The sequence below is a fragment of the Canis aureus genome, chromosome 12 (genome assembly GCF_053574225.1).
Source record: "Canis aureus isolate CA01 chromosome 12, VMU_Caureus_v.1.0, whole genome shotgun sequence".
Classification (NCBI taxonomy): domain Eukaryota; kingdom Metazoa; phylum Chordata; class Mammalia; order Carnivora; family Canidae; genus Canis; species Canis aureus.
Genome location: NC_135622.1, coordinates 13,354,031 through 13,476,417, shown reverse-complemented (window position 1 = coordinate 13,476,417; position 122,387 = coordinate 13,354,031). Strand labels below are relative to the sequence as shown.

The window sequence follows — 122,387 nt, the reverse complement described above, 5'->3', positions numbered from 1 at the left end:
AGTCTGCCATTTTGCTCAGGCTGTGATGAAGCCTGAACTGAGTGTGCAATGAGTCTGGTGGGCAACTGCTTTTTGTTCTTCACTCCACTCTTGCTCACTGTGAGGTAATGTGCTATGATAAGAGTAAAACATCTAAAATAGTAGTTTTTTATTTCCTTCCATTCACTCTATTACTAATTGGTATACTCTAATCTTGGAAAAGCTGAGAAATCCAATATTAAAGCAATTCAAAGTCAGCAGGCCTAAGTCTGAAACATGCTTAATCTAAAACTTTATGGTACAGGGCTGTGTTCCACACCTAACAAGCCACTGAATTATTATTTATTTTAAACCTTTACCACTTGTGTTTACAACATATTAAATAATAAATTAAATGGTTTAAAAAGCAACTGTAGGGGTCCACAAGAAGTAAAGGTTGCTCTATTTTCATAGCTTTTCAAGCTACTACTAAATGACTTGCTAGAAGCTACCTTAAATGGGTCTTGGCAGAAATAGATGTTACCACAAGCAGAAAAAAGACCTTCTTAACACATTGAAAACACCAAACAGTTTTACTCAAACCTACCTGGGTCAGTTATGCTGTAATTTAATTTTATCCGGAAAAAATAGGAGTTTTAAGAAATCTTTGACCTGTATATGGCTGAAGTGAAGTGAAAACCCTGCTATGCTAGGACTTCTGGTAATATAGGAGGAATCCCTAAACATCCCAAGTCACAGGGGTCTCCTGTCTGCAATAAGAGGTAAGCAAGTCTTTAATAAATCAACCACAAACACAAGATGGTATTTTAAATATACAGTAGGAACATTTATTTTAACACTTCTAAAAGATATTTCTCCATGCCTGATGATTTGATATAAAAATCAAACCCATCATACGTTCCCCATCAGTCTTTCCACATCAAGGGCAATCAGAAATTTGTACAACATGAATATTTGCTTCTGAAACAAAAATTACAAATTAAGTGATAACAAAAATACACAAATCAACTGGACCCTAAACGAATTTCTAATGAAGTCTTTCCCCCTTTCCCCCAATCACCTAGAACTTCTTTCTTCAGTCTCATTCTGCTCCTTTTCCTTTCTCTGCTTGGCCATGAACTTCTGTTAAAAGCAATTTACAATATAAAATATTTATTAGATGTTGCTCTGTTGTGTGTGCAAACATATCTAATATTTCACTCAATTTACAATTTAAAAGAGCCTGATCCTACAAAATAAAGATTAGAAACACAGTGCCTTACATTAACATTCTTTCCTTCCATTCACCAGTCATCTGATATTTATGATATACCAGGCATTATGCTTGGTGCTTGGGGATTCAGTGGTCAACAAGATAGGTAAGGCCCTTTACCTCATGGAGCTTACATTCTAGTGGGGGAAGAGAAACAATAAAAGAATAAATAAACAAGACCATTTTTGGTGCTGGTAAGCACTATAAAGGAAAGAAATACAATAAGTGACTAAGGTTGACCCTTTCGGGGGCTAGGAAGGAGTTTTGTGCTTTTACCTAAGTCTTTCTTAAGCAAAGGCCTTTCTAGGAAGTATTTGCATCTAGACTTAGCTAAAAGTGGGGAAGAGGCAGCTATACAAGCAGCACTGGGAGAGGGCAAAGGAACAGCAATATATATGTGCAAAAGCAGCAAAGGGGACTTTCACATGTGAAACAAAAAGCCAAGAGAACCGGAAAGGAATCAATCATGTAGGGCTTTATAGATCTACAAGAAGTTTGGATATCATTCCAAGTGTAATACAAAGCCAATGGAAATTTTAAATAGGAAAATGACATGATAAAGTCAGGAGCACAGATAGTATAGCATAATGGTTATGGGTTTGAGGCTAGAAAAAACAGAGCTAAGGTTCAAATCCTAGGTCTGCCACTAACTAGCTATGTGACCTTGTGATTAGATACTTCAGTTTCTAGACTCTAAGCCTGTTTTCTTCACCTTTAAAACTGGAATGATAAAAAATACAATTAGAATGATAGCATCTATTTCATATTGATGGGGGAAGGGGATTAGATAAGCTTCCAGCAAATAACACCTCAATAAATGTTAGTTGTTGAGTGTCAGTGCCACAAATTCAATTTCTAGGATATATAAAGTAACTCTCAAATGTTCAGGAGGAATCAGAACCACTGATTCAACTATGGCTAATGATGATTCTCTAAAGTACCACTTCCTACTCCTAAAAATGAGTAGGACTTAAAAAGGGGTGAGCGGTTGTAATCAAATCAGTTTAGGGAATGGGTTAAATACAGGTAAGCAGATTCTGAGTAGACAATTCACAAATTTTAATATGCTATGTGTCCATGACTCTGCAAGAGGCCATCAGAATACAGAGTTTCCCACTAAAAGAGTGTCACATGGGACTAGTGATCTGTAGAATCTACCCTGGGGAATGCTGTCAGATGTTCCTGGCAAGGTACAGTGAAAACTGTATTTTTGAGCTGTAGAGGAATAAAGGTACACATCTTCAAAAGTTCTCCCCAAGGAAAGGAATGTACATTTTGGGTGAATGCTTAAGTAGTTTGATTATAATACCACCTGAAGAATTTTGAGGGGTTAAGAAAAAAAATTTACCTCTGTATTTTGCTTATGACGTGTACTCTTGCAGTGATTTGTCATTGCTTTTTCACCTGAGTAGAAGAGGGAACAAATTGGACAGAAGAATCCAGCTTTCGGTACAAGAAAGTCTAAATCTAGAGGAAAGAAAAAAGGGGGGGTGAAGAGAAAGGAGGAAAATTATTATCTATAGCTGTTACTCAATTTATCTAAACATGACAAACATGCTAATCATTGTATATACTTATATACAAACATAATATATACTGCTATGTATCTAGTGATCAAGAGCAATTATGCCTTTAATAACAAAACTGAGGACTTTATTTTTGGACAAATTCTCTAATATTCTGTAGCCTCCAGGATACCACAAAATTCCTTCAGAATAGCAATTCACTGAAAAAGAATCTATCAGTGTCTTTTAAATAAACCTTTCTGGAATTCCATTAAAAAAAAAAAAAGGCAGAATGATGGGCAACTGTTCACTTGAGGAATATGCTGGGTAAACAGATATGGTGCTCCTTTACTTCATTTTAGCAGGCCACAACCAGTTTGCTAGCTAAGCTTTTTAGCCTGTTTACTGAAATTTTTGCCTGGGCAAGTATAACTCAGTTATTACCACATCAGCTAATAAAGTACCAGAAATAAAAGAAAAGACTTATCCCAGACTTTCTAAGAATAGGGGAAAAATATCTATATCTATCTCCTATCCTGGTTTGGTAAAAAACATAGGCCTAGTGAACTGTTTTCAGAAATGCCAATAGTCATCTAAACAATGCAACACTTGCTATGGTACTGAATTTTTATTTCATATGGATAAGGAAAAATGTCATGTTTACTTTACCTTCAGGGACATCAGGTACCCCTGACTTCCCTAAAGAAGAGTCCTCAATCTTCTTACGTTTTCGTTCTGGTTCTGAATCTTTTAATCCAGATTCCTCATCCACTAAAATCATCAAAATTTTCAAGGAAAATAAGTTATTCAAAATAGATTTACAGCCTGTAAAGCTAACATCAGGTAATCTCTGCTTCAAAGATTATGGCTCATCTAAGTAAACCTTCCCTGGCTAGTCCCATTTGGCCACTCTTCAAAGATTCTTCAATATTAGAAATAAATGGACTAAAGCTAATAGCATATTCTATTATATATTGTTCTCAAAAGAATTTAAAGAGTAATGGAAGAAGTTCAAGTTCTGTAATTACTGTCAAGAGTTAACTAGTGTATGTAAAGGGCTGGACTGGGAAAGAGCATAGACTGAGGAGGACAAGACATGGGCAGAAAATCATTCTCATGTCTGATATTGAGGCCCTCTGAATCAAGAAAAACAGCCTAAAACCCAAAGACTGAGACCACTGTCCAATAAAATCACAAATGACATCACAAATATTCAAGCCCAGCAAAGTAAGTAATATGTGAGAAACATTCAATGTTAGCTGACTCCACATAATATAATCTTAGGGAAGACAAAAACGGAAACTGCTTCCAAGCAATCCTAATTACCCTCAGCAGCTTTAACACCTTACTGTTACATGGAAGCTAACAAGTCTCTTTCACATATAACCTTTCATTTAGCTTGTATCTCGTGTGAGATAGGTCAAATCATCATTATCTTTATTTCCTCATAGATGGATAAAGCAAAACCAAGACTTAAGAACTGGTATGCCCAAGGTTGTAAGGAGTTTAAGTGACAGAGGCTAGAACCAAAGCTTGTGACTTCCAGTTCAGTGCTCTCTACATGCAACTGGGCGAGTCTTCAACAAATCTGAGGGGATGGGCAGGAACCATGAAATCATTTACTCCTCTCCTATTCCTTTTATTTTAGTGGTCATCAGGTCCTCAGGAGTAGCTAAAAAAAAAAAAAAAAGCTCTTTTCCTGCCTTGATTAAAATAGCCTCTAGTCTCTTCCTACAAAAGTTTATTCCCTCATCAGAGTAATTAATAAACTTTTAATTATTATTTGTTCCTGCCACTCCAAAGGGATATTCACCTTGTAATATATATACTATAATCACATAATAATTTTTTACATAGATTAGAAAAATATTTTAGGTTTAAAATTGTTTAGAAAATTACTTTTTCTTCAGCTAGATTCTTTTTGTCAAACATACTGTCCATTAAGAGAAATAAATTATTTTATAAGCAGTAAGTCACTTTTCTCTATTCTTCATCTGCAATGAGACAATTCTGAGCAAACTAGGAGCTGCAAACAAAACCTGGGCGATGGGGGAGGGAGAAGGGACAGGACGACACATACTCTCATGAAATCATACTAGGAGCTATCTGTCACATCACCAAATCACTAACTATGGCTTGGTATCAAGGAGAGGTTCTGGAGAATAACAGACAAAGGAAAGGACCCACTTGGTCATGGGAGACAGCTTCAACAAAGAAGACATGATCAAGTAACACATAACGCAGAGAAGTCAAAACTGAATTAAGGGAAAAAACTTTATAAATCAAGTTGGAAAACCATCCAATGGGAGTTTAATCAACATAAATTTCAGGAAGGTGGTTCAGAAAGAAGCCAAAATACATTCAGTTCATTGAGATGAAGAAGTGAAAACAGGTGATTCTGTCCAGATACTTTGCCCTGAAAACAAAGAGAAAAGGTGGGAGCCAGAAGGATTTCAAGGTTAAGGGCACATTTTTTTTTAACAACACCTTTTTTTTTTTTTTTTTTTAATGGGAAAGACTTGATCATATTTTGTATGTTGAGGTGCCAAGGAAGATAAAACACAAGCTGGCAGACAGTGGAGATCCCGTATTTGCTCTGGTAAATGGAAATAAAAGTAAGGTTATGAGCTGGGAAGAATGAACTGGGTAATGCAGTATGTGATACAGAGGGGGGAAAGACTTTTATTACGTCTGGTTAGGAAATGGGAAAGAAAGGAGGCCCATAATAGACTGGATCAGCACTGAAAGCCCAGTTGAGATCAGATTCAATGAACCTGGGACTGAATCACAGCTGGTAGCTTTTCCTTAGAGAAGAAGGGATAGAAAAGCAAGAGGGCAAGGAGGGTGCATCAGAGAATGTACAAAGGATACCTTGCAGTGCTGTTTCAGTCATCCTAGTAGCGGATTTTTTGCTTTAACTCTCTGAATCAGGCAACGTGAGATATGGAACTCTGCGCTTTTTTCCTACCCTTTTTGTAACTGTGCTATGAATATAATGGACACAATGACAAATATTTGTTGAAGGACTAGAGTATTATTCTCTCTTACTAGACACTGGTCCATACTTGTTTCAACATAAATTTTATTAATGCTAAGACATTTTTGTTTAATTCACTGGCTGCCTGCATGGCAGCCTCCACAAAGCTAGGGATCTGGGTCCACAAATAAGAGCTGGTTAACCAGTGATTTCTACTTGATGCTGCAACATGGTCAGGATGACCTTTCACATATATCAGTTCCACAAATTTGTTGTGTCCTACTGTCACATTCTACCACAAAAGGGATCATCTATTATTCTGTTTTCCCATTCCATTATGTTCCATTATCTCTAAATTACAAAGACAAAAATCTTTACCCAGATAAGGGTGCCTCCCCTAATCCCCACCCCACTCTATTTCGCCATTTTTCTCCTTTTCTTCTTAGATGGTAGACCTTTGGAACTTCAACCACTACCCTTGTTGTGTTATTCTCTATACTCCTCCCCGCTTCCATCAATCCTGCTTTACCTTCACTAATTTGGAAGGCCTCTTCACCTTTCACTGGTTCTGTTGCAACAGCTTTTTCCGATGGTGGTATTTTCCCAATTCTAACTCTCTTGGTTGGCGTTTTAGCTTTAAAAAAGAAAGTCTAATTTATTGCTGTAGTAATTGCATGCCATTCTTAGTTCAGAAATTATTTTGATCACCCTAAAGTGAGCTAAACCTATTACTCTGTGCAATCAAAATATTACTTAAAAAGTGAAATGGCATCTTCATAAATTTTTCTAAATCCTAAATCTGAGGGATCCCTGGGTGGCGCAGCGGTTTGGCGCCTGCCTTTGGCCCAGGGCGCGATTCTGGAGACCCGGGATCGAATCCCACGTCGGGCTCCCGGTGCATGGAGCCTGCTTCTCCCTCTGCCTGTGTCTCTGCCTCTCTCTCTCTCTCTGTGACTATCATAAATAAATAAAAATTAAAAAAAAAAAAGAAAAAATAATAAAAAATAATAAAAAATAAAAAAAATAAATCCTAAATCTGAGAAAAACTTGGGAGGCAGTCTGGTATAACATCCTTCTACTAACCAAAAGCTGTTTTCCAGTAACACAAATAAATCATTTTCATTCCAATTTGGGCACTGTAGTTTGCTTTCCAGCTTTGTCCTCTTTTTTTTGAAGTATGTTAAGTTGGGACAAAGTCTGCTCTGTAACTAAAAGATATCTTGTAAACTTGCACACATTTCTTTGGAAAATATCACTGGCAATGCATCACTATTTGTTGACTTCTTATATCAATACATGGAAAATTATGACTCATGTTGTAATATTATTTTTTTAATTTTAAATATAATCCCCACATAAAGCAGAAAAATTACCTCCCCTAAGTATCTACCTGCTAAGTGTCTTTCAATCATGGTTTTTAGGTCTTCTTCCATAACATTCTCACTTAGTGAACCAACTTGGGACAAGGCTTCAAGTTTCATCTTCCTTGTGTCCACAGCTTTCTTTTTTCTATCCCCTCTTTTATCTGTGGGATGGTCATTTTTGCTTTGTGCTAACTCAACTTTTAAATCACCGTCTCCATCTTCCTCCTCTCCAACTTCATCAACAGTAACAAAATTAAGCTCTTCTTTAAGGTTGTTAAAATCTGCCAGAGAGTCTTCATCCTCTTCAGTTACTTCATCCAAAGTCACTAAATGCAGATCACTGCTGTCATCCTGTATTTCATCTACAGTAACTAAAGTAGAAGGGTCTTCAGGCATTTGAGAAGAAATGAACCCAATGGGATCCCTTCCAGTACTTCCCTCATCTCCTTTCATATTTAAAGTGTCAAAACTTAAGTCTGCTGACTCATTTAGGGGTAGCTCTTCAACTTCTCCAATTTCATCCACAGTTACCAATCGTTCCTGTTTGAGGAGATCGTGCTCTTCAGCCACTGACAGTACAGTAACATCTTTAGGTTCACTGTGGGCAATGCAATCATCTTGATCAATTAACTCATCTAATGTAAGAAGTGAATTTGAATTTTTTACCATTTCTTCCATATTTATTTCTTCTTCATCAATTACTTCATCCACAGTGACTAGAGCTTGTGCTAGATGTGCAGCTCCATCTTCCTCTTCCCCAATCTCATCCAATGTTACAAAAGATAATTCCCCCTCAACAACACGAGGGGCAGAAGTTTTTGCCTTCTTCTTCTTTAAGTTAAGTTCAGAGGAAGGGGTACTTTTGAGAGCCTCTCTTCTTTTTCCCTTTAGTGGGTTCTGCTTGGCTTGAAAAGGATTTACTTCTTCTATAACCTCATCCACAGTGACAAATTCATCCAAATTAAATGGAAATAATGGTTCCTGTGGAAAAGATTAAAAACTGTGAACAGAACCAATTACTGGTAACTTGTTATGTTCCAAACAGTCCCAGCAAATGTGCATGAAATATCATCTGTGAGAATTCTAGTACAAAGAAGTTTCCTATTCCTAAAGTTATTTTGTAAAGCCCCACAGATGAATTAGCTCCAATTCACAAAGTAAACAATACCAAAGGTAAAATCCTAAGAATGCCAACCTAATTCCACCTATACTTAATTTCAATTAAAATTACATTTCCTAAATAATGTACAAGTTTTGATATATGAAGCATAAACATTTAAAGCATTTATCAAATAAAGTAAAGAATTTATCAAACTATAATATAAAAAAATTACTGTTTTGTTAAATATTTAACAAGTGTTCTAGAAAACTTAATGGATATTTTAAAAAACACCTCAAATGTAGCTAGAAAGTAAATTGCTAACTAGATTACACCACTAACCAATTAAGATATATAACATTAACATAAAATTTCTAGCTGGACAAAGTTGTTTGGAAAATTTCGTACTAAATATGACTTACTGCCAAATATAACTATACTTGAAAAAAAAGTCTCTGTAATTTGAAAAATGGTGCCAATACTAAAGAAAAAAAATTCCTAGCAGGCCTCCTACAAATTTAGAATGCTATCAATGATTAATTACTAGCATTTATAATGACATTAGAACATATATCCAGTAACTTTGGGGGGGGGGGGACATAAACATTTATACTATCAACTTATTAAACCAACAGAAACATTATCCTTACTTCTTTTACTTCTTAAACTACTAACACATCTCCATGCCCCGATAACTAAAAAAATATTCTATGAATGGTAGGAATCTAAAATATCCAACAACAACAAAAATACCATGTTTATTTGGCAGGAGAACTTAGCACCAGGAAAGTAAATCTCAGAACCCAATCAGTTAGGTTAACTTGAGCCATCTCAAAAGGACCACCTGTTTGGAAGTTCCACAAAATGGCAAGGACTCTGGTCAACCACTAGTCTCCTTTAACATATATAATTCTATTGTGTTTATCACCTATTGCTGTCAATAGGAGATTGGAGGGATTTTCCTACTCTAATTCCCCCCCTTCCTGCACCTGTGTAACTTTTTGCCCTGCACCATCAACACAAACCATTTAGCCTAGCTCAAGATAAAAAAACAAATTAGTGGTAGAGCCTTAAATAAAATATCTCGTGCCTGTCTCTTGCTCTGTATGTATCAAATTGATTATTATAGGAGAGACACTAGTTATAAAACAGATGAACTCTTCTGTAGAAGGATAGAATAGAAAGCTTATTAGTGTTAGTGAATTGTTTCTTACCTCTTTAGATTTTGAACTTCTACCAGTGGTGCTTTTAGGATTCTTAGTGTTCTGCCCAGCCAAAGTCTGAAATATTAAGTAAAAAATACAGAGAAATAGAATTTACAACTGTGTTATTAATGTTCTTTTTTAAAAAGATTACAGACACCAAACAATATCCAAACACATTTAATTATGCAAATAGTTAACAGATACCACACTAAGTCAACAATCATTTTAACATAGGCATCATCTCTGTAAGTTGTAGGTAAATTTGGTTTTACTGATCTTTTCTTCTGTATACCCACAGATCTAAGTTGGGCAATCAGTAAGCTGATAAAGGAAGCTTCAATTTAAAAGAGAAAACAGTTTCCCATTCAGAATCAGAGTGGTAAATCACTTCATGAGTCAATGCAGACTTTTTTTTTTTAAAAAAAACAACACTTGTATTTCTGACCACATTTTATTCAAATAATGCTTTTCAAACCTGTTAATTACAAACCTGACATTATTTTAAATGTCTATTGGCTTAAATCAGTGAAATCATTAAGAGAAATAGGAGGTTAGGGGTGGAGTGAGGAGATGAAAATACAAAACAAGATTACATCTCCTACTCCAAAGCTACAACAGCAGAGCTACTCATTTTCAAAGGTACACTGAACCATTCTTCCTACCCTCCTCACCTTATTGCTGCTGTCATGCCGTTTCATGGCGGAAGGTCTAGCCTCTGTTTCCTGAGATTGTTTTGTAATATCCCTGTAATCCAGTTCAGAATCCTTGCCTTGCAGGGCTGAGATCCTTCCACTGCCACCTCTGGTAACACCACTCTGAGTGGGTTTCAACTTATTGCTGCTTTCAGCCAAGCCTGACCTGGCACTTGGTTTAAGGAGACCCAATTCCTTGGCTGAAAGTTTCTTTTCAGCATTTATTTGATCTCTGAGTACAGACTTTAGAAAACTTTTCTGGTTTTCAGATTTTGAAGCTGTAGCTTTTGCCTTTGGAGAAGAGACCATACCAGCTTTGATGCTTGATTTAGTGCTAGATGTATTTGATACAGCCAACATACTGGTTTTACTAGTTTCATCAGGCTTATTGGTCTGACCCATTCCTTTATTTGGATATGCCTTGGTCACAGCATTTTCTGCAGGCTTTTCTTTCATTGCTGCCACAATCTTTTCCAACTTCTCTGCAACCATCCTAGCATCACTCTTTTCAGCTTTCTCTGCTCCTATTTGCAGACCCATTCTGGATTCCTTACTATTAAATTCATTTTCCTCCTTTTCATCCATGTTACTTTTCTCAGAAATTCCCTTTTTGCTCACTGCCTTCTCATCCCCAGTGGAAATTCCTGATGCTAAGGCCACAACACAAGTAGTTGGTACTATTTCTGAAACAGTTTCGTGTTTGTCCGCTTCAGCTACAGCTTCTATCATAGACTGTGTAATCCCAGAAAAGAAATCTGCTTCAGATGGAGGTTCTTCTAGAATTCCTTTGATGTTCCTTTCTTCTATAATTGCACTGTCAGATGTTGATAATTCTGCTTCAGGGTTAATAATTTCTGCCTCTTCCTTCTCAAAGTCATTGGTATACACCTGCTGATTTAAAACACACTCCTCTATATTTTCAGTGAATAATTCAATACTGATTGGAGTGGATGCCACAAGAGGAATTTCCACTTTGACCTCTTCTTGAGTTTCAACTTCCAATGTTTCAATAGCAAAGTCAGAGTCACATAGTGCTTTTTCAGGTTCTTCCTCACAAAGTTCTTCCTGCTGTCCAGAAGTTTCTGTTTCAATGTTGGGAACAGTTTCTTCTTCAATCTCACTAGGTTTAACAGAGAGACTATCAGCTGTTGTTTGCACCTCACTTTCATCAACTGGACAGTTTTTCAAGTCAGGGCTAAAAGTATTTAAAAACAAACAAAAAGAACACAAACAAAACACAAACAAAAATCAAACTATGATGAGAATTCAACCATTATAAATAATCCTGTTGATGCCAATTGTTAAGACTTCCTGATGCATTAGTAATAAGCACTGGGAAATCCAGCCAATCGGCATTAAAATGGTTAAGATGTTTTGACATAAATATGTAAACAATATAAAATTGTAAGAGACCCTCCACTGCATTGAAGATTTCTTTTTTAGTTCAAAGGAAATAATGGCAAATTTATGACCATTGATATAATCCTTATAATCGATTTTTTCCTTCTGTGTCACGTTTGTACTAAACATGAGCTGAATGTGAATCGGAGACATCTCAAAGTATTAAGATTAAAGTATTAAGATTAAAGTATTAAGATCTTCCCAACAGTGGTTATTGAAACAATAAATACATGTACAGTTCTACAATGAAACTAATAGCCCATGTATTGAAATTTAAAACTTAAAGTGAATCTTACCTAAAATGAACAGAAACACATAGGGAGAAAGGGCTATACTCTTAACTGTGTCAACTTTTTTTTTTTCTTTTAAATATGTGAGACAGATTTGGTTTTCCCAAGAACTGTATTTATAAGACCTAAAAGACCTAAAAGAAAACTTTCTTTGCAAGTTACTGGATTTAAAGTCAGAGGCAAAACTGATAGAATCACCTTAACATAAAGTAGGTGCCTTTGGCTACTTGAGAAGGTATATATTCAAAGAAATCTTCCCAGTTACAGAGAATAATTTAGAATTCCAATATGTAATTTAAAGTTTTAAGTAAAATTATTCAGAAGAAATGAAGAAAATACATGGCAAGTATATGCAATTGATCTTATTTCACTGTTGTCCTCCCAAATCCAAAGTAAACAAAAGTGTGTGATTCTATAATTCAAACTTCTTTGAGACAGAATAAATTTTTATAATGTTCCATAGATCATAAGTTATCTTGAAGAGTGACAAGGAAAATCTTATCTTCCAAAACAATGTCCAGCATGCTATCAACACAAATCATCCAATTTAACAAATACATTCCCTTATTACGCTAGAAGCAGCAGGTTAGGGGAAGACATCAGAAAGTGATGCCCTATCAACACTTCATAATAAAGAATATTGTTTTTTTTTCCTCCTAGTTTTCAAGGAAGGAGAGGATGAGATATCCTTTTAACATGCTTCTCAAAGAGTGGCCATAATATCCTTTAGTTGTGCAAGATGATGTGTATCTGTGTCCTAAGATGTTAATATTTCAAAATTTTGGAAAAAGTAAATGCTACCATACAAGAGTCCAATCATTTGAACCAATAAACTGGTCCTTCCCCGTAGAAGATGGTTAAGGAGATCTAAGAGATCAGAGAAACACCTCTTGACGAAAAGTCATAGAGGCAGAGTTTGAGGAAATTAATTAAGTCCAACAGTTGGTAAGCATACACCTTAATCAGTATGTAGTCTACTCCTTTGTATAAGCTTCCTTTGTATACTGAAAGGGTTTAAAACTTTTTATTTGACATTATTTACATCCCTTATATTCAAAAATACCAATGGCTGATTTTAAATGTTCCAAATTCTTAGAACTAGTCAAAGTCAAACTTGTGGCCAAGCACAAATATGACAAACAAAAAGTTCTGACATTCAATTACAGCAGTTATGTAATATTTCTCAAATGTAAGTTTTCATTTTTTTAATTATAAGACTCATTTCCAATAATGAAGATTAAATTCAAATTCCTGCCTCATTACAGAACTGCACCAATAACCCTAAAGGCTTTATAAATTAGGGTTACAAAAGCACCAAACTACGCAGCTAGAAGGATAACAATGGTGCTCGCTTCGGCAGCACATATACTAAAATTAGAAGGATAACAATGAAGGTTTTCATTCCTGGCTCTAGAATACAGCAAGTCCTTCCCCTTTACCATATTTACAGTTTGTCAATAAAAAAAGCTATTCTTTTATACAAAATAAATCACTGTGAAGTTTCATACTTCAATCAGAGCATGGACCTACTTGAAAAAATGGCTTAATGTGACGTTTGTGTGAGTTTGTCTTTTTTTTTTTTTTGTGAGTTTGTCTTTTAAAATTAAAGTGCTTTCTTCACAAAATTCATTTACCGAAAGTTAGTATCTAGTTTTCTAAAATGGGAAAAAGCTTTCTGCAGTCATCAGGTTAGCCTGGAAAGTCAGTTTGAGATGTCAAATAAATGAAATTATTAAACACCAGAGTAAAAAAAAAAAAAAACCACAGTCTTGGGGATCCCTGGGTGGCTCAGCGGTTTAGCATCTGCCTTCGACCCAGGGCGTGATCCTGAACCACATCAGCTCCCTGCTTGGAGCCTGCTTCTCCCTCTGCCTCTGCCTCTCATGAATAAACAAACAAACAAACAAACAAACAAACAAACAAAAAAACCAAAAAAACCAACAACAGTCTTTTAGAAATAAAGGAAAACACAGTCGTATTTTGGGAAAGGCACAAAAAAGAAAGAGGGAAGGCACTTGGGATATAGGTATCCAATTTCCAAACCCGTGACCCACTTTCATCCTCCAATAATACCAGGCTTTCAAAACTCAAAAAAAGCTGGGTATAAGAACAAAGGTTAATACCATACCCTATACTTTCTGAGAAACTTTAGACTGCAATTTAACAATACTGAAGATTAGTATTTATTTAAGAGGGCCACTGGGCTTGCATCCTTATTTGGAACCTTAATCACACAATAAAGTAAATAAGGTTTACATGGGAAGGAATGAGAAAACTGCATCTTGCATCCTTATTCAGAGCCTTAATCACATGATAAGTAAATAAGATTTACATGGGAGGGGATGAGAACATACAAAATGTAGAATATTATTAATATATCCATAGGAGGTTTCTTTTATTTTTTTTAAATTTTTAGGAGGTTTCTTTTATTTTTTATTTTATTATTTTTTAGGAGGTTTCTTTTAAATAGGAAACACATTTAAGTACTTTACACTAATTATAAACTGAAAGATCATATTCATGATGAATTTGCACCTGCAAGCGCTTCGAAAACAAAAACAACACAAGCACCAGTATTTTCCCAGGATCAGTATACTTCAATAAAGAAATGTGAACTATTCAGGCACCATCTACATCTTTTTATCTAATGTCATGTAAGTCAGAAAAAACTGACTGCAAAATAGAAATTATTAGTACTAGAATTTTTTAAATTAATTTTATAAGATTACCATAATAGACGACTGTGTAAACTCATTAAGAATCTTTGGTAAGTCAAGGTAAAGAGGAAAAAAGTGACCAGAACACAGACAATAGCTGCTCTTGCAGATCTGAAACTCTGTCTAGGTTTCAGACATAGGTCTATCTATTATCACTTATTGCCCTTTGTGGGCTCTTACATCAAACAGTACTGTTAGTATTACTTCTTAGACATGTGAACATAATTGGTATAAGGATGTATGACTTAAAAAAAAAAAAAAACTCCGTGCTGGCATATACAGCAAACCTAATTGCTTAAAGTTACCACCATATTTTAAAGCACTCTTAATCATCTTTATCACTTAAAAGCCTCATTTAAGAATTACTAAGAAAAATCCGTAAGACATCCTGCTTTTCAGGTATCTTAGAATCAGTACAACAAATAAAACAAACATTCCATATTTAAACACTTTCAAAATGCTCTTTCAAACTTATAAGCTCTTACTACATTGACTCTAAACAAGAACAAGTATTAAAAAGGGGAAAGAATTCTAAATCAGTTATTTCCAATGAAGAGTAGTAGTAAAAAGGTTATTAACTGGTGCGCAAAGGTGGTGATAAAGGTGGTATTCATCAGAATGAGAAAGTTACTAAAAAGTGGGTGTACTACATGTGGTCAGGACAAGGCTGTTAGTCATTAGTTTGTGTATACACCGAAGAACAGCTTTCATCTTTTGTCCAAGCTTTCATACTTTATTTTGCTTTATAAATATTCTGTTCCCCCATTCTAGCTGTTTTCAAAAAGTATCAAGATACATACTGATTATCTTTTTGGTTTGAAGTCAGTGAAATTTTAAAAGATCATACAAAATAATTAAAATTTTACTACTATGTTTAGCTATTTTGGAATAGAAAAATCTAACAACATAATACTGTTAAGAGTCGAGTTGTTCAAGAGTCTACGAAAACATTTCATAAAGAAGTCATATTTATGATTTAATTCAAACTGTTTACGAATTCAGTTTTTCTTAAAAAATCAGTAAATAAAAAATAATCAGTAAATACCTGAAAGAGACTAAAAAACAAAACAACGCTAGGTCAATAGTCAAAAAAACACCACACACACACACCCCCTACCCTAATGTTCATACACACACACACACACACACACACACAAAATGGACATGAAAGATACAAACATTTTTGCTACAAGTAAGCAATTACCATAAAATACAGAAACAAAGTTCAATAATTAAATGCTATGCAAAAATGTTAGCAAACTTAAGCAACATACCTTTCTTTTCCTAGTTCTGGGTCTTTGTCAGCTTGAGCCTGTAACACAATTCCACATTTCATTAGAGGCTATTCTACTGGAATTTAAATATTTAACTATTCAATGCAGTGTTCTTAGTTCTTAAAATCTAAGCTAAAAAAACAAGACAATGTCTTAAAAATATATCAAACAGTTTTCAGTATCCACGTAACTATCAGGTTCTAGAATTATTTACTCATTAGATAAAGAGCCCTAAGTAAGGTGATAGAGGCTGATACAGAGCAATTAATGAGAAAAACGTCACCTTAATGTTGATAAAAGAAAGAAACTTTTTTGGACGCCTGGGTAGTACAGTTGTTGAACATCTGGCTCTTGGTTTCGGCTCAGGTCATGATCTCAGAGGTCCTGAGATAAAGCCCTAAGTAAGGCTCTGTGCTCAGTGAGGGATCTGCTTGAGATTCTCTCCTCCTCTCCCTCTGGCCCTCCTCCCATTCTATCTCTAAAATAAATAGATAAAAACTTAAAAAAAGGGATCCCTGGGTGGCGCAGCGGTTTGGCGCCTGCCTTTGGCCCAGGGCGTGATCCTGGAGACCCGGGATCGAATCCCACATTGGGCTCCCGGTGCATGGAGCCTGCTTCTCCCTCTGCCTGTGTCTCTGCCTCTCTCTCTCTCTGTGACTATCATAAATAAATAAATTAAAAAAAAAAAAAAAAAAACTTAAAAAAAATTTTTTTTTAACTTTAAAACCTTGGTAATACTGTTTTTTTCCCCCAAGAATAAAAAGTCAACCTGAAATATCAACAGCTTCATCGTGCAATTGTTATTTAAAAAGGGAGATGAGGTGACTTAAAAAGCTTTCTACTCCAAACACCTAGAAGTGCTGAACAAAATTTAACAATCTTTTTTTTTTTTTTAAAGGCTCCATGATGGGCTACCAGGAGCTCAAACTCACAACCCTGAGATCAAGACCTGACCTGAGATCACGAGTCAGATGCTTAACTGAATGAGCCACCCAGACACCTCTAATAATAATCCTCTAAAAAATATATTGAACCACCAAAAATGCAATGTCCTAGGGCCCAAAATAGAAGGAGAAATTAAAATTTAATGCCTATGTACCAAGCATTGGTCCAAGCATTTTATATATATATTATATATATATATATATACACACACACACACACATACATACACACACATACACACACACACACACACACTAGCTGTAGACTTTTTCTCTGGGAATCACGTGTGCTCTGAGTTCAGAAGTATCTTTCTCTAGATATATTAAAATCTGAAAACTATACTTGAAAGAAATTGAGGGATGCCTGGGTGGCTCAGCAGTTGAGTGTCTGCCTTTGGCTCAGGGTGTGATCCTGGGGCCTCCTCACGGGCGCCTACTTCTCCCTCTGCTTATGTGTCTGCCTCTCTCTGTGTGTCTCTCATGAATGAATAAATAAAATCTTTAAAAGAAAAAAAAAGAAATTGAATAATGTGCCTAGAAAGGGTTTCTGGTGTGGTTATAGGAGTCCCAGAGTAAAGGCTTTCTTTACTGGGGCATTTTGTTGTGTATTCAGTCTACACTGTAATGATACACAACCAAAATTAAAGATGGCAGTTGATAAGCCCCATCCATAGTATTTAAAAGCAGTCTTCCCATTCATGGGAAAACCTTTATGGGGACTTGTGTGAGTGTGACAGCAGAGGAAATCTATACCAGATACCTGTATTGGCCAACTTGGCTCTTTATTGATAATGAAAGAGAAAAATAAATGCACAACAGAGAGCAAGATAAGCATACAAAATGGACTGAAGATAGTTCAGACAACTGAAATACTCCACAAAACCAGTATAGATGTTACCTCCTGAAAGAACATTAAAATTTACAGAGAAGAAATAATCAAAGAAATAATAAGAGGAAGAAGAAGGTAAAGGAACACACTCATCTTTATGAATCCACTGAGTGCTCTTAAAGCAGGATATATGAAGTAAGTCCCAAACCAAGGCAAACCTTGCTCACTGGGCTAGCCACACTGATCCTCCTTAGAGTTCCTAAATCATCAAATCCATGTCCTTAAGGACTTGGAAGGGCTTAGCACTTGTTCTTCTGTTTAAAAACCTCCTCTCCTTGTTATGGTAGTGCCTGCTCTCCTACTCAGGTCTCAAATAACTATTCCTCAGAGGCGCTATCCCTGCCACTCTAAAATATACATTTCCTCCCATCCATTACTCTCTATCTACCCTTTTATCTTGATTAGTCTCCGTAACACTTCATAACATTTTTTTACCACCTGACATTGCATGTGTGTGTGTGTATGTATAATCTTTTATAGTCTGTCTTCACCACTAAAATATAAGCTCCTCGAGGACTGGGACAGCAACTCTTCTGTTTATCAATGCAGTCCAATGTCTAAGACAATGTTAGCATAGAAGAGGAATTAGACAGCTATTTGTTTAATGAACCAATGAATAAATGCTAAAAGCTTCCAAAGGAAAAAAAAAATAGAATACATAATGGTATGATTAAAATCAGCCTCCTCCTTAACAATATAGGTTAAGGGGTGCCTAGGTGACTCAGTAGGCAGAGCATGCAACTCTTAATCTCGGGGTTGTCAGTTTGAGCCCCATGATGGGTATAGAGATTACTTAAAAATAAAATCTTAAAAAAAAAATACAGGTTAAAAACAATGAAAGGAAAAACAATCTGAGCACAGAATTCTCCATCAAGATAAATTATCAATGAAATACGTAAGAGCAGGGACGCCTGGGTGGCTCAGCGATTGAGCGTGTGCCTTTGGCTCAGGTGTGATCCCGGGTCTGAGGATCGAATCCTGCAGTAGGCTCTCTGCACGGAGCCTGCTTCCCCTCCCTCTTCCTATGTCTCTAACTCTCTGTGTCTCTCTCATAAATAAATAAATAAAATCTTCAAATGGCCATAAATTTAGAACAGGGAGTTTTTTTTGTTTTGTTTTTTTAAAGATTTTACTCATCTATGCGTGAGAGACACAGAGAGAGAGAGATGCAGAGACACAGGCAGAGGGAGAAGCAGGCTCCACGCAGGGAGCCCGACGCGGACTCCGATCCGGAGTCTCCAGGATCACACCCTGGGCCAAAGGTGGTGCTAAACCGCTAGGCCACCCAGGGATCCCCCTAGAACAGGGAACTTTAACAAGAGAGTAGATTCTATTAACAAATAGTAATTAACAACCTGATTAACATGAAAACAGCCTTTCCTTTTCCTCTCAACAACCACCTCCCAAATCTGCACCACCACAAATGTAGAGGAAAGCCATAATCCAAACACTGAGGAAAACAAAAACAGCATCATTTTGAAAACTGAATGGGAATGTAAGAAAGTGACCTCCAAATGTACAAGTTATGGACAGATATTCTATTTCCTTCTTTACAGACCCACTCTCAAACTACTGAATTCTGTAGTATCTTCTTAATCAAGATATAAAAATACAGATATTGGGATGCCTGGGTGGCTCAGCAGTTGGAGTGTCTGCCTTTGGCTCAGGGCCTGATCCCAGATTTCCTGGGATTGAGTCCCACATGGGGCTCCTTGTAGGGAGCTTGCTTCTCTTCCCTCTGCCTGTGTCTCTCTCTGTCTCTCTGTGTCTCTCATTAATAAATAAATAAAATCTTTAAAAAACAAAAACATATTGATTTTCAGTACTGAAAATTAAGCCTTCATGCTTCATATGAAGAGTAATTATAGTTATATAACTAAAAGTTGCAATGTACACCTACATAAGTAATATTAAAAGTAAAAAATGAAGGGGGGGTGTCAAAGACTAATAGAGGGTGTTAATTAGCTCATTATAAAGGTAGTAAATTAAAAACTGTAATTTAAGAAATTTGGGGACAGGGATCCCTGGGTGGCACAGCGGTTTGGCGCCTGCCTTTGGCCCAGGGCGCGATCCTGGAGACCCGGGATCGAATCCCACGTCGGGCTCCTGGTGCATGGAGCCTGCTTCTCCCTCTGCCTGTGTCTCTGCCTCTGTCTCTCTCTCTGTGATTATCATGAATAAATAAAAAATTAAAAAATAAAATAAATTAAAATAAAAGAAATTTGGGGACAGAATTTATTTCCATTTCCTAGTCTAGCTTAGTCTTTAATTACTTCTCATATAGACAGACCATTATAATACCTTGAAATTGGTTTACCTGTTTCAACCAACAATTTATCATTTGTTGAATGAATGTAATAGACACTATATGACATTCTCAAGATTATGAGGCTATCTTATTAGGTATGAGGCTAAGTCTACAGTAAAACAATGTGTTTTTCAATTTAATAAGCCATAAGAATAAGGTTCTGAGTTAAAACTTGGGAAGTAAAGTATCATTCAGGCAGATGTTTTCTAGATTTTCATTTGTTTCATTTCCTTTAAGTCCAAAAATCTAGGACTACACTTTTAGGAGAAAAATTCTGTATTGTCAGTGTTTACAATAATTCTGAACAAAGTAATAACTTCAAAATATCAAAAACACAAATTTTTAAGAATACAATGTTCTGTTGAGAAAAAAAAGTGCTAAAAACATTCAAATTTTTTTCTGAAATTATCAGGTTAAACAAGCCACTCAAATTTGTGCTGAAATGAGTACCTATTCATTGAGTACCTGGGGGGCTGAGTCAGTTAGGTATCTGACTCTTTTTTTTTTTTTTTTTTTTTGAGATTTATTTATTCAGAGGCGGGAGGGCTGGGCAGAGACACAGGCAGAGAGAGAAGCAGGCTCCATGCAGGAAGCCCGACGTGGGACTTGACATGGGACTCGATCCCAGGTCTTCAGGGTCACGCCATAGGCTGCAGGCGGTGCTAAACCGCTGCACCTCCAGGGCTGCCCTCTTTGATTTCACCTCTGGTCATGATCGCAGGGTCATGAGACGGATAATGGGGAATCTGAGGATTTTCTCTCTTCTCCTCTCTCAGTCCCTCCCACCCACACCCTACTCCATTCTCTAAAATAAATAAATAAATCTTTAAAAAAAAAATCAATACATATCACAATGCCTTTACTTATAAGATACTCTATTTAATTTGGTTTTGGATAATGGAATCTTCTTTTTCTTGAGCTAGCACAAGATTTTTGGCATATTAATTAACAGAAAACAGCAGACACCAAATATAGGCCCCATTATTTACCTCCTGTTATGGAGATACAAAGAAACTATTAGAAAAAGAAAACATCTGAGTTTGAATCTAATTCTTTCAAAGGTGGATTAGTTTTCATGCATATATAACTATGTAAGTCAATAACCTGTAAACTCTTATGTCTTACACAAAAGTTTATGATAAATTAAAGAAAGGAATAAATAAACTTCTATCAAGAGTCGGCAAAATTGGACTCGAAGTAAATTCTGTACTCTTGAGAGAATTATGATGTTAGGTATATAGAAATCATTCTACACATATGTCAATAACAAGTATCAGAATGAATATGCTACATTTTTCAAAACTACTCAATTTATTGTAATTTATTTTTTTTTTTTAATTTTTTTTTTAAAGATTTTTTTTTATTAATGATAGTCACAGAGAGAGAGAGAGAGAGAGACACACAGGCAGAGGGAGAAGCAGGCTCCATGCACCGGGAGCCCGACATGGGATTCGATCCCGGGTCTCCAGGATCGCGCCCTGGGCCAAAGGCAGGCGCCAAACCGCTGCGCCACCCAGGGATCCCAATTTATTGTAATTTAGACAAATTTACATTGCTCCATAAACCATGAAAATTGGAGTCATGATTGCAACACAAATCTTTAAAAAGAAAGAATATCTAAACTCAGTACTAGTTTGGCTACTCTCCAAGAATGATTCCTGAAATTTCCTTCAGAGTACATCATCTAGTTTTGGAAGGATGACCTTTACACTTTCTTCATTTTTCTAAAGGCACAAAAGTTGATAGAAAATAATCTTACCTCTGATGAGTCCATTTTTGGAGATAATGTGCACGTCAATACATGGTCGCCTATGTTCTGGGGATTTTGTTTCAGAAAGCTATACATTGACTGAGCAGATTCAGGACTATCTAACTGAAGAATTGCCTTTGGAGAAGATAAAGAAAAATTAAATATTAATTTTTTAAAGAATATTAAATTTTTAAAAAGATTTTATTTATTCATGAAAGACAGAAAGAGAGAGAGAGAGAGAGGAATAGACACAGGCAGAGAGAGAAGCAGGCTCCGTGCAAGGAGCCTGATGTGGGACTCGATCCCGGGTCTCCAGGATCACACCTTGGGCTGAAGACGGCAGGCACTAAACCGCTGAGCCACCTGGGCTGCCCCCCAAAAATTAAATATTAAGTAGTTCCTTAAAAAACTGAAGTAGAATTACCATATGCTCCAGGAATTTCACTTTGTGTTATATACCCCAAAGAACTGTAAACAGGAAATAAACAGACATTTGTACACCCATGTTCATACCAGCATGGTAGAAGCAACCTAAGTATCTATCAGTGGATGAGTAAACAAAATCTGGTATATGCCAACAATGGATTATTATTCAGCTTTAAAAAGGAAGTTAATTCTAATATATGTCCCAATACACGCTGGAAGACATTAAGCTAAGTGCAGTAAGCCAAATCACAAAAGATCAAATATTATATGATTCCATTCATATGAGACAGAGTAGTGAAAGGTGGTTGTCAAGGGCTAGGAAGGAGACACAGAGGAATTACTGTTTACTTTTTTTATATAGTTTTTAAAATTTTTATTTATTTATTCATGAGAGACACAGAGAGAGAGAGAGAGACAGAGACACTGGCAGAGGGAGAAGCAGGCTCCATGCAGGAAGCCCGACATGGGACTCAATCCCGGATTCTCCAGGATCACGCCTTGGGCTGAAGGCGGCACTAAACTGCTGAGCCGCCCAGGGCCTGATCCTGGAGACCCGGGATCGAGTCCCATGTTGGGCTCCCTGCATGGAGCCTGCTTCTCCCTCTGCCTGTGTCTCTGTCTCTACCTCTCTCTCTCTCTCTCTCTCTCTCTCATAAATAAATAAATAAAATATTAAAAAAAAAAGACACCCTCATTCTTGGGAGTGAATGGGTGACGGGCACTGGGTGTTATTCTGTATGTTAGTAAATTGAACACCAATAAAAAAAAAAAAAAAAAAAAAACAAAAAAAAAAAACTGCTGAGCCACCCAGGCTGCCTGAGGAATTACTGTTTAATGGAAAGATAAAGTTCTGGAGATGGACAAGTGATGGTTGTATTACAACATGAATATACTTAATGCCACTAAATGGATACTTAAACATGGTTAAAACAGCAAGTTTAGCTACATATATTTTAGCACAATAAAAACATTTTAAATTTTTCTAAAGAAGAGATAGATTTTTCTTCCAGACCTCAAATGTGATTACAAAGGTAAGGTTAATCTTAATTTCAAAGGAAGCAAGAGAAAATAATCCTCAAAATGCTGCAAAGTCTAGGCAAAATGGAAAAGTATGATAGATATTTTTAATAAACTTAAAAAATACCTATTAGAGGATTAAATATATCTAAATAAAAGTTCAAAATTCCTTATGCCACCTGTCATCTCCCTTCCCTCCTATGTCACACTATTTCTGTGTGTGTGTATCAAACATGCTCAAACATGTTCTAAGAATCAGTTACAAGCATGTAAAAGAAATTACTATCTACTTTAGTGAATTCGGTACTTTTTCTGAAGCAAACACTATTAACTTTGATATGAAATGCTACCTTTCTAAGTAATATGTTTGCTCAAAATTGATTTTTAATAGGTAAGTATCTGAATTAAATATTAAACACAGGGATGCCTGGGTGGCTCAGAGGTTGAGAGCCTGCCTCTGGCCCAGGGCGTGAGTCCCAGGATCAAGTCCCACATCGGGCTCCCGGCACGGAGCCTGCTTCTCCCTCTACCTGTGTCTCTGCCTCTCTCTGTGTGTGTCTCTTACGAATAATCAATAAAATAATAAAATCATAAATAAATAAATAAACAAACAAACAAACAAACAAAGGGCAAATGTAAAGAAGTTAACAATTTCTTTTAAGGAAGGAAGCCGCCAAACCATGAAGTGAGGGATCATCATTTTATACTTCTTTCTGCATAACTAAACAAAAAAACCTAACTCTCTATGTGCTTTATGGCTGGAAGGGACTTCAGAAAAATACCTGATAACACCTTTTTTCATTTTACAAGTAAGAACTAACTAAAAGTATAAGCCAACTCAGCCAAAGTCACAAAGGTAGTTAAGGCTAGATGAGCTAGAGTCTCTCTCCATGCAAGTTTAATTTCCTGTTAAAACTAGGACTTTTAGGGTGCCTGTGTGGCTCAGCTGGTTGAGTGTCTGATTTGATTTTGGCTCAGATCATGATCTCAGGGTCATGGGATCAAGCTTTATGTCAGGATTCCCACTTGGCAGGGAGTCTGCTTGAGATTCTCCCTCTCCCTCTGCTCCTCTCACTGCTCTTGCTTACTCTCTCTAAAAATAAATACATCTTAAAACAAAAACAAAATACTAGGAGTTCTGAGGAGAAAGTCATAATCTCTTCCTTATTACAGCCCAGGAGAAAATATGCCAATCTATCATAGTTAAGGAATGATGTTGATGGGTGCTTCAGTTTTCAAGATGGATTAAAAGTTACAAACCCTCAGTCATATATTCTCTACAGAACACAGCTAAAATAGGAAGGACCCATTACCTTGTTTTTATTACTCATGAATACATGGTGATCCACTTTTCCAAACTGAAGTCCAACACAAAGCACACACTGAAGTCCATCTTCTGGTAAGTTATCAAGATGTACAAATCGATTGTAAATTTTATCTATATTCGCCTGTAGGTTTTTTTTTTTTTTTAAAGAGACGGCATAGAAAAAGAGAGCTGAAGTATCAAACTACAAAACATACATTAATAATAATTTAATTTCTCAGAGATCAGATGATATCCTCTCCCAGGAATAAGAAAATGTGAGTGAAGACAGTGAGATTTTAGTTTTAGATTTGAGTAATCGATGGAACAATATACTAAAAACAAGAGGTTTAATCTTTCTTCTATCAACATAATATTTACACAAAACATTTAATATGTACTTAAGCTACTTAATATGGCTCCAGTATCTAGAAAATATTTCATAGTAAGGAGTACCATGACCCTTTATTTCTTATTTTTACCAAGAGGAGATCCATCTGATACTTTCATCACCTCAGTATTTTTTAAATTTAAATTCTAATTAACATATAGTGTTAATTACAACATTAGTTTCAGAGGTAGAGTTCAGTGATTGATAAGGTGTCTATAATACCCAGTGCTCATTCAATCACATGCCCTCATCATTACCTAAATATTTTAAAATCAGTAGACTTGTAACAGGTGAATAACCAATGTTTCCATCATTTAAACAAGTGTACAAAGGCATTTAACTTATCAAATGCAAAACTTACCTCTGGATCATTTTCTTTAATCAAGGTTGTAAATATAGCTTCCTACAAAGGCAAAATAGAGGGAAAGTGAAGATTAAGTCTTCCTCATTCATATGCTTAGTCAAGATTTATAATAAAATAACCTATATGAATAAGCATTATTTATTTGAGAGAGAGACAGAGCATGAGCAGGGGGGAAGAGGTAGAGGGTGATGGAGAAGCAGACTCCCCACTGAGCAGAGAGCCCAACACAGGGCTTGATCCCAGGACCCTGAGATCATGACCTGAGTTGAAGACAGACATTTAACTGACTGAGCTACCCAGGCACCCTTCAAGTCCCATTAATTCTTCCTATTCCCCTAAGCGAATTCAAGTTTAATAAAGTGGTGTCAGGGGAAGACATTCAAATTCACATACAGGGAATAAGAGATTTAATTTGGCAGACAATAAGAGGATTCAAACTATAAAACAAAAAGTTAACTGAGCAAAACAGAGAATGAGGAAGAACAGAAATGTCGGCTAGTAAAAAAAAAAAAAAACACAACAGTACAGAATATTTAATGTACAGTTATTTAGTGCTGTTGATTATAAAGAAGGCTGAGTGACATGAGATAAAAATGTCAAAGCCTGGGAAAGGCTAGCTAATGGATGGTTTACCTGTATAGGAAAGGAACTTTATCTTAGGAGAGTCTGGTTCTTAAGTTTTTTTTCTTTTCAACAATGACATACATAAAACAATTCCACCAATTACATCAGAGTGATTCTCCATGGAAGGCTTTCTCAAATAACATGCATTTCCACCTTCCTCTAGAGAGTCTAATAATTCCGCTTCATACTTCTTAGCAGTTGATAATAAATGTTTGTATGCCACAAAGAAACAATGAAGGGTTCCTAAGTCGACTGACTTTGAACAGATTTAAATTTTATGTCAGTCTCATTACTTCATGGAGAAAGGTTTTTGTTTTTTTTTTTTTAATTTTTATTTATTTATGATAGTCACAGAGAGAGAGAGAGAGAGAGAGAGAGAGAAAGAGGCAGAGACACAGGCAGAGGGAGAAGCAGGCTCCATGCACCGGGAGCCCAACGTGGGATTCGATCCCGGGTCTCCAGGATCGCGCCCTGAGCCAAAGGCAGGTGCCAAACCGCTGCGCCACCCAGGGATCCCATGGAGAAAGGTTTTAAGGGAGACAAAACTAAAGGCAAGAGACATAAAGAACTACTTTAGTTGGAGTTTCAAGAAACGAAGCAATGATGGATGGGATATAGAGGGAATGAATTACAGAAATATTTATGATTTAAAAATACAAGACCTAGTGATTGGTTGTGAGAAATTAGAGAAAAATTAAAGTAACATCTGGAGTTCTAGTTTGAAGGACAGATAACAGGAGTAAAATAAGAATAGAGTTATTTACAGACAACAGTTTTCAACTTTTTTCCCACTCTGACATACATGAGAGGTTAGATTCCTTCAATAAGGAAGTAAATCTCAAACACTGGGATGGGAGACTGTGAAGGGACAGGAAGAAACTTCCTCAACGTCTCAGAGAAAACATGTAACCTGAAGACACAACCTAGAAAGCATAAGTGACCACAATAAATCCGATTTAAAAATTTTATAATTTTCTAGTAAAAATGATACCAAGTCTATTAGTTACCTCATCTTTTATATTCATGTTTTCAGGAACCATACTTATTGAGAGTTGATTTCCATCCATTGATATTGGGAAGCAGGTATAAAATTTTACCATAGATTCTGCAGATTTTCTATTAATTTCCATAAATACCTTTGAAAATAGAAATTATAAGACAAGAAAAATAAATGTCTTAAATTTAAGTTACTTTTTCTTGAAAAGATTTAATTCTTAAGAGACAAGTAAATTGAGTAACTTAGTAAATATTAAGATAAAAAAATGCATTCCTCCGAAGTGAGGCCAACAGACTCAGAGTATTACAACCATAAGGAAGAAATAATGAATGAACTCATTAGGCAATACTAAAGAGAGAAACAAGACGGGACATTCCAGTAAATGACATTAAGGAAAAATTGTATTTATCTTATTCATCCCTATATCCTTAGTACCTAGAGCAGTATTTAACATACAGTAGACATTTAATAAATATTTAAGTAACTAAATTTAATGATTAGTAAAATATGAAAAATAAGAAAATTGAAAGAACCAAAGAAATGTGTAATGATTACCAAGTTATTTTTAATTTTGTTTTCCTAATTATAAAATTATAGTTCCATGCATTTCAGTTTTAGTTTTCATCCCTGAGTAAATAAATAGGTTGAACATTCTTCTCTATGTCTGATATTGAGGTATATATCTTTCATATATATTTCTTCATAGTTGTAATTCTTTTTTAAAGGAATTATCTATTTGTGTCATTTGCCAATTTATTTATTGAACTTTTAATATTTTACAGCATAATGAATCTTTCTTTTACAAATATAATTTAAATTTTTAATTTATATCTTGCTTATGTTAATTTTGTTTCACAAATCTTTATATGACTGAATCTGGTGTTTTTCTACTTAATATCTTAAAAACTAAGTCTCCAAATAGTTAATAATTCTACTCTAATCAAAACTGGGCAGATAATACAATACACTTTCTCAATTTGGATTTTATATTTAATGTATCTTCTTATACTTTGGTATATGATACAAAGTATGAATCTGAATTATTCATTTACAGATTCCCACAATTTCCCTGTATTTCAATGTACTGTCACATAAAAAAATTATTCTATTAAAAAACTCATTCCTTTTATTCTTGTCTCTAAATAGAAACAGCTTTAATGAAATATAATTTACATATCATAAAGTTCACCTATAAAGGTGTAGAATTCATTGGTTTTTAGTAATTTATAAAGTTGTACAACCACTCAAATAATTTACTTTTAATATTATGTGAAACTACATATAACTCACTTGTGTTCACTCTCTTCTACTGTTTTCTTAAGCACACCGGCTCTGACTGCCATCAAACACATATATCCTACTCTCAAAGATCTCTTCTCTAGTGACCAACTCCTAATATAAGAACACTACTACTAAGCCACCTGAGTGGCATTTCCATTATTTACACTTTCCTGAAATCTCACTCCCTGTATCTTTCACAGGTTGTTTATTATGAATTATACATTTTGTTTTAAAATGACAAGTAGTATGTACTTATTACTGAAAATTTTAAACACATAGATAACCTAGGTTATTCTAAGTACTACTGATGACATCTTTGTTTGAGAATGGTTATTTCCCATTTGTGTGCAATCGGTGAAACAGCAGGAATATTAGTAAAAAAGTGCTATAAATATAAGTTGTTATAAAACTTTGTATCATTAACATAGTAAAGATATAAAACATTTCCTTTAGACTAAAATTTTGAGCAAAATTTTGACACATTTAGTGCGCCATCCTCCCCATGATTAAAACTATGTCAAATCATTTAGGATAACACTAAATACGGGATATCTATTTTATATTTAAAAAAATCCCTTAGCATGAATGGCTTAATTTTTTGAGGTGCTTCTTTTAAACCCTTTCTTTTTAGTTTTGTGAACTTAATGTATTTCAAAATGTGCTTCAGACATATGAACAGCTATTATCAACGCTTACCTTTTTATGAGATGATAAAATCAAAATATCCTTTAAACCACCAAATGGTTTTACTAGGTTGTAAACTTCTTCTATAGAATATCCTTTATTAGGCAAATTAGAAATAAGTACCACACACATTTCCTCTGTTTCCTTCAAAACAAATTTAAGAGTTGACATTCAAATTTCTTTAACTGCTTACTTTATACTTATTTAAATTTATGCTGCAGATCATGGTATAATAGTATTTAAACTGCATTTAATACTAAATCTTACCAATTAAGAAGGCTGGTCTGAACCTCAAAAACAAAACAAAATGCAAATTTCCTCTCTCTGAGTACATAGCATAATTTCAGTCATACCATCTGTCACTTAGAGTTTTTAGTTCTCTTTTTCAACCACTGCTTAAAAATACAAGTTTAAGGGGCACCTGGCTGATTCAGTCAGGGAGCATGTGAGTTTTGATCTTGGGGTGTGAGTTCAAGCCCCACAACTGGGTACAGAGATTACTTAAATAAAATCTTAAGAGAAAGTAAAAATAATAAGATAATAAAAGTAAACAAAAATACAAGTTTAAAAACACCAGTTTGTCTCTGACAACAACTCCTTCATGTACTGGCTGCCATTTCTGTGTCATGTGATGCTAACATCCCCAAGCTCCAAAACAAAGCATATCCTTTTATCTTGCTGAATGAAATAATCTTTCAAGCAAAATTAAAGTTTCCCTTAGGAACCTTTCCCTACAACCTAATCCCCATTACAAAGTAAATACTTTCATTTCTGCCTTCTCTCAGATCAATTCTTTAGGATGATTCCATCAATGCCAATTTTTCCTTTACTGGATTTTGAGAAAATCCCCAAAGGTATACTAAACTGGACTTGTCACTTTTCTTTTGGAAAAAAAGGCTGGGGCGGAGGAGAAGGAAGTTATAATTTTCATAAATCAGTTGAGAATGATTTTTAACTAGCATGTCAATTGTGTTCATAAATAGTTACTTTTTTTTTTTTTTAATTTATTTATGATAGTCACACAGAGAGAGAGAGAGGCAGAGACACAGGCAGAGGGAGAACCAGGCTCCATGCACCAGGAGCCCAACGTGGGATTTGATCCCGGGTCTCCAGGATCGCGCCCTGGGCCAAAGGCAGGCACCAAACCGCTGCGCCACCCAGGGATCCCAATAAATGGTTACTTTTGAAGTCCTTTAAGGCAATCTATTTATGCTTTAAAATATTCTTCCTAAAACAAAATAGTTAAGACATACTAGTTACTCTTGAAGAATGAATCTACCAGTCAAAAACTGTTTAGCATGTGAATGATCTCAAGATCTTAACCAGTAAAATCTAAATTAACAAGATGCTAATACATTCATAATGACCAGAGGTAACCACAGGAAAACAATGTGAGCTTCATGCCCTTCAAATTGAACTTAAAATTCCACTTCCTATTCTAAAAACCCACAGAACAACTGGTATTCTAAATATTAACTTATCTCCCATTTGCCTCTAAGAAAAAAGTAAAGCAGATTTCACAAAATTCTACTGGTTCTAATTTGACAACCTGTCTTTCTAGTCAAAACCCATTTGGCCTAAACTTCTTTCTCTGTAAAAGGTAAACCTCAAAAACATGTACATTTATTGATAATCTGCACTTAAACATTTATGACTTACTCTGCAACTCAAATCCTATCTAAAAAGTCATATATGACAAGGGTGCCTGGATAGCTTGATTGGTTAAGCTTCTGACTCCAGATTTAGGCTCAGGATGATCTCAGGGTCCTGAGATCCACCTTGGAGCCTGCTTACTTTCCCTCAGCCCCCATAGCCCATTTAAAAAACAAAAAACCGGGATCCCTGGGTGGCGCAGCGGTTTAGCGCCTGCCTTTGGCTCAGGGCATGATCCTGGAGACCCTGGATCGAATCCCACATCGGGCTCCCGGTGCATGGAGCCTGCTTCTCCCTCTGCCTGTGTCTCTGCCTGCCTCTCTCTCTCTCTCTCTCTCTCTCTCTCTGTGTGACTATCATAAATAAATAAAAATTAAAAAAAAAAAAAACCTTAAGGTGAAGTAATAACACTTAAAAAATAAAGTTACAAATGACAGACTTTTCACCATGCCAAATCCTGTACAATTTTTAGTAGGTTTACAATAAAAATATATTGTGTCAAAATTTCCTAAGCTTTTAAATAAGTAAAATGTAAAAACTGACCTTGTTAACTGGTTCATTTTCTGTAGCCTCCACAGCAGCTTCTTAAGATACAAAATAAGGTAAGAATTCATGCAGATGTATTTGATTTATCAAGATCCCACTTTTCCCACAATGGATTAAATAGTAGCTGCATGAAAATGTACACAACTGACAAAATACTAGAAATTTAAGAATGAAATAGCTACAGAAGTAACACTGGCTTTTAAATAATGCTTCATTTTATTCCTTCTAAGAGCTAAATTTCAGAATAATCAAGAGATAGAGTGAAGATCTGAATCATAATATTTTAAATTTCACTTAGGTATGAGCCTGATATTTTAAAAAATATGTATATATGATACATAATTAAATACCTTATTTTCTTAAAATTTAATTTTCTATCTTTAAAGATGAAACAAAATAAAAAAATTTTGACCTACCTGAAACAGTTTCTTTAACATTATTTTCAGTGGCTTTGATTTCCATACTGGTCTTTATTTCAGAGTTTTCTGCATGAAATAGTCTGCTTTAATAGTCTAGAAGAACACACTAATATAATTAAACTAATGACTCTAAACAGGAACTTAAATTAGTTTATTTTGTCACTATAAGTCTCCCTAGACTGACCTGAATTAAGTCAAAGCTAATATAAGAGTTGCTTTGAAAAAAAAAAAAACATAGGAGTTGCTTTGAAAATCAACAAAACAATCCCTTTGAAGATTTTAAAGCAACAATTTCCAAATAAACCTTAAAATGTACACCAAGAAGATCTAAAGAAAGCGCTTAACGAAAGCATTTAAAGCTTACCTGGTACAATCACCGGTTTACTGGTGTCTTTGTTTTTGACAATGCCAGCCTTTTTGACTTCTAGAGACTTCTTTCCACTAGATTTTGCTTTTAAAAGTAGAAGTGAATGATTATTCTAGGGATCTGTTCAATCATTTAGTGTGTCTCATACTAATATATATAAGTAATATAGTCCAACTTTATTATAAAAGCAGTTCTTTTTTTTTAATGTTAAAATGTTTTAAAGAATTGGCTTTAAAATAATTAGTCATTTGTCATTCTATAAGTCTAGACATACCAAATAAATTTGTGTTCATCTTTAAAAAAACAAAGTATCTTGAAATAGTTGTCACCAGGTATTAATTAGCATGTGTAGGAATTATAAGATGTAAAATTAACAAAGACAGGCCATCTTTACAGTCATCCTTTCAATGAGAAATTAAGTCCTCAGGGCACCTAGCCGTCATCTACCACCATCATGGCTATGTAGTCCTTGTAACGAATGGAATTCGATTCTGGGTCAATTGCAGCGGACAACATTTCTTCCATTTCTTCCTGAGAAAAAGGCTCACCTTCTTCGGTCATATACTTGATCAATTCTTCCTTAGTTAGAAATCCACGTTTGGATGGATCTAACACCTCAAATGATCGAAGAAGGATATCTTCTGGAATTGGTCTGTACCTTTTTTCTAGTAGTACTTTGGTCATCACTGGAAGAAATTTTTCAAATCGAATGTATCCAGTGGGTTCTTCCTCCTCTATCTCTACGATCAGGTCATGCAGCTCTCCTTCGCTTGGGCAGCACCCTAGTGACCTGATAATTGTTCTGATCTCTCTCACATCCACTGTATTATTCGCCTCATGGTCAAACACTTCAAAAGCATCTTTGATTTTTTTGTGAAATTCTGCTACCACTAACTCTGTGCCTTCCCTTTATCGTCCGCCATCTTGTTGTGGGGCCGTCGCCCGGGAGATGCCCCAGTTCTTTTCCATATATTTATCATTTCCACTTATATCTATTTACCAGTAAGATTAAAAGTAAATTTAAAGGGCCTCTGGGTGGCTCAGTCAGGTTATATGCCTTTGGCCCAGATCATGATCCCAGGACCCTGAGGATCAAGCCCCTCATAGGGCTCCCTGCTATGCAGGGAGCCTATTTCTCCCTCTGCCTCCTGCTCATGCGCACACACACTCTATCATAAATAAATAAATAAATTAATTAATTAATTAAGTTAAGTAAGTAAGTAAGTAAATTTAAAATGAGACACAATTATTGTTGATGACCATTAACGGGCCACAGGTTTATTCTCCACATAGCAGAAGCATATTATAATTACTCAAAAAACATTTTATAATTCCTACAACGGCTCTTTAAAATTAGCCTATATATAAACAGATGTTAGTTTCAACATGTTACATTTCTTTCTTTAAGGAGGAAACACTGTTTTAACACGGAAAAAAACATTTTTTGGAGTAACAAATAAAAATTTACAAGCTGGGGAAGGTAGCAAGGAGTGACAGTTCTAAAAATGGAGGAAAGTAAGTATTTGTAGGGGGAAGCAACAGAGCAGTCTGTAATTATACAGTTGTCAATAAGGTCTCCTCCATCAAAATGTATCTGCAATGGCACACACTGTCAAAGACCAATGTACTAAAATATAGAAGTCCCATTAAGTGTCAGGTTTTAAAAATCAAAGAAATATCTACTTCTTACTTGTAGTTATTAGATACTACAAATTTTATGAATTTAAAACTTGTTTTCAATTATTATGGCTATTATATTCTTCAAGGCAGTATTAAGTACAAACTTAATAAATCCTTTCCTTCCCAAAGTCTTACCTGTTTTGACTGAAGCTTTACCTTTAGCAGCTACTGTTACCACAGATTTTACAGAACCCGCTGATTTCCCTAAATCACAAAAGCTGTAGTCAAAATTGGCTTATTTAGCTAGTATCAACAATCCCCCTCAAGGAACCTCATAGAGAATGAGTGACAGACTACATTTTATCAAAACAAAATGCTATCATCCTTGGGCACAGGTCATTCTCTAAATCTAGCAATGATGACAATTTCCTCAGGATAAAAAGTATCAGTAAAGTAAGAATTCACCTCCCCAGTGGGGTACTTAAAAATAGCATTCAGGCTAGTTAAATCTCTGAATGAGTGAATCAACCAAGAAGCAAAATTACTAACTGCAAGGATATAAGAACAGTCCAATAATGCTTTTAAAATTAGGGTTCCCCAGCCCAAGATTCCTTTGCTCCCAGTTGATTGGATAGCCTTCAAGAACACTTTCATTATGGTTAGGCCACATAAAGCCTGCTTTGACTGATTCCTAGTGGGCTCTATGTGAACAGAACTATTTAAATTGCTTTGACTCTTCTTTGTACATACACATTTGTTACTCTTACTTATATTCAAAGATAATGTATAAAGACCGTGACCATCCAAGTGTCACTGAGATCACCAGAGAGCAAAATCCCTTTCTATTCAGAGAGCAACATAAGGTTTAGCTCTGAAAATTAGGATTCATTAACAACTAGTAAAGCTGCATTATGAGGAAAAAGCCCAGAATCAGAAGTCAGTAGAGCAACTGAATTCCAAATTAAATTGTGAAGTCTTGTGGCATGAGTAAGTTTCTGTGCACATTTGCCCATTTGTAAACAAGGGTGGCAATTGCTATAATTATTTAAGAGGACCCTTGTAAGAACATGATTGTGCTTTTGAAAAATTATCACACAAAACTAGTGACATGCACAAAAATCAACTGAAATATTTATAAATCCACCCTTTATATCCAAAGATAGACCCTAACCTCTGCTCAAAAAGATTAATACCAATCCTTACAGAGTATCACCTAACCAGCTATTTCTTAGTCAATCCTAAATTTTCATACTGCTTGTGTCACACTGAGCCTCAAAGAGCCCTTAAGCATTTCTTTCACTATCCCTTATTACAAGTCAATTCACGTTACTACTTCTAGCTGTGTATAAGAACTTTAGGAAATAATACATAGAAATAATATCCAACAGGTAAGGGGTGGCTAAGCAGCTTTAACAGCCATTATCAGCAAATCTCCACCAGAATTCCCATAAATGTACTATAAAAGTAAGTACTAAATACTGCTGACTAAATAAATACATCCTCAAAACAAGATTCCTAGCTTTCCCTGACCCTCTCAGGTTTACTGCTTTGAAGAAACCACTATACAAAAGTTCTGGATTTGCCACTAACAATGGTTATTTACCAACGCAAAGCTGTTCTCTTTCTACCATTATAGAGAATGTAATTTAATACACTGATCTCTAGCCACTCAAAAAGATGACCCTGGGCAGACCGGGTGGCTCAGCAGTTTAGCACTGCCTTCAGCCCAGGGCCTGATCCTGGAGACTTGGGATCGAGTCCTGCATCAGGCTCCCTGCAAGGAGCCTGCTTCTCCCTCTGCCTGTCTCTGCCTCTCTCTCTGTGTGTCTCTCATGAATAAATAAATAAAATCTTAAAAAAAAAAAAAAAAAAAAAAAAAGATGACCCTAAACTAACTAGCATTTAGCATAAATGAGAAGTAGAAAAAATAATGCTAGAGGAAAGAGAAAAAAAATCACTACTTTGAAACCCATGAGGGGTGCCTGGGTGGCTCAGCTGGTTAGGCATCTGACTCTTGATCTCAGCTCAGGTCTTGATCTCAGAGGTTGTGAGTTCAAGCCTGACACTTGGCCCACGCTTGACATGAAAACTACTTAAACAAAAAAACCACACATAAAATAACCCCCACTAAAGTCTGTAACAACTGAAAATATAGTTTTGCTATGTGTTATCTGAACTATTTTATAAAAGAAAGTAAACAGAGACCTGAATAAAGAAGAAGGGAATTATCTCTGATACACATCATGAGAAATTGTTTCCCACTTAATTATCTTATTTTGATAGTAACTACAAAGAAAGAGCATTGTTTACTAAATCTCCTTTCTCCGAACTTCTAAATGGCTATAAATTTAAAACATTTCGTGTACACTCAGCACATATTTTGTCACATGAAATCCAAGATTCCTGCTTAATACTTTTTAAGTAATTTAAAGTTAACTAGTATGTCTAGAATTCCAATAAAAAAGCATACCTGAAGACTTACTGAGTTTGGCTCCGGATGTCTTGGCTTGTCCAGTTTTGGCTAAAAAGAAAAATACATTAATGACACATTACAAACATATCATTAGGAAAGAGCTAACCCAGCAATGACTGAAAAAAAACATCCTTATACTTGTCTTTGTATGGTTATGGAACTGCCTAAGTAAATTCTGAGACATGTAGTTGCTGAGACAAAAGAAAATATTTGAAATTTAACAATATTAAATTGTCCTGCATGAAAACTCTATCAATTGATATTCCCATCAATAGACAGGAGAGTGGGGCTTCCCATTTCCACACATAGTAGATAAGTCAAGTTATTAATCACTCTAATCTGAAATGGAAACTGGTATGAGTTATTTCTTTAATTAGGAGTAAAGTTGCATTGATTTTCTTTTTTTCTTTTTTTTTTTTTGATTTTCACATGCTTAATTACACACTATCTTCGACATCTGTTTTCTTAATATTTGTCAATTTATTATCTTTTCAGTTGTTGAGGTTTTTCTTATTTGAGGACTTTATATATTAAGAAAACTCATCTGTATCACATAGGTAACAATTTTTTAAAAACAGTTATGCAAAATATGCATGTAAAAATGTTTATGAAATCAAATATCCTCCTGATAGGATGTCTTCACTCTGAAATTGAAAACAAAAAAACTCGCCACATTTTCTTTCAGTACTTTTATTTACCACCTTATGTATCACGATCCATCTGTGATTTACTTTGCCATTAAAGTACTTTTTTCCTTTTACAAAGGGACTAGTCAATTCAATGAATAATTGATCTTTTCCTTGCTAATTTAAAATATTACCATGATTTACTGATGTTGCATTGTTCTAGGAACTACCTCTGGAATCTCTCTGCTCTACTAATCTTTTTGTCTATTTGTGCAAATACATAAAACCATTGGGAATCTTTACCTATGTAATTTTAGTATCTGTTACTGTTAGTCCTAATTAGTCTTCCTTTGCAGAATTTTCCTATGTTAATTTTGTATGTTTAAGCTTTATAATCAACTTATTTAGTTTAAAAATCTTATTATTTTTGTCAACTTACTGTGAATTTAAAACATCTTACTGGGATTTTTATTGGATTCGTAACATTTATCTAATATAAGAAAAAAAAAAGGCATACTGGGGCAGTTAAGCAGGGGAGCCTGCCTCTCCCCTCGGCTTATGCAAACTTGCTTTCATAAACAAACAAACAAATAAATAAATAAATCTTTTTTAAAAAGGAGACACATAATGGTGAGCTTTCTATCAAAGAGTGAGCTGTTTTCTCACATAGCATTTTATGTCTTTCAGTAATATTTAAATTTTTTTTCATAGCTTTTACCCTTTTTATTACTGTAAATGGAATATTTTATTAGAATACATGTATGGTTATTCTTTCTACATAAAAAAGCAACTGAAACCCTATATTAATTTAGAAAATTAAGGTGGCTAATTAGCAAGCACTTCACTAGACTCTCTTGGGTGTTCCATCATACACACACATTTGCAAATAATAATGAATCATACTTTCCAATTTTTATGCTCCTGACTTGCACTGACTGGTGGTTATTAGTTTTAGGACAATATTTATGTTATTTCACAGAATTAACATAATTTTTGTTACGTGAAACTGCTCCATAGTTTTATTATGACAACTTTATCAGCATTTCAAAACATTTATCTTTTTATTTTGAGATAACTGTAAATTCACAAGGAGTTGTAAGAAATAATAGGGAGAAATCCCATCCCTTCACCCGATATCCCCCAATGGTAATATTTTGCATAATTATGTACTAAATTACAAACAGAAAACTGACATTAATACAATCTACTAACATTTCCCTAGTTCTACACACACTCATTAATGTGTATTTAGTGCCATGAAATTGTACCATAATGTGTAGATTACTGTGATCATGGATCACAATACAGCCAGTTCCCTCACAAGGATCCTTCCTACTACCCACTTACAGCAATAGCCACCTACCTCCCCCTCCTCTTCAACCCAACAACCACTAATCTATTCTCTCTCTTGAACTTTATCATTTCAATAGTGCTGTATAAATAAAAGCTCTAATATATAATTTTTTGAGATTGATTTTTTCATTCAGTGTAATTCCTCTGCAATCCATCCGAGTATTACATCTATCAATAATTTGTTCCTTTTTACTGCCAAGTTGTATTCCATACTACAAATATATCACACAGTTTAACCATTCACCCACTGAAGGACATTTGCCTTGCTCCTAGTTTTTGGTTATTACAAATAAAGATGCTAACAACATTCATGCACAGGTTTTTGTCTGGACAGGTTTTGTGCAAAAGTAATTCATCCATCTAGGATAAATGCCCTAAGAGCATAATTGCTGGGTCCTATGGTAAAGCACATGCTTAGTTTTGTAAAAACTGTAATACTTAGGGCACTGGCTGGCTCAGTCAGTAGAGCATGCAATTCTTGACCCTGGTTGGAGTTGTGAGTCTGAGCCCCACGTTGAGTGTACAGATTACCTAAGTAAACTAAAACAACAACAACAACAACAAAAAACCACCCTGCAATATTATTTTCTGCACCATTTTAAATTCCTAACATCAATGTACAAGTTTCTCCACATCTTCAATAGCTTTTGGTGTTACTATTTTCTTAGTTTATCCTCTGACAGGCATAGTGTCTGTCAGCATTTGATGTCCATATTAACCTGCTTCTTCCTGTTTCCCTTCTCTCCATCCCCATTTTTAAAGAAAATTTTCCTTTCCTCTGAATACCATGAAATAGCTAAAATAGAACTAGATTTATTTAAAGATTTGATGGAACTCAAATGTGGAAACTGGGCAGAATGCTTTACTTGGGGAAATAAAGGACTTAGCATTAAAAGTCTGTGTTTTGGTTTGTCTCTTTGTTTGTTCATCTGTTTTGTTCCCTAAAAGAAAGTTATTTTTATCTGGAAACTGAAAAATATAAAAAATAAGATACATTTACTTTATTTTTTTAAATTATCTTTTAAAGATTTTATTTATTTACTCATGAAACACAGAGAGAGAGAAGCAGAGACACAGGCAGAGGGAGAAGCAGGCTCCCCGCAAGGAGCCCCATGTGGAACTCAGTATCAGATCCCGGGATCATGCCCTGCGCCGAAGACAGACGCTCAACCACTGAACCACCCAGGCATCCCCCAAGATACATTTACTTAAAAGAAAGAGAAAAGAAAAGAGAAGAGAGAGGAGAGGGGAGGGGAGGGGAGGGGAGACAAAAGAGAACCAATAAAATGTTAAGAAAAAAATCATTAAATTAAGGATGACAAATCAGAAAATTTTGGCTGTTTCCCCATGGGTTCAGTTACAACAATACAGTTTGAGTGTCCCCTGTATTTTAACTCCTACAAATATTTATTCATTAACCCTTATACTATATTACATATTAAGGAATGGGAAAATAAAACTACAAATATTCCCTTACCGAGCCAAATAAAAGAGATAGAATTATTAAACTACTAATATCAGGGCACCTGGGTGGCTCAGTGGTTGAGCATCTGCCTTTGGCTCAGGTCATGTTTTCGGGGTCCTGGGATCGAGTCTTACTTTAGGCTCCCTGCAGGAAGTCTGCTTCTCCCTTTGCCCATGTCTCTGCCTCTTTCTTTGTGTCTCTCATGAATAAATAAAATCTTTAAAATAAACAAACAAACAACTAATACCAAATGACTCAATGTATTCAGTATTACTAGAAGGGAACTGGAGGCTTCTAATGCCCAGGTAAGTCAGGGAAGGTATCACGGAGAAGTTCTATCTGAGGTGGGCCTTAAAAAATAATCCAGAATTTGCTCCAACTCCACCCCAAAAAAGTAGTCTTAAATGGCTTCCTATCCACAGTACCTTGTACAAGGCCTGGTACCTACTAAGTAGGTACACAGTAAGTGCTTACTAAAGTAACTGGAATTCAGAGAATCCCAAACAAATGGACAGCATAAATAAAGGTGACAAGGAAGTAAAAAGTAACCTGGGACAAAGGGTAAAGGGTCATTTATTCAATGTTAAATAATCTGGACTTTCTCCTGCGAGTCACTAGAAGTGGAATGATCAGACCTGCTTTAAAGAGATCTCAGGGCAATGGTATGAATAATGAAGCAGAGTGGAATAAAAATATGGTCAAGAGGCCATCTTCAAAATTCAAATATGAATCAATTAAAATAGTTACAAGTGTGATGAAGCAAAGTCAAAAGACATAGCTTGAGCCAGACTCAAGAGAGAACTAGTTTGAATCAGCCACTGGTTGGATGAAAAGAGGAAAGATGTTATTTAAGCTTGAACTGGGTGGTGTAGAAGAGAAGAGACAGGGAGACGATTACTCATAATTTCTACATTGGATGATGAATGGTGACTGTCAGATGACATAAAAAAATGAGAGGAACAAACTCAAGGGGGTAGAGGTTTATGTATATACACGAGATGTCACTGGTCCTTAAAGCTGTACAAAGAAAAAAATTAGGAAGAAAAGTATGACATAAGAGGAACAGACATTTAGGGAAACCATTATAGGGAGATAAAAGAGCAATCAAAGGAGATTTAGAACAAGTTTTCGTAGTTTAATAGATGAAATGCTTTGAAATCATACAGTTTTAGATCTGAATCCTAACTCTTCCATGTGACCCCAAATAAGTCACTTAACTTTGAGTAAATTATTAATCTCTGAATCTGTTTTCTCATCTATAAAATGAGAAGGCAATTTGAAAGATTAAGGAAGGTAACATAAATTGCCTCGTATTAATTAGCGCAACCAATGGCAAGTTTCTTTCCCTTGTTTTTTGTCTTCTGGCATAGATTATACTCGTTAGTAGACTCTTCTTCTATTTAACAAATCATTATTTTATTCTAAACAGTAAGTTCAAACTCCAAACTAACCCTGGATCTCCTTCACCCTGTCACAACATTTTTCACTTTATAAAACATAGTATTTAGTATATATCATCTATTACCTCAAGTTAGTATATAAGCTACACGGAAATAGAGACAGTGGCTACTGGTTCACTGATATATCCTTTTTTTTAAAAAAAAATTTTTATTTATTTATTCATGACAGACAGAGAGAGAGAGGCGAAGGGAGAAGCAGGCTCCATGCAGGGATCCTGACATGGGACTCGATCCCGGGTCTCCAGGATCACACCCCAGGCTGAGGGGGCCCTAAACCGCTGGGCCACCGGGGCTGCCTCACTGATATATCCTAACACGTTAAAAAGTATCCCCAATTATGAGCATATAGTAGATGCTCAGTTTTGTTTTTTTTTTAAATTAGTGATGGGTAATGGTTCTAAAGTTTTCCTTTCTGATCAAATTATACTTTTGCTTCCTTCATGTATTTCTCTTCATCCTTTCTGATTTGTGCTTACAATTAAAGTTCTCTTTAAAATTATCTAATCAGGGATGCCTGGGCACCTCAGTGATTGACTGTTTGACTCTTGGTTTCAGTTCAGGTCGTGATCTCAGGGTCATGGGATGGAGCCCCGTGTCGGGCTCCGCACTCTCAGTGTGGAATCCATTTCAGACTCCCTTGCCCTCTGCCCTTCCGTGTTCTTGCTCAGTCTCTCCCTCTCTAAAATAAATAAATGAATAAAAACTGCCCTAATTAACTTATCATGCACCCTCATGAGACTTTCTCAATCCTATTTACAGGCTCCTGTCTTTCTACATTTCTATTAGAAGGGAGAGTATACTTGACTTGAAGCATTTCTCCCTCTACTCATTGTTTTTTTTTTTTTCAATTTTTTTTTAATTTTTATTTATTTATGATAGGCACACAGTGAGAGAGAGAGAGGCAGAGACACAGGCAGAGGGAGAAGCAGGCTCCATGCACCGGGAGCCTGACGTGGGATTTGATCCTGGGTCTCCAGGATCGCGCCCTGGGCCAAAGGCAGGCGCTAAACCGCTGCGCCACCCAGGGATCCCTACTCATTGCTTTTATTATGTTAGGACCAGTCCCAAAATTTAGACCTTAAACTTAAAAAATTTCCAAAGTATCCCACTTCTTTCAACACCAGGTGATTGGCTGACCTAAAGGATATCTCCAACAGGTAAGTCTATGATACATGAAATTTAGCAATGTTGAAATCAGAGTTCAAGGTTTTTCTCAAAGAAATCACTGCATCGGGTAGGCCCAGTGGCTCAGAGGTTTAGCACCGCCTACAGCCCAGGGCGTGATCCTGGAGACCTGGGATCAAGTCCTAGTCGGACTCCCTGCATGGAGCCTGCTTCTCCCTCTGCCTGTGTCTCTGCCTCTCTCTCTCTATGTCTATCATGAATAAATAAATACATCTTTAAAAAAGAAAGAAAGAAAGAAAGAAAGAAAGAAAGAAAGAAAGAAAGAAAGAGAAGAAAGAAAGAAAGAAATTCAGAACACACTATATACCTTTCTAAAAGAAAACATACAAAACAATTTAACTTTCTAAATTTTATAAACTTTCTAGTTTATATCTACTTTATTTTAGCTTTTCTGTCTCATCCTTCATTATCAAGCAACTTATTCTTACTAAACTCAAAAGAGTGTTTGTTGTGGCAGTGACTTCTTTCCAACCCCAAACAGATGGAGAAAACTCAGTTTATTAAAACTGTATGCAAAATTCACTTAGCTAATTCATAATAAAGACCTGCAATGTTTTCCTGAGTATAAAGAAACAACTTTAACACTTGAGTGTAGTAACACTGCCTTCTGTTTGGTCTTTTTAGTTTACCTTTTGGCTCTCAGCAAACTTCCAAAATCAAAGGAGACCAAACAAGCAATCTTAACATATCTTTGTGTTGTGTCTTATTGGTAGGGGCTGAAAGGAGATACTACAAAATTAACCTAAACAGCTATTACCTATGGAACTATGATAGGTATTTTATAGACACTATCTCTTTGAACCTTTATATATTAGCTACTAACCACTAGCTTAATATAGGGACCAATCTGGGTTCCTTCTACAAATACACAATAAATAGTTTTCCTACCATAATCTTGTAAGAAGTTTCTAGTAAACTGACAAAATATACTTCTTTGGAGGAGTATTAAAAGTAACAACTTACGGGCAGAAGCTGAAGTCACAGTTTCAACACCTTTGGAAGCGTCTATATCTTTTCTATTTAAAAGAAGAAAAAATTTAGCAAAGATTGAAAGTCTAAGTTCTAAAACTTCTGAAGATGAAAAGCTTAATCTAAAAAAGTTTAGAGGCGCCTAACTGGTTCAGCAGGTAGGGCATGTGACTCCTCATCTCAGGGTCATGAGTTCAAGCCCCATGTTAGGCATAGAGCTTACTTAAATTAAAAATTTTAATAAAGTTAAGGCAATTCAATTTGAACAATGTCTCATTTAAACTGGAGTCAGAAAAAAAAAGAAAAAAATAAACTGGAGCCAGGGTAATAAAATATATTAAAAATGCAGTTGTACAAAAATTTTAAAATTTGAATTCACATGCACATTCATTCTCAGATATGAAATCATGCATTACTCACTTTAAAGCAGATGCAGATATTTTCTTTGAATCTGATGTCTTTTTCTTCATCTCTTTGTTCTGTGAAAGAAAAAGATTTTGAAAAAGAAAAACTTAAGTTTCTTCCCCAATTATCCAAGGCAATTTAGAAAATACACACAAGCAAAAAGATATACAACAAAAAACATAGATATTATGATATTCAGATCAATTTAACAAATATCTACTGAATGTTCACTAATTGTCAAGCAGAATTTTAGGCACTGGAGAGTAGTAAATAAAACAAAATTCTTAATGAGTTTACCTTCAAGGGTTAAGGAAAGAAAGACCACAAGGAAATTAAAAATATATACATATCATATGGGTTAGCAACAAGAGCTGTGGAGAAAAGTAACAGAGAAGGGAAACAACTGTTCCTGTTTGGGAATGAGGAGCTATGCAACTTTCAAAAAGTTTGTTACACAAGTCTACTGAAAAGATAACATATGAGCAAACACCTACAGGAAAGAAGAGAGCAAGCCATTCCCTGCGTTGACAGCACTCCAGACAGAAGGAACAGGAACTGTAAGACTTTTGAGATCCAAGCCTATTAGATGGTTTATGAAGTATAAAGGATGTAAAAACTTGAAATGAAAAAAAAAAAAAGAAAGAAGAATAAAGGATGCTTGGGGTTGGAAGTAGAGATGGAAAGAGGTACATGGTGGTTTAGGGGCAGACTGTGGGTGGAATGTGTGGTGTGAACTCTTATAAGCCACTGTTGAGTACTGGCTTTTCCTCGGAGTGTGATGAAAAGCTGAAACTATGAACGGCAAAATCAATCTGCTTCTATGTTAAGAACAGAGTCTGAGTGGGTGAAAAGGTAAGGACAGAGGTAGAGACTGTTATAAGGCTACAGTAAAAGCCAAAACAAAAGACAGTGGTGGACTGGACCAGGATGACAGCAATTAGATACTGAAGTGTCACTGCATTATTTGAAATGTTTTTGTAAGAGAGTGGTAAGAAAATGTAGATCAATGATAAAAGAGAATTAATGAATTACAAAGAATTTATCTCTCTTCCATTACACTAAGACTAGACTACTCCTTTTTATACTTATACCGTTTGTGCCTGAATTATTAGAGGTTGCCCCTGTATAACTATAAAATTTAAAGTCTTCAACAGTATTAAAGTGGTGTCCTCTTTCTCGAATTTCAGTTATTTGCAGACTGGGTCTCCTGAATATACCCACCATGTCTTTCCTCTTCATCACGAGAAAACTATTAAGTTCCAAGAAGAGTGAGAGCACGTCTGTCTGTTCATCACTCTATCTTCTGCAGATATCACAATGCCTTATAACAGATTTTTAAGAAACAGTTTTTCAATTAAAATGAAATTAGGGAAGCCCGGGTGGCTTGGCGGTTTAGCACCACCTTCAGTCCAGGGTGTGATCCTGGAAACCTGAGATCGAGTCCCACGTCAGGCTCCCTGCATGGAGCCTGCTTCTCCCTCTGCCTCTGTCTCTGCCTCTTTTCTCTCTCTCTGTGCCTCTCTCTCTCTCTGCCTCTTTCTCTCTGTCTCTCATGAATAAATAAATAAAATCTTTAAAAAAATGAAATTAAACTGTCATCTGAATTTTGATTTTATCTTTGGTTTTATTGCCTTGTTACTTTTTCTATAATGCTCAAACCCTAATAACGGTTTCTCAGCATTGTTTTTCATTTCTATGCAATCTTCTTGGATATTAGCTAACTGCTTACTCTGGGTTTTAGATGTAATATTACTATGAATCTTTCTAAAAATACTAAACTAGGGCAGCCCGCAGGGGCTCAGCGGTTTAGCGCTGCCTTCAGCCTGGGGCCTCATCCTGGAGACCTAGGAGCGAGTCCCACGTCAGGCTCCTGCATGGAGCCTGCTTCTCCCTCTGCCTGTGTCTCTGTGTCTGAGTGTCTCTCATAAATAAATAAAATCTTTAAAAATAAATAAACAAACCAAACTAAAAATTTCAAAGTATTGTTTTCATTTAGTTTTTGCAGAGTTAGGCTACAGCACTACTTCAGAGCTGCAATGAAAAATCTGATACTTTTTTCTAGAGAAAGTACTCCTGTTCCATTAAAGAAAATTCTAGGAGTATGGACCACTGTCCATTTCTGCGGAAAAAAAAAAAAAAAAAATGCCTGCTTTCATCAGATTCTTGGTAGTGGTAGCCCAAAAATGGTTAAGAATCAGTACTAAGAACTGAGGTCTACATTGGCTTATAATTAAAGACAAGGTAATTGAATTTGTTAAAGTTGTGCCAATTCATATTTTAATCCAGTTTTATTTATTTATTTTTTATTTTTAAAGATTTTATTTATTCATTCATGAGAGACACAGAGAGAGAAAGAGAGAGGCAGAGACACAGGCAGAGGGAGAAGCAGGCTCCATGCAGGGAGCCCGATGTGGGGATTGATCCTGGGACTCCAGGATCACGCCCTGGGCCAAAGGCAGGCTCCAAACGCTGAGCCACCCACGGATTCCTTAATCCAGTTTTAAATACAGGGATGTAGGCAATTTTCATCTTTTCTGTAACATTTCTTCATTGAATCGAAGAAGTAGCAAAATGGAGCAGATATTCTTTGAATCACAGCCAGAGTCAAAGGCAGTCCTAACACAAAATATCAAATGTGGACGAAAACTTTTTTCTTGGTCTGACTATTCGTGTCAAAATTAAGATCTGGACCAAGAAAGCTGTAGCAATGCCCTTCTTCCTGGTTTGGGCTCCAAGTCTGTTTTAGTTTGCTCTTGGAAAAGAGTTGATGTCTTCCCCTGTAATAACAGGCTAAGAAGGTTATCTATACATTTCCAATCTGAAACATCCATAGCTGGAGTTCTCTATGGGATCTCCTCCAGTCAGTCCCTAGGAAGGCTGCTCAATTACAACAGAGTCATGAGTTAGCCTCATTCAAACTATATTTAGTTGAAGAATACCAATAGTTTTGACACAAAGATGGCATGTTTTCTAATTTATAGTGCTGATAGCTTCCCCTATTTGTTACTATGAAAATCAGAATAGTAAATATAGGTGGGCTCTTCTTGGACTTGTTACAACCATACCAACCTTATCAAAATGTTATCAAAGAGAATTATTTTAATCTTACTGAAATATTCTAATAACCTAGATGTATCCTTAATCTACCTGTTTTCCCAGATTAAACTTTTTAATATTAAAGAAGACTTTCTCCTCTGTTCTCAAAATTTAATGATCAGCCAGGTCTTGCTTGAGAGTTAACTCGTTTAAGCTATTTCTCCTTCCTATTCTCAAGTTTACTAATCTACCTGAAACCATTACTATTATTATAAGAGGCTGGTTGGCTAGATGAATCTTCTAAACAAACTTCAGTAGTTTTTTCCTCTTTTCCCCTTTAATCACTCTGCTAAGCTTTCCTCCTCTTCTTCAATCATTTGCCTAATTTATTATACAGATCACTCCCAAATGAATTTATCTAATCCATCCACTTTCCATCACAGCTCTGTTCAAAACATTGAATAACACTGAACGGTCTACAGGATAAACTTTACATTCTTAAATATATAATTCAATTCAATTCTTGCTTCTCCCTAACCTTCTCTGCAACTAGAGGAGTAACGTGTCACTGTTCTGGTAAATCATATGTCAGTAAAAGTTGCTCATTCTTCCATTAAAAAAAAAAGAAAAAATTCAAAACAAATAAAACCTAAAGAAACCTTCTTTTTGCTTTTGGTTTTTATTCCTTTTTTTCTGCTTGGAAAATAAATTTTATGGATTACCATAAAATTCATTTTTCAAATCAGGACAATGAAAATAAATATATGGTATGTAACAGATGTAAACTAGGATCATGGGTTACTCTAGCAGTAACTAATCAGAAAACATAAACAAAATAAAACATATAGATCCTTTATGGACTAGCAATTTAAGTAATATTTATGATATATACAAATAAATAGAATAAATAAACTTAACATCCCCTCCAAAATGTACTCATGGAAACATTACTAAAAACCATTATGAAAAGACACTATATGAAGTCTACATAGAGACAAGCCATGCTTCTGAACAGAAAGAATAAGTATTGTAAATCATCCATACAAATGCAATACAGTATCAGGAGTAAATGTTCAAGATTAACCAAAATATTTTTTTTGTTGTTAAAAAGATTTCATATTTATTTATTTTAAGAGAGAGAGAAAGAATGTGCGTGCATACGTGAGAATGAGCAGGGTGAGAAGCAGATGCGGAGGGAGAGGGATGGGGAAAACATTACAAGCAGACTCTGTGCTGAGTACAGAGCTGAACATGGGTCTTGATCTCAGGTCCCTGAGATCAGGGCCTGAGCCAGAAACCAAGAGTTGGATGCTTAACCAACTGAGTCACAAATAGGCACCCCAAATAAATTTTATTTTTCCAAATTAATTTTAAGTAAAGAACAAAGAAAAAGGATTCTATCAGAAAGATAGGCAATTATGTAAAGTTACAGTAATATATAATAACTGATATCACACAGTATTGAAACAGAAATAAACGGATTGATCTAACAACAGTATGAAAAGATCTACGTGTGCAGGGTAATTTATACACATAACGATGGTTTTTGAAATCAGTGAGGAAGAACCAATTAGGTATAAATGGTGTTGGGCTAGTTTGCTATCCATTTTGGAAATAGTATTAATCCCAATAACACCTTAACCACAACTTATAGATTAAAGTAATAATGAAATCACATCTTTTCTGGCACTGGTATAAAGGGAAATTCTAAAACAAGACAAAACACAAAAAGCAGAAGCCATTAAGAGGGGGGAAAAATCAACTTGAGTACATTGAAATTAAAAATTTTATATAAAAAAATTTATATAAACGATATACTGGAAGAAAATACTTCTCAGAGATAATACAAAATTAGTATCAAAATCATGAGCACCTTCAAATGAAATTTCTTAAAAAGACAACCCAATAGAAAGATGGGAAAAGATATACACAACTCATTAAAACAGTAGTTACTAATAATTAAGTATGAAGTTTAATAATAATCAGGAAAACACAAATTAAAGGTCAATACCATATTTTACACATTGCATTTTAAAACTGCAAATATTAAGACGTGGGTAACACAGAAACACTAGTATTCTCATTATTATCAGACAAAATTATTATAGCTACTTAATGGGAGACCTGATATTACTTATTCCTATATAACCTATCACCCAGCAATTCCACTAGATATCACCTTAAAAACAGTACCATAAATGTATAAGAAAGGCCTGTAAAAGCCATATGCAAGGAAGTTAACTAAAGTCCTGTTCTATTAGTGAAAAATTAGAAATAACCTAAATATAAAATCCACAAGGAACTGTTAAAATAACTGTGGTATATTTATACAAAGTGATACCACACAGAAATTAAGAGGAATGAGGAAAATCTATATGTACTAACATTTAGATCTCCAAATCAAATTGCTGACTGAAAAGTACAAAGCCCCTATAAAGTAGATATTCTTCAGCAAATATAATAATTACATGAAAAGAACACTCATACCCAAAGCAAAACTGCAAGTACTTCTTAAAAAAAGCAAAACGTCTATAGACATTATCAATGGATATATAAACTAAAGTGTAAGAAATGATCTAGAAAGACTAAATTTATAAACAGTAATATCTTTAAGGAAGCAAGGGCCCAAAAGAATATATACGCTCTATAATCCTATTTCTTTAAAGTTCAAAACAGGCAAAACTCAATTATGATATCAGAAATCAAACGGGGGTTACTTTTGGGCAGAAGGAAGAGTGTAAGGATTCAGAAGAGGTATACAAGGGGCTTTCCAGGATGTTATCAATGCTATTAGCTTGTGAACTAGGTACAGGTTTCACAGATGTTTCTAATTTTATTAAGTATTTTCTCCTAGTCTATTGCTTGCCATTTAACACTATTTATAGTGCTATTTCTGTAAATATAAAGTCATTAATTTCAATATATTTCAATCTGTTGAGTGAACATTTATGTTCTATGCATTCTTCTGTATGTATCACTTTAAAAAGTCAAACCAACCAAAAACAATGAAACATGTATGATCTAAAACCCAGTTTACCTGTGATTTTTTCTTTCCTGGAACACATACTTTCACACTTTTTCCTTTTATCTGAAGAGGTGTTGTTTCAATGTACTTCATGACTGCAGTAACTGCCTCTCTAAATTCCATTTCCAAGTAAGCCTAAATAAAATGTATTCAATTTTTAGTAAAAAATCTAACTCAAAATTCTCTGCATGACTTAGTACTTTTTGTCAAACATGAAACTATGAAATACCTCCAATCCTGGTTGCTTTTACTTCTCATTTTGTTCAGCTAAAGTGTCATTTAATCTCTAAGGTGTTTTTACACATGAAATGGATATTTAACCTTATAGAATTTCTATACCATTACCAGCGTAAGAAGAGAAAGATAGGTCCATGGCAGCTCATGGAACAATGAGATATAGGAAGGCAGGGCTCCCAGAATAAATGGAGATCTGGTCTAACTGCTGTAAGTCTGATGTTTTTAAGGCTTCTTGCAATAAAAAATACTACTAACTATATTCCCCTGTTTTGTCTCACAATTTTATGTTCTGCTTAGTCTGGAGTTGTTCATAATTGTGATGAACTTTATTGTGTGAGTTATAGGACTATAACCCACAGGTGAAAAATACTGTATAACAACATCATTTTTTTAGTATAATTTTACCAGTGTACTAAAGCAATGGAAAGCAAGCTATAACCTGCCATCTGTTTCAGCAAAGTTTTTTGAACACAGTCATACCCATTCATTTGTATATTATTTATGGCTGCCTTTGTGCTACAATGGCAGAATTGAATAGCTGCTGCAATCCTATGGCATACAAAGCCTAAAATATTTACTATCTGGCCCTTTACAGAAAAAGTATGCCAATTCCTGTTCTAAAGAATATAAAATGGTATTTGGGAACCCTGTTCACTGGAATCTAAGCACTTACAACATTAACTCTCAATTAACAATTATATATGTAGTAAAAGCTGCTAAAAGATCTTTATAAAGTAATAACCAGACTTTATAATGTAGTAACTTTGTATGTATTTTTGGAACAGAGTGAATGACTCACTTCTTTTCTATATGGAACAATGAGGACATCATTAACTTTTCCAAATGGTTGAAATATTTTTCTAATATCTTCTTCAGTACAGCCATCCTCTGGTAATTCAGATACAAGAAGAACTGAACCATAATGTAAAGACTGGTCTTTCCGAATCTATTTTTGAATGAAAGAAAATTTAAACCAAATTAAGCCATCAAGTACAACAATAAATCCCAATATAATTTCTTCTACCATTAACCTAAGTCCTTTAAAGACTTTTCTAAATATTTTAGCACAATTTAAAAGAAAAATTTAAATGTCAAGGTAGTAAAAAATATGTTTTATATATTACCACCTAAAAGCTTATAGGTTACTCAATCACAGATGCTCTTTTCTGTTTAGAAGCATTTTGTAACAAACAAGACCTATGGAATGTTCCAAAACTGCTGTAGAATATTTTTCTACATGAATCTACATGGCCAATCATTAAGGAGGATGAAACTATAGTTTTGTTCACTTTGTGTTTTAATAGCTGAAACGGTATCTAGATAGGTTTAGCATTTTTAAAAGATTCATATATAATATGTATAAAATCTGAATATCAAATTTATCACCTATATTTAAAACTGACTTTAAAAAAACTTAAAAAGGGGGATCCCTGGGTGGCGCAGCGGTTTGGCGCCTGCCTTTGGCCCAGGGCGCGATCCTGGAGAGACCCAGGATCGAATCCCACGTCGGGCTCCCAGTGCATGGAGCCTGCTTCTCCCTCTGCCTGTGTCTCTGCCTCTCTCTCTCTCTGTGTGTGACTATCATAAATAAATAAAAAATTTAAAAAAAAAAAAAAAACTTAAAAAGTTCCACTGTCACCATCTAGAAGTCTTGAAACAAAATGAAAAGAACACTATAGATAAATTTAGCCTCTTCAAATTTTTCCCTGTACTAAAAATTCTTCCTAACACTCTTCAAAATGGTGTAATTACAGGTTGATTATTTTAAGTGCATCCTTCTAAATATAACCTCTTTAAAGGCAAGGAATTAGAATTGTTGAAAATATTTAGACAATGTTACGAGTAATGTATACCCAAATACCTGAAGACTTGTTAATATCACATAACCATCTGACAATCTGGCTTAACACTGGTAATTACTCTAACATTTGTTCTCCGGATGCTTCATATACTATTTACTGTATCAGTAATGTAATTAATATATACAATACTACACCACTTTTTTAACTAGCAGGTTACAGTCAAAATACACCAATAAATCAGTACCAGAAAATAGGCTATTCTACACTGGGCAACAGAGTTTTTGACTTCTGAACTGTACTGCAAAAAAGTAAAAAAATAGGCTAAAAATGATCAATTCTCGGTAGAGACTTTTACAGCTTACTGACAAAAGATTACAAAAGCTCATTAATGTGATTATACTCACTTCCCCTACCAGATATCAAAATTCATCACAACCACCTCTTGTGTGGTTAGCTTAAAATACCCAACCATCAAAATGTTCTCACTTTTGATACATCAAATGCCAAACCTCTAGGATTTGTAAGCTACAAGATTTGGAATTAATGGGCTTTTACTAAATTCATAGGAGCAACCAATAAAATATTCTGTATCATCATGGTTTAGTAAGTCATGATTTTAAACTTTTGAAATATGAAAAAAAAGAAATATGAAAATAAAAAATCCAAACAACTTTTCTGTATCAAAATGACACAAGTATCTACATGCACTAACAAATTAAAAGACTACTAACCTTACGCTGGAGAGAAACTGCTTTTTCAGACACTGGTTTACATTCTGGTAAGGTGTCATCTTCAATATTCTTGGCTTTGTAACGAGTACAATGTCCCACTAAACTTGAATCACTCTTTATAGAGTTTGTAGATTTAACTGATGGCTTCAATCCACTGCTAGTTTTAGGCTTCTGTGCTGGTGAGTGTCCTTTATCAACTATTTCAAGATGTTTCTGTTTATTGAATTCTGAAACATGCCCAGATCGTTGTACTACATCTTCGAATGCTTTTTTTCTATCTAGTAAAAAGGACATAAAAACAACTTCAACTGAAAAGAATGTATGATGAACACCACCATCACATCACATTATTTAAAAAAACAAACAAAAAACAAAAAACTCAACTGCCCAAGTATTTATCACACAGAGCTGCTGTCAGACCAGACAGGAAGCAAATAAACATAAAACAATTCTTAATCTTCAATTCTTCACTCATGAGCTAATCTTACACCAGTAGTCCTCAAACTTTTGATTTCAATATCCCTCCTCACTTTTAAAAATTAAGGATTCCAGGGACACCTTGGTGGCTCAGTGGTTGAGCGTCTGCCTTTGGCTCAGGGCGTGATCCCGGGATCTGGGATCGAGTCCCATATCGGGCTCCTTGCAGGAAAACTGCTTCTCCCTCTGCCTGGGTCTCTGCCCCTCTCTCTCTCTCTCTCTCTCTCTCTCTCTCTCTCGCTGGGTCTCTCATGAATAAATAAATCTTAAAAAAAAAAAATCTTAAAAAAGAATTCATATTTCTTTTTTTTCCTGAGGGCTCCAAAGAGTTTTTGTGTTAAATTTATCAGTATCTACTATATAAGAAATTGAAATAGAATTTTAAAAATACTTAATTCATTTAATAATAATAAATTCATGTGTTAGCATAAAATAACATTTTTATGAAAAACCATTTTAATTCCCAAAAGAAACAAGAAATTAGATGAGTGGCACCACAACACTTTCCCACACACTTTCATGTTGGGCTTAAAACCTGAATTCTCGGGCGGCCTGGGTGGCTCAGTGGTTGAGGGGGGCTGCCTTTGGCTCAGGGAGTAGTCCTGGGGGCCCAGGATCGAGTCCCATATCGGGCTCCCTGCATAGATCCTGCTTCTCCCTCTGCCTGTGTCTCTGCCTCTCTCTCTCTCTCATGAATAAATCCTGGGGGCCCAGGATCGAGTCCCATATCGGGCTCCCTGCATAGATCCTGCTTCTCCCTCTGCCTGTGTCTCTGCCTCTCTCTCTCTCTCATGAATAAATAAAATCTTAAAACAAAACAAAACAAAAAACCCCTGAATTCTCATCTCTGCTTTGGCATCCAATCTGATGGATACATTGTTTCACTGAAATGTACAAAGAAAATCCAGCTTCACAGATAGTTGGAAAAGGAAAGACCTTGAAGACCTCTAAATAGATCTGAGGACACATAAATGAGCTATTTCTAGAAATGTCACTGAACCAGTATTAAGACACAGGTTGAAAACATGAGAAATTTCAAAAAACTTTAATTCATGGGCAAACTAAGATGCTGACATATCCATTGTTTTTAAATTTGATTTTGGGTAGACAGATACCCACATTTCTTTTGACACTTAATAAAAGGAAGGAGAATGGACCAGAGGTTGGGATGTGGGTCAATTTCATATAGAAATTCTAAAAAAAATATATATATATATATAAAAGAAATTCTAAAATATAATAAATAGAATATTTCATCTCTATCTTATTAAAAGAGCTAGGAAAAATAGCTCAAAATGTCAACTTTTGTTAAATCTTGACAATAGCATATAAGTCATGATTTCAAACTTATTAAAGATATAGAAATAAAGAAATTCAAACAAAACCTAAAAAACTTAGTCAAAATAAGTAGATTTATTATTAGCTATATTGTCTATTAATATTCATGACCATAAGTGTACCTGATGATCTAACTGATCTTCGTGATGTCTTTTCAGGGCTAACTGATCGATAACATTTTGGACTACCTCTAAATGGATTTCTCATTCGATATGGTGAACGAGATCTGGATCTGTATCGAGAAATGAAACGATGGCAAATTCTTGGACTTCGACTTCTTGGTCTATATATATAACGTATTGGGCTTCGAGATCGACGGAATCTGTGACTTGAGCTTGATCTCCTAGAACGTCTAGGACTGGGGGAATGAGACCGTCTTCTTGGAGTTTCATTTTCTTTTCTATTGCCTTCATTTCTATAAAGAAAGGGAGGAATCACAAGATTCAGCAATTTAACGTAAATTTAACTTATGTTAAATGACAGAAGTTCCTTCTTAATAACAGACTATAAACACTACCAAACTCTGATACCGTGTATTTAAAACAAAAACCTGTTTGTTATGATGCAATTCACCCTTATAGATGAATAAGAAACAATCAGAACAGATGCTCAGCCCTCTAGTTGCCTGGATCCCTGTTTTGCTATATACAGAAGAATATGTTCCCCATCAATCTCCTGGGCTTCTCCTGTACCACTATGTAGCCAACTATATATTGAAAAGTATTAAGTTAGGGACACCTGAGTGGCTCAGTGGTTGAGCGTGTCTGCCTTTGGCTCAGGGCATGATCCTGGGATTGAGTTCCGCATCACGCTCCTCAGAGAGAGCCTGCTTCTCCCCCTGCCTAGGTCTCTGCCTCTCTCTCTGTGTCTCTCATGAATAAATAAATAAAATCTTAAAATAAAGTATTAAGTTATATAAAAAATTTAAGAAACATTTACATAAACAAATGCTTTTCAACAATTTTTTCCTGAGAGATTATGCCATCTACAAATACTTCTTTGACTGCTGTACTTGCATATACACACGTTAAACAGGGACCTCCTAGGGAATACAAACCTTAACAAAACCATTCCCAGCCTTCAAGGCATTTATAACGTAAGACCACAAACATAAAACAATAACAAAAACATCAATTATCTTCAGAAAAGACTAAACAAAAAAAAAATAGAAGTTTAGAGACAAGCTATCACATTTAAGCTGGGATAGTTAAAGAAAGATTCATAAAGATTGTTGCATTTATTTGCTGTTTAAAAGTAAAAATTATCAGGGACACCAGAGTGGCTCAGCAGTTGAGCGTCTGCCTTTGGCTCAGGGCGTGATCCTGGAGTCCTGGGATTGGGATAAGTCCCACATCGGGCTCCCTGCAGGGAGCCTGCTTCTCCCTCTGCCTGTGTCTCTGCCTCTCTCTGTCTCTCTAATGAATAAAATCTTTCAAAAATAAACAAATAAATAAATGTAAAAATGATCAAAATAGGAACTCAATTAAAAACAATTTATCTTTCAAAAAAAAAAAAGGTACCTGTTTACTCTTAAAAGAAAATCAGGTCTCAACAATCACTATTCAAAAGAATTACCTTCTTGATGGAAGGATCTCAGGATTCCAATCGGGATACCTATTTTGAGAATAAATCGTGTTAACGAACAGTTAAAATGAGATTACAATTCTCAATCTTTCCTGCAATGCATCAGGAGGACTGTTCAAAACCAAAGTTGACATAGTAATTTATTAGTATATTAAAATATGAAAATTTTCTTGAAAGTATGGTTTTTGAGTGTCTAATTCAATAAATAAAGCATTATTCTAGTAGGCAATTCAAGGAAAAGAAACACATTCCCAGTATTTTATAAAGACTTCAAAGTTTATTTAAGTAAAATAGGCAATATACATACAAGTGTTAAGAGGCACAGAACAGGGACATGACACACAAGCGTAAACAGGGGTTAAAAGACAAAGACAGTTCATGCACTTTGCAGAATTCCAGAATGTAACGTGTGTGGTGCCCTTTACACTATACCATGCGGTCCTTGAAGAGACATATCTGGTGGAAGAAATCAGGGGAGAATTTGCAGAAAAAGGCTGCTTTTCAGGTAGCACTTAAAATGGTCTACTGTAGGCATGAATTAGGCTAGGTTTCATGCAGTGGTGATACATAAAAGAATTCAGAGGCAAAACAAGTGTTCTATTCCAGGAACTGGTCTGGCTGTAGCATGGAAATGATGAAAAGGAATTATGAGGGGGAAACCTGGAAAGGTAGCTCAGAGTCATAAATTGTGAAGGTCCTTGAAATCAGGTAAGAAGGTTGCACATAAGTAAAAGGCAACAGGGAACCAATAAACATTTCTGAAGTGAAAAGAACACAAGAATATTTTCAAGTCAATTAGAAATAAATATCTGGAATTATGGGGAAAGATGAAGATTGAGTGAGATATTTAAAAATCAGGCATGCAGAAGCCACAAACATAGTACAAAGACTGTGAGATTAACAGAATATAGGAAAAAAAGGGCTGCAGACAGAATATGCACACCAACACTAAAGAGTAAAGCAAAGACAAACCAATAAAAGGGATTAAGTAGTAATCGCAGGAAGAAAAAAGTACACAGAACAGTAACATCACAGAAGCCTAAGAAAAAGACATCTTCATCCTCAACTTTTCTAGAGAATCTAAACTTAAAAGGTTAATTGGAGGACGCCTGGATGGCTCAGTTGGTTAAGTTCAATTCGATTTCAGCTAGGTCATGATCTCAGGGTCCTGAGATTAAGCCCTGAGGTGATTCTCCCTTTCCCTCTGCCCTTCCCCCCAATTCCTGGCTTACGTGCATCCTCTAAAAAAAAATTTAAAAATAAAAAAAATAAAGGTTAATTGGAAATTTTGGAAACATTTTAAAATTGGAAATTAAATCATTATGTCAACTGATATCCAAAAACAATTTTTTAAAACATGAGAGACACACACAGAGAGAGGCAGAGACACAGGCAGAGGGAGAAGCAGGTACCCTCCGAGGAACGCAATGCGGGACTCCATCCCAGGACCCTGGGATTACCACCTGAGCCAAAGGCAGATGCTCAACCACTGAGCCACCTAGCTGCCCCTCAAAAACAATTTTAATAACCAAGAGGAGACCCAAGTAAGGAAATGGAGGCAGCCAACTCTTTCAGCAAGTCATGTGGCAGGAAAATAAAGTCAGGTCAAAACCATAGTAACGGTAAAGTGGTTTTTATTTGTTGCTGTTTGTCTAAGACACTGTTATAGCAGGTTAACTCAACAATTCTCAACTTCCTTTTCCCTTTTCTGCCTCTACTACAAAGGCTAAAAAGGCTAAATATCTGTTTTCCTAACCTCCTTAGAACATAGCCAATGACAGGTTCAAAACAATGAGACATAGGTGCAAAACCGGTGGAAAATTCTTCCTGCTTCTTGCCCTCTTCTTCCTTCTTTGAGAACACACATGATGCCTGAAGTATCTTCTAACTATAAGGTGACAAACTATGAAGACCAAAAAAGAAAGGGTAACTTTAATCCAGTGTATCTACTATCTGGCATCAACGATTGTCAAAACATGGATAATTTTATTTCATTTACACTTAGGCTTCTAAAATCCTTCCTTACTCTGTTACTATCTAAGAAGGTAAATTTCTAGTCCTATTGTATAGTGTTTAAATCCAAGACCTCTAGAATCAAGCAATGTTAGGTCTAAGTGTAGATGCTAACACTTAATGGCCATAGATCTGAAAGCCAGTTACTTAATGTGAATAAGCCATAACTTTCTCATATGCACAATGCTAGAAATATGCTGTCAACACTTAGAGGTTATTAAATTTCTGGAGCTCTCCAGTTTATGGTTTCACAAGAGCTTGAGGACATTGACTCAAGAGTCGGTGATAATGTTTTGGATCCTCATTAGGTTGACTGCTAAAATACATGTTTTTGTCTCTGTTGCCCAGGGCAGAAAGATAAAGCATGTATACTATTCTGCAGGTAGAGTTTTAACTGCCTGTACATTGCCTAACTAGTTTAAAATGTGCTTCAGAAGCATGACACTCCTCACAGAGGCAGTATAGCATAATGGCTAAGAACAAGGACCTAAGTGACAGTATCTCTGACCCAATGTGCTAACTATACACATCACCTATAGTTTCTGTGACAAAAATGTTCAACGTGTATTTATTGATAAGGAAACAAACAGAAAAGTACAAAATGTACTTTTGGGACATTCTACAAGACAACTCCTTCCTGGATATTTCAAAAGAAGTCAACATGAAAGTATCCTTCTCAAAATGAATGAATAAATGAAAGAAAGGAAGAAAAGAAAGAAAAGGTAAAGTAAGAAAAGAAGAAACAGGCAGATGGGCTGTTCTAGCTTAAGAGACTGCAATAAATGAATCTTGGTTGAATTCTGGTTTGGGAGTGTAGTTGAGGGGTAAGCAGGGATTCAATGTGGTTATAACAGATCTCAGGTTCCTGAGATCAAGCCCCATGACAGGTTCCTTGTTTGGCAGGGAGTCTTCTCCCTCTGCTGCTCCCTCTGCTCTTGTTCTCTCACTCATTCTCTCTCTAATAAATAAAATCTTTAAAAATAAATTTAAAAAACAAATAGTTCAAAATAGTTTAATGAAAATACAAAATAGATGTGGCAAATGATAGTAATTGGTGAACAAAAATGAACATATGCATGTTTACTATTCCTTCAACTTTTACAGCTTAGAATCTTTTTTGTTTTTGTTTTTGTTTTTTTTTTCAGCTTAGAATCTTTTCAGAATAATCTATTGAGCAGAAAAGAGGGGAAAGGAGTAAAGATCCATGGGCTAAGAGAGACTAGTTATGCCAATTATTTGCTGTAAGATAGCAGAGAAGTTGATTCTCTATGCCTCAGTTTCCTCACTGGTAAAATTACAAATAGTCATTATACATACATCTCACAAAGTTGCTCTGAAAATTAAATTATGCGAAGGACTTAAATTATGCCCAGCATACAAGAAAAATATATTCTTATTTATTACTAAAATTATGATGCACTGTATCTTTTCTCAGGTTATCCAACTACTTGTGTATCATATCCAGAAAGATCCAACAAAGACAAAGAGAGGGAAGAGTTAATCAGCCTTACGAAAAGGAGTAAGAAGCTAAATATACATCAGCAGGTGAATAACTAAATAGATTAAGGTATAAAAACAAAAGGAACATATGTAAAAAACAAAGAATGGAATAGCAGAGATTTTCCCATGGAATGATTCCAAGCACCTAATCAAATCTATTTCTTATCATTATTTTTTTTTGCAGTGCAGAGAAACACAAGAAAGAATTATTCAAGAGCATACAACCTGAAAAAGGTAATAATGTAGGCTAGATAATACAGTGGCAGGCACAGAAAGCATTTTAAAATCAGGGCCTAAATGCATGAAAAAAAAATAGGCTATCTACACAGAAGGCTTTAACAGGTATATGTGCCATTTGCTCTAGTAAATTAATGGCAGTGTATATAGCTAGAATCTTATTAACGCTAATGCCTACCTACAGCAAATGACTCACTACCACTTAAATCCTTCACCTTCATAAAAATCAGACATCCCACTGGGTATCTGAGAAAATTTGTGGCTTAGGAGAGATTTTCCATTTCCTAGTGGCAGCTAGGCCTATCTAATTCAAATAACAAATTATCTCCATATAATAACCTATGCTTGTCTACACAATGTTTATATAGAGAAGCAACTCTATTCATAGTCTTTATGATTCAGGTAGGGCTTATTTTCACATTCAACAGTAGGAGCAAGCATATGACACCAACACAGGTAGGATACCCAACTAGTTCCCACAACTATTATAACTGATTTCAAGATGGACAACTAACTCAAAGTGGACCAAAAGAGTCAAACCTTGGACTTAAACAGGAGTTGTTAGGAAAGTGGGTTTTTTGTCATGTTTGTTTTGTTTTTAACTCCTAGAATTATTAACTACACAGTTCATTTAAGTCCTGAACTATGGGGGCTATTTTGCTTTGTGAAGGCAGTATACCGGGGATCTCATGAGGCCAAAGTAGAAGAGATCAGAACAGCCAAGAAACAAAAATATTTCTGACTACTTTGATTTTTGTTACAGCATCAATTCAGCTGTTCCTGAAACTAGTATCACTTCTTAAGCTTCCTCCTTCAATAAACTAATAAATTCCCTTACTTTAAAAACTACTTTGGGGCAGCTGGGTGGTAAAGTCAGTTAAGTGTGAGACTTGGTTTTGGCTCAGGTTGTGAGCTCAGGGTCATGAGACGGAGACCCTCATTGAGCTCCATGCTCAGTGTAGAGTCTGGTTAAGATTCTTTCCTCTCCTTTTCCCTCTTCCTCTGCTCATGGTCCCACTCAGCCCTGCTGGCTCTAAAATGAATGAATGAATCGGGCAGCCCTGGTGGCTTAGCAGTTTAGCGCTGTCTTCCGCCCAGGGCGTGATCCTGGAGACCCGGGATGGAGACCTACGTCGGGCTCCCTGCATGGAGCTACTTCGCCCTCTCTCCCTCTCTGTCTCTCCGTCTCTAATAAATAAATAAAAAATCTGGGATCCCTGAGTGGCGCAGCAGTTTAGCGCCTGCCTTTGGCCCAGGGCGCGATCCTGGAGACCCGGGATCGAGTCCCACATCGGGCTCCCAATGCATGGAGCCTGCTTCTCCCTCTGCCTGTGTCTCTGCCTCTCTCTCTCTCTCTCTCTGTGTGTGTGTGACTATCATAAATAAAAATAAATAAATAAATAAATAATCTTTTAAAAAATTAACTTATTAAAATAACAAAAAAATGAATGAATAAATGAATAAATTCTTTAAAAACTAAAGATAAAATAAAAATTAAAAATAAAAATTAATCTGAGGTAAGTTTATCACTTATGACTAGAAGAATCCTGAATAATCTCAAAAACTTTTTGTGAGGTTTTCATAAAGAACAAAACCAAAATCCAAAACAGCTGTCACAAAATCATTTGCCCCAAAACATGTTACTATCAGTCTAGTGACCAATAACTTGACACATAACTGTATCATATTTAATGATAGAAGGGGCACTACAATTTAGTTTCATTATTCCAAGGGATATATGAGATTCCTATTAAAGTCACACTTTTTATCTTCATAGCTGTCTGTCTTAAAAAAACAAAAGTCTGAAGAACTGAAGAGCCAATACTGAGGAAACCAACATATCTAGCTTGTTTATCTCCCACTTAAGGTTTATTCTTTTTTTTTTTTTTTTTCAAGATTTATTTACTATAGAGAATGTGCATGTGTGAGCGAGCAAGCAGGGAAAGGAGGTTGGAGGGGTCAGGTGGGGGAAGGATCCCAAGCAGACTCCACCCTGAGCCGGCTGGCAAGGCTCAATCTCACAACCTGAGCCAAAACCAAGGGCCAGATGTTTAACTGAATGAACCATCCAGATGCCCCTAAGGTTTATTCTTAAAATAGGCTCTAAACCAGGAGATTTAGACCTGAAATTTAATTTGGTGTTTGGTTTGGGGTGGCTTTTCGTTATTTATCCTTTAGGCAAGTGGGGCATATAGAAGAAGGAAATTATATCTATTATAAAATAAAACACTGCAAAGAAGGCAAGCCAGCAAGAAATGAACCTATGATATTAAAAGTCTACCTACTGGGATTAAATTAGGAGAGCATCAGAAGAAAAGATCATACTTAATTCTCTCCTTTTGGAAAAAGATTAAATATACTTTATAAAATACTTCAAATAGGCAATAGCTTTCTAAAAATATTTTTCTCTACAGTACCACAGTAAAGGTATTAAACAGTCATATCTGAACATTAACTATTTTGTAAATTTGCTACCTATAAAAAAGAAAAACTTGTTCTTACTGTTGACGTAACTGGCGGCAGCTCTCAATATGAGTAGATGTATTTTGATGCTGAATCCAATCCTATTGTGAAAGGACAAAAGTGATGAAATTAGAATATTCCTCATACTGACTAATGAAATTAGGCTTTTAAAAATGACACAGGATACTTTTTTCAAAAATTAACAAATCTAGTTATAAATAACATTTGACTACTCAATGATATTTCACAAAAATAAAATGCCTCCAAACAAAGCCACTTAATAGCAGACCACATTGATGCCATTTTGAAATATTTTAGTATAAAACACATTTTAAAAATCATACCCATGGATACTCATTTCGAAATCAAATATATATTTAAACTTGGAAAAAATAAAAGCACTGACCAAAAATAATTCATCTTACATATAAAAATACTCCAGAACACCAAAAACTCTATAAATAATTATAAACAGTATCTGAAATGGCATCTTCAAAATATAGTATGATTTATATCTCTAAATTCAAGCTAATAACATCAACAACAAAAAATCCTACCTCTTAGGCCAGTACCATTCCAAACAAGGTACCCACTATATTAATAAAGGATAAGATTAGTAAAAATATGAAAAACTGCTGATTAAATCTAATTTGCTTTCAGGACTTAAGGGAAAGTAACACCACTTCAAGGACAATATCCCTTACATGTAGAGCTTTACAGTGAACAGAATGCCTTTTTAATACATTTCTTCACTTACAAATCTGCCCTAAAATTACATTCTGTACCCATAAATAGCTCCTGGAAGATATTATCTGATTAGAAGTTTTAAAAAAGACAACACAGTTTTCAAAGATTCAATCCCCCAAGTGAAACAGTTAAAAGCAATGTGTATTTTTATTACTCAATGTTTTATTGTTTTTCAGCATTTGGATAGGAAAAGAAATTACTCAATAGTTCTGTTTTAAAATGTTCCTTGAGGAAAATATTATTCATCTCCATTTCAAAAACATTTTAGTATGTCATTGCTACAAACTAGAAGTCTCCAGTTAAAAACCACAGCTGACACTGATCTTGGAATCTGCCTTGTCAAGAACTATCCGAAGACAAATGCATGCTATTTGCAATACTCAGCAACAGGTTATGAAAAACCCTGAACTATTTCATTAAGTCGTGGAGCTGATTGTGGATTGCAAAAATGAAATGTCTGCATATCCCGCTCAATGCTACAAATAGAGTGCTAGCAGAGTTTGGAAGTTAAGAGTCTCTAGTACTGCTGAACCCATGCCTTTGACATTAACTGGACATTGTTTACATCAAAGAGACACACTGCCAAGTAGTGGGTTGGGCATGATTTATTTAGATCATAAAGTGTTTCATGTGAATAAGTTGCCATCATTTAAAAATCCAGTGATTTTACCCCCAAATCCAGACTTCCAGTTTTTCTTGAAGAAATAATACTGGACATATATTCTGTATAGCAACTTTCAACTGATGTTGATAGCTGCCCTATTTAAGGCATACTCTCCAGTCCTACACATACATTCATACACATACACACACACATCCTGTGCTGTTTAACAGGCCCACTTCACGACTGATATCACTTGCTTAAGCTCAGTAAATAAACCTTTGCCACCCCAATTTCTAGACTCTCTAATAACAGTATCCAGATGAGGTAATAAGGGTCCAAAAGTAGTACTGCCTCTCCTGAGAGAAAAAGTGATAATTACTAGGCAGGAAGCTTCAAGGACTGTAGACTTGAGCCCAGAATCAAACTGTGAAAATACCTACCCACGTAAGAGTACACTCTATCCTCTAACTACCTCAAAAATCTTTTACGTTAATTAGTATTTTCTCAAACTGAATTATTTCAGTGAGAAAGATAGCTTCTAAACTGAGAACAGGGATGCCTGGGTGGCTCAGTGGTTGAGTATCTCCCTTTGGCTCAGGTCATGATCCTGGGGTCCTGGGATGGAGTCCCACACAGGGTTCCCAGCGGGGAGCCTGCTTCTCCCTCTGCCTGTGTCTCTGCCTCTTTGTGTGTCTATCATGAATAAATAAATAAAATCTTTAAAAATAAATAAATAGTGAACAGAGAAAAAGACCTAACTTCTAAACCAAGCACAGCTCCTCGTATGACGTCTAAATCTCAATTTAGAAAAGAAATCCATTTCACATTCTACTGTTGCCTTTTTCAGACTATAGTTTTAAAGATTCAGCAGTGGGGAACATATGCGTCAAATGTCACTTAGTAAGAAAAAACTCTGCAATCAGTAATTTACATTTATTGGCTACAGTATTTACAAGATCATATATATGCACATTTACAAGGCAGCAAAATGTATCACACAGAAATGAGAGGTAGTTTGTAACATCTAAGTCCATGTTCACAAATCTCTATCATGTGGTCATCTAGTAGTGAAAAATTTATTAGTCAGATCCATCATGCTGTTCTGTTTAAAAAAAAAAAAAAAGGTGTTTTTTGTTTTAAATGGCAATCTCTGTGAACTCTAATGAATCACTAATGATTTTGTAAGTTTTACTTTTACCATATTAACCTAGACTTTCATCATCTTACACCTGAGGTAACTAGGGAAGCCTCGTATTTGGTGTCTACTGTTATCACTTCTCATTCCTATTCACCTTGCTCACATCTGCCAGATTTATCCCCCTAAAATACACTTTGAACATGTCACTTCATATATCAAGAACTTTAATTAGCTTCCTAATGCATCTCACCTCAAGTCTAAACTCTAAGCTAAGCTTTCAAAGGCCCTTGGTACTTATTGTTATTGCTGACACCTGAAATGTCATCCCTCCCATACGTATATCTGAAGCCTACTTATTATTCAAGACCCATATTTAACCTTCTCCATGAAGTTTTCCCTCCCAGATCCTTCCAGTTCAAAATCAATGCAGTTAGTCACTGTCACTCAATCTTATCAACTAGTGCCTTTTAAGGTCAGAAAGTACATTTATACTTTTTTTTTTTAATTTTGCTTTCTCCTTTTATAGTATCTATATATGAGATGATGGATGTTAACTACACTTATTATAAAAAATATGGAACATATCATGAATTCTCATGTCATCTTTGCACATGGGCCATGCTAATTTCTTCTGTACCATTCAATTTTAGTGTAAGTGCTGCCAAAGTAAGTATTATTTATACTTCTTTTGAATTACATGCTGCTAAATACATAACAGGTATTGATAAATTGATAATGCTGGTCTGAATGGATATAAGCCTGAAGATAGAAATATTAAATTTCTCTCCCCTACAGCACAGCCAAACAAGTGCAATCACCACACCATTTGATGCCCTCTAATTCTGTAGATTCCTTAGGTGTGTAATTTTTCTCTTCAATGAGACTATTTAAACTGCTTAAGACCAATGTCTTCATTTTAATATAGCTCTCATTTCTGCCCAGCATCTAATTGAGCCAAGTATGAAACTGGTAATCAGTAAATACTCATTGAATAAACATACATGTTTTTCATTCCACAAAATAAAAACCTTAAGTTCTTTAAGATACCTATCGGGCAGCGCTGGTGGCTCAGCGGTTTAGCGCCACCTTTGGTCCAGGGTGTGATCCCCACATCAGGCTCCCTGCATGGAGCCTGCTCCTCCCTCTGCCTGTGTCTCTGCCTCTCTCTCTCTCTCTGTCTGTCTCTCATGAATAAATAAATATTTTTTTAAAAAATACCTTTCTTGGATTTATCATGACTAATTAAAAGTTCAAATGGAATACAGAGAGCCTATTACTCAATTCAGAATTTAGGCCAGCGCTACTTAAAGACTATTTAACTAAGTGCAATGAATTATTCTGAGATTTTTCAAGACTTGGCTATCTCCCCTGATAGCGAAGGCAACTATTATTTTATTAGAACTCAGCAAATCTGGCTAAAATGAAAAAGAATGCTGCTTTCCTTTGCTGGAGTTAATAAAAGCATCAGCTGAAATCTGGAGAGTGGGTAATACATAGACAATAAAAGGGCAGCACTGGAAGGAGAAAAAAGAAAATTAACACCTATAGGTTTTTAAGCCTATTCAAAGTATACAACCAATGACAGGGCCTTGAATTGAAGCTTATTTCCATGGGAAATACATTCCTTCCTGATTATTTATAACATAAATCTACAAATCACATTAGTGAACAGAAGAAACACTGGTTTCCAAACATATGTAAGTAAATAAAACATACTGGGAAATTCCTACACAAATCCACCAACAGTTACAGTTGACCCTTGAACAATACAGGTTTGAAGTGCACGGGTCCATTTATACACAGATTTTTACAGTACACATAAACGTATTTTCTCATCATTTTCTTAACATCTTTTCTCTAAATTACTTTATTGTAAAAATACAGTACACAATATTAACATACAAAACATATTAACCAACTAATTAATGTTGTCGCTAAGGCTTCCAGTCAACAGGCTATTAGTAGTTTTTAGGGAGTCAACTTGGATTTTCAGCTGTGCAGGAGCTGGCACCCCCAAACCCCAACCTGTTCAAGAGTCAACTGTACTATCAGAGTATATTCTACATTGCTCTTCAGCACCTCTATAAAATACTTTCTTAAAAAAGATAAAAAATAAAATAAAATAAAATAAAATAACTTTCTTCTAATTATACTGACCATAGAGGTACCTAAGGCCTTTTTAAATTTTTTCTCTAAATTTCTACCATGTTATACTGTGAGCCAACAGCTAGGCCCAAAATAATAACTCTTGACTCAATTTTGCTATGGATTAAGTTATTTAGGCTGCTCCTTCTCATGAAACACTAAAAATCCTAGTCTAGCTAGAGTCAGAACGTATTTGAATCAACATTAACTGTCTTTTAGCCCAAGACGGGTAGAAACATGCAAGGCTACAACATACTATTTCTTAGAAGCGTGCTGTACAAATATTTTATTCCAACTTTTTATATTTTTATAACAGATTCTATTTAGATAAAGTTGACTCGTGATATTGTTTTATTAAGTCCACAGTTTATGTTATGTAAGTTTTATGTTGCATGAATTTTCTGCAAGAACTAATTGAAAGTTCAAAGTACATGGACAAACTATGTGGTGTGCCCAGTCACAGGAATACAGAAAGCCTAACAATTCAGTATTTAGGCCAGGGCTACTTCGATTATAACTAAGTGGTGATGTTGCAATCACAAATAATTTCTGCCATTTCCTCAAGACCTAGTTAACATCAGCACAATATGAAAATTTAGAGGAAATTTGGGCGCTGATTATCATTATACAGTGATCTTTAAAAACACTCACCTTCAAATGACTACATTCTACGTTACACAGAGAACACAAATGTGGAAATATTCTTGGAGATGCTGCATAATAATCATTCATCATAGAGGGAGTTGGAAGTCTCTTCATCTTCTGGGCATCAGCATGTGAAAACTTTGGTAACCAAGATGCTTTCACAATTCCAAAGGGTGACTGAATGGGAATATCAGCCTCTGACTGGTAATTCTTTTTACTTCCTCCTGATCCATGTACACTGGATGAGTTAATCACGGGTTCATGTGGGATCCGTTCTTGCTGGCTTACAGCTGAAATTAATTCTGATGAAAAAGGTTGCTGGTTCATAGACGGAGGAATAAGAGATTGACTCATTGTCTGGTTAACTGTTTGGCTAATGGATTGACTGACAGATTTTACAGGTTCAAGGACTGACTGTCCTCCTGAAATGTGTAAGCCTGACATCTTAGTTCCACTCTCAACTGGGAAAAAGGACTGATTATTAGAGGACTCACTGGGGAAGTCCATCTGTCGAAACACATCTTCAACAGGAAACATAGAATTACATATCACATTTGGAGTGGGAACAGATGCAGAAATATTCTGCTGTGACCGAAATTCATTCTTGACCTCATCTGTTGGAATTTCAGGATCATAAATACGTACTTCAAGTGGATCTTCTGTGTAGCCATATTTGCTTGCATGCCCATAATCAATCACATTACTGGAAACTGCCTCATTACCAAGTGTTTCTTTATTTCTGCTCTGTGAAGGTAAATTAGGTAATCGGCGCCCCATTTTTCGCATTCTTATATCCCTCAAAATTAATGGCATATTTTCAGGAGTTAGCTGTTCATCAGGATAGCGACTAAGTTCTTCTAAGTCTTCATTAGATAATCCAAAACTTGCTAAGATACTTGAGGCACTCTCTTTTGTATAGCGGCTCTGCACTTGAGGACTTTGCTCTGTAACCTGTGTTATAGAACTCTGTTTCACTCCCACTGATGCAGATATATGAGGCTCATCATCCCACCGGCTACCATGAGGCTTCCCCTTCTTTTGTTGTGCTTCATGAAAATCCAATTTTTCTTTGGTCAATCTTGGATCAGTTCGGTGTTGAGTTACCTGAACATTCATTCTCTGTGGTCCCATATTCTGGTAAGATTCATGGCCAGCAAATCTGTGTGGAATTCCACGGGCTCTCCCTGCTGGGTAAAATCTTGGAAGACCCATGGATCCAGGCCTCATAAATGGTCCTGGAGGCCGCATCCCAGAAGGGTTAGGTGCTCGTGGCCTCTGAAGTGGAAAGTTTCCTCGTGGATTAAACCTGGGTCTCGACATGGCTATTTTCAAGAAAGCCTGATTTAATAAAGTATAAGGTGGTGTTGAACTATGTGAGGCAACGGCATTCAGCTGCTGAAGCGCCAACTGAGTCTTAATCTGAGCAAAGTGCAAAGGAGATGGGCCCAACAGAAGTGGGTTTGCAATGCCCAGGTTCAAGGAATTCACAAGTGGTGCGAAATTTTCCAAGAATAACACAAAGCTGAAAGTTAAAACACAAATATTAGATCATTTTAACTCAAACTACTTTATGAAGTGGGTTCTACAGCCAGTGTAAAACATTTTGAAATAAAGCCATGAAATCATCCTCCATTCATATACTTTTAGAGTGTTTACAAGAATTGTTAACTTTCCCAAAAAATGTTCTCTTCTTTTCTTCCCCGAATCCAGAACACAAACCCCAAACCTCAAGCCAGAGTTCATGTAACATAGTGTTGCACTGGGTGCTGTCCTGGGTGCTGAGCGGTAATTACAACTCCTTTAAAATAATCTTGAAAAACATTGGGGATTTATTTCATATTTCACGCTTTGTTACTGGAAAAAAGATGAAGGCATTAAAATACTTAGAAATACACATACACTTAATATGTATGTTATGTACAAATCATGAAAACAAAAACTGTAAGCCTAAAATTTTACAAGACCCATCTCTCCCAACACAAGTCTTCCTTGGAATCGCCACTCACAAATTCCATATAGCAATTAGACTACGCTTAAGTTTCTGTTGCTAAATAAACATTTCTTTTATGATGAAATTTACAAACAACTTGACTAGTCTGACAAAAGAGAGTGTGCAGTAGCATGGAATTGATTATAATATACAACATAATACACAGTACAACCACCAGTCGCCTTTCTCTTAGATTTTCTCCACAGTGTGACTATAGGCAAACATACATCGATAATAATAATAACTAAGTTTATTTATACTGTTCATCTGCCAGTGACTCTTCCAAGCGCTTTGCATGGATTAATTCATTTAATTCTCACAACAACCCCTTGAAATATGTAAGTTGTAGGACAAGAACACTAAGGCTCAGAGAACTCGCACAGACAATAAACGACTGGGCCAAGATTTGCACTCAAGGTAATTTAGCACCAGAATGCATGCTCTTAACCACTAATTGATGTGAGCAAGAATATCTTGCAATTCCCAGACACTGTTATTAAAGTGGTTGCTGTCCAGCCATGAGAACACAGCACAACTCATTCCAACCTAAGTCTCAGAAAAATAGTACTTCAGCACCAAGGTCAGCAACCATGAAAACTTGACTTCCCTCTCCCAGTTTTAAAAAAACAACAAAAACCCCTGTGTCCGTTGTTCACAAGGTCCCTACTTTTATACCTGATAGAAATGCAAGATGGGAAATACAAGGTCTTGAGGCACCTACACCTACTATGAAAATCCACACTATAGATCATACTTGATGATTATCACTTTCTGGGTCAAGCTACAACTTCATAGCTCCACTAAATCCTTCTTTAATGTATACGTTAATCAAATGTTAATTTGGCTGAGAAATGGACTTTATCTAGTTAACATACTCCCTTCCAACCATCTCTTCCAGTCAAAACAAACAAAATAATTTTGTCGCAGACCTTACTTGATTTTTACTCAACGGTCAGCCTCCACTAAACATTTCTCATCCACCAAGACCCAGTGAGTCTTTCAGCAAACTTTCTTATTTGTTGCTTGTATCACTTGGGACTCATACCTTTCATTATGCTTTTGTGTTCCTATCTGTGTTTTATTAAAAAAAAAAAAAAAAAAAAAAAAACGGTCAATTAAGAGCATGTGTTTATTGCTGTCTTATCTCCAAGCATAAATTTTACTCCTACCTAAAACACCATCAAATATTTGTTAACCTATCTGAAGGATCCAAAGTCACTATAGATTAATTGTCAAATCAGAATGAAACACAATAGTACTACAAAAATCTTAAGCTTCTAATTCAACAGATACAAGCTGCAGACACCACAAGTTTAGTAAACAATGATGCAGTCATATGAAAATGTGTCTGTTTTGTACAAAATAAAAATATTTCCAAGAACAGCTTTGTCTTACCTAAGCAGTTTGGCATCTAGTAATTCAAACTCTTTCAGCACCATTTTCCTTAACTGGTGAAGACTGTTCCCACAACTTTAAGAACACAAACTATCTCAAATACTGTTTCTCCTCCATAAGGAAATCACAAAGGAAGAGATTTCAGTCAGTCATCTAACTACTGCTTGGAATTGTGAGTAAGTATCATTTAGAAGCATCTATGTCTTAAGTTCTTTAAAGGCCAAAAACTTATCTATGTATTTCCCAATGTGTCCAGCACAGCCTTACAGTGATGTACGAATCAGAATTTAAGAGAGCAGCCCTTCACAAACTGTATCCTGCAGAAATTAGTACCCTGTGAAATTTTAGGTCTTCCATAAACAAGTTCCCTGGTCAAGAAAGTTTGAAATGCATGCACTAGCTACCCTTTTCAGAAAGACATGAATGATGCCTACTGTATATTAAAAGCTCTAAAAAAAATAAAAATAAAAATAAAAAAAAAGGCTGTGATGCCCTGTTATCAAAAGGTTTTGTTTCATTTTGTGCTTCCTAAACTTGAGTTGTAAAAAAATAAATAAAAAATAAATAAGTAAAATAAACTTGAGTTGTCTTCATACATATATCTAGAGACGATTGGAATATTTAGTTATTGGTAAAGCACAAACAATGAACAATGAGAACAGTTAACTTGTGACTTACAGTGTACAACCAGGGTCCTGAACCCCTCCTTTCTCTATTCCCCTTAAGCTTATAGTTGCTGTAGCACAAGGTGGTGGGTGAGGGATAGGGGTGCAGTCCTCAGGGAGGGACTAAAGAGCAGGGGAAGTGGAGTTCCACCCTTGGAGAGAAAGCTACTTACTAATCACCACAGAATTATTTTCATGTTTCAACAACTGCCATATCTGTATCAGTGTTGTAGTTATGAGTATCACTCCTGAAAGATTCAATATTCACAAAACAGTGTGCAATATAAATGACAAGAATCAAAAGGCCTTTTCCCGAATTTAAATTTCAGTTCTCATTAAATAGAAGTTTGGCTTGTTTGCCTTTTTTTTAGGATCCTTACACACACATACACACACACAATGTCCTATATGGTTAGTCCCAATGTGAAACCTAATATAATGAGGACACAGTAATAAGTTAACAGCGGCCCTCGCTTTCCCAAAGAGATTGTTCTCCCTTCTCTCTTGGTAAGACAAGTTAGGGGCTTGTTTAGTCATAGTTATTTATTAAGCATTCTAATTCCAGGACCTGCTGCTAGCTAGAGGTAAGAAAGTTTCTCTCCTGATACACATATCCTGGAAAATACATCATTATAAGCAAATGTCACTCTTTCAATAGGTCTCTTCAACTAAATTCCTTTCTAAGAACAAGTTTAATCCTCTTGAACTTTTAAACCAGTATTTCTAATTTTTATCCCAAGACTCATTCTGAATTTCAAACCTAGTCTATAGTGTATTTTAACTTTACATTGCATTTAGTAACACTTTCAGACACTGATCCACTAACGTAAAACCATCAAACACCTTCTTATGCTATTAGATATAATCCTGGTAGAAGTTTCTCACAAGTAGTTAATCAAAACAACATCCTTAAAAAAGGAATTATGATAAATTACTATACATGTAGTTCAGCTGTCTCCAGTTCTATCTATTCCCACTATAATGATGTGAATGTTAAATCAGAAGCATGAAACACAATGTTGAGCATTGGTAAGAACTTACATGGACCATTTTAAAAATATAATAAAAAGTCTGCCTACAATCCATATGCCAAATAACAGATCTTCAATGGTTAAGGAAATGTTAAGTAACCTTGTGTTTTCTTTGTAAATGAAATTTAAGGAGTACAGTCCTATTTCATTTGCATAACCCTTTTTTTTTTAGCATAACCTTTTTATAAGCATCATTTAGGAAAGTTATCATTTAATCTTCTCTCCTAAAACTATCATTCACATTACTGCAAACAAAATGTTCTGACTAAAAAGATGCTTGTATTTACAGTTCAAGCTTTCTATTTACAAAGTATTATAAACTTCCCTTTTGCAATTATATAATTTTCAAGCCTTATTTCTTCAACTCTAAGGCAAGTCCCACCAATCAGCATCCTCTTCTTTGTTGCTTAACTTTTCCCCTTTGTTTAAACTTCAGTCCTACCAATGATGCCTCAGAGTACAATTACTCAATGCAAATGATAACCACTAAATGAAGCACAGGAATTTATTACCTTCTCAATAGATTCGGAAGAATAAAATTCCATATTCAACTATTAGATCTTTCAAGATATCTAAAAAAACAATGCCAGGTACTCCTAAAAAACTTAGAGAAACTGTCTTCTTAGCACTAAATATGTCAGAATAATTTCAAACCCACTTAAATACTTTTAACAGTGCTGGTTTACAAGGGGAAATAGCAAGGCTATTAAGCTAGAACAGATCCCTTCCTTCATAAACCTAAACACTCCAGTTTTTAAAAGATGGAGTTAGTGTCTTAGAGAAACCAAAATGATAAAATATAGTTAAAAATCTGGATGTTTCCCTTTTCACACTTCTGCAATTAAGAGGGTTTGCAGAGACTGAAGACTGGTTGAATAAATTATGGTATATTCATAATTTGCAGGGGTAAAAAAGGAATGATATCAAAAAACCTTAAGAGGGGGATCCCTGGGTGGCGCAGCGGTTTGGCGCCTGCCTTTGGCCCAGGGGGCGATCCTGGAGACCCGGGACTGAGTCCCACGTCGGGCTCCCGTGCATGGAACCTGCTTCTCCCTCTGCCTATGTCTCTGCCTCTCTCTCTCTCTCTGTGTGACTATCATAAAAAAAAAAAAAAAAAAAAAAAAACCTTTAGGAGGATATACCCTACAGGTAAGAACTACTACATTAAAAAAAAAAAAAAAAATTCCAAAAGTTGTTTTCACTTTTTTTTTAATTGGCATATGGACAAAACATAAAATGCTGATTAAAGATAAAATACCCATATATTATTTTTATATATATAAATATGTAGTACCACCATCACATATGTCTAAAGTCAAGCTGGTTTCTAAACCAAAAATAAGTGAATCCTTGCTCTCCAAATCTGCTATTACAAGTAGAGAAACCCAAGGGGTGGGATCCCTGGGTGGCGCAGCGGTTTGGCGCCTGCCTTTGGCCCAGGGCGCGATCCTGGAGACCCGGGATCGAATCCCACATCGGGCTCCCGGTGCATGGAGCCTGCTTCTCCCTCTGCCTGTGTCTCTGCCTCTCTCTCTCTCTCTGTAACTATCATAAATAAATAAAAATTAAAAAAAAAAAAAAAGAAACCCAAGGGGTTTCACCAACAATGGCATTCACTGATTTGATAGTAATTTGTAAATTTTAGTAATATCAAAGAATTTATAGAAAGTAATAAGTGATAGCCAAAAATTCAGAACAAATGCCTAACACAGTTAAGTACAAACTTTATTAACCATAACTATTAAAGAATATGACACTTTCTGGAGAACTGAGCACTAGCCATTAAGAGGCTGGTTCACCTAATTTATGAAATCACTAAATTGACTTCAAAATTAACTTCGAAAAACCCGAGTTAAGATCTGAGTTAATTATTAACACTCCTTTGAAAACAATTTTCAAAAATTGAAAGACTGTTTGAAAAACTGCAATTAAATATTAATACCTTAAAATAAATTTTATCCCTGATAAGTAACATATGCTTTTTACAGAAAGTAAAAGGTAGTAAATTAAATCCTTACCATTAAAACCATAATCCTAGAATGAACTAGTATTCTGATATAATTTCTTTCAGGTTTGTGTATGTGAATACGTACATGGATGAGAGAGAGAAGTACACCAAACTTTACTATATGAAATTAGAAATACACTATTTTCAGTTAACATTTTATTTTCCTTTATTTAATATTTTCCAAAAACAGGCTATTTATTGGTCACGATACTTTCTGAACTTCTGAAAGAAATTCTATTGTTGTGACAAGTAGCACTTAATTCTTTTCTGTAACCTTTTAAGAACCAAAGCATGCCACTCTGAAACAAATATTCAATAAAATGTCAAACATAAAAATTCTTTTAAAAACACTTAATAGAAACTGACTTCTTGAATCAGGCATGCAAAAATGGCTCGATCTATTAAAAAGATACTGACATTAGATCCCATGAGTTCTTTCTGAGATGTTCACTACCACACACAATCAAAAATTGCCTGTTATTCTAATGTAATCTTTCATAAGGGAATCCTTTATTTTCTTTATAGATACTGGTAAAGAAATCAGAAATCTAAAAATCTAAAAGCATCATTAAAAATTAGCCGGATCATAATGGCTCCACTAGATTCATAATGAAAAAATCTCTATCAACCCCCAAACATGAATTTTATAGTATTCAGTTTACAAAGCACTTTATATTATCTCACTGGAACCTCACAATAATCCTATGAGAAGGGGAATCCCAGTTTTTACAGATTAAGTGAAGCCTCAGAACTAAGTTGCAAGATCATAACTAAAATCTTTAACTCCTCTCTATTTTTTCATGCAATATTCTAGATATAAAATGTAAATGTCATAGCTTTAGTTTTTTTAATTAGAAAAAGTAACAAATATTCATTATCACCCCCCCAATAAAGAAAAATCACCTTCATGACACACAGAAGAGTTGTTTTCTATAATCTTAACATAAAGGGAAAACTACCATTATTTTTCTACATATATACCCACATATTTCATTTGGTATTATTTTGTTAGAGTGACTGACAATATAGAAATCCACTTTAGTATCTAAGAATACAGGGACTACACTGGTAACTTAATATAAGAGGGAGTACATGTCATTCTATGCTTTCCTCAGTTTAAATGTCAATCTACTAATCTCTTCTAGTATACAGATGGATCCACTTGGCCAACTCTTTTCTACCATTAGTTTTGTCTCTTCACATCTCAGAAAATATGTAGGTCCTAATTCTGAAGGTACCACAAGTGTAGCTGGGCAGTATTACTAGAAATTAAAATGCCAAAATGTGGTACCTCAAGGTAACTGTTAAATAACCAGAAAGAATAAAAAGGCAATTAGAAACATTATTTGATATCACAGAGGGTGTCACAAATTTCCCTGCCACTTGAAAGGATTGCTAAACATCATGATTCCATACATGAAAAAAATATGGAAGCTCAACTTGCTAACAACACACAATTCCAAGGACAGATTACCATGAGAACCATGCATTAACAACTTCATATAGCAATGATTTAAGCTACAATTTCCAGAAAAACAACTTTTTGATAAACAGGATGCATATAATTGTACGTATTTTTATATGTACTTTTTTTTTAAAAGCACTGCATACATAAATGGGTTTTGAGAGATCACACTGAATTTATAGTAAATGATGCCTCACTGAGAAGTGCTTTGGTGGGCCTGCTTGTCTTGCTACCCTCAATAAATGTAATTAGTCAAAGAGAACCCACCTGATCAGAGCTGGAATAAAGAAATCTGTCCTGAGATTGTTTTTAAAACTAGAAATTAAAAAAGTGGTGTATGTTGATAAAACTCAAATGCTGATAGCATATTTACTGCCTTAGTAAGAAAGCACAAGCATGGAAACAAAATAAAGCCAAAGTAACAGAAGACCTCAGGACCAAGAAGTAAAAACAGTACTGAAGACATTCACTGCTTAGATGCAATTGTTCTGAGGCATAACTGCATTCTTGACCTCCCTGCCATTAGGTTGTTCACTTCCATGAAGCATACAGGCCAAAATATGTCTTGTCTCTGCCTAAAATGGGTTTCCAAAATCTTTGATTAAGCATACCTAAACTATTTGGTCAAATGCCTTAAAATGCCAAATTCCTTAAAGTCTTTACCAAGTAACAAAAAAGCATATATAGCATGTTACCTTTTTTTTAAGGTTTTATTTTACAGAGAGAGAGAGAGAGTGCACGTATATGCAAAAGCAGAACCCTCAGGAGAGGGAGAAGCAGGCTCCCCACTGAGCAGAGAACCAACATGGGGCCCTTGATCCCTAGATGCCAGGATCACGACCCCAAGGGTCACAACCTCAGCAAAAGGCAAATGCTTAACAGACTATGCCACTCAGGTGCCCTAACATGGTTACCTTTTGTATAAAAAAATGAAAATAAAAAAACACATGTATCTGCTTACAGTTACAAAAACCACAGGTAGGATAACACAGAAAACAAGATGATTACCTATATGAGATAATAAAAAGGGACTGAAAAAAATTGGGAATATTTCATGGAGTATATGAAATATACATGGAGTATACTATTATATAGCTTTGACTTTTAGAAGCATACTAACCAACATTTTTTTATTTTTATTATTTTTTCATTTTTTTAAATTAAAACAAGGATGGAAGAAGGTAAGAAAAATCTAAAACTGAAAGCAAATTCAATCATTTTGCAAATGCATACTATAACCCATTTAAAAAATTAATTCAAGTAATTTATGAACCCACTATTTGATATATATATATCCTCAGTTTTAGAGAAGCTAGGAAAAAGGGGGAGAATTACAAATAAATTCTTTTTAGTAGTTTGTTTTGGGGAGTTCTGTAATGATATGGATGAATTCTTAAATTACTTTAGATATGTTACAGGATTAAGCAAACAAGTAAATGTTTTGATAGTGCTGGGAACCAAGGCTTTCAATGTCCAATACAAGATATACAAATATGAAATGAAAAAAAGAAAAAACTGGACAATAAATTATAAACCACTGAAAAAAATCAAGAGTCTGTAACTCCAATCAATCATTGCAAATGTAGAGGAACTGCTGACTTGAAAATCATCATTTTGTAACTGTAATAGTAAAAACTGGTTCAGACAGAGAATCTTCTGTGCGTATTAAATCTAGAGGGAAATTTTGATAAGTAGGACATCTGCATAGTCTTAGAATGTCTCTTCTTAAATCAATTAGTTCGGAGATGGGGGGTGAGGGGGCATCAAACATATCATCCGTGGCAGACAGATGGATATCATATACCTCCAGATTTGATACAATGGGGACAAAGGATCGCTTACGTGATTTTTCTGACCAGGGACACATAATCTGAATCTAATCAAGAGGAAACATCACAGAAATCCAAATGAGAAATGTTCTATTACAAAAAAAAAAAAAAAAGGTAAAAAGAACAGAGAAGGAAAGCAGGCCATATTTTTCAGAAATGTCAACTTCACTAAAGATAAAGAAAGGCTATAGGAAATGCCCCAGAGTAAAAAAAACTAAAGGACATGACAATTATATGCAATTACCTGACCCTAGACTGATCCTGTTGTGGAAAAACAACAACTGCTATAAAGAACACTAGTGGGTCAATTGACAAACCAGAAAATGGCAGATTAAAGAATTGTATCACTGTTAAATTTACTTAACTAATTACTATGTAGTTATTTTACTATAACTACAAAAGAAAATACCCTGTTTTTAAGGAAATAAACTAAGGTAAAGGAGTACAATATATGCAACTTACTCTCAAACAGTTGGGGGGGGGATAAATCACGTGTATATGCATACAAGAATAGAAGAGGGGAGGAAGGGAGAGGGTATTCCTGTCAGAGATTTAATTCACTCAAAAATTAATAATCCAACCTTTTAAGTACGAGATTAACTCCTTAATTATATACTAAGTAAAAAAAAAAGAAAAGGTTATAAGTATGGCCACATGCAGAAAACATGCAACACGACAAAAGAGCATCAGCTCTACACACATTTTTGTTTTTCAAAAAGCAAGCAAAAAAAAAAGTGAGCATCATGCTCACTCCCTATTGACTGTTAGCCCATTATGCAATTCATAATAATCTCATCTTTGGGGACATTTCAACTAATCTGAAGATATCCACCCTGCTAGGAGGGGTGCCAGTGAATTACTTCATTCAAAATTGGTTAACTCCCATAAGTAAAATTTAACACTAATGTAGCATAGTGTTTTTTAAGAACTTAGTTCTTAGATTTAGTGTATTAATTCTGGTCCTGCTGAGTGCTAAAAATGTGACCTTCAACAGGCTGGTTAACCCAAGCCTCAGTTTCATCATGTGAAAAACAGGAATAAAAACAATACCCACTTCAGAATGGTGTGGTGACCATTAAAATTATACCTCCCATAGTGCCTGGGTGACTTAGTTAAGCGGCCAGCTCTTGGCTGGCTCCTGATTTTGACCCAGGTCATGATCTCAGGGCTGGGATCGAGGCCACATCAGGCTCTGCACTCAGCACCGAGTCCACCTGAGATTCTTTCCCTCTCCCTCTGCCCCTCCCCACCCCAAAATAAATAAATCTTAAAAAAAAAAATTATACCTCCTGATTCACAGCAGCTGCTCAAAAGGCACTAAGATAGTAAACAAAATGCTTTAAGACGTAGATAGATACTTATTTCTTTTATTAAGATTTAGGTGATTTCTGAGAATTTCAATATAGTAGTTGAAATTAATACATGTATTACATAAACACACTGTAAGTGTGGTATATGAGACACAATTGGGGAAATTTGGATACTGGCATAAGGAATTATTATTTTAGGAGTGATACACGTTTTCTCTAAATATTGTAGAGAAAAAAATCTGAACTATACACTGATGAGTAATATGGGATTTGCTTAAAAATAATAGGGTGGAAGGCAGAGACATGACTGACCATTAGCTTGCAATTATTGAAACTGGGTGACAGGTACACAGATGAATCATCGCATAATTCTCTCTGCCCTTGTATATTCTTAAAATTTTCCATAATAAAAAGTTTTCTAAAGAAATGAACACATTCAAAAGAAAATCAAGTTGACAACATTCACTCAACAGTAGAACAACAAAAATTAGTTGAAAGTTTAACAAATTAAAATTGTGGAAATAAGGTAAGGAAAAAAGTGTAAAACCTTAAAAGACCGGAACAATAATTATTTCGGTATTTAAAGGGATTCAAGAGTTGAAAATAATCCAAAATATCTATGTGCCCAACGTAACCACGAAGAAAATATCAAAATATGTGTGCCTTGAAACTAAAACTCTCTTGTATTCCCTGAACTCTTTTCTCCGGACAAAATCCTTGCTCTTGACCCTCACTGATCATTATTATAGCTGTTTTATTTCTGCATCTCATTTTCTTCCTTTCCATTACTCTCTTATCTTCCATATACCTCTTTTCACTTTGATTCTAAGCCACAAATTTCAGACTACAGTAAATAAAGTTGAATAACAGAGTAAGTAAAGTTGAATACAAATGGGGCTTATTGGGTTTAGCTACAAATAGAACTACTTTCAAAATTTGGAGGCGGTCTAAACCACCACATACCAACATTCAGTAGCTCTTCTTTCCTTGCAAAATAGGTCAATGTTACTGGGTACCCATACGGAAGCACTGATTCCAGTATATAAAGCATCTTATCTGATTAGTATATAAAGCATCTTATGAAGAATTTGGACAGATTTAACCAAACTTTGTCCAGTATACATTAAGTCACAGTAGGAAGAGCACAATTTGGACTCCAAGGGCTGGGGTTCCTACCCAGGCTCTGGCAACTACCAGCTGAGTTCATTTACTCAACACATGAACCTGGAATACATACCAGGCAACGGGACAGATACAAAGATGAACATAACAATCATATAAATAAGTTACATTTTATTTTGGTAAGTGCTACAAGTGAGGAACATATAAAATTTATAAATACACCAAATATTTCAATGAAATATTAAATGATTTTTCAGCTCCAAATTCTATCAATTTAATCTGAATTCTTTTAAGCCTCTTTTTAACTAAAAGGGAATATTCACAAGAGACGATCTCCTATCAAAAGATGCTGCCTAAAACTTAAACATTTGTAATAAAAGTAATAGCTAACGTTAAAGCACCTATTATGTGCCAATGGATAGGGGCTTTCCATTCATTGTCTCCCAATTCTCACAACAATCCCAAATAGGAAGTAGGTATTAGCACCATTTTACACATAAGAAAACAAAAGTTCAGTAAGACTAAAGGAACTTGCCCAAAATCTTAGACATACAGTAAGAAAAAAATAGATTTGAATCCAGATCTTCTGATCCCAAAGCCTATTCACTAAACTATTTGTCTCGCATTTTCTTTCACTATTACATAAAAAACAAAAAAAAAAAAAAAAATTTCCAGAGATCACCTTCTTTAGAGCATCTAAGAAAAAAATCTTTAGAACATCCATGAATAACAAAGTGATCTCTGATTGTAATGTGTTTTTTAAACAAGAGTATGTTATATACACCCTCCAAGACAAAAAAAGATTACAAGACTAAAATATAACCAATATTCAAGGTAATAAATATATGACAAGAATATTCTGAAAACTAGTTAATAGAAACCAATGAGGTTTTGTGACTTCTTCCATGCTTTAGCTTTCCCCTTACTGGATGGCAACAATCAAGCAGAGAATGGCCCACTATATTTCACTGTATTAACATGTTGGATTCTACATAATAATTTGAAAGTATTTACAGAGTATGGGGAAATAAAATGCATACGAAGTACTGTCAAATTAAAAAAAAAAGGACATAAACTAAGTCTAGGATGTCTAATAAAATTAAAGCTATGTTGAAATACTGTGAACTATACATTTTTCTGTATAGACCTCATTAAGCATTTTTTTGGAAATTGATTTTTTCCAATTTATCAATATTAATCACAAATCTGAATCAGCAAATATCCCCAACAAATAAGTCAACCCTTTACAACAGACGAGGGAGAATTAAAAACGAAGGAATTTTTTTTGTGCACAATTCCAAAGCCGGTTAGGTAAAGAATTTAAGTCAACTTTCAGTTGCCGGATCCTGGTAACAAGCTTTTCTTCAAAAAGTGTTCAGAATAAAAAGGGTCCCCCCTCCCAAAAAAATAAAAAAAAAAATAAGTAAATTCCTCCTTAGAGCAAATTTTAAGATTAAGAAAAATTAGCTCGAGGCAGCCGTCATTGTCTAGTTCGAGTGAAGATTTTGTACTAACAGAAGTTCCCCCCATTCGCAATTATCTCAACAAAAGATCGGTTTCAAACGTCCCCAAGGATGGAACAGTTTGGTATACGCCCCCCCCCCCCCCCAACAGGACGGGGCTCAGCCTAGAAATCGCACACAAACCACTAACGACCCGTATTCGCGATTCCTCTGAGAAATTTGTACCGGAACGGTTTCGGAGCCTTCCGTATCCCGCACAGAGGTGACATTTTCTTTGCTTTCCAGCCCGCAAACAGCAGGCATAGGGGACAGGGGCGAGCAGACGCCGCAGGATCTAACACCCCCCCCCCCTTCCCCAGCCCCAGACACAAACATGCTCTGCTCTTCTCTCCACGCTCGCGGCACCGCGCCGCGCCGCGCGCCAGAGGGCTCAGCTCGAGCTCCGCCGCCTCGCTTCAAGGCCTGACGGGAACGGTTCCTCCCTCCCCGGCGCTCCCGCACCGCCGCTTCCTCCGGCTGTCAGGCCTGGCTCGGCCTCGGCAGGCCCTGCCCCGATGGGGAAGGGGCCGCCGCGGCGCTGCCCGAGGGCCGTTCTCGCTCCTCCGCCCGTGCAACGGCGTCAGGCGGCTCTTCCGGAAGCACGGTCCCAGCACGGGCGCCCGACGCGGCCCTCCAGGGCAGCCAAGTGAACCGACGCGGCAGCGGGGCAGCCGAGCTTCCCTTCCCATCCCGGGGGTCCCCCAGCCTCCTCCCGCCCCCGCCGCCTGCCCGCCGCCATCTTGTGCGCAGCCGCTGCGACACAGATACAATAGTCGGCCCGGAGCGCACAGGAGAGGCTCGGGAGCCCCACGCTACGGGCTCCCGCCTTGCAGCCCCTACGCCCCCCAAGGCAGCGGTCCTACCTATGCCTACCCGACTAACAGCCGGATCCCATTTGCGCCCCACACAGTTTAGCACTCAGCCTCCGGTCCCGACGCCGAAGAAGCTACCGCCTCCAGAGAGCTGCACGCATGCGCGCCTGTCGAGCCTTTGCGAGCCCTCATCGGCTCCCGGCGCCTGCGTACCGCCGGCCCCGCGCTCGCCCCGAGGCGCCAGGAAGGAGCCGCAGGAGCCTCGGCCCGAAAGGGAGCGCTCGCGCGCGGGGCGGCCCGGGAGCGCCCTGTGCTGGCCGCCGCCGCGTCGGCGCCTCTGCCTGCTCTGCTCCGGGCCCGTCCAAATCTTGCGCAACCTGGAAGACTTGTGTTGTCTCGCCTCCGCGAAGCCCCCCCCGACCGTTTCTGCCTTCGGTAACACCGCGCACTGGGTATCATAACGCTCTGTATGGTTAGGATTTTGCCTGCCATGAGGCTCTCGCCTTTTACCTATTTTTGCATCCCTCTGAGCAGTGACGTGATGTGTATCACAGCCCCTGACTATGTCAGGAAATTAGAATTCAGTTGGAGTTTATTGTTTATTAAGCTAAAAATCTGGGCAGCCCCCGGGGCGCAGCGGTTTAGCGCCGCCTGCAGCCCGGGGCGTGATCCTGGGGACCCGGAATCTGGGTCCCACGTCGGGCTCCCTGCGTGGAGCCTGCTTCTCCCTCTGCCTGTGTCTCTGCCTCTCTCTCTCTCTCTCTGAATAAATAAATAAATAAATCTTAAAAAAATAAATAAAAATCTTCTCATGTGTCATTTCACAATCAAAATACCCACCTGTGTGGTGGATACTTGACACCTTCACTTTATTGATGGAAAATTTGGGGTTGAGAGAACTTGAGTAACTTAAGGTTACTCTACTACACCAACATAAAAGCTCAATCATTGGGCAAAATCGGGTGAAACTCCCAAGTCTTGCCTGTGGATGCCACACAAATCACACACCGCCTGCCTGAAGTCTCATGCACCACTTTTACCTAGCACCCAAGCAAATGTGTCTTTCTCTTTTCTTTCTTCCTTTCTTTTTCCTTCTTTTCCAGAGATGTATTTCTTTTAGTCATGTTAAACAGAAAAAGCTGAAAGAAAAGTCTTCTTATAAAATGTATCTTACCAGATTTTCATTTCAAACTAAAAATCCTGCAGAGGCAACAAGCCAAAAACAACAAAGAAAAAGCCAACAAGCCAACTCCACATAACCAATGTTAAAGCTTGAAGTGTTTCCTTCCATACATTTCCTTTTTTTTTCCTTGTTTTGTTTTTTTTTGTTTGTTTGTTTGTTTCTTTTGTTCTTTAAAGATTTTATTTATTTATTTGACAGAAAGAGAGCACAGCAGGGGGAGTGGCAGGCAGAGGGAGAGGGAGAAGCAGGCTCCCCATTGAGCAGGGAGTCCCACATAGGGCTTGACCCAGGATCATGACCTGAGCCTCCCAGGCACCCCCATACATTTCTTTTTTTTTTTTACTCCCATATATTTCTATATAGTCATACAAACATACATAAACGTGTTATTTGCATGCAATGGGAAATTTTCTTTTTTTCTTTTTTGTCAAAAACTTACACATTAGCCTATTTCCCTTTAAGATTACTGATATTTCTCCCAGTAAACCATATAGATCTGCTTTCTTAAATAGTTGTGCAATATTTCATAGCATGGTTCCATCAGTTATTTAACCTATTCTTGACCCTGATGTTGTTTTCAGTCTTTTTTGATACTATAAACATAGCTCATATATAAACAGCCTTACCAACTGATATTTTTATTTCTAAAGGCTAGAATCCCAATAGTTATTCTACATTAAAGATGTATATATAGATAGATTAGATGGATAGATAGATTTAATTCTGCTACATATTGTCAGAATCCTTTTTGAAAAGCTTATCCAGGGATCCCTGGGTGGCGCAGCGGTTTGGCGCCTGCCTTTGGCCCAGGGCGCGATCCTGGAGGCCCGGGATCGAATCCCACATCGGGCTCCCGGTGCATGGAGCCTGCTTCTCCCTCTGCCTGTGTCTCTGCCTCTCTCTCTCTCTCTCTCACTGTGTGCCTATCATAAAAAATTAAAAAAAAAAAAAAAAAAAAGCTTATCCAGATTCCCACTTGCACTAAATGCATAGGAGAATGACCATTTCTTCCCAACCTCACTTCTTTTTCTAAACTCTGAAACGACTTAAATATCATTGGACATGTCTGTAATTTAAAAGGTGGCATAATCAGAGGCACGTGGCTGGCTCAGTCAGTACAGAATCTGGCTCTTGATCTTCAGGTCATTAGTTTGAGCCTCACATTGGGCGTAGAGTTTATTTAATTAAAAAAAAAAACTTTTGAATTGGTATAATTAACCTTTGAAATATCTCACCTGATGCTTTTTCTGGGAATGGCTCTTGAACAACTTTCTTTAAATGTTTTTATGATATATAATTGGATTAGAATTTTTCTCTCCCCCCTGCAATCATTTTTGTAACTTAATTCTCCTAGAAAGGGATCCCTGGGTGGCGCAGCAGTTTGGCGCCTGCCTTTGGCCCAGGGCACGATCCTGGAGACCCGGGATCGAATCCCACGTCGGGCTCCCGGTGCATGGAGCCTGCTTCTCTCTCTGCCTCTCTCTCTCTCTCTCCCCTCTGTGCATTCTCATGGATGAATAAATAAAATCTTTAAAAAATAATAATAATTCTCCTAGAAAAACCACCATTTTGGGGCACCTGGGTGGCTCAATGGTTGAATGTCTGCTTTTGGCTCAGGTCGTGATCCCCGGGTCCTAAGATCAAGTCCCACATCAGGCTTCCCACAGGGAGCCTCCTTCTCCCTCTGCCTGTGTTTCTGCCTCTCTCTCTCTCTCTGTCTCTCATGAATAAATAAATAAAATCTTTAAAAGAAAAAAAAAGAAAAACAACCATTTCATCTGGGTTTGTTTGTTTATTTATTTATTTATTTATTTATTTGAGATAGAGAGAGTGCTCACATGGAGAGAAAGATTAGCAGAAAAGGGAGAGAGAGATCCAAGCCGACTCCACACTGAGCATGGAGCCCCCCATGGGGCTCAATCCCATTACCCTGAGATCACAACCTCGATATCACAACCTGAGCTGAAACCAAGAGTTGGATGCTCAACTGACTGCACCACTCAAGTGCCACTCATCTGGGTTTTCAAACTCATTTCCCGAGAATTGGGCAAACTAACCTCATAAATTCTTTTTACTTTTATGCTGTCCCTTATATGGTTTGATTTATTTCTACAGCACTTATCACCTTCTAACATACCATATAATTTATTTCTTATTGTTTCTTATCTATCTCTCTCCACTAGAACATAAGCTCCATGATATTAGGGATTTTGCCTCTTTTCTTCACTGCTTTATCTCCAATACTTAGGATGATACTTGGCACACAGTAGGAAAATCAGTGTATATTTTTTAATTATTTTTTTAAAGATTTTATTTATTCATTCATGAGAGACACAGGGGGGGAGAGGGGGACAGAGACTCAGGCAGAGGGAGAAGCAGGCTCCATGCAGGGAGCCCGACGTGGGACTCCAGCCCGGGACTCCAGGATCACGCCCTGGGCTGAGGGCAGGGGCTAAACCGCTGAGCCACCCAGGGATCCCAATCAGCGTATATTTTATCCAAAAAAATGAATGACCCTGATGGGTAAAAAAGTATATGTGCGTGCATGTGTGTGTCTGTGTGTGTGTGTATGAAATTGTTGAGCCTCATTTCATATCTACTGGCCATGTGCATTTCCTCCTTCAAAAATCCTTTTAATATTCTTTGCTTATATTTCTAATAAGCAGATTGTCTCTTTCTTATTAGAAGATAATTCTCAGTGTAAGGAATATTAACCCTTTGTCAAAATCTTGCATTTGGTTTTGTCCCATTCATATTTTCTTTTGCCATTATAAATTTTAAATGTAATCAAATTTGTCAATCTTTTCCCTTGTGACTTGAGTATTCTTTTTATCTAAGAAGTCTCACCCCACCCCCAAGAAGCATACACACCTAGGAATTATACAAAAATTCTCCTAAACTTGCTAAATTTTTGTTTATAATTTCAAATTTTTATTTTTTACAGTTAGACATATTTAATCTAAAATTTATTTTTAGGGCACCTGGCTGGCTCAGTTGGAAGAGCATGGGACTCTTAATCTAGAGGTTATAAGTTCAAGCCCCACACTGGGTGTAGAGATTACTTAATTGAATAATAAGTAAATAAACTTAAATAAAATAAAATTTATTCTTTTTGTGATATGAAGCAAAGATCTAACTCTGTTTTCTTCCAAATATATTAAATCAATCATGAATTTTCCATGTGTTAGAAAAAACATGCTTTCCCCTCCTTCATTGAAATAGCCCTTCCCTTTAAAAAACAAACAACAAAGAAATAAGTCCCCATACAGAAAATGGATTTATGGACCTTCTAGTCTGTGTTACTTATACATTTGTCTACCTATAGGCCAGTAACATTTATTAATTCATTAACTGACCCACTAAGTACTTGAGGGCCTACTTTGTTGCAGGAACTCATCTGGCACCAAAGAGTCAGTGGCAAACCAAAGGCACCAATAACTCATGCCTCATGGAAGACAATACACAAGTAAATATATAGTATGTCAAATGGTAAGTGCTATGGGAAAAAACAAGCAAGATCAGGAGAGGGAATAAAGAGGTAACAGAGTTTGCAGTTTAAACAGGATGGTATTCAAAAAAGGTATAACTAAGGGATGTCTAGCTGATTCACTCAGTAGAACATCCAACTATTGACCTCAGGGTCATGGATTCAAGCCCCATGTTGGTGCAGAGATTACTTTAAAAATAAATAAATAGATAAACTTCTTTAAAAAAAATAAAGGCATGACTATCTATGAAGGCAGCATGTCAGCAGAAACCTGGATGAATAAACCGCAGAGAAATCTAGGAGGAAGAGTATTCCAGGAAGAGCGGAACATAAAATACAAAAATTCCAAGGTGAAAGCCAGCTTGTCATACTTGAGAAACTACAAAAATGCCAAAGAAGCTGTAACAGCATGAGTAAGAAGGGACACAGCAGATGAGGTGGTAGAGAAGTGGGCTATATTAGTCTGCTATGGTTGCCATTAGCAAAATATCACTGGATGGGTGGCCTAAACAACAGGGATTTATTCTCTCACAGTTTCAAGTCTAGAAACTGATTGGGGAGTCTAGAAGTCTAGATTGGGGTATAGATATGTTTGGTTTCTCCTCAGGCTTCTCTCCTTGGTTTGCAATTGGCCACCTTCTTTCTGTGTCCACACATGGGCTTTTCCCTATGCACACGCATCCCTATTGTCTCTAAACTCTTCTTATAAGGACACCTGTCATATTGGATTAGGGCTCACCCACATGACTCCACTTAACTGTAATCACCCTTTAAGGTCCTACCTCCAAATATAGTCCTACTCTGAGGCATACTGGCGGTGAAGACTTCAACATATGAATTTGGGAGGAACAATTCAGTCCGTAACAAAGACCATTTTATTTTTTATTTTTTAAATATTTTATTTATTTATTTATTCATGAGAGACACACAGAGAGGCAGAGACATGGGCAGAGGGAGAAGCAGGCTCCATGCAGGGAGCATGACATGGGACTCATTCCAGGTCTCCAGGATCACACCCTGGGCTGAAGGCAGTGCTAAACCGCTGAGCCACCAGGGCTGCCCACAAAGACCACTTTAAAGCCTTTTTTTTTTTTTTTTTTTTTATGATAGTCACAGAGAGAGAGAGAGAGAGAGGCAGAGACATAGGCAGAGGGAGAAGCAGGCTCCATGCACCGAGAGCCCAACGTGGGATTCAATCCCGGATCTCCAGGATCGCGCCCTGGGCCAAAGGCAGGCGCCAAACCGCTGCGCCACCCAGGGATCCCCACTTTAAAGCCTTTTGGGTTGTGTTGTGAATGAGATGGGAATATTTTGAACAAAGAGTGACATAAATTGACATTCTAAATATTGGAGGATAGAGTAGTCAACAAAAGTCAAGAATCTGCTTTCACAGAGTTTACACTTTAGTGGAAAAAACAATACACAAAAGAATATATAATGTGGTAAAATAAATTAAGGGAAATAAAGTGAGTAAAGGAAAAATGATGAAGCAGGGGCTGGGTAATGCCTTACAGAAGATAGTCAGGGAAGTCTTCTCTGGTAAGATGACAGTAGAGCATAGATATAAAGGAAGAGAGAGGGAATATCACATTGATATCTGGAAGAAAAGCTTTCCAACAGAGGACACCAAGCAAGTACAAAGGCCTTGGGACTGGAGCACATTGGGTATGTTTAAGAAATAATTAGGCAGCCAGCACAGTTGAGGTGAAATGATATAGAGGAAGGACAGATAAGGATAGAGAAGTACAAGGGATCAGATCATGCAAATCTTTATAAGCCACTTGTGGCTCTACAGAACATTGATACATACTGGATTAGGAATCACAAGAATTTCCTTTCTAGCTCCTGTTCTGATAATGACCTCACTGGATTTCAGTTCTCATATTGTAAAAAGAGGGAGGAGGAGTGCCGGGGTGGCTCGGATGGTTAAGCATCTGCCTTCAGCTCAGGTCGTGATCGCTGGGTCCTGGGATTGATCCCCACATCAAGCCCCACATTGGGGCTCAGAAGGGAGTCTGCTTCTTCCTCTTCCTCTGCCTTTCTACCTCCCTCCTCATTCTCTCTCTCTCTCTCTCTCTGAAATGAACAAATAAAATCTTTCATAAAATGAGGGTGGGGGACGAGGAAGGGACTAGATTATCTTGCCCATAAAATGTGAGTCTGGAAATCTCCTATAAACTGAAAGATGCTCATGAATATTTATGGCATTCCCAAGAAAAAAAAATTTTTTTTCAAGATTTTTATTTATTTATTTGAGAGAGAGCAAGAGAAAGCATGAGGGGGGTGGGAGGGGCAGAGAGAGAAGTAGACTCCCCACTGAGTAGAGAACTGATGTGGGGCTCAATCCCAGGATCCTGAGATCATGACCTGAGCTGAGACAGACCCTTAACCATCTGAGGCTGATTCAGGTGTCCCAACCCCACTTTTTTTATTTTAGAATCTACCATATCCACACTACTCCACATTTTTATATTTTTTAGCCACCTTGGACCACTTGCAGAAATTCACATTCCCACCTAAAAATGTCAATATTCTTGATGGAAATAAAAGTCATCTTACTCTGCCTACTCTTCTGACCATCACTCTTGTCCACAATCCTCCTCCCCATTTTTTTTTTTTTACTCCATCTCAATGCTTTAATTCCTCCCCATTTTTTAACAACTCTGTTTTCTGATTGGCCAGACAAGTACTGAGAAGCTCTGTTCACAGCTCAGCTCCTGCCTGCTCAGCACAGTTCAATGCCTGAAAGGATTAGAAAAAAGAAGACTCATCACAAACCTTTTCCTGTGATTTGTGAATATACATGGGGCTTTGTCCCAATGACACAAGGAATCTCATTACCATTTCATCTCAAGTGCAAGTGTTGTAGAAAATAGGAGCTGGGAGTAATAATTGCCCTTCATATGTCTTTAGAATCCAAATGTGATGATTGGGATAGATACAGGGCCATCATGAAAGTTTGAGAAATCCCATAGTCATATTATGACCCGCTAATAAACATGAACATCAACAAAACTTGATTCTTATTGATCCTTGAATTTTGCCTCATTGGTGCCTGACTATAAGCTGTACCCATGTATCATATAGAGAGGAGTTCAGAAAAACTCAAAAGAATAAGCAGTTATTTTTCTGTTTTTATCAAAGCTAGTGCAATGGTAACTAGAAATCAGTTTGTCTCTTCTTGTTAAGGTGGTTTCTAAATATGTCCATAGATTCTTTGATGTAATTCACTTCACAAGGTAGAGCCTAATTCCACACTTACTGAATGCAGGTGGGACTTAGCATATTGTTTCTAATGAATAGAATGTGGTGGAAGGGATGCTGTGTGATTTCTAAGGTTAAGTGATAACAAGGATAGCTTCTACCTGACTTTCTCTTCTTTTATTGGATTACTTACACTAGTAAAAGGTTCATGAGAACATCCAGCCTGTTAATAACCCCAAAAGGGAAAGAATTTTAAATACTAACCAAAGCAGACAGCATAACAGAGAGATCAGGAAAAGAGACTGTCAAAGAGAGTCCTGCTAAAACACTGCCATCCGGGATCCCTGGGTGGCGCAGCGGTTTAGCGCCTGCCTTTGGCCCAGGGCGCGATCCTGGAGACCCGGGATCGAATCCCATATCGGGCTCCTGGTGCATGGAGCCTGCTTCTCCCTCTGCCTATGTCTCTGCCTCTCTCTCTCTCTGTGACTATCAAAAATAAATAAAAATTTTAAAAAAATAAAAATAAAAATAAAACACTGCCATCCCAGAGTAATTTGTGTGCATCCAAGACTGCAGTCTTTAAGGAGCAAGAACAGAGGCTGCACAATGAAGGGGCAATACACTTCACTAAAATAATTCAGGTAAATTACTAAATAAATAAATAAGCAAACAACAACAAAAACAAGTCCCAGAAGAAAGGGATAATCAAGATCTAGATTTGCGGGATCCCTGGGTGGCGCAGCGGTTTGGCGCCTGCCTTTGGCCCAGGGTGCGATCCTGGCTCCTGATGCATGGAGCCTGCTTCTCCCTCTGCCTGTGTCTCTGCCTCTCTCTCTCTCTCTCTCTGTGTGACTATCATAAATAAATAAAAGTTTAAAAAAAAGATCTAGATTTGCTACAATATACAACCTAAAATGTCCAGTTTTCAACAACAAAAAAAATACAAGACAAAGAAATAAGAATGCGTGACTCATACACAAGAAAAAAAAGATAGACAACAGAAACTGCCTGTGAGAAGGTCCAGATATTGGATTTAACATAATAATATGTTTTATAATAATTATTAGAAATATATTGGGAGAACTAAAAGGAACTATGCTAAAAGATATAAGTAAATGTATGACATGTTGCAACAAATAGAGAATGTCAATAAAAATAGAGGAATAATTTTTTCAAAGAACCACATGGACATTATGGAAGTAAAAAGTACAATAACTGAAATGACAAGTTCATTAGAAGGATTCAACAGTTGATTTGAACTGGCAGAAAAAAGAATCAGCTAAAACAGGGACTAATATGGGTCTTTCATAAAAACAAAGGGCTGTAATGCAATCTTAAGAAAGTGGGGGATACGCTTCACTTTATATCATTTTGGCTTAATAAATATTTCATAGGACTGTTCTACTTTCAGATAATGGGAGGAAACTTGTACATTCCCATGACTCCAACACTATATGTTTTGAAGTCACAGTAAAATCAAAGAATTACATTCATAATTAATATGAATGACAACATTTCAAGAAGTAATTTCTGTTACATGGAAAACAAAATTAAGAAAGCAACCATCAAACAAAAGCATCAGACAAGGCAAGTCCAAGGATAGCATATGAGAACAGCTGATGATCCTGTGAGGGATTTCTGGCCTAACCAATGAGAAGTCTGCCAAAGACTAGTTCAATACCAGCACCAGAAACTACCATTCCTGTTGTTGAAGCACCTGCACCAATAAGATTGGTAGCAGTATAAATGTCTCTGCTGATTGCACTGGTCTGAAATTCCCACTGGATTAGCTAAATCACACCATTCTGTGTCCCATTAATTACTATAGAGCCCTCTTCTATCAAGATGACACTGATGTGGCAATGGGTCTGGATGCAATTCTGGATCCAGTTTGCATCAGAGCAGGGATGCAGGAACCCTTGGCACAGATAAACATCTTATACTCTTTGGGTGCAGCACAGCAAGAAGACTTGGGCAACAAGCAACATAAGGTCCTCTCCCACTTCCTCTCTTCTGGGAAGGTAGTGGGCTGTGACTACAACAGAGATCAAAGGGATGGGTTCTCTTTCATTTTTGAAGGATAGTTCTACCAGACATATAATTCTTGGTTGATGCTTTTTTTTTTTTCCTGTAGCACTTTAAATATGTCATTCCATTGTCTTCTGGATAACATGATTTCCAGAGAGAAATTGGTTGTCACTGTTACTGGGGCTCTCTTGTAAAAGATAAGTCCCTTCTTCCTTGCTATAATAATTTGACTATATTGTGGCTGCATGTGGATCTCTTTGAATTTATCCTGCTTGGATAAGCTTAACTTTGAGTTCACTGAACTTTGTGGATGTGTAGTTTCATGTATTTCACCAAATTGGAAAGTCTTTGTATATTATTTCCTTGGAAAATCTTTCTTCCCTGTATTCTCTCTCCTCTCCCTCTGGGACTCCCATTATACATATGTTGGTATGTGTGATGATGTCCCACATATCTTTTAGGCTTTGTTCATTTTTCTTCATTCTTTTTTCTTTGTGCTCCTCAGACTGGATAATCTCCATTAACTATTTTCTCTTTTAAATATTTAATTTATTTATTTGAGAAACAGAGAGCACAAGAAGGGGGAGCAGCAGAGGGAGAAGGAGAAACAGGCTCCTTCCTGAGCAAGGAGTCCAAAGTGAGGCTCAACCCCAGGACCCTGGGTTCATGACGTGAGCCAAAGGCAGACACTTAACTGACTGAGCCACTCAGGTGCCCCTCAATTAACTATGTTCAAGTGTGTTGATTCTTTCTTCTCCTTGCTCAAATCTGCTATTACACACCTGTTTTAGTTTCTTCCTAATCACCCCACTAGTGAGAGTGGGACTCTCACTCTAGGATTATTGGCATGGGTGAACACACAACACCCAGCACAAATGATAGGAGATTGCTAGCATTTTGTTGTCACATATACTTATAATCTGGGGGAAGAGGACATCACACATCACAGAGGGCCTTGTGAGAGTCATACTCATAAACAGAGTGAACAATGACATATGGGAAGTAGGCTTTGTAATTTCAGTAGGGTGGGTGGATACCTGGCTCCTGCAGTAAGTTGTGATTATCTTGTCTGAATACTTTCAGGGACTTGCAGGGAATGGAAACCTGTTACTTAGGAATAATCAGGAACTGCACTTGGTCTCCATGATAAGAAAGTTTGTTTAGGGACCCCTGGGTGGTGCAGCGGTTTAGCGCCTGCCTTTGGCCCAGGGCACGATCCTGGAGACCCGGGATCGAATCCCACGTCGGGCTCCCGGTGCATGGAGCCTGCTTCTCCCTCTGCCTGTGTCTCTGCCACAGATTTTTAAAAAAATTTAAAAAAAAAAAAAAAAAAAAAAAAAAAATTTTTTTGATTTGCCACAAATTTGCCACAAATTTTTTAAAAAATTTAAAAAAAAAAAAAAAAAAAAAAAATTTTTTTGATTTGCCACAAATTTGCCACAAATTTTTTAAAAAATTTAAAAAAAAAAAAAAAAAAAAAAAAAAAAAAAAAAAAAAAAAAAAGAAAGTTTGTTTAGGGGCACCTGGGTTGTTTAGCAGGTTGGGCATCCAGGTCACAGTCCAAGAGTCCTGGGATCAAGCCCCACATTGGGCTCCCTGCTCAGTGGTGAGCCTGCTTCTCCCTCTCCCCCTGCTCATGGTCTCTGTCACTATTTCTCTCTCAAATAAATAAATAAAATCTTTAAAAAATATTTTTAAAAAGGTTGTTTGGCTAGGGGTATGGGGTTTCTCTTAAGAGTGATGAAAATGTTTCTTCTTTTTTTTTTTTGAAAATGTTTCTAATATTAATTATGGTGATGGCTGTGTAGAATTCTATGAATATACTAAAAGCCACCAAATGGTACACTTTCAATGGATGAACTGTATGTTATGTGAATTATATCTCAATAAAGCTTTTATATTAATGGTTACTTTCATAACTTATGAGAGCTTATTTTAAAGCTACACATAAAAAAAAAAAAAAAAAAGAGTAGCAGTCTCCAGCTCAGCTTCTGGGAAGCCAGCTCTCAAAGAGCAATAGAATATGAACTTTTCATCACTCATGACCCAAAAGCAGCACTGCTAACTTTACCATCGACTTATTCCATCTGAAATAAGCTATTGTTGTCCCCTACTTAAATAAGTCTATCATACAGATGACTCTGTACCTCTAGGATGCTGCTTCACTGCTCATCTTGGCTTCTGCTTCTCTTCTTTCTGAGAATCTCAAATTCAGATTTGTTTAGGTCCCCTGTCACCTTTTTGGCAGAGTTCTCATACTAGTCCATTCATAAGTCACAGGTCTGGCTAATATAATGTACCTTATAGCTAAGGCACTTAGTCTTAATTTAATAGCTGTGGCAAATGCAGTAAAGCAATATGATACATTGCTAGTGGGAATCCAAAATGGTACAGCCATTCTAGAAAATGGTTTGGCACTTTTTTTCTAAACAAGCATTTTCTATATAACCCTACAATCCCACTTCTGAGAATCTACCCTAGAGTAACAAAAACTGATATTGGCACAAAAACCCAAACACAGATGTTCATAGCAGGTTTATTTGTAATAACCCCAAATTGGAAACAACCAAATGTTCTTCAAAGGGTAAATGGATAAACAAATTTCGGTACATCCATACAATGAACACTACTCAGCAATAAAAAAGGAACACATTACTGAAACATACTATAACTTGGATGAAACTCAAAACATCCTGGTGAAAGAATCTAGTCTCAAGAGGTTACATTCTATGTAATTCCATGTATATAGCATTCTCAAAACCACAAAACTGTAGTGATGGTGAGTAGATCAGCAGTTGTCAGGAGTTATCATTGAAGGGAAAGTGTGACTATAAAGGGTTAACACAAGGGAGTGTTTGGGAATGATAAAACTGTTCTTTATTCTGATTATGGTGGTGGTTATACAAATCTACACATGAATTAAAATACAAAGAACTGTACACCAAAAGAAAAAGAATAACATTTTCTGTATGATAAAGTAAAACATAAAAACTAACAAGCTTAGGATATTTGTATGGAGTGAACATTTGTGTCCCCCCATCCCCATTCATAATCTGAAATCCTAACTCCTAATGCAATGGTATTAGAAGGTGGGGCTTCTGGGAGATGATTAGGTCATGAGTCTGAGCCCTCATAAATGGGATTCATACTCTTATAAAGGAGACTCCAGAGTGCTCTCTCACTCTTTCAGTCACGTGAGGACACAGCAAGAAGATGGCAGTCTGCAACCCAGAAGAGGGATCTCACCAGACCTGGTCATGCTGGTACCCTGATCTTGAACTTCCAGGTTCCAGAACTATGAGAAATAAATGTTTGTTGTTTATAAGCCACTCATTTTATGATATTCTCTCTCTCTCTTTTTAAAAAAGATTTATTTATTTATTTGAGAGAGAGAGAGAGAGAGGCAGGAGGAGGGGCAGAGGGACAGGGAGAGAGAGAATCCCTAGCAGACAACTAGCCAGAGGTGGGGCTTGATCCCATCACTCTGAAATCATGACTGGAGCAGAGGACAAGAGTCTGACGCTGAACCAACTGAGCTACCCAGACATCCCTATGATATTCTCTTATAGCAGTCCAAACTAAGACAGATATCAACAAGCAAGTTATAGAAGAAAAGTGCAAATACCCAAACTTATTAGTAATCAAAGGAATACAAACTAAAACAGTAAGAAGAGGAGTGCCTGTTGCGTGTGGAGATTACTTATAAATAAAATCTTGGGGCACCTGGATGGCTCAGTTGGTTCAGCACCACACTCAGCAAGGAGTCTGCTTCTCTCTCTCTCTCCTTTTGCCCCTCCTTACCACTCGTTTTCTCTCTCTCAAATAAACAAACAGGGGCAGCCCCAGTGGCGCAGCGGTTTAGCGCTGCCTGCAACCCAGGGCATGATCCTGGAGACCCTGGATCGAGTCCCACATCAGGCTCTCTGTATGATGCCTGCTTCTCCCTCTGCCTGTGTCTCTGCCTCTCTCTCTCTGTCTCTATGAATAAATAAATAAAATCTTTAAAAAAAAAAACAAATCAAATAAACAAATTTTTAAAATTAACAAAAATAAAATAAAAATAAAATCTTTAAAAAAAACAGTAAGAAATTGTTCACTTATCAGATTGGCAAAAACAAAAAAGACTGATGTCTAGTGGGTGAGGATGTGTGGAATTTAGCAGCTGGTGAATATGTAAATGGTAGAGCCTTTGTTAGAGGGTGTCTGGCTTTTTCTTTTTTAAGATTTTATTTATTTATTCATGAGAGACACACACACACAGAGGCAGAGACATAGGCAGAGGGAGAAGCAGGCTCCATGCAGGGAGCCCGATGCGGGATTTGATCCTGGGACTTCAGATCATGCCCTGGGCCGAAGGCAGGTGCTAAACCACTGAGCCACCCAGGGATCCCCATCTTAGAGGGCATTTTGATGGCATCTTTAAAAATATGTGTATATCCTTTAAAGCAGATAGCATATTTATAATTTACTTCTCATAGTACCTGGTAGAGAGGGAATTGATTAGTGTGTAAAAATTGAAATTATTTCCTGGAAGAAATGAAAGTTTGAGCTGAACCTTCAAGGATGGCTAGGGTTTGAATCAGTGAAGAGGAAAAATAAAGAATGTCCTAGGAAAAAGAAAAGCTGAGAAACAGTGACTCAAGAGGTAGAATGAATATGTTAAATTGGCATCAGCCAGGCTTCAGTGCAAAAGCGGAGTAGGGAAATGAAGAGAAAGACATGGAAATTTTTTCACAAAGTGAGGTCCATCTCACCTTTGGGGGCTCAAATTAGATGGCACCTCCCCTAAGAAACCTCCCCTACACCCAGAATTAACTGCTTGTTCTATTGCCCTTCCATAGCTCCTGAGGGAAACCTCACTATTTTCACTGGTTCTCAAACTTCATCCTGCATCAGAATCACCTAATGGGTTTATTCAAACACAGATCGCTGGCTCCACCCCTCAAGGTTTCTGATTCAATAAGTGTGGGGGCCACAATTTGAAAGCTACTACACTAGCCAAATTGGCTTCCTTTGAATCGCTAAAATATGATTACATTGAACAGCTGCTATTTTTGCCTTCCCAGCATTTATCCTCCCTTTGTTTCAGTAAGGGAACCCTTCTCCAAAGGGGAACTACTTCATAGTAGTTTAGGTGTGGCTGATCTGCCTCCCCTGACCAAACTAGGCACAGGACCCAGACCTGCCTAGAGTATTCTCTTCCCATGGTCATGGTAACTGATTCAGGAACGAGACTACAGCCAGTCAGAATCTTCTCTGGGGTTTTTCTGCAGACTTATCAGAGAAGATGCTCTCCTTCTGCTCAGGTTGCTAAACTGATAAGACAGATGTAACTCTAAGGCTTCTGGTGGCCCTCATGACTCTCAAGTGAAGAAAATCTGTTAAAGAGAAAAGAAGGGGGGATCCCTGGGTGGCTCAGTGGTTTAGCACCTGCTTTCGGCCCAGGCTGTGATCCTGGAGTCCCAGGATCGAGTCCCACATCAGGCTCCATGAGTCCCAGGATCGAGTCCCACATCAGGCTACCTGCATGGAGCCTGCTTCTCCGTCTGCCTGTGTCTCTGCCTCTCTCTCTGTCTCTGTGTCTCTCATGAATAAATAAATTAAAAATCTTAAAAAAAAAAAAAAAAGAGAGAGAAAAGAAGGATGTGGATGATGTCACTTGAGCCCTTTTATCTGATAACACCCAAAGCCAGGAGCTAGTTAAACTCCTGTAAATTGGAACACTGACTTTGTGCCTATCAAACCTAACGCTTTAGTGGCTTTTGAAATATTTTATGTATGAGCACATGACCTAAATTGACCCAATCAGATTAAGGAAAAAGATTTATTTCATTTTAGTGGACAATCCCTCCCTGCTTCTACTCCAAGACATCATCAAGAAACTATCTTCTACTTATTGGCAGCTCCCTTGCCACCACAGGAATCCAGTCTTAAGGATGGAGCCAATGTTGAGAATAGCAGGATAAAGAGAGAAATAAACGAGGGTCTTTATTGACATAAGCAAGCCACTGCTGATCTTTACCACTTAGCACCCCTACCACTGGACTTTTGGTTATGTAAAATAACAACAAATTTACTTGCTTGAGCCGGTGTTTTTGTATTAGAGTCAAACACTATCCTAAGCCATATAACTGGCTACTTCTGACATTGAATTCTTGCAAGAAAGAACAAGCTTCAGTCAAAATGGTGCATCTGAAAACAAATAAAAAATACCCTAGCCTTAGAACCTTGCAAAGAGATATTTTTATTGCCCACGGACAGTGATCTCAAAACGGATGTGGGTCAAATAATTACTAATCTTAGTGGGTTACAAAGCTAAAAATTCTGCCTCAAGCTAATGTAAAGAAGGAGACACAATGGGAGATCTGATCTGGATCCAGGAAGACCCAAAGAATTGGGACAGCCAGAGGGCCAATGTCCCTCTTGCCTCCTCCTGCCTCACCCCAACCAATTTTAGGTTGGACAGAGGTGAATACCACCTGGCTCATCATAATGAGCCAGTCTGAAATGCACACTGGCGACAAGGGGAAGATAAGCAGAACCTCCCCACCTCAGAAATGCCCCAAGACAGAGACCAAGTCTGAAACAGCTAAAATTGAATTAAGGAGCTTAACAGACAAATAGGTCTATTCTGAAGGCACAGAAATGAGTATTCACATTCAATATTGATGGGAACAGTCTTTCTGGAAGGTGATCTAGCTTAATAGAAACTTTTTTAAAAAAAAAATGTTTCGGGATCCCTGGGTGGCGCAGCGGTTTGGCGCCTGCCTTTGGCCCAGGGCGCGATCCTGGAGACCCGGGATCGAATCCCACATCAGGCTCCCGGTGCATGGAGCCTGCTTCTTCCTCTTCCTATGTCTCTGCCTCTCTCTCTCTCTCTCTCTCTCTGTGACTATCATAAATAAATTTAAAAAAAAAAAAAAAAACATTAAAAAAAAAAATGTTTCTACTCTAGGGATGCCTGGGTGGCTAAGCTGTTGAGCATCTATCTGCCTTCTGCTCAGGGTGTGATTCCAGGATTCTGGATCAAGTCCTGCATGGGCTCCTTGAAGGGAGTCTGCTTCTCCCTCTGCCTAGTCTCTGCCTCTCTCTCTCTCTCTGTCTCTCATGAATAAATAAATAAAATATATATTAAAAAAGTTTCTACTCTGGATATAGTAATTCTATCTAGGTATCCATCCTAAAGAAATAAAGACAACTACAGATATAGTCATGTGGTATTTAAAATGGCCACCACTGAGGGCGCCTGGGTGGCTCAGTCAGTTAAGCATCTGCTTTGGGCTCAGGTCATGATTTCCAGGTCCTGGGATGGAGTCCCACGATTGAGCCTCATATGGGGCTTTCTGCTTGGGGGGAGTCTGCTTTTCCCTCTCCCGCTATGCTTTCTCCCTCTCTCTCAAGTAAATAAATAAAAAATAAATACTAAAAAACCACTGAAAACAACTTGAATGTCCCCAAATTGCCCAAGTTATGTCTTTCATTTCACAAATATTTATTAAGTGTCTTTTGTAAGTGCCAGCCATTCATTGTGATTAAATATGGCCTGTTCTCAACACTTGGCCTTGACCATCTGCTAAGCACTGGGGATACAAGAGCACACATCAAGTTAAGGGCAAAAATGCAGAGTGTTCAGAAACCGTAGAGGCCACTTTTAGGCAAAGAGGCTGGAGCGATGTAATGCAAAAAGGACACAAAGGGCTACAGGGACCACTTGACTGGATGCAGACAGGCCCAAGAGGTGGGGTGACCCACCTCAAAATATCCATAGGCCCTCACTGACCAACCAGGCACAGTTCCCAATAAAGGGAAGATTCCATTCACTGACCATGCCACCAGCTTTTGCTCGATTGTCGCCCCACATTTGGGGGTCCCCATGATACTCCATTTAGGCACCACAGAAATTTTATACCAATTTAACACTGCAGTTTTATGTCTTAAATATAATAACAACATGTGGCTTATATTCTGTATATCTTTGGGTTTTTATTTCCTTTTTCTCCCCAGTAACTTATTTTTATTATATTTCACAAAATATTGGTCTGTGACAAATTGAAAAGTTTTAAAAATTGGTCCTTCACTGCAGATACTTTGAGAAGCATTGGCATAGAGAATTTATAAGATGGGGGTCTGGTTGGGTGTAGGAAACCAGTTGGTTTGGCCAAGAGTTATAGCACAGACTAAGATGTCGGCAATGAAGATAGTAAGAAATGGAAAGACTTAACATGTTTAGGAGGAGAAATTGATATAATTTGTTAATACAGTAGATATGAAGGAGAGATGAGGGATGTGTCGACAGTGCTTGCTAAGTTGATCACTTACTCAGCGGGACAGATGATCTTGCCATTCCCTTAGCTAGGAAATGCTGGAAGACTACCAGGTTTGGGGGATAAGGGGGATTCATGAGTTCTGTCTAGCTTGGATACATAATTTGGAGTGTCTTTGACACAAGTAGAAATGCTAAATAGACAATGAAATACCTATGCTAGGTCTCAAAAGAGGCTTGTGAGATGTAAATTTAGAAGTCATTGGCAGGTATCTAATAATTGAAGCTATGAGTCATTGATTAGATTACCTGGGGAGAAAATACTGAGCAAGAAGATGGTCAAGGCCAAGTGTTGAGAACAGGCAATATTCAATCACAATGAAGAAAAGGATGTGCTTGCAGAAATAACTGAGGACAAACCACACAATCGCTTTGTATCCATAAATAGAATATCACTCAACAATTTAGTTTTTTATATTGTAATAAATATTAACTGAAAAAGTTTAAAGTATCTCTCATATGTTCCCATTTTTAAACAGAAAAATATACATATAGGCAATCGCATATCCAAAAGTAGATGCCATCAAGAGGCTGGTACTAACAGTGAGACATATTGAGAGAGTTTTTTTTCCTGCTCATTTTTATTTCTACTTTTATTTTTATACAATGATGACAGTTTTTTCCTTGTGCCAAAGCAAACTTTTAAAAAGTTATGTGCAGGGATCCCTGGGTGGTGCAGCGGTTTGGCGCCTGCCTTTGGCTCAAGGCGCGATCCTGGAGATCCAGGATCGAATCCCACGTCGGGCTCCCGGTGCATGGAGCCTGCTTCTCCCTCTGCCTGTGTCTCTGCCTCTCTCTGTGACTATCATAAATAATAAATAAACCAACATTAAAAAAAATAATAATAAAATAAAATAAATAAAATAAAAAGTTATGTGCACATGAAGATATAGTCCTCAGGTTTAAAATTTTACCTGAAACTTAGGATGTATATTGATTTTTTTCTTTTGCTTATAAATACTTTCATTTTATAAAGCCATAGATCATTCTGTAAAGTGGTATTTTTCCCCCCACACTTATAAAAAAGATGTTGACAATTCTTAGGAAAAAAAAAGGTGAAAATGTTTCTTATTAAGTCAGGGTTACACAAACATGATATTAAGAACACTCATGTTGGGATCCCTGGGTGGCGCAGCGGTTTGGTGCCTGACTTTGGCCCAGGGCGCGATCCTGGAGACCCGGGATCGAATCCCATGTTGGGCTCCCGGTGCATGGAGCCTGCTTCTCCCTCTGTCTATGTCTCTGCCTCTCTCTCTCTGTGACTATCATAAATAAATAAAAATTTAAAAAAAAAAAAAAAAAGCGCATCTTTAAAAAAAAAAAAAAAAAGAACACTCATGTTTTAAGTAAAGATTGCCAAAGGCACTTAAGGATTCTTTGAAAGTATAGTCCTTGGGCATACTGGATTTATATTTTTTTTCTGGCCTGGCATCCCTGGCACCTATCACAACTATATACTGGCACCAAGAAATGATTTACAATAAATAAATAAATAAATAAATAAATAAATAAAATCACAAAATCAGAAAGTGTCAAAAATATTATTAAAGAAATTTTAGGGCAGCCCTGGTGGCTCAGCAGTTTAGCACCGCCTTCGTCTCAGGGTGTGATCTTGGAGACCCGGGATTGAGTCCTACGTCAGGCTCCCTGCATGGAGCCTGCTTCTCCCTCTGCCTGTGTCTCTGCCTCTCTCTCTCTCTCTCTCTCTCTCTCTCTGTGTGTGTCTCATGAATAAATAAATAAAATCTTAAAAAAAAAAAAGAAATTGTAAAGTACTTTTAAAGTACTAAAGTAAATGTATCTAGGAAAATATTTATAACATATTACAAAGGATGAGTTCCCCTATCTAGGCCCCATAAGTTAATAAGGAAAAAGAACTCAGTAGTAAGATAGGCAAAGGATATGACAAAGAAAGAAGTACAAAGTACTATTAACTATGCAGTGATGTTCAACTTAACTCATAAGAAAATGTAAATTGAAACTACACAGATATACTATATCTCCTCTATCAGATTAGCATAGATCAAAAAGTATGACTATGTAGGTTAGAGTGTGGGTGATCAGCATATTCCTATGTGGAATGTAAATTGTTATGATCTCTATAGAAGGCAATTTGGAAAATTTCTGTCACATTTACAAAAGCACATGCTCTTTGAAACAGCAATTCCACTACTGGGGATTTATCCTGCAGATGTACTCATAATTATACAAACATACCAGATTATTCACTGAACACTATTTGTAATTACAAAATATTGGAGCATCCTAAATATCCACCAAGAAGGAATTAAATAAATTATGGTACACCCAACCAATAAAAATACTACCAAATTGTAAAACTGAGCAAGGAATCTGTATAATGATCAGAGATGATCACTGAGCTATATTTAGTGAAAACAAATAAGAGGTAGAATGCTGTACAGTGGGTAGCTAGAACATATCTTCTACCTTTTAAATTGGAACCATGTGAATACATTGCCTATTCAAAATACTTTTTTAAAAGAATGTAATTGGGGGAAAAAAAAAAAAGAAAGTTCTCTCAAATTTAAAGCTAACAGGGGGATCCCTGGGTGGCGCAGCGGTTTGGCGCCTGCCTTTGGCCCAGGGCGCCATCCTGGAGACCCGGGATCGAATCCCACATCGGGCTCCCAGTGCATGGAGCCTGCTTCTCCCTCTGCCTATGTCTCTGCCTCTCTCTCTCTCTCTCTCTCTCTGTGTGTGACTATCATAAACAAGTAAAAATTTTTAAAAAAAAAGCTAACAGGAAGAGAGAGAGAAAAATTAAATAAATAAATAAGGCGTTAATGTTAGGAAAAAGATAAAGATGCCCATGGCATTAGTTTCCTAGGGCTGGGATAAAAACCACAAATTGGGTGGCTTTAAAACAACAGAAATTTCTTCTCACATTTTGGGAGGCTAGAAGTCCAAAAGCAAGGTGTTAGCAGGGTTGGTTCCTTCTAAAAGCCTGGAGAGAGAAAATGACATGTCTCTCTCCCGGGTGGTTGCTGACAATCCTTGGCATTTCTTGGTTTGTAGATGCATCACTACAATCTTCTCCTCTACCTTCACATCACCGCCTTTTTGTGTCTGTGTGTGTCCTTTCCTGCCTCTTATCAGAAGACCTTCATTCGATTTAGGGCCCACCCTAATGCAAGTCTAATCTCATCTCATTCCTTAGTTTTGGCTACAAAGACCCAATTTCCAAATAAGGTCACATTCTAAGGTTACCAATGGACATGAATTTTGAGGGACACTACTCAACCTGCTATACTCATTACTCCTGCTTTTTCTTGGCATTACACTGGAGGTCCCAACTAATGAGCTAAGACCAACAAAAATGGTATAAAGATTAAAAAGAAATGGAACCATCACTCTTTGAAGATGATATGACTATGTACACAGAAAACTCCAAGGAATCTGCAGATAAATAACTAGAAATGAAAAACTTAACAGGGGTGCCTGGTTGGCTCAGTCAGTAGGGCAAGTAACTCTTGATCTCAGGGTTGTGAGTTTGAGCCTCATGTTTTAATTACTTAATTAAAAAAATAAGATAGTTTAACAGACTAACAGTATAAGTTCAAATTACAAAATCAATTGCATATCTACACATCAACAAAAAAGTCAGAAAATGTGATTTTAAAAATAACTTTATGGTAGTGATAAAAATTAAGGTATTAAGAGTAAAACAAAATGATGTGCAAGATTCCGTGTGGACACAATAATAAAACTTCTTTGAAAGATATTAAAGAACACCTAAAAAAATGTGAGCTATGTACTACGTTTATAGATAGCAACATTCAAAACCATATATATAGCAATTCTCCCCTAAAGACATGTATAAATTCAACTGAATTTCAATCAAAACCTCAATTGCACATTCTTTGCAATCTGATAAGCTAATCCTAAAATCCATATGGAAGAATGAAGAGCCAAGAATAGTTAAGATTATCCTATGTAAGAAGAATAAGGGGAGAATTGCCCCACCAGATATCAAAAGGCATTAAAAGTTAATAATATGTAAAAGAAAAAAAAAAGTGTGGCATTATGCAGAAATAAACAAAAAACTAATAGAACAAAAACAGCTCAGAAAAAGACTTAAGCATTTATAGAAACTATAGAAATATAGACAAAGGGAGGCCTAGGTGGTTCAGTGGTTGAGAATCTGCCTTTGGCTTAGGTCATGATCCTGGGGTCTTGGGATCGAGTCGCACATAGGGCTCCCTGGGGGAACCTGCTTCTCCCTCTGCCTATGTCTCTGCCTCTCTGTGTCTCTCATGAATAAAAAAAAAAAAAAAAAAAAAAAAACTTTAGGAATATAAATAGAAATATATATATATCAAGGTAATATATATATTTAGTGAAAACAAAAATGTAATTTGAAACAGCAATTCCACTACTATAGAAAAGATTATATATATATATATATATATACACACACACACACACATCAGCAGGGGAAAGGATGACTTTCCAAACGGAAAAAACAAATGGACTCCCACCTCACAACATACCCCAAACTCTGTTCCAGTACATTAGATACTTGAAAGTAAAAGCAAAGCTTTAAGATGTTTACAAAAAAAAATAGGTAAATGCACTCAGGATAGGAAAGAATTCCTTATACAACAGTCAAACAATACAAACCATAGGGGGATATATTAATGAACTTCATTACTTATAACTAAAACTTTATGAAAAGATATCAATATTTTTTAAAAAGTTAAAAATTAAATCACAAAGTGGAAGAATATTTATGGTACAAGTAATTAACAAAGGCATTGGGATTACAATCAGGATTTATAAAGAGCTCCTGAAAATCAAAGAAATGTTCAATGACCCAATAGAAAAATGAGCAGAAGATATGGTGAGGCATTTCACAAATGGGGAAGTATAAATAACCAATAGAAACCTGATCAATTTATTAATAATTAAGCAAATGAAATCTCACTGAGATTCATTCTGTTCAGTCAACGAATATTTATTCAAGTCTAGAGCACATTTGTTACCTTCTAAGCTCTAGGGATGCAACAGTGAATGATACATACAAAATCTCTGTCCTTGTGGAGTTACCTTCCTGTGGAGAAAAGCAGTGGTAATAAATGCTCTGGAGAAAAATGAAACAGTGAAGGGGGATAAAGAGTAGGAGAGAGGAATATCAAGTTTTAAAAGGGATGGAAGTGGGGGTGCCTGGCTAGCTCAATTGGTAGAGCATGTGACTTGATCTCAGGATTGTAAGTTGGAGTCCCATGAAGGATATAGAGATAACTTAAAAAATTATAAACAAATAAACAAATAAGGCCTTCCTAATGGGCTAGGAAGGCCTTACAATTCAGAAAAGGCCTGAAGGAGGTGAAAGAGCCAACCACGCAGATATCAAGGGAAAGAACATGCTAAGCTGTCTAAGGATTTTGTGCAAAGGTCCTGAGTAACACTAAGGAAGCCAGAGTTGCTGGAGTAGAGATCATTTTGTACACACCAGGCAAAACCTCAAAAGCTAAATGTTGATGGTGATATGGAGTAGCATTAACTCTTGTACACTGCTGATAGGAAGGCACATAAATAATAATCATCTTGGAAAACTGTGTGTAGCTTTCTAGCACTACCTTCATAGGTACACAGCTTAGAAAAGCTCTTGAACAACTTTCTTGTATCAGGAAGTAGGCACATAATATAGCACCACTGATTTTTTCACAGCAAAATTAAATGTCTTCTTGATTTTAATACCATTTTCCATCAACAGAAAAAAGGCAAAATAAATGGTATATTCACATAATAGAATACACAGCAGTTAAAATGAATAAACTCTGGTTAAACATATCGACACAGATGAATGTCAAGAATAAAATGTTGATTGAAAAAAGCAAGTTGCAGAATATCTATAATGTGACTCTGTTCATGCCAAGTTTTCAAACATACACATCGAAGCAATATATTGTTTGTGAATATGTCCGTAAATAAGAAAATATTTTTAATTTAAGAGATTAAGAAGTGAAAAAGTCATAATGGGGGAAATTTGGGGAAGGCATGGAATCAGTAAGAGTATATGAGCATCAAAAACATTGTGAATCTTCTATTTTTTTAGACTGAGTGATAAGTATATGTCACTAATTTTATATTTATTATTTTATCATACAAATATAGGAGGTTCTAGGTGGATTAGTCCTTAGGTGTCCAACTCTTGATCTCAGCTCAGGTCATGATCTCAGGGTTGGAGTTCAAGCCCCACTTTGAGCTTCACACTGAGCATGGAGACTACTTAAAAAAAAAAAAATACAAAACCTTTTGGATACTTGAAGTATTTTACCTAAAAAGTTTTGTTTTCTGAAGAGTGCATGTACCAGTGTCAAATTTTCTTGGCAGATAGATAGTTTTAATAAGACCCTGAAATGGTTAAATAAAGCATGGCATTCTTTAAAAAAAAAAAAAAAAAAAAAAGCTTCTGGATTATTCTTTATTTTTTTTTAAGCTTCTGGATTATTGAAAAGGTCTTTCTCCTATTCAGAGAGCAAATATCTAAAAAAAATCTATCCTGCTTGAATCTGTTTTTTTTTTTTCCTCTTGTTTCACTTTCTGGGAATATTACAACCCAACATCCTTTAATAAAAATCTTCCATATAAATACACAGAATCCTTGTCATCTTCTTCTTTTCAGTGATTAATCTAAGGGTGGGAAATGGGAAAATATGACAGAAAAAAAGTTTATGAAGTACTATTTATTTTTAATAAATACTATTTATTTATTTATAAATATGCTATTTATTTTAATAGTATAAATACTATTTATTTAGCACCTAAATTTGATTTGGACTTCTTTTTTTTTTTAAGATTTTATTTAGGGACGCCTGGGTGGCTCCCAGGGTCCTGGGACTGAGTTCCACATCAAGCTCCCTGCATGGAGCCTGCTTCTCCCTCTGCCTATGTCTCTGCCTCTCTCTCTGTGTCTCTCATGAATAAATAAATAAAATCTTAAAAAAAAATAAAAATAAAATAAAACACTGTAATCATAATTAAAAGGCCAGTACAAACCGGAATACAGTATTTATAACAAGTGGCAAAGGGAATAAAAATGTTTATATACAAAGATTACATAAATGATTTAAAATGAATAGTGTAGTATAAAAATGGGTAAAAGGTGAGGATCTCTGGGTGGCTCAGCGGTTTGGCGCCTGCCTTCGGCTGAGGGCATGATCTTGGAGTCCCGGGATCGAGTCCCGCATCGGGCTCCCTGCATGGAGCCTGCTTGTCCCTCTGCCTGTGTCTCTGCCTCTCTCTCTCTGTCTCTCATGAATAAATAAATAAAAATAAAAATGGGTAAAAGGCATAAAACTCACCAAAAAAGGAAGACAGAGTTGTATTAAAATATACCCCCCCCAAAAAAAATAAAATATACTCAAGATTTGTTTAATCAAGTATGATAAGACATGAAGACACAGACATGACTGTCAGGAAGGCAAAAGTTTATAATCATAGGGCCTTTTTTTTTTTTAAGATTTTATTTATTCATGAGAGACAGAAGAGAGGCAGAGACACAGGCAGAGGGAGAAGCTCCTCCCCACAAGGAGCCTGATGCAGGACTTGATCCGAGAACCTCGGGATCAGGCCCTGAGCTGAAGGCAGAAGGTCAACCACTGAACCACCCAGGCATCCTTGTACACTTTTTTTTAACAAGAGAAAATTCTCAAACAGTTTACTCATGTGCTAAACAAATTAAAACAAAGTAATTCTGTAAATTAATAGAAAAAAATTGAAACTTTAATTACATTAAAAAATTAACATTTTTGTCTGCTAGGCATTGTTCTGAGAGCTTGTATATACATCAATTCATCTAATCCTGAGAATAATTCAATAAAGTGGACAATGTTATTTTCTTCAATCCATGGAAAAAGTAATTAAGGCCCAGAGTTAAGAGTTAAGTAATTTGCTGAATGTCACAGAGTTAATAACTGGTGGCTCTACGTGAACTCAAGCAGTAGGGCTCTGTAACCCATACCCTTAATCACTACATTATTTTGCTTTTCTCATATTATAATGTCTTGGTAGAAGCAGACAGAAGGACAGAGGTCAGAAAAAAGAAAAAAAAAAAAGAAGGCAGAAAGCTAAGGCAATATTGATATCTGTTAAATATCTGACATACCGACTGAGAACTCCTTAACTCACCTACCAATATTGCTCTTTTTTTCTTTTTTCAGCTTTATTATTTTTTTAACTTCTTTTCTTTTCAAATTTTTTTTTAAATTCTAGTTAGAGGGTCCCCTGGGTGGCTCAGTCAGTTAAGCATTTGCCTTGGGTTCAGGTCATGATCCCGGGGTCCTGGAATGGAGCCCCCATATCTGGCTCCTTGCTCAGCGGGGAGCCTGCTTCTCCCTCTCCCTCTGCCTGCTGCTCCCCTTACTTGTGCTCTCTCTCTCTCTCTGTGTGTCAAATAAATAAATAAAATCTTTAAAAAAATAAATTTTAGAGTTTTATTTTTATTGCAAATAAAATTGTAAGATATGTATACATCATGATGATTTGATATACATATAAATTGTGAAAGGATTTCTTCCATTTGGTTACCTGTCACTATATATATATTTTGTTTTTTAGATTAACACAACAGAGGTTTATTTTTTGCTTATGCTGCTTGACCAGTGCAGTTTGGTAAATCGGTTCTGTCCCAAGTAGTTATACAGTGTCACTACTGGAGTCCATATTCTTGTGATATTGACACTAATATGTAGCTTTATATATATATATATGTGATGGCTGTATTAATTAATTATATATACACACTAGATACACACACATATACACACTTTTCTTTGAAATATACATTTTTTTGATGAGAACATTTAAGTTCTACCCTCAGAAAATTTTAATTATACAATACAGTGTTATCAACTCTAGTCACCATGTTTTACATTAGATCCTCGGATCTTATTCATCTTATAAGCAAATGTTGCAAAAACTTGCCAGAGAAAGTACTTCGGTCATATAAATTTTGAAATATAGACATTCTTAAATTTTCTTGTCCTTGTTTTTATCAAGGGACATCTGATCTAAAACTGCCTCTCCTAAATCTACCTTTAAAAAAAAAAAAAAAAAAGAAAAAAAGGGCATTTTAGAGCTCTTTTGCCATCTTGTGGTCTCTTGCAGTATTGCTACTGAAAACCTAACACCTCAGAGCTGGGCTCCAGAAAAAATGTCAATGCCAGTCTTAGGGCTGATATTTTGCCTGCTTTTGATCATTTTGGTCACTCTCTGTGGGATCCTAAATTTATCTACATCTTTTTAAAAGTATGGTAACCAACCTGGGCACAATTCAGTCTATCTATGAAGCCCCAAACCAAAGCTGGCTATGCTCAAAATCTTTCTGAGGAAAGTTGTCCCAGCAAGCCCCTACTGGAGGGGGTAGTCTGTGTGACTTTTTACAGTTATAACAGTCGCAAGACAGTTTTTCATGCTGAATTCATTCTGCGTCTCCTTTGTCTGCTCCAGTAACACACTGCATCAGATCAGAATTCTTAAATTAGTCAGTATACTATTTCCTCCTCTGGTCTGGCCTACTCCCTCAAGGATATTTCCCTTTCCCCTTTTCTGGAAGGGAGGAGGAAAAGGCTGGCACCAAGGCAATACAGCAAGTGCCAGGGGAACACTTCAGGGTGAGGCTCACAGGGCAAGATTGATGAGTCCCATAGGCACATGGCCATTTCCTGCAGCTCTCTGGTGTTGGGAACTGAGAGCCTAATTTAAACCTCCAATGAAACTTAAGTGCCCCAACCCTACCTGCTTTTCTGCCTTGCTTATGGTTAAACTAATCTTTGAAAAGTCCTTAAATTCTTTAATCAAATACAGCATACACACTTCTGTATAACCAACCTAAAGACATCTAATTCCTCAATCTGCTTTCTTATGACCTTATATTATTTCTTCTTTTTTCCCTCTTATGTTCCCAACTTGAGACAGCATGATGTCAGCATCTGCCCCCACTCACTTCTGTTTGGAGATCTGTAGGTCTGGTTCTTTGCTTGATCCAATAATTCAGGAACTACTGGCATTTCATGGTTGAGGGCCAAATATATTAAAAATCCTGCAATGTGTATGAGATCCTCTTAAAACAAATACCCCTACATAATAGTTAAGAAGGCCACTACTGTTCACTGGTCTGGCCTCCTATATTATGCATTATTTTTCTTTATAAATGGTCAATAAACCCCTTAAAATTATTTGGACTCTATTTCCACAGACTGTTACAGGATGGAGTACATATGTCTATGTATACTCACAAAGTGGGGAAAATGGCCATGGCAGTTCCCTGTGCCTGTTTAAAAAATCCATATTTCTCTGCTTTTTATCTATATGCATTAATTGATTTTGAGTAGGTGAATATGTGATGAAATCCCACTGTATTTATTCCTCTACCCATTTTTATTTTTATTTATTTTATTTTATTATTTTCTTTAGAGAGTGCAGGGCGGGGGCGGGGGTAGATAGAGAGGGAGAGAATCTTAATCTTAAGAGATCATGAGCTGAACCGAAATCAAGAGTTGAACGTTTCACTAACTGACTGGGCCACCCAGGCACCCTCCCCCCACCCATTTTTAAATATGCTGTTTTGCACCTTGTTTTTGACTTAATAATTCTTTAAGATTATTTTATATTAGTACAAAGAGTTCTACTTCATTCCTTTTAATGACTGCAGAATACTTTATTTTATGGAGATAACTTAGAATTTAATTAACCAGTCTTTGTGGAAGGATTTACGCCAACAGTATCATAATGAAAGGTATATTTTGGAAAGGTCATTCTGGCTGATAATTGCCAGGTATCATTCACTGCAGAGAAAGGCTTGAAGATTTGGAATAGTTGAGGTGAGAATACCAGTAAGAAGATACTACCACAGTATTCCTAGTGAGGAGTAATCTCTTTTTATTGTTGCTCTGTAATAATTCCTCAGCAGGGCTAAGTCTGGGAAAGAGGGAGGGAGGGAGGAAGGAAAAAAGCTAGGTTTACTTTGCATTTCTCTACTAAAGACACTAAGCACCTTTTAGTTTTTTTTTTTAAGATTTATTTATTTATTTATTTATGACAGACATAGAGAGAGAGGCAGAGACACAGGAGGAGGGAGAAGCAGGCTCCATGCCGGGAGCCCGAGGCGGGACTCGATCCCAGGACTCCAGGATTGCGCCCTGGGCCAAAGGCAGGCGCTAAACCGCTGAGCCACCCAGGGATCCCCTATCTCTTTCTTTAAAAAGTAATGATATCTGATTGTCTCAGAACCATTTACTGAAAAAATTATTCATTTTTCCTCTTCTCTTTAGAGTCAACTTTGTCATGTATCAAGTTTCCAGATATATAGGATTCTGCTTCTGGGCTCTCTACCCAATTTTGTTGATTAATTTTTCTTATCTTTCCATTAATATTTCACTTTCATAATAACTGCAGCTTTATGTAAGTCTTGACAGCCAACACAGCTAGTCCTTCCTCTACTGAAGATTGGACTACTTTTTGCCCGTTGCATTTCCATGTACATTTTCTTGTTTTGTTTTTTTTGTGTTTATTTTTTTAAGATTTATTTATTTATTTATTTATTTATTTATTTATTTATTTATTTATTTATTTTAGAGAGAGAGGATGTGCGTGCATGAAAGAGAGCAGGAGGAGGTACAGAGGAAGAGAGAGAGGGAATCCTCAAACTGACTCTCTGCTGACAGCAGAGCTCAATGTGGGGCTCAATCCCTGGACCCTGAGATCATGACCTGAGCAGAAATCAACTGCTGGCCACTTAACCAACTGAGCCATCCAGGCACCCCTCCATGTACATTTTAGAATCAGCTTGTCAAGTTCTCAAAAAAAAAAAAAAAAAAAAAACTTATTGAGCTTTGGGTTGGGATTGTACTGACTTAATAGATCAGTTAGATAAGAAGTGAAATCTTTTTTTTTTTTTTTTTTTTTTTTTTTAGTGAAATCTTTATAATACTGAGACTTCCAATCCATAAACATGGTATATCCTTCCACTTAATCAGAAGTTATTTAATTTTAGGGTGCCTGGCTGGCTCAGTAGGTAGAGAATGCAACTCTTAATCTCAGGGTTCTGAGTTCAAGCCCCATATTGAGCATGAAGCCTACTTAAATTTTTTTTTAAAGCTCTTTAATTTCTTGGGCAACCCCGGTGGCCCAGCGGTTTAGTGCCACCTTTCACCCAGGGCATGATCCTGGAGACCCGGGATTGAGTCCCACATCAGGCTCCCTGCATGGAGCCTGCTTCTCCCTCTGCCTGTGTCTCTGTTTCTCTCTCTCTCTCTCTCTCTCTCTCTCTCTCTGTGTGTCTCATGAATAAATAAATAAAATCTTTTTTTAAAAAGTTCTTTAATTTCTCACAATATTTTATGGCTTTTTGCATTCATATGGTACATGTACATTATGTTAGATGTATTTAATGTTTCTGATACTTTTTTTAAGGAGACAGAAGTTTATTGAATACACTGCAATGGAGCATTAGGCAGGACAGCAGAGGAGAGGATGCCTGCTATTCCTGATGGTTTTGAAAATACTAGATATTTTTATAAAGATTTATCTATTAATTCATGAGAGACCCAGAGAGAGAGAGAGAGAGGCAGAGACATAGGCAGAGGGAAAAGCTCCCCTCGCAGGGAGCCCGATATGGGACTCGATCCTGGATCCTCGGATCACACCCTGAGCCAAAGGCAGACGCTCAACCCCTGAGCAATCCAGGTGTCCCGAAAATACTATATTTTTAAAAAATTTGTTGGTTGTTGCAAAATATAAAAGTAATTGATTTTTGTATACTGGCCTTGAATCCAGCAACCTTGCTGAACTTACTTAGTAATTCCCTAGATGCTTTAGTATTTTCTATATACACATCATATACACAATCATTACCATAGGTAAAAAACAGTTTTATTTCTTCCTTCCCGATCCTTTAGTACAGTTTAACTTTTTTTTTCTTGTTTACAATACAAGCTAGGATCACAAGCACAATGCTAAACACATAAGTGATAGTGGACATTACTGTTTTATTCCCAATCTCAAAAGGAAATCTTTCATCTTTCACTGTTAAGTATGATGCTTGTTGCAGGGGTTTGTTTTGTATGCTTGTAGTGGAGTAATATTCTATTGTACATATGTATCATATTTTGCTCATCCCTTCATCTGTTGATTAATACTTGGGTCGCTTCCATGTTTTAGCTACAGTGAACAATGATACTATGAATGTGGGTTTACAAATAACTCTTCAAGACCTTGCTTTCAATTCAACTGGGCATATATCAGAAGTAGAATTGTTTAATCATACGGTAATTTAAATTTAAAAAAATGACCATACTGTTTTCCACAGTTGCCATACCATTTTACATTCTCACCAACTTTACACAAGGGTTCCAATTTCCCCATATTCTAATCATTATTTGTTGGTCTCTCATTTTTTTAATTGTAGCCATTCTAATGGGTGTAGAGTCTTAATGCATTTTGGGTTTTTTGTTTTGTTTTGTTTTGTTTTAAAGATTTTAATTATTTATGAGAGATGGAGAGAGAGGCAGAGACACAGGCAGAGAGAGAAGCAAGCTCCATGCAAGGAGCCCGATGTGGGACTCGATCCCGGAACTCCGGGATCACATCCTGAGCCAAGGCAGAGCCAATCCAGAGCCAAGGCAGCTCAACCGCTGAGCCACCCAGGCGTCCCTCTTAATGCATTTCGACTTATATTTCCCTGATTAGTGATGTTGAGTATCTTTTCATGTATTTATTGGCCATCCACATAGCTTCTTTCAAGAAATGTCTAGGGATGCACAAAATTTTTTAATCTTCACGAAATCTGATTTGTCTATTTTTCTCTTGTTATCTGTGCCTCTGGTGCCATATCCTAGAAATCCCTGCCAAATCTGATGTCTTAAAGCTTTGTCATATATGTTTTCTTTTGAAGTCTTATTGCTTTAGGTCTTACATTTAGGTCTTTGATCCATTTTGAATTAATTTTTGTATATAGTGTTAGGTAAGGGCCCAATTCATCCTTTTGCATTGTGGATATCCAGTTTTCCCGGATCCATTTGTTGAAGAGACTGTCCTTGCCCCATTGAATGATCTTGGCACCCTGTCAAAGATCATTTGACCACATATGTGAAGGTTTATTTGTAGGATCTCTATCATATTCCATTGGTCTATATGTTTGTGTTTATCCAATTCCACACTGTTTTGATTACTGTAGTTTTGCAGTGAATTTTGAAATCAGGAAGTGTGAATCCTCCAGCTTCTTTTTCTTCTTTTTTTAAAATTCTTTTGGCTCTTTGGGATCGCTTAAGATTTCATATGAATTTTATTTTATTTTATTTTATTTTTTAAATTTATTTATTCACGAGAAACACAATAGAGCGAGAGGCAGAGACACAGGCAGAGGGAGAAGCAGGCTTCATGCAGGGAACGCAACGCGGGACTCGATCCTGGGTCCCCAGGATCACACCCTGGGCTGAAGGTGGTGTTAAACTGCTGAGCCACCTGGGTGCCCTCATATGAATTTTAGTATGAATTTTTCTATTTCTGCAAAAAATATCATTGGCATTTTCATAGGGTTTGCACTGATGTGTAGATCATTTTGGGTAGCATGGCATTTTAACAATATGAAGCCTTCTAATCTGTGAATATGAAAAATATATTTACTTATTTGTGTCTTCTTTAATTTCTTTCAGTAATGTTTTGTAGTTTTCATTATACAAGTCTTTCACTTCCTTGGTTAATTCCTAAGTATTTTATTGGTTTTGATGCAATTGTAAGTGGAACTATTTTTAATTTCTTTTTCAGATCGTTTGTTGTTTATATATATAAATCAGTTGATTTTTGTGTGTTGATCTTGTGTCCTTCTACTTTCTTGAATTTATTTATAGAATAAATCTGTTGTTTTTATTTTTTTTTAATTATTTATTTGAGAGAGAGAGAGAGCATGAGTCTGGGGAGGGGCAGAGGTAGAGAATCTTTCAAGCAGACTCCTCACTGAAGCAGGAGCCCCATGAAGGGTTCCATCCCATGACCCATGAGACCATGACCTGAGCTGAAATGTGGGACACTCAACCGACTGCACCACCCAGGTACCTCTAGAAAAAATTTAACTTAAACTTTTCATAATTGTATATTCATATGTAATTGTAAGAAAGTTTTCCTAATGGTAACATCTTATAAAACTAGTACAATATTACAACCAGAATATTGACATTGATACAACCTAGATACAAAGCATTTCCATCACTACAGGGATCCCTCCTATTATACTTTTTTAAAAGATTTTTTTGTAAAGATTTTATTTATTTATTTATTTATTTATTTATTTATTTATTTATTTATTTAACAGAGAAAGAGAGGGAACACAAGTAGGCAGAGCAGCAGGTAGAGGGAGAGGGAGAAGCAGGGAGCCCAATGCAGGGCCTGATCCCAGGATCCTGGGATCGTAACCTGAGCCAAAGACAGACACGCAACCGACTGAGCTACCCAGGTGCCCCAAGATTTTATTTATTTATTTGAGAGAGAGAGAGAGAGCAGAGGGAAGGGCAGAGGGACAAGCTGACTCCCCACTGAGCAGGGAGCTTGACATGGGGCTTGAATCCAGGACCCCAAGATTATGACGTGAGCCAAAGGCAGACACTTAACCTACTGAGCCATCCAGGTGCCCCTTTCCTATTATACTTTTATAACCACATCCATTTCTGTCTTGTACACACCTCCTTCCATAACCTGGGGCAACCACTAATTTATTCAACATTTCTATATTTTGTCAGTTCAAGAATGTTATATAAATGGAATCAGATGGTATTTTATCTTTTAGGATTGGTTTTTTCATCTAGCATGTGTCTGGAGATCCATCTAGATTGTTACATGTACCAATAATTCACTTTTTTATTGCTGAATAGTGTTCCATAGTATGAATGTATCACAGTTTAGCATGTTTTTTTGTTTTGTTTTTTAAAGATTTTATTTATTTATTCATGACAGACACAGAGAGAGGCAGAGACACAGGCAGAGGGAGGAGAAGCAGGCTCCACGGAGGGAGTCTACATCCAACATGGGACTTGAATTCATGACCCTGAGATTAAGAGTCTTATGCTCTACCAACTGAGCCAGCCAGGTGGCCCTGAACATTCTACAGTTTGTTTTATTTATTTATTTTAAATATTTTATTTATTTATTTTTTCATGAGAGACACAGAGAGAAAGAGAGAGAGAGAGAGAGAGAAAAGAGGGACAGAGATCTAAGCAGAGGGAGAAGCAGGCTCCATGCAAGGAGTCTGATGTGAGACTCAATCCTGGATCCTAGGATTATGCCCTGAGCCAAAGGCAGATGCTCAACTGCTGAGCCACCCAGGTGTCCCACATACTGCCATTTAAATATTCATCCTTTATTATTTTTTTTTTAGATTTTATTTATTTATTCATGAGAGACAGAGAGAGAGAGAGAGAGAGAGAGAGAGGCAGGGACACAGGCAGAGGGAGAAGCAAGCTCCATGCAGGGAGCCTGAAGTGGGACTTGATCCCGGGTCTCCAGGAATAGGCCCTGGGCGGAAGGCAGCGCTAAACCACTGAGCCACCCGGGCTGCCCAATATTCACCCTTTAAAGAACATGTAGGCTGATTCCAGTCTTTGGTTATTACAAATACAGTTTCTTGGAACATTGGTGTATAGGTTTTTTTGTGAACAAAAGCTTTCATTTCTCTAGAACAAATAATGCCCAAGTGCTCTTGGGGTTGTATGGTAATTGCATGGTTAATTTTATAGGAAACTGCCAAATTGTTTTCTAGAATGACTATGTCATTTTACATTCCTACCAGTAAAGTATAAGTTATCCAGCTTCTCAGCATCCTTGCCAGTGTTTGGGGTTTTCACTATTTTTCAATTTTAACCATTCTGGTAATTATATAGTGATAATTCATTGTGGTTTTAATTGCATGTCCTTAATGGCTAATGATGCTGAACATTTATTTCCTGTGCTTACTTGCTATCTGTATTATCTTCTTTGTTGAAATGCCTTACTGCGTCTTTTGCCCGTTTTCTTTCTTTTCTTTCTTTTTTTTGGGGGGGGGAGGGGTACAGGGAAAGGGAGAGAGAGAATCTTAAGCAGACTCTACACTCAGTGTGGAGCCCAATGTGGGGCTTAATCTCACAACTCTGAGATCATGACCTGAATTCAAGAGTCAGATGCTAACCAGCTGAGTCATTTAGGCTTCCCTTTTTTGTTGTTCATTTTCTAATTTGATTGGTTTCCCTTTATTAACTATTTAACTACTGTTTAACTCATATTTTTGCCAGTGGGTATGCAATTTCTCTAGCACTGTTTGTTGAATCAGTTATTTTTCCTCCATTGAATTGCTTTTGCATCTTTGTAAAAAATCAGTTGGGCATGTTTGTGTAGGTATCTATCTGGGTTTTCTATTCTGTGCCATTAATCTATGTGTCTATCCTTCTACCAACACCAGTCTTGAATATTATGGCTATATATAGTAACTCATAAAATCAGATAGCCTGACTTTCCCCATTGTATTCTTTTTCAAAATTGTTGTAGCTCTTCTGGTTACTTTGTTTTTCCATATAAACTTTAGAATAATGTTGTTTATATCTATAAAAAATGTTACTGAGATTTTGATAGGAATTGCATTAAATCTATATTTCAACTTAGGGAGAATCAACATGTTCACTATGTAGAATCTTCTAATCCACAGTATTTCTTTCCAAAGAAGCATTTAGATCATTCTTGATTTCTTTTGTCAGTATTGTATGTTTTTAGTATACACATCTTGTACCTTTTTTCATTAGAAGTACACATAAGTCCTTCATATTTTTGGAGCAACTGTAAATGGTATTGTATTTTAAATTTTGGTGTCCATGTGTTCACTGATAGTACTTAGAAATATAGTTGATTTTTGTATGTTTTTCTTATACTTTGCAACCTTGCCAAACATATATTAGTTCTAGTTTTCCTGTTGATTCCTTGGCTTTTCTATAAAGATGATTATGTCATATGCACACAGGGACAGTTTTATTTCTTCTTCACTGAACTGTATGCCTTTTATTTTCTGTAATAATTTCCAGCACTGTTCTTGTTCCCAATCTTTTTTTTTTTTTTCTTGTTCCCAATCTTAAAGAGAAAGCATTCAGTCTTTCACCATTATATATGATTTTATCTGTAGGCTTTTGTAGATGTTCTTTACCACATTGAGAAAGTTCTCCTCTCTTCCCATTTTTTGAGAGTTTTTATTTTTATGTTTTTAAAGATTTTATTTATTTATGAGAGACACAGAGGGAGAGAGAGAGAGAGAGGCAGAGACACAGGCAGAGGGAGAAGCAGGCTCCATGCAGCGAGCATGATGTGGGACTCGATCCCGGGTCTCCAGGATCACGCTCTGGGCTGAAGGTAGCACTAAACTGCTGAGCCACCCAGGCTGCCCAAGAGAGTTTTTAATCATGAATGGATGTTAAATTCTGTCAAATGTCTTTTCCATGTTGATTAATATGACCATGTGATTTTTCTTCTTTACCTTGTTAATATGGTGAATTCTTGTGATTAATTTTAAGATGTTAAACCAGCCTTACATCCCTAGAATAAACCCCACTTGGTTATGGCATATAATTTTTTATATATCTTGGTTGATTCCATTTTTTAATATTTTAAAATGATTTTGTATCTGTATTCATGAGGTATCAGTCCGTACTTTTTTTTCTTTTCTTTTTAAAGATTTTATTTATTTATTCATGAGAGACAGAGAGAGAGAGAGGCAGAGACACAGGCGGAGGGAAAAGCAGGCTCCATGCAGGGAGCCTAATGTGGGACTTGATCCGGGGACTCCAGGATCACACCCTGGGCCACAGGCAGGCTCCAAACCGCTGAACCCCCCGGGGATCCCCCGTACTTTTTTCTATTTGTCTAGTTTTGGTATCACAGTAATACTAGCTTCATAAAATGAACTGGATGGGAATTAAAACACATAATCATCTCAATTGATGCACAAAAAATACTTGACAAAATTCAACATCCTTGGGATCCCTGGGTGGCGCAGCGGTTTGGCGCCTGCCTTTGGCCCAGGGCACGATCCTGGAGAACCGGGATCGAATCCCACATCGGGCTCCCGGTGCATGGAGCCTGCTTCTCCCTCTGCCTATGTCTCTGCCTCTCTCTCTCTCTCTCTCTCTCTCTCTCTGTGACTATCATAAATAAATAAAAATTTAAAAAAAATTTCAACATCCTTTCCTGGTAAAAACACTCAATAACTAAATAGATTAGAAGAGTTAAAATTGTTAAAATGTCAATAACTCTCTCACCCCACACCACCCGGGCTCTCTCTCTAAATAAATAAATAAAATATCAATAATTCCCAAAGTGATATACACATTCAGTGCCCAGGTAACAAAAGAAAAAACATGGGACGCCTCGGTGGCTTAGTGGTTGAGCTTCTGCCTTTGGCTCAGGGCATGATTCCGGAGTCCCAGGATTGAGTCCCACATCAGAGCCTGCTTCTCCCTCTGCCTATGTCTCTGCCTCTCTCTCTTTGCCTCTCATGAATAAATAAATAAAATCTTTAAAAAAAAAAAAAAAAAGAAAAAACATTAGATTGGGCTTTATCAAAATCAAAAACTTTTGTGCATCAAAGGACATTATTAACAGAGTAAAAAGGTAACCTACAGAAGGGGAGAAAATATTTGCAAATTGTCTATCTGATAAAATATTAATATTCAGGATATATAAAGAGGTCCTGCAACTCAAAACCAAAACACTCAATTAAAATAATGGGCTAAAAGCTTAGACATTTCTTCAAAGAAGAATACAGATGACCAATAAGCACATGAAATTATGGAAACACAAACCAAGTAAGATACACTTTTTATACAGTAGAATATGCATTATTTGAAAAAACCCTGAAAATAAAGTGTTGGTGAGGATATGGAAAAATTCGGAACTTTGTGTATTGCTGGTGGGAAGGTGCAGTCACTGTGGAAAATAAAATGGCAATCCTTCAAGAAAGTAAACAGAATTACCATTTGATTTTGCAATTCCACTTCTAGATACATACCCAAAAGAATAGAAAGCAGAACTCGAATAGGTATTTGTACATCAGTGTTCATAGTGGCATTGTTCACAATAGCCAAAAGGTAAAAACAACCCAAACACTTACCCTCAGGCGAATGGATAAGCAAAATGTGGTATATACATACAATGGAATTTTATTCAGCCTTTAAAAAGTATGAAATTCTGATATATGCTACAATGTAGATGAATATTGAAGATATTATGCTAAGTGAAATAAGCTAGACACAAAAGTACAAAAATTGTATGATTCCACTTATATGAGGAACCTAAAATAGTCAATTCATAGAGAAAGAAGGTCAGAAGAGTGGTTATTTGGGGCTTTGGAGTGTGAGGAAGGGGTCCTTATTGCTTGATATGCACTTAATTTCAGTTGGGGATGATGAAAAATTTCTGAGGATGGATGGTGGTGGTGGTTGCATAATAATGTGAATGTGCTTAATGCCACTGAACTGTACACTCTACATACTTAAAAATGTTTAAAGTGAAAAATTTCACGTTACATACATTCTACTATAACAAAAAACAACACACAATTTCACATACAAAGTCATTTCCTCCATGATTTTATTTTCCTCCAGTGAATTACTTACATTAAATAACCAGATAGGAATAATTGCTTGGCCAGATTTCAAAACTAGCTTTGATAGTTCTTGGGATGCCTGCTCTGACCTCTTCTGAAAGTGCCCAAGGATCTGTCTCACCCATGACCTGAACAATATTCAAGGCAGTTAGCTGACTATAGCCACCACAAAAGTCCACAAAGCTGGGATAAAGGTCTGCAGTTCATCACAATATATATACTTCATCCAGACTCCCAAAGCAAGGAGGAAGGAAAGCAGGAAGGAAAGCAGGAAGACACTACAGGAGTTTGAAAACCTTTATAGGTTTCCACAGGAAAACCGGAAGGAAAGCAGGAAGACACTACAGGAGTTTGAAAACCTTTATAGGTTTCCACATCCAAATCTAACACAAGTTTTTTTTTTTTTTTCCAAATCTAACACAAGTATAATTCAAGTTCTATAAAGCAGTGGCTCACAAACTTTAGCATTCACCTGAATCACCTGAAAGGTTTGTTAAAACACAGGTTGCTGCCCATCCTACTCTCCGAGAGTTTCTCATACTGTAGGTCAGGATGGGGCCCCAAAATTTGCATTTCCACTAAGTTCCCAGCATTGCCTGGCACAGGGGCCATACTTGAGAACCACTGAAGAGTATATTCAGAAGCATAATTCTATCTGAGCCCAAAGAAGGATCAAAGGGAGCCAGGAGAAATGTGAAAGGTGTTAAGTTGCCATTGGACCCCCTGATACTGTCATTCTTAAATGTTACTTCTAAACATTTAGCAAAATTAAAATTTAAACACCCAACTGGACACAACTTTCTGGACAAGAAAAATATATATTCATGGTGACAGTTCAGTACTACCAATCATTTGAGATTTAGAAAAACATTTTCCATTGTCCTCTTTTTCTCTGTTTTCCTTGAGCTGGTTTGGGAACTTTAACAAAAAGATTGTGTGTATGTCATCAAAAGCTTTACTAGGGAGTCTTTAAGGTTTATAAGTCTATGAAAAGGCAACAAACAGCAAGCAATTGAGAGGGCAGAGCTGTAGCTGCATCGGAGCCAGGATGAGGGTAGCACTGCCAGGGAGAGAAGAGTACCAGGCAGCTTCTCATAGACAGCAGTCATCTGGTCCCCAACTCAAGAATTTCAATAAGGCAACAAAGAAACTTAGGAGTTATTATAAAACACAGTACAGCTTCTGATTCCTCACCTGAACACAATTACTTGCCTATAACAGAATCTGGATGGAGCCTCTGATCCTATCAAAGCTCATGGGTGTTATTTTTTTAAAGTTTGCCCTGAAGATTTGATAAGGAATTCTCATGGAATACTCTGTAGGGGTGAAAGAAGGGTGAAGGGAAAAATCTTATTACATGATACTGGAATGGCTAACCTGTACTTATGATGCTGAAATAAAT

The 122,387-nt window shown here is 36.6% G+C and overlaps 1 protein-coding gene, 1 non-coding gene and 2 pseudogenes across 10 annotated transcripts; all 4 read right to left on the bottom strand.

The window, feature by feature from the left end:
* Positions 1 to 780: 780 nt before the first annotated feature.
* Positions 781 to 82,339, bottom strand: ZNF638 (zinc finger protein 638). 9 transcript variants are annotated; one of them, XM_077842844.1, is made up of 28 exons: positions 82,187 to 82,339; positions 67,003 to 68,518; positions 61,757 to 61,818; positions 55,496 to 55,534; positions 54,043 to 54,335; positions 52,106 to 52,383; positions 50,372 to 50,518; positions 49,348 to 49,470; positions 43,290 to 43,348; positions 42,864 to 42,916; positions 35,809 to 35,859; positions 33,534 to 33,602; positions 31,716 to 31,802; positions 31,349 to 31,417; positions 30,930 to 30,970; positions 28,746 to 28,877; positions 26,779 to 26,907; positions 25,145 to 25,186; positions 24,403 to 24,537; positions 21,656 to 21,781; positions 15,756 to 15,793; positions 10,053 to 11,268; positions 9,391 to 9,456; positions 7,104 to 8,058; positions 6,243 to 6,347; positions 3,406 to 3,507; positions 2,580 to 2,698; positions 781 to 1,101 (listed from the first exon to the last, which is right to left on the bottom strand). In XM_077842844.1, the coding sequence occupies exons 2-28, from the start codon at positions 68,314 to 68,316 to the stop codon at positions 1,036 to 1,038; spliced, it is 5,916 nt and encodes a 1,971-aa protein (XP_077698970.1). In that variant the 5' UTR covers positions 68,317 to 68,518; positions 82,187 to 82,339; the 3' UTR covers positions 781 to 1,035. The 9 variants fall into 9 exon arrangements, with proteins under 9 accessions (XP_077698970.1, XP_077698968.1, XP_077698965.1 ...); XM_077842842.1 differs by having other exon boundaries at positions 82,177 to 82,326; XM_077842839.1 differs by lacking the exon at positions 82,187 to 82,339 and having other exon boundaries at positions 10,053 to 11,193.
* Positions 31,910 to 33,042, bottom strand: LOC144281361 (dynein regulatory complex protein 8 pseudogene; annotated as a pseudogene).
* Positions 64,775 to 64,876, bottom strand: LOC144281482 (U6 spliceosomal RNA). The gene has a single exon (XR_013349997.1). It is a non-coding gene; the product is annotated as a U6 spliceosomal RNA (small nuclear RNA).
* Positions 82,340 to 91,498: 9,159 nt separating the features above from the next.
* Positions 91,499 to 91,935, bottom strand: LOC144324626 (ATP synthase F(0) complex subunit C3, mitochondrial pseudogene; annotated as a pseudogene).
* Positions 91,936 to 122,387: the final 30,452 nt, after the last annotated feature.

Bases quoted from the DNA above. Each gene is read 5' to 3' on its own strand.
- ZNF638 (XM_077842844.1), bottom strand. From the start codon at position 68,316: ATGTCGAGACCCAGGTTTAATCCACGAGGAAACTTTCCACTTCAGAGG. The intron at 43,349-49,347 runs GTAAACTGGGTT...TTTCTTTCACAG, and splicing joins CAGGAAAGAAAAAATCACAG to AACAAAGAGATGAAGAAAAA. The intron at 33,603-35,808 runs GTATGCTTTTTT...TTTGTGATTTAG, and splicing joins CAAACTCAGTAAGTCTTCAG to GGAAATCAGCGGGTTCTGTA.